This window comes from Micromys minutus (assembly GCF_963924665.1).
Source record: "Micromys minutus genome assembly, chromosome: 8".
NCBI lineage: Eukaryota > Metazoa > Chordata > Mammalia > Rodentia > Muridae > Micromys > Micromys minutus.
Genome location: NC_137977.1, coordinates 47,208,695 through 47,352,873, shown reverse-complemented (window position 1 = coordinate 47,352,873; position 144,179 = coordinate 47,208,695). Strand labels below are relative to the sequence as shown.

General features: G+C 45.8%; 1 protein-coding gene across 1 annotated transcript; it reads left to right on the top strand.

Moving 5' to 3' along the window:
- The first annotated feature begins 23,710 nt into the window (after positions 1-23,710).
- ABLIM3 (actin binding LIM protein family member 3) lies at positions 23,711-134,623 on the top strand. Its single transcript, XM_080920439.1, has 20 exons — positions 23,711-24,048; positions 64,635-64,772; positions 78,454-78,637; positions 80,310-80,422; positions 86,471-86,597; positions 90,323-90,416; positions 96,356-96,443; positions 108,835-108,893; positions 111,038-111,109; positions 115,031-115,160; positions 117,787-117,834; positions 120,324-120,458; positions 121,008-121,072; positions 122,112-122,259; positions 124,824-124,853; positions 125,357-125,415; positions 127,194-127,254; positions 128,018-128,025; positions 128,518-128,598; positions 132,693-134,623. The coding sequence occupies exons 1-20, from the start codon at positions 24,036-24,038 to the stop codon at positions 132,804-132,806; spliced, it is 1,767 nt and encodes a 588-aa protein (XP_080776565.1). The 5' UTR covers positions 23,711-24,035; the 3' UTR covers positions 132,807-134,623.
- The last annotated feature ends 9,556 nt before the right edge of the window (positions 134,624-144,179 follow it).

Genomic DNA, 144,179 nt, shown 5'->3' with positions numbered 1-144,179 from the left:
AAGGGTGGGATTGAACAAAAGGAAAAGCCCCTTTAATAATACCTTCCTTCTGGGACTGTGAGGTCAAGGAATGTGAGTGCTAGGTGGGGCCCCTTTGTAGCCACGCCTCTTCTTTCCTCTCCCTTCCCCTCCCCTCCCCTCCCCTCTCCTCTCCTCTCCTCTCTCCTCTCCTCTCCTCTCATCCCATCTACTAGACTGAAGAGGCTGGCTTTCTGCACCACACAAACTTTGTGTATCCAGGCAACAGTAGGGAGGTAGGAGAGTGGGATGGGCAACCACCTGCTTCCACAGAGCTCATGGGCTGTCAATCCTTGGCCTGGGGAGCAGCTCCTCCCTGCCTCTCTGTGGATTGCTTCATGCCTATCAGGCTACGGAACATTCCTCACATTCTAGGTTCAAAAGGCTCTGTTTGATTCAAGAGGCTCTGTTTGGTTCTTGTGGCTGTCAGAGGGAGGGGGAGCAGAGAGAATCCCATGAATCAAGTTCTTGCTTCTTCCCTGAGTGCCAGCCATTAGAAAATAACCCCACCCAGGCTCACTCTGCAAAGCACTTCCTTGGCTTTCTGATAAATCTGAAGATACAGTCTCAGAGTTTCACCTGAGCAACAGTGCCAGCAGCCAGCATGATCCAGCTCCTCTTTTGTGATCACCCAAGTCCCCAGCCACTGTTCCCCAAGGTGCTGTGTAGACCTGCACTTCCCACATGGTGAACTGGAAAACCTTTAGGCTGCAACTATGTACAAACTCCAGCCATACAAGGCAAGGCAAATGAATCCAACAATCGGTCTTGTGAATATTGAATATTGGTGAATATATTGAATATTGCTTTCTTCTCAAAACCTTCTATAAGGACAACCAGAAGAAATTTGCTTTCAGCCGGCAAGGGAAAGTCTTGATTCTCTATCTTCTGAGGTGTGCGGTGAGCAGAGGAACACAATCGACACATGCGCTGACACTTGAGCTCCTACAAATGCGTAGGAAGTACTTGGGTAGAGGACAAACACGGGAAGAGAGATGGCTGACAGGTCTAAAGACCTCCAATACATTACTCAATGCTTCCTTGAGAGCTGTTTTCTGGACAGATTCTTAAGCTTCATTCTGACTCTATTTCTGTAGAGGGAAGAAAGTCTGCACAGAAAAGGCACACAGGTGAGCGCTAGAGAAGCAAGAAACACGTTCCTCGTGGAATACAGGGAATGTCGTCTACAGCCAAGTACCTGTTGAGCCAGGCTCCACCCATGGCCCATAGAAGATTGTTTATCCCAGACTTTTCCCCCTAAAGCCTTGGGCATCACTTCTAGGGCATAAAACCTTCCTTGTGAGAGATGTCATTATAGTTTACAATAGCTAAAGGGACTTTATGTTATCTTAGGGCCAGGCCAAATCTGATGTCCACAGGCATTATGTTCACCTCAGTCATTCTCGCTAGACCCTTATCTTGGGCGTAGTTTCTGAGTCAGCTGGAGCCCATCTTACAAACAAAGACATCTGTAGTTTGTAAAGAACTTCAGTGTAAACGTGTCTTATGCTTTATGGTATTTGTGGGGCTGAGTTAATGGTTATCAGAAAACTTTTCCCCAAGACTGTTCTGCACCTAAAGATGGGAAGAATAAACCAACTGTTGGTCAGACTCCAGAAGTCCTGGCCCAGAAGGCCACCCAAAATTGGGCTGAACCCATCTGTGGGAACTGAGTTTCATTCCTGCCTCTTCATGCATCATTTCCCTGCCTGCTGTAAAGCCTGCAAGGGCCCTCCACATATTCCAGGCCAAAGCTCAACAAAATCTGAGCTGAGGGCATAAATTCAACACTGCATGGATATTGGATCTCTGTCCTGGGCACTCATGAGGCTATTGGGTGAAAGTGTACAGACCCATGACATCATAGGATCATGGAGATCAAACAAGTTTTGCAGCAAAAACTGTATTGGGGTGCCGTAATGCCATATAAGATGGGAGCTTCATTCTATAAAAGCCAATATTTGCTGGGTACCAAAAGCATATGAGAGAGACAGAGACAGAGAAATGAGAGACAAGCAGAGGCATATAGACCAATTTCCCTGATGAACGCATGTTTTTACAATCTCAAATAGGCTCTTATGAATTATATTTAGAATATATTTTAAAAGATCAAATACCATGATCAAGTTTGTTTCATCCCAAAGACCCATGATAATTACCCTGTGCTATCATGAAGGGACAATAATCGCATGATCATCTCAATTAACACAGAAAGGTACTTGACAAAATTCAATGTACCTTTTGGTTAAAAAAATGAAAGTCCTGAAGAAATCAGGAATGAGAGGGATATGTCTCAGCATAATAAAAATATACCCCCAAATATATATATATATATATATATATATATATATATATATATATATATATATATATATATACATGTGTGTGTGTGTGTACCCAGATTGCATTAATGGAGGAAAAACTGAACAAATTGTCTTTAAAATCAAATACTCACTACAACTGCCGACTCTTATTATTCCATAGAGTGCTTGAGTCTTAAGTAAAGCAATAAGAAAAGAGAAATAAATAAAGAGAATACAAAAAGCGAAAGGAGAGGTCAAGACTGCAGATGACAGGACCTACATTTAAATGATCCTGATCGAGGGGCTGGAGAGGTGGCTCAGTGGTTAAAAGCACTGGCTGTCCTTCCAGGGGACCTAGGTCCTCCTAGCAGCCACATAGCAGATGACAACAGTCTGTAATTCCAGCTTCAGGGGGTTCAACACACACACACACACACACACACACACACATACACACACACACAATGCAAAGCACAAATGCACATAAAATAATATAAAGAAATCATTTTTTTTATTAGCCAGCTGCAGGAGCAGCAAAGGATCTGGGAACCATGAAGCTCTTCATACAGCTCTGAGAACAGTTCTAAGGGGAGGAAGAGATTCTGGGAGTGCCGTCAGAACTCCCTCAGCTCTGATAGACACTTTCAGAAAAGTAGCGAGATATAAAATTAACACATGGAAGTCTATCGCTTTCCTCTACACCGGTAGTGAATTTGCAGAGAGAAAAAAATTACCATGCACAATAACTTTTTTAAAATACCTAGGAATAAACCTAACCAAGTTTATAATTGCTAAGAAATGACAACAACCTAAAGTGTTGCCTTCAGAGGAGTGTACAAGAAAAACACGGCACATATACATGACAGAACTGTATTCGGCCATAAGAAAAAGAAATCCCTACCTCTGCTGGAAAGTGGGTGTAAACAGAGGTTATTACAGTAAGAGAAATAAGTCAGACCCAGAAAGAGACCAGAGATTTACAGCTCTATGTGAAAAATCCTAATTCTTGACGGTGGAAAGGTAACTCAGAATAGAGTGGAAAGCTATGAAGTCCGATGCTTAAGTGTGAAGTAATGCATTCACAGGCCAGGTCCAGCCGAGTAGCTTTTGCCATGGTCTTCCTCTTGACGATCCCACAATCTAGTTGGCATAATGAAATCTAGAGTCTACATGTTAAGGCAGTGTGCAGTTATGTCCACTGAGACATATGAAGACAGAGAGTATGCTCTTTTTACTGATTCAGCCAGCCATATGTCTCCATTCCTAACCACCAGCCATTTGCCTTAGTATAGAGGTTCATCATCAGGGAACCAGCAGACAAGTCTCTTCTCTCAGACAGTGAAAGCAACAAGTAGAGTGTTCTGAGTTACATGTGATTAATAATATTTTTATAAAAAATAAATGAAGTGTACTACATGAGGGGATCATTGCCAAACCTGTGGCTAAAGTTAGTGGAGCGTCCTCAGGCAGTAGCTGGATGACTTTAGCCTTGTCTCGCCAGAAGGGGGCAGCAGAAGGCAAGGTTGCTGGCACCTGGACCTACAAACTGCTTGACAAAGAGAAAGGGCTGCTAACCCCTGCTGCCAGGGGTGTTAGAACAGGTTGTACATCTCCTGTCAAGGAACACAGCCAGGCTTAGTAGACAGTAGATACCCAAGCCTCCCAGCAACCACATCATCCCAGACTAATCAATACCTGCTATTGGCTACCCAAATGCCTGTTGGCAGAACTTGTTTGAAGATTGTTAGGAATAAGAAAGCAAGGCAAGGAAGGCTAAAGGTGGGTATGATGGCACACTCCTATAATTCTGGCCCTCCGAGGCTGAGGCAGGTGGATAGTGAGGTTGAGGCCAGCCTCGGATATGAAGCAAAACCATGTTGAAAAGACAGAGAATGGGGGGCAAGAAGAAGAGGATGAGGTAGAAGAGAAGAGGGAGTGAGAGAAGGCAGCTCAGAATGCATAGAAAGAGCTAGGGGTGCAATAGGAGACAAGTCAGAGGGGTGTGTGGTGTGTCTGTGTTCAGACTCCTGGCAGTCGGTCTGAGGAAAGCATGAATCACTCTGGAAAACTTAGCAGAAGACAGGTGGGTTTGATGCATGTTTTACAAGAAATCACTCTGGCTGCTCTGAGGAAAGCGATTGTGGGTAGACAGGAGCAAAGATGGAAGTCACTGGCCCCGACTTGGAACGTGATAACAACGGGTTAATGAGAAGTCACAAACAGATCCAACGTGACAGATACAAGACAGACTATGCCCAGGGTGTGAAGGAAACATCCAAGCTGGCTTCGGACGGTTCGGCCTGGGCACTGAGAAAGACGGAGCTGCACTTAACTGATATGGGAGAGCCTGTGAGCGGAGCGGGCTTAGCTGAGAGGAGGGGGAAGCACGTCACTATCAAATGGATGTCTGGATGGAAATGATGAACACACGGTGCAGAGCCTACAAGAAAGATATGGAACTGGAAATGGAAATGTGGAATTCAAAAAGCCAAGAATGATCTCAGAAATACGATCAGGGAGACAGCACTTCTGAATGGGATGAAGGATGCAGTTAGAACTGCAGATACAGGTGAATGGTGCATTCCAGATGAGGGGTCACCACCAGTGAGAAGTAGGGCAGGTGGTGGGAGCCGTGCGTGGGGTGGCAGAGTTGGGAAGAGCCATAGGCTTTGTTTTCAAGGAAGTTGGGCAGAAATACACCTGGTCCTGGGTGCCACTTCTCCACTTGATTCTAGTCATCCTGTCATCTAGTTAGCACACGTTCACTGCGCACCTGCAGGGCTCTGTTCTACTCCGGATGTTAAAAATAAAATCACTTACTGAACACTGCACTCAGTAAATAGAAGGAAACCCCATTTACTCCTTGCAGCTCTCTAAATGAAGGTTCTCTCCAGTCGAAAGATAAGGAAGCCAAGAGCCCCAGTCCCCTTAGCCTGCTGGGTAGGACTGAGTCAGAATTAGAACCTGACAGTGTGGCCTCCGGGGACCTTTGTCCTTAACAGTCTTCCTCACTGCTGGTACAGGATAACCCGCCCAAGCATCTGTCCTGGTGCAGGGCCAGTAGCCATTGAATTACTGATTGTGGAGCCAAGGGCCAGCTCAGCTTTCAGGATACACCCTTATCAGAGATCAACTGAGGAGCCAGAAGCAGCAACTCCAGGAGAAAAGGTGGCTGCCGACCAAGGCAGAAGTCATCCAGCTGCTGTTTTGGCCACACCCAAAGGAGCCAGTTGCTCCAAAATGTCAGTTCCCCATTGCTAGGCTCCACAGTAACTTAGGGTGAAGGATGAACGGACAACTGAAGTCTCTCACTGGAAATGAGCAATGAAGTGCCCGTCAGCAGCAGTGAGCCTGCCTTCTGCTCCTCCTTCGCCCATAAGCCCATTTAAAGACAGAGAAACTGAGACCCATACTTTTGGACAATTTCTGTGGCCAAGACTGACTGTATTCAAACTCCTGTCTGAATGAAGACTTGATTAATTGTCCTTGGTCCACACTAACGCTGTATGATTCATGTCAAAGATTAAGCTCTCCACAGTCAACTAGGGTAATAGGATTGTGTGTGTGTGTGTGTGTGTGTGTGTGTGTGCCTGCATGTGTCAAGTTCATTTCTCCAGGCCTGACACTCCCTACCACTCCCAGGCAAAGGAATTTCTCTTCAGTTCAGCCCAACTTCCTGATAAGTTTAGGACTCAGGCATCAGACTTAGCAAAGGGGACAGCAAGGAGGAACCTGCTAGCCAGTGTACCCACATGGGTGTCCTTCCCTGAGGGATATTCACACCCGGGTCCCACAAGGCTGTGTACGAAGAGATTGGTCACAGCCTCGTGGAAATGGTGAGGGGTATGAATGCCCACTGGGGTGGTGTGATTGTTTATCAGTGAGAACCAAGCATCGAGAATAAAGAGAGGAATCCGAAGGTAAGAAATATTAGGTAAAAAGAAAAAGGAGGGGGAAGGAAACAGACGCTGCAGTACAATGGAGAACATAGGAACCCATTTATGAAAACATGCATGCACATGTGTGACGTGCACAGAAGGCTGTGCAGCTGTGCCTGGCAGCCGGCATGCAGCTGTTCCCTCTGAGAATGCACTGGGTGCTTCCTCTGCTGTGACGAGAGCCAGTAGACAGAATAGGCAGCACCCTGCCTCCCACAACTGTGCGAAAAACCGGAGGCAAGATGGTGTGGTGGTTCGTCTTTATTGTCCACCCTTTAGGATCTGCAGTCACCATGGAAACAAGCCTCTGGCACATTTGTGAGAGATTTTCTAGACTAGGTTAGGCAAGGTGGAAAGACCCACCCTAAAGGTAGCCAAAACCATCCTCACTGGCCAGAGCCTTGGGTTGAATGCAAAGGAGAATTGAATACAAACTTTGAGTCTGTCTTTCCTGACTGCAGATGTCCTGAGATCAGCTGATTCAGGCTCCTGCCATCATGATAAAAGAACAAAACAAAGCAATTTCTTCCTTAAGTCGCTTCTTGTCGGGTATTTTGTCTCAGCGATGAGAAACGTGACCAGTATAGACAGGGTTAGAGAAAGAGATACCATCTCTCTCTCTTTCTCTCTCTCTCTCTCTCTCTCTCTCTCTCTCTCTCTCTCTCTCTCTCTTAAGCACTCTGTATCATCTGAAATTTTTTGAAAAATTATTTAGTCATGAATGTGTCATTACAGACATGTATGTAAGAGAAGCGTCAGGAAGGGTATCACTGGATAAGGGCCAAGAGTCACAGGAGCTCTTAGAAGAAAGACCAGTGTCCTAGGCTATTGCAGCCCAGCAAGCAAACACCACCCATCCTGAGCACAATATCCTGCGTCTGAGAAGGAAGGAAAGTAAATGCTATTGTGCCTCGTGCAGCAAACTGGTTTCGGGAACTGAAGAGTATACATTCTTCCTGTACTTCTTCTTGCTATGGTAAAATGCTATAGCTAAAAGCAATTTATAGTTGAATTTGGGGAAAGGTTATGATTCCAGAGGAAGAGTCCATAATGGGAGGAGAAGCATGGCCTCAAGCAGCTGGAGCAGGCAGCTGAGAGAGCACATCTCCACCACAGGAAAGAAGAGAGCAAACAGGAAATGGAGCAAGGCCATAAACTCAAAGCCCACTCCCAGTGATGTACTTCCTCCAGCAAGGCTCCGCCCCCCAAAGTTTCTATAACCTCCCAAACAGTGCCACCAAATTGGGACCAAGTATTCAAATACCTGAGCCAGCAATGGGGAGTATTCCTCATTCACATCCTGGAACACCCTGTAGTCTCCTGTAGGTTGACATAGACCCCTACCTGGAGAGGCTCTACAGGAAGATCTCAGAGAAATACCTCCATCTTCCTCCATGAATATGGACCATACTATGATAGTATGAGGTCATACTATCATCTCTCAGATCACAGACCTCCTTTGAGCCTTGTTCTCTTCATAGCCAGGAGTTTTACAGAGTCCTGTTCCATTCTTCTCCAAGGTACACTTCCCCAAGACAGACGACCCAAGAGAAGATGAGAAAAAGTAATGGAAATTATAAAGAAGGACACATCCTTCCAACCTAACCCCACCCTGAGCTTTTCTGTGCAGTTTTCTGGCCTGCAGAGAACAAAACAACAAGATCAATCACTGGCCCATAGAGTAGCAAACATTTTATCCTCCATTCTGTGTGCTCTAAATACTGTGATACACCAATCATTAAATCTGAGGTCAAAGGTTTCCATCCTAACCCTGGTTCTGTCCATTTTAAGCTGTATTCCTTTATATGGAAAGTATAGCCATATAAAATATGAATTATTATTATTGTTATTATTGTTGTTGTAGATGGGGATAATTAAAAGATTTGACTTACAGAATAGTCACGAGGAATCTGAAAGGTTCACAAGTGTTTAAGTTTTGTTACTCAAAGCTTGTACCCACGTGTGTTATGGGAAAGTGGCACATTCTACAGGTTTCAGGTATTTCCTGTGCATTTAGTATTGCAGGAAGTGAGGAGGAAGTGGTCCCCAAGCTGGCAGAATGTGCCTGACTCTAGGCTGGAGATAAACTCTCTTTCAACCAGAAAGGCTACAAAGAAGTGCACCCCTGCCAAACCCATCTGCCTGTCCTGGGAGAAACAAAGTTTCCTTTCAGTTGTCTCAAACCCAGTCCACTTGCCTGCTTCTCCTCATGTGCCCCTAAACTGCCTGTCATTTTCCACAGATGGCTTTTTACTAGTTATTTACCTTGTGAGCAGAAAAAGAAGAGGCAGAGAAAAAAGAAGGGGAATAGGAAAAAGAGGAAGAAAAATGAGGAGAAGAAAAGGAGGAAGAGGAGGAGGAGAAGGAGAAGGAGAAGAAGAAGAAGAAGAAGAAGAAGAAGAAGAAGAAGAAGAAGAAGAAGAAGAGGAAGAGGAAGAGGAAGAGGAGGAGGAGGAGGAGGAGGAGGAGGAGGAGGAGGAGGAGGAAGAGGAAGAGGAAGAGGAAGAAGAAGAAGAAGTAGTAGTAGTAGAAGAAGAAGAAGAAGAAGAAGAAGAAGAAGAAGAAGAAGAAGAAGAAGAAGAAGAAGAAGAAGAAGAAGAAGAAGAAGAAGAAGAAGAAGAAGAAGAAGAAGAAGAAGAAGAAGAAGAAGAAGAAGAAGAAGAAGAAGGAGAAGAAGAAGGAGAAGAAGAAGGAAGAAGAAGAAGAAGAAGAAGAAGAAGAAGAAGAAGAAGAAGAAGAAGAAGAAGAAGAAGGAAGAAGAAGAAGATGAAGAAGAAGAAGAAGAAGAAGAAGAAGAAGAAGAAGAAGAAGAAGAAGAAGAAGAAGAAGAAGAAGAAGAAGAAGAAGAAGAAGAAACTATTTGGTTTCATTAGCCTAGCTTTATGATAAGGAACGTCCAGATTGTCTGTCTCATCTTGGGTGTTTTTAGTGATAAATATCTGTGGATGACCTTGAGCAAACCAAGCGTTCCTCTTTCCACTGGGCTCCTCTCCCTCAGTCCCTCACATCTCTGCTCTCTTTCGGAAAGCTTTTGGCCAACCCCTTTGGGACGCTGTGTACCCACATCCTCACCCAGGAGTTCAGGTACCTGATACACAGCTTAAAGGCTCAGTGCTTCCCCTGTCTCCTGCACTGATCTTCTAGTGTAGCATCTATTAACTATGGTCCCACAAACCTGCTTTAAGCGGCACTCAGGGACTGGACTCCTAGATCATCTGGGCAGATTTAGCAACACTTGGGTCCACGGAACTGACTCTATGTGAAAAATTGGAACCCCTAAACCCCAAGTCCTCTGGGAATTTTTAGATGCTTTCTAGAGAATTCTGATTATTATATATTGGGAAACATTGCCACAGTGGTTCTTTTTACAACCGTGAGAGGGCAGGGGACTTGGATATGTTTCTGATTCTCCTAATCCACACTAGTTAATTAAAGATTTCACCAACAGGGGGCAGCACAGACAGAGCAATTGGGCTTCCGGAAATTTATTGTGATCTTTTTTCATTTCTACTAGCAACAGCTATCACAAAAACTGCCCTACCACTGATTGCACAGAGCTGCCTGTTTATGGGGCTTCTCTAAAGTCACAATTCATGACGTCCTTCACCATGCCTTCAAATCAGCTGTGGACCCCAAGGTTCTATCCACCTCTCCCCACTGGAGTGTTTAATGACTTATTGCTCTTTCAAGTGGCTTACTCACCTGAAGATCCCCTGATAACGCCAAAATTGCAGGCTTCTAAATTCAGAATCACTAATCCCTAATGTGATGGAAAAAAAAAAAAAAAAGTTTGCTTCGAGCAAAAGCGGGGTTGTTTGTTTGGGTTTTCTGCGGGGTTTATCAAAGAAGATTTTTGTCTCCCTGCGGGCACCTTTCCTGGAGTCTTTTTGTTTGTCACGACCCGCCCATTCCTACATGAGGCAGGAATATATAAACTGCATAGTATGGCGGCCAGCAAACGGCCCAGCACCCACGAGAATGTCCTGCCCACAATGACAGTGATGCGGCTGTAGAAGAAAGCCTGCCACATTCTGTGTGACTCATGCTCGGCAACATTTTTGGCAACTCCGTGAGTGGTATCTTAAAATATTGCCCCAGATCCCAGACAAGAGAAAGATCACGGGCTAGCGATCCGAAACGGTACCACAGAGATCACGGGCTTTCCACAAGTCAGGAGAGTTGAGCGCTTGTGGGTCGAAGTCACGGAGCGTGAGTACCACTTCAGCTGCCCACCATCTGGATGGAGCTGGACCTGTTCCCCACAATCTCTCAGCCTTCATTTTCTCAGACTGAGTCCCTGAGCAAGGGCTGTTTCAGGAAGCCAAAACGCACGAATTTGGCTGGCTTGTTTTGTAAGGGCTGCTCGCTCACAGAGGAAATGAGGCACGCCTTGCGCGCATCATAATTTTCATGATGTTTTAGAATTTACTCGTGGACGATTTTGTACGTGTACATGGTATATTTTGATCACAATCCCCCCCCCCAACATACACACACAATGAACCCCATCTTGCCCCATTCCTTCTGAACTTCTTCTTAAGTTCCTCTGCTATTTTGATAATTCCTTTTCAAATCCGATGCAAACTCTGGGTTTTAAATGTTGGTTGTTGACGAAGGAGATGACTCAGTCAGTAAAGCCTTGAAATCTGGGTTTGTATCCTCACACCCAAGTAAAAGCTGGCCTCCTAGTTTCCGGGGAGGACAATGATCAGTGGATTGGTTACAGGAGCTCCTTAGCCAGCCAGTCTAGCCAGATACATGAGTTCCAGGTTTCTCTAACTATGGTACAAAACAATTGTGGAAGACACACCTATGTTAATCCCTGCCCTCCATGTGCCTGTGTACACGTATGAAAAGATACCAACACACACGTGTTGGAAAGGCATGACTATTAAGGATAATTAATGCTACTAGGTACATCTTCTGGCACAACCACACTTGCATCGATATAGTTTATTTTGTGTCTTCCTAGGAGAGGCAACTAGGACATGAGCTAAGGCATTCGATTGCCCATCGTGAAGGGTTGGGTACTTCACATGAAGAATGACCATAATAATTCCCATCTCACTGGCTTCTCGGGAAAATTAAAACAAACTGAGATACCGAGAGAAAACCTTCGGTCGGTGCCTGGCTCTGTGTAAGAGGAGGCTTTGATGCCCTGGGCCTTCAGCTCCAGATCAACACCTGATCAGTTACCTCTCTAAAGAGACGACTGAAACTGGAGCCTGCTGGGACTGAAGTCAGAACCTCACCCAGCTTCTTTCTGCTGGAAGGAAATTCGGGACTTCAGCCATGTCCGTCTCTGCTCCACGTGCAGGAACAAGGGGGCCGGAAATAAATATCGCATGTTCTTCGGCACACCGGCATAGATTCGGAGCACACCATGGGGACTGGAAACCCAGTGGCTTTGCTCCACTACCAGGCCAAAGACATTAATAAAGCTGTCAAAGCTGAAGGTTCTTTGAAGAGCAAATAATGTCAGGAATAAAGAAAACCACAGCCTTTGCCCAAATAAATTTTGCATAAAGGATCCCAGTGCTACTGTGTGCCAGAGGGCCATCCTGACACACGCTTCACATCCCATTCTTTTATAAGAAAGGGTTGGGGGAGAAGTGGAAAACAACCACATGATTATCTGGTGGTGTAGGAGAAGGTAAGTTCAAGCATATAACCATTTATACTTTATGGCACCAGGAAAGCCCGGGTCGGGAGAGGGGCATCTCGTCCAATCCCTTGATCTTCCAGATGAGCGAACTGAGGCATCTGGGAATTAAGTAACAGATCCCATCCTTCAGCCTGCAGTGACCAACTTGGGAATCCAGCCTTAGGTCGCTCATTGCTGCTTGACTCAGAGATTACAGCCCCAGCCTTGGCTAAACGCAAACTCAGAGTCCTACTCTAAACTGTGACACCTAGCCCTTACTGCGCACTAGGCACCACCCTTTGTACTTGGGTTAAAGGGAGATGTGGCAAGGGTTTACTCCTTTTATGTTTGAGTGTACAACCCAGTTCGTGAAAAGACACAAATAAGGGGCTGGAGAGATGGCTCAGTGGTTAAGAGCACTGACTGCTCTTCCAAAGGTCCTGAGTTCAATTCCCAGCAACTGCATGGTGGCTCACAACCATCTATAATGGGATCTGATGCCTCTTTTGGTGTGTCTGAAGATACTTACAACGTACTCATATAAATAAAATAAGTCTTTAAAAAAAAAAGACAAATTGTACAAGATGGCTTTAGAAAGCTATGGCCGAGAAGGAAGGACAAGTTAGGGAGGATCTCCAGGAAGCAATATTACTAAACATGAGACTTGATGGATAAGAAGGCCCTGGTTTTGTGGCTTTCAGATGGAAGATCTTGGCTGGGAAAGGGCAGTGACCTCAAAGACCACATAGGCAGGCAAGGAAGGCACATGGACAGAGGAACCTGTAGCTGGAAGAGTGGGTGAGGTGGGGATTGGAGGAGGGTAGGTCAGACAGATGGGCAGGGACAGGATGTGGGGGATGCAGGGACTTACCCCAGGTCCTCCTGGATTATCGGGTAGAAGCAGGTCTGAGACAGGAACTGGAACCTCTGAGCTTGCTGGTTTGATGACAGGCCCTTGCATCATTGTGGGGACCATATAAGTCACCACACCAACTCAAGGGGTGACACTGGCCCTCAGTCCTATGATGTTCACACTTAGGGTCTGCCAAGGGATTCGCTTGCAGAGGTCCAAGGAGCTCCAGGAACAGACTGAAGAGTGTCCCCACCCCCTTCCCATTAGTCACCCTCAGTCACAATCACAAATCAACCCCACTCGCCTAGGGAAAGGGCATCATAGCTGTGACAAAAGGCTACATTTTAGCCATTGGGGTTTTGGTTTGGTTTGATTTGCTCTTTTGTTTTTGTTTAAACAACGGGGACTCTCTTTGTAGCCCTGGCTTCCCCAAAACTCTCTCTTTAAAGTAAGGAAAACTTAAAATTACAGGGATAGACCTGCCTTTGTCTCCCCTGTGCTGGAGTCAAAGGGAGGATGCACCAACGTACAGCAGAATTAATTTTTAGTCACATGAGAACTCACGGATACACCTTCCTTGTTTAAAAAGGGGGACTTAAAATAAAATATGCTCCTGCAGCTGGTGTCCCCCAAGACTCCTCCCCTCTGAACTTGGTCCCTTGTCAGTCTTCGTCTCTTTCCCACCAAGAACTAAGTATTTCCTCAGCTCAGCAAATGTCTTTCCAGATCCTATCGTATGTCTTAAAATGCATATGCGTGACATTTTGTAAGTTTTAGTGCATTCAAACAAATTATACATAAAACCTTACAATTTGATTTTGCCCCATCTGTACACTGAGTTTTAAATGGTGTTGTTGAATATATATTCACCGCAGTTTTCTAGTCATGTGGTCTTCCTTGATGTGATACGTCTGAATTGTAGTTTAGAATGCTTCCATTTTTTTCTTTGTGTGTAGAGGAAATTTTCCTGAGTGGATGTCTCTGCACCACTTTTATAGCTGATGCCTGCAAAGGCCAGGAGAAAGTGTTAGATCACCTGGACTTGGAGTACCCAGTCGTCAGCCACCAAGAAGGTTCCGGGAATTGAACCTGGGTCCTCTGGACAACCAATGAATGCTCTTAACCACCCAGCCACCTATGCTAGCCAATTTTATGTTGACTTCACCCAAGCTAGAGTCATTTTGGAGGAGGACACATCGATTGAAAAAATTCCCTTATTCCATTTGGCCTTTGGGAAAACCTGTGATATATTTTCTTAATGATTGATGTGGCCAAACCCAGCTTATGGCGCCATCCCTGAGCTGGTCCAGGTCCTGGGCTCTGTAAGAAATCAGGCTGAGCAACACCAGGAGCAAGCTAGTAAGCAGCCCTCCTCCATGGGCTCTGCATCAGTTCCTGCCTGCAGCTTCCTATCCGACTTGAGTTCCTTCCCTAACTTCCTGAGATTGCTACCAGAAAGCATAGGATACAATAGAATCTCCCCCCCCCCTTGTTACTTTTGGTCATGGTGTTTTATGGCAGTGTTGCAGGATATTTGATCACACTGTGAATTCCAGAGATTGTACTGTTTACTAGAAAAACCTGTTTCTAGTTGTGGTGTGGCTCAACCATAGTACTCACTTTTAATCCCTCTGGCTGGAATACGGACACACCCTTAGTAAACACCTTTAATTCAGAACAATGAAGGTAAGGTTCATGGAAGGAAGCACTCAAGTTTGAAAGTGATGTCTAATTCAGGGGCAGACAAAATGATTAATCAGAGAAAAATTTGACAGTATAGGATATGCCCTATTCTCATGAGAACAGTGACGAAAGAGAGGCTACTTTAGAGATGGGGAGGTGTGGGTTTTACCAGGACAGTTGTACAGAGACAGAAAAAAAAATAGACACAGGTGAAGACAGAATGAGCCAGAGAATGAGAAGGAGCCAGGAGGTCAGATTGCTAGAGTTAGTTTGAGGCCAAGCAGAGCAAAAAGTCAGAGGTTGAGAGAGAAGCAAGATCGAATCAGTCAGCTTGGAGAGGAGTTTGAGTCAGAACAGCCAAGCTGACCAGCCAGCCAGAGTTCAGAAAGAACTAGGAAGCACCAGCTTCTTCAGCAGGAAGTCTCAGAAGATAAAAAAAAAACCACTCTGAGCTTAGAAAGGCTTGTACAGAGGTTAGAAGCTTCCAGGACTAGGGCTACGTTAGCAGACGGAGGTAGTAAGCCTTGGAAACAACAAACACAACAGATGAATAAAAGCTACTTTTACATGTCAGCAATAGAAACCCTACGGCATCATCTCTCTAGCCCCTTCCAATTCTTTTTATGTTACAACAAATGCTGCAATGAAATTTCTCTCTGTGCTCTTTTGTGAGGATTCTGTGCCAAGGACCAGCCTCAGCATAGAGAGGGGTAGAGAGAAGGGGTGTCTTGGAGCATCGAAAAGAATGACTCAAAATCATATCGGGGATCCAAGCTGTATTCTGCTTGATCCAGCTTTTCCAGCCTGCTTCTATGTTCTGCCTTCTCTCTGGCTGTATTCTGCTTGCTATTCTCTGCCCATGTCCTGCTTCTGTGTGTGTGTGTGTGTGTGTGTGTGTGTGTGTGTGTGTATAAATGTATATGTGTGTGTTGTGTGTGTGTATTGTGTGTGGTGTGTGTGTGTGTGTGTGTGTGTGTGTGTGTGTGTGTGTGTGTGTGTGTATCTCGATGTTCTCTCTTTATCCTAAAAAACTCTCTGGATAGCTCATCTCCTACAGAACACAGGTCTAGCCTTTCATTTTATACATAATCCAGTCATTTACTCCAGGTTTCCTTTTGATTATCTCATGAATCAGCATCCCACAACTCCAGCCCTTTGATTCTGAAGAAACCACAAGCAGACATGTTTTCTTAACTTCGTAAAAGGATTCAGAGAACTGTCTGCCTTTGTTAAGCACAAAGGATAGAATAGTTGGGTGGGACCTTGCCCTGAAATTACCACTTCTACCATACCTGAGCCTAAACTTGCTTTGTCCTAGGCTGACCTTGAAATTTGCCTGTTTTTGTATCTTTCTGACAAGCTGGCTCATAGTGGAGCTGCCTTTATTCCTTTAGGCTCATGAAGCCCCTCTTAATTCATATTGCACTCTTATATTTTGCATAGTTGATAAAGTATATATATTTTGAACTCATGTATTTAGAGCTCTTTCCAATAGCCCTTAAGGGTTGTCCTGAAGGTCCCAGCATTTACCATTTTGCTGAGACATTAGCTACACCTTTGCCTCCTGGACCCATGTTTGCTCGGATAATCATGGAGTCATTAACATTAACAGGGCAGACATTCCTCAGAGGAATGTGAAAATATGTACATCATTACATAAACAAGTCTTATGCCTACAATAGCCATTGACACTTGTGGAGGCTCACACTGGGTCCTTGTCCCAGGAGCAGGGACCATATCACTCTGTCCCCATCAGGGCCACATCGGGCTCTGCAGTTTCTCTCAGAGAGATGGAAGGCTCAACTCTTATGGCAGTTATCCAAAGAGAGCTGAGTCGGTTGCAGACATTTCTCAGCACCTAGAGGTTACCTCACCTTGGAAGAACCACCCTCATCACTACTTCCATCAAGGCCTCAGAACATGACAAGCCCTCTTCCCTTTGAGACCCTGTATGAGGAAGAATCACTGGATGGCCTCCTGAGCTCTCACAGTGCTTACATCCTACATCTCTGGAGCCCTAGGAGTAAACGTGTGCTGTGTTCTCACAGGCAGGGGTTTGATCCCCTTGCATGTGTCACAGCACACCAAACGTGCCACTCCACGCAGTAATGCACGTCCAGGATCCTAGGAATAAAACTAGTATGTGCATAGCTCTGACTTCTCCATTCCTTTTTCCATACCCCAGATCTCACCATTTGCAATTCTGTGTTAATTCTAAGCCCAGCGCATTAATCTCTACTGATATAAGGAGAAGGGGACCACAACCAACTTTGCATAGATTTTAACTTACGAGACAGAGTTTTCATTTTACTCCTGGGTCAACCCTGAGACATACGCTGAAAAGAGAAAATTATGCCACATAACATAACACCACGAAATAAGTACTGTTATTCATTATACTTGAATGGACCAAGACAAAGAGAATCCACTTGTTTCCCAGGGTTAAATAGCTAGGAAATAAAGGAGAAGCTGCAGCCCATATGTTCTGAGTCCCAATTCTTTCTTCTTACGCAGGACAATACTGTGCTTCCCTTCAGGGTAGGTGTGGAGACTCATCTCTAGCCCTAAATGACGAGGGGAGATGCGCATCCCTGGCAGTCTAAAGGTTTCAGTGGAGGACCTTATCTTCCACTTCCACAGACAGAACTTAGATGCTAACGATCATCCAAGTGTGTAAAGAAGAGCAGGGTAAACTCGGGAAAGGGGGGATAAGAACTAAATTATACTTAGAGTTATACTGAACTCCAAGGAGCAATGGACAAGTCTGCATAGTGTGGGAAACGTTGATCTCTTTAACTGAAGACACTGTGCAGGCTGCCTACTCCTAGGCCTTGAACCAAGGAGAACAGAATGAGAAGGCTCTAGTTTTGGAGACACAGAAGAGCAAATCAGTGAGTAGTGGTCACAGAGCTCCCAAGAAGGAAACACCCACTGGAAACTCTGAATGGGCAAGTGCTGCAAGGAGGGAGGGGTTCAAGGAAAACATGGGGCTTGAGATCCTGAAGCCACGGCTGCCACTCTCCAAGCTAAGCACAGGGCACTGGGCTCTGCCAGAAGCAGAGCCGAAGGCAGGGGAGGTGCTGAGTTAAAAAGTAAGACTCACTCAACCTGTATCCTGGAGGGGTGGGACAGGATGCTCCCTGATGTCCCCTCAGAGTCTACTATGGGGAAACTGAGCCACAGGCAGACAAGGGAGTAGCAGGACTGTGCTCAGTGCTTGACTCTCTCCAGCGTGTATCTCCCCAGTTGGCTCTATTCCCAGCTCCTTCCTTTTGCTAGAAGAGTGAGCATCAGGAAGGCGCTCAGAGCCATAGATGGACATACCCACAAGACCTCAGCAGATAAAATCCTGCAGTGGGGAGGGACAACTGACTGTGTGGTTGCCCTCAATTCTCTGGGGAAGCCCTTTGTTCCCCCTAGAAGCCTTACAGACATCTTGAAAACTACTTTGATTTTTTTTCCAACAAAACAATGTGAGGAACCAGAGGAAAAGCATAGCTATTCCAGCCAGAACAACAGGGCCAAGTCCTGCCAATTCCACAGATGGTTAGGGATCTCCTGGGGTGGCGAAGGGGACAGGACTGGGGGAGGGAACCAACATGGGACTAGAGAGCTGTATGCAGAACCCAATCTCCAGAAGGACTCCATTTGCCCAGGACCTGAGTCTCAACACAGACCAGTGGTGCCCTGGGAGATTAAATATCACCATGTGACCTTGGAAATCAGTCACATCTGTCTAGTTTCAAGGACTCTCCTCTAAGTACCCACTAATAGCTCAGAGCCAAGATTAGGCCTCAGGAAGTCTCTGATACAATCCTACTGCTATAAATATGAAGATCTGGGCCCATGTAACAAGTCCACAAGGTCTCTCCAAGGCTAATGAACGTGGAAAGTAGCAATCGCTTGTGAGTAGCTGTGACCCAAACTGTGTCTCTCTTATTGCTGTAGATGCTCACGACGAGGTGAGTGTTGACAGGATCTTCACTTTATCTGTGGGGAACCTGTGGATTTGAGAGGTCTGGTCCTAAAGCCACACTGCTGGAAGAGGAGCCAGAGCATCTCATCCCACTGCTTCTGCCTTTTTCACCATGACGACTGGACATCTGTGATCTCTACCCTCCCTAACACACCGACAGAACAACTTGGATCCCAGGCCCCTTAGTTCCGAGAGTGTGGCTTGTCGTGACCATCCGTATCCTTGTCAATTCTTTTGTATGAAGCTATGCGGTGGTTTGAGTAAGAATTAGGCCCATCAGTGACGTCCAGCCATGCCTTCAGCTCTGCGGTGGTTTGAATAAGAATGGCCCCCATAGGCCCATAGGGAATGGCACTATTAGGAGGTGTGACCCTTGTTGGGGGGAAGTGTGTCAATGCCAGTGGGTTTTGACATTTTAGAAGCTCAAGTGCCACTCTCCCTGCTGCCAAATGGAAAACTCTCAGCTGCTTCTCCATCACCATGTCCGCTTACATGCTGCCATGCTTCCAAACTTGACATTGAACCTCTGAACCGTAAGCCAGCCACAGTTAAATGTTGTCCTTTATAAGAGTTGCCTTGGTCATGGTGTCTCTTCACATTGGTAGAAACCCTGATGAAGGCAGGCTCCTAAGCTCTGAGTATGTTACCTCCCTCCAGCTCCAAGCCACTCAGAGGATGACCGTCCTTTCTCCTTTAGCCTCAGAATCACCTGGCTGGGGAGCTGCTCCTCGTTTCTCTTACAGACACTGATCATAAGCCTGTCCCTTACCACCCTGCTGTCTTCTTCCCTATGACTGCAGCACAGTGCCTCCTGACAGAACAGACAGCTAAGGGTTATTGAGTAGACGAATTAAAGCAAATGTGGACCAAAATCTCTTTCGTGTTGTATTTATACAGGAAATTTTGTTAAACCTACACAATCCAGAAATGTCCATTCCTTCAAGGACTGGGTGGTTAGGAATGCATCCCTCCTGCCTTTTACTGTGTGTCACCCACAATTAAACAGTTGCCCCCTCAGAATCAGCAGGGGATGGGTTTAAGAGTGCCCCAAATCTTAGCAGCACAAGCCCTTTATATACAACAGCACAATGTATACATATTACCGTGCACGCCATCCAGCGTACTTCCTCTAGTCTTTAGATTACCTATAATATCCAGTACAGACCAATGCTCTGTAAGTAGTTCTCTGTCATATCTCTTGAGCAGTGACAGAAAATGCCTAGACACATTCCATATGAACACAATATTCTTCAGATCTTTCCCACCTGCAGTTAGTTGAATCTCGGGTAGAGCGTGCCAGCTGTGTGTGCATGTGGTATGAACACAGGACCACTTGTGGGGTAATAATTTGTGGTGGCTTGAATAGGAATGAACACCATAGATGCATGTGTCCGAATCCTTGACCATAGAGTGTGACACTGTTGAGGGAGGGTGGTCTTGTTGGAGACGGTGTTTCACTGTGGAAGCAGGCTTTGGGGTCTTAAGTTCAAATTATTCCCAGCCCGGCACGTGGTCTGCTTCTGCTGCCTGCAGATCTAGCTGTAGGATTCTCAGCTCCTTCTCCAGCACCATGTCCGCCTGCACAGCGCCATGTTTCCCACCATGATGATAATGGACTTCACCTCTGAACCTGTAAGCCAGCCTCCAATGAAATATTTTTCTTTATAAGAGTTGCCATGGCCATGGTGTCTGTTCACAGCAATGAAACTTGAACTAAGACATATTTGATCCCTTCATGTAATATATAATGCGTATTCTATGTCTCACTATATGGTACATACAACATGTATGTCCACATGCATGCATTACTGCAAAGAATATTCCAGATACATTGTTCTGTAACTTTCATTTGTCATTTAATCACATACTTCCAAACCAAAGCCCCTTTGCTCCATATGTTACTACACCTTATTTTTCAAAAGCGAGACTAGAATTTCCCCCCTCCGAGCGGAGGTGGCAGCCGTTACATTACAAACACTCCTCCCTTGTGCCTGTACTAGTATCAAGGTGTGCTCATTCACCAATAAAGAAGAACAGCGCCAGCTCAAGACCAGTGAGGAGTCGGCAGATATGGCAGAGAGAGGTCTAGAATGCAACAGGATGGTGGGGTAGGTACAAAGGAAAGGTGGGGGCTTGGAACTGTGTCAGGGGAATGGGTGTGGGCAGAAGGTGAAGAGGAGAGACAGACATGGTTCTGGTTAGGCCCAGGAGGAGCACCCGTAAAGAGGAGTCACATCACGGGCAACCCTACAGCAGCCTCAGAGATTCAAGGCAATGGCTGTGGGTGAAGCTTGCCCCACCTGGCATCCTCCTCCCTGTAATGAAGGCATTGTCGCTGGGCTTTTCAACAACCGGAAACCTGTTTCCAAGTAGGACTTGTTTGTGTCCATCTGGAGCCTCAGCGTTCAAAACAAACTTCCAAACAAAGGGCTCCCTGCCCTATAGCTGTCAACCCTGGGCTCTGGACCAGAGGGAGCCATGACTCTGTTCCTCTAATGACTTCCACAGCCACAGCCACAGATCACCGCCCCCACTTCCTCCTGTCTTTCCTCCCACCTCAGATTGCTGTGGACATCCTCCTAGCCTCATAGGGACAGCTTTGGGGGCCTTTTTTTTTTTTTTTTAACTCTTTCTTTCTAGCTTTAAAACCATGAAGAGAAAATAATATTGTTTCTCACATGGAAGTGTCTTGGGTCTTTTATCAGGGGTCAACTGCCTAATGGTCTCTTCTAAGGACTGAATTCATCAGCCTCCAGAAGGATGTGTTGTTCAAAGGATCCTAGAGTAGAAAAACCAGTTATCTAAGCTCCATGTCACTGAAAAGTTCTAAGGCGCGAAAAGGCTCGATGGGGGCTGTCTAGGAGACAACAGGCTCATCACCCAGAACAGGTGAGAGTAAAGAGTAATACTAAGGATCAGTCTACACCGCCCTTGCATTATTTGATAGATAGCTAATAGTCATTGTACCCATTTTACAGATGAAGAAGTTGACACTCACAGAGACTATCTTGTCTGAGGTCACACAGCTAGGAAATGACACATCTGGGAGAGCTAATCATCTGGGCTAAAAACAGTCCCTGAGCTCCTAGCCAGGCTGCCAGCAATCAGGTTTACCTGATTTATACATCATTAACTGTCTTCTTCTCTCTTGTCCCCAAGCCAGGCTGATGCTCTGTGAGTGCAGAGGACCTGTCTGTCCTCCTGACTATCCCTCCAGGGCTGGCAGGAAGACTGGCCCAGTAGTGAACATTCCATATTACTACTCTTGAGTGGCTGAAGGAAGGGTTAGAACACCATTCTTCATTTGAATCTGCTCTATAATCTTATTTTTTTTAATTCAAGTTTTGAGTGACAATAAATGAAAGTAGTTTGGTTATTTTTATAAATCTCGTTTGTCAGAACTTTCTCCTGGGGGGAGGGAAAATATAACTCTTCTTTAAGAATTAGAGCCTAATAAGATAATTTGGGATTGCATATGGAATCCTGGTCTAAATCTGTAATGGTCTCCAGAGAAATCTTGGAGAAGAATTAATGGTTTATTAATCACTTACTATGATTTCAAAGATATTCCAGGCCTCTGCCCTTTTCAACCCAACGATGTGTCTTAAATGCTTCTGATATACCTATTGAAATGCTTAATAAGGGAACCAACGCAGATCCTAAGTGTCTGTACCTCTGCACATATCTGAAGACTTGTTCTATGAGCCACCGCGAGGAGGCTGGAACTATCTTCACCGCACCTCAGGGGAAAAGACAATCGTGGCACACTATCAAAGTGAGTCTGGAATCCATCGATACATCAGTTTATCCAAAGGGTCTTCAGCCACTATCAGACCTTGCATTTAGGGCAAATCAACAGTCTAGGCTGTATGAGGTACAGACCCTATATTTATCTGTAAGGTGTCTTCTCTCCAGTGGTTAGAATACAGCTACTTCACCTTAACCAGAGACCCAGACTCAAGTTCATTCAGTTATTCTCACATAAACTTCCAGGTAACCCAGAGGGGTCAGGTCTGCCAACTAGATGCTGTGCCCCCAGAACTGAGAACTCCAAGAGTATGAATATTCTGAGTTTTCTGAGTTCATACATGCCCCCCCCCCAGAGTCACTGCATGGACTGGGATGGTATATATGGTCTTCTAGTCTGGCTGTTTGTTACAGTTTGATAAGCATAGATTAAGCTGAGAAAATGCCAGAGTTAGCAGTCATGGAATGTGAAGAGCCTCCACCTCGTTTTGGCCAGTTGTCACCAAAAAATTCAGACAATAGCCACGACAACTCTTTGCTTTAATAACAACAACTCGGGGTAAGTTGACTGTACAAAAGCTGAGATGAACCAGCATCATGAGGCTATATACCTGCTGCCTTCCTCCGAAGGAAGAGAGTAACATGGGTGAAGATGCTGAGACCTTCCAAAATTAGGGTTGTGGCATACTAGGATCGCATAACACAAGGGTCATTTTCTTTTCAACAAATACTGACACCTACTGTGCCAGGCCCTGATGGAGGAGGTCTACTGAGAAGACCCTTTTACTTTTCATACAGTGAACTTTTCTAGAAAGACAGGATTAGAGCAAATGAATCTAGTGATTTCAGGAATCAAGAGAGTAAGTAGGGGAATGGGGACACGAGTTGAAAGGATAAAGGCATCCTGGGCATCACTGACCCCACTGCCACAGGACCAGTTCGTAGGGAACTGTCCAAAGTTAAACTGCATCCAGCTTGTCAACCCTGGGCTGAGTTGAGAGATCATCTCCCGCAAATCCAGTCTCTCCTTCTAAGTCCTCCCAGTGATAACTTTTCTCTTTCCTTCCTTATATCGGCTCACCCCCTAGGACCCAGGCCCACCCCCAACCCCCACCCACCCGTGCTGGCCCCAGGACATCAGAGTCCCGTTTTTTTTTTTTTTTTTTTTTTTTTTTACTCCCCCCACCACTCCCAGCACTCGGGCAGAAAGCCCTGCAGGGCGGAGCCTCAGATACGCGCCGACGCGTCCAGCAGGTGGCAGCAGCGAGCGGCCGCGCCCCCCCGCGCTGCCAAGCCGCGAGCCCACATCATGGATGGCGAGCTCTCAGGTTTCGCCTGGCTCGCCCTGGCATCCCAGACCCCAGACGACCAGCGGGATTCATGAGCCGCTTGCAGGGGCCGGGGCAGGGGCCTCTGGCTCCCAAAACTGGCCAAGAGGTGGGTCCCGGGGCGGGTCGCTGCTCCCGAGGCCGGGCGGGGACGCGCTGCCTCCGCCCTGCCTCCCTGTGGTCCACACCCCCTTCGGGCTCCGCAGCCAGCCGGCTGGGATAACGCGGGGTGCGCACGAGCCGGCACTGCCAGCCTCGCTACTGCCCGGGGTTCGGGTCCCAGGTGCTGAGGACGAGGCACCTGAGTCCCCCTCGCCTGCCCCTCCTCCCAGTTCACCTGCCCTGTTCGTCCACTCGCCTTAAAGGCCAGCGGCTCCAGTCCAGACGGAGAGGGGCCAGCAGGGGGAGAGCGCACCTGAGGATACACAGCTGGCCCTGCTCTGCCTTTTCACCCTTAGGTGATGAGTGAGGCCAGGAGAACACAAGATTTAAAAAGCAACCGGGGCCTCCGTATTGAATGAACGACCCAGAGCAAAGGCATCACCATGAACACGAGCAGTAAGTGGATCCTCCTCTCCTTTGCCATGGGAACAGGGGTGGGGGCGGGAGGTTCGGGAGCCTGCGCCCCGGCTGCCTGGAAAGAGGAAGGAAGCCAGTATCTGCGGGGGACACCTGACTCCGGTCTCCCTCCTTCGGGTGATTTCGGAGCTCCCTGGCACAGGGAGAGCTTCGGGGTCTGCCTTTTCCTGGTGATTTTGCTAATGTTTAATCGGCGGCGCCAGTTGCCTCTGTCGGGAAAACTGCTGTCTCCTAGCTATGCCTGGGAAGGCCTAAGAAGCAGTAGTGTGGCCATTGTCTGACTGTGGGGGGCTCCCAGGAGACCTCCATGCCCACATCTGGAAATCCGTGGAGGCCCTTGCTTGTCCCAGGAAGAGCAGGGAGGCCGTGGGCGGGCCTGGGCAGACCTGGGATAGCAAAGAGCAATTTGATAAACAAATTCTCATGAAGCCACCTTTGGGTCCCGAAGATCCAGCTCCTGTTCCCTCAGTGGTCTGGGCTAATTCCCCACCTACCTGGAGGCTGCTTAGCCTACAGGAGAATGAGAAGAAGTGGCAAACCCTTTGAGGAACAGCTTTGACAGGGCAGAGGCAATAAATGCCCTGCAGAGCCTGGGCATTTGGAGCCCTGGCTACTATGAAATGCACTCAAGTAACCCAGGAAGGCCCTGGTTGGGTTAATGTGACCCAGGCAGTACCCTAGGAGGGCATAATTGAGTTCAAATGTCACTGTCTGGCTCTGTTTTCAACTTGCTTGCTGGGGTCATCTCAGCACCAAATACTTGAACCGGAGGAGTCCTGCAAACATCCCCAGTTGGGGGTTCTGACTTTTGGGCTTAGTCCCAACCCTTCATCTCAGATTGCTCACCTATGAGATCTGGAGGGCTAAATCAGCGACCTTTCCGATCAAGAATTGACAGGGTCTTTCTACAAAAGCTAGGGTTTGGCAGTAAGGGCGGGGTGAGGTGGGGTCAGTACCTGAGTGAGACTATGCCCAGGCTAGCCCCACTACTTCCTGACCCTCCCTCCATTTCAAGGCCTTGGCACAGAGAGAAACTGCAGAGCCGCGGGGATAGAAATGAAATGTATTTATTTACTACGTATTTGCGTGACTCACGTCTCTGCTGCCTTCCTTTGTGTATTACATAGCTACGCTAAGCGAGCGAGTGAGGCTGGACTCCTCACTCTTATAACCAAATGATTTTTCCTCTTAGCTGACAGTCTGCAATGATGTTCTGGCTTTGTACCAGACTTGGGGAGGGGGCGGGGGCGAGCCCTGTCAACCCCGTCACTGGAGGGCCATATGTTTGCATCTGTGTGCTTCAGAAAAATTAAGGTGTGGATTGCCTGCCATTCTTACTCTGTCTGGGGGGAGTTTTTGTGTATGGGAGCCTTTTCCAGTAACTGATAGATGGGAAGAACATAAGAAAGGCAATAAGCAACCGACTCTGCCTTTTCGCTGTTCAAGAATCCTAAGAAACGTTTGTTCTATTAGTCACACTGAGTATTATAGACTGAAAAAACATAAAACAAAACCCAAAAATCCAAAACCAGCTTTCCCTTCGTTCTGTCTTTTCTTCCTTCCTTTGAAAAAATGATCAATGTAATAATGTAGTTAAATGTTGTAGATGACACAGACTGGAAAAAAATCCACTTTTCTAATTAGAAGGTGTTAAGTTTTTGGTGCTGCTGGACAATGAGCAATAAAATGACCAACGCAACCCTATAGAGAGGAATGCGTAGTAGCTGGAGCACCCTGTGGGGAGGCGCAGGGCCCGGGAACTGGGCTTCATCGTTGAGCTTCATCTCTATAAGGAGATGAAGAAATCGAGAGAGCATAAAACCAGACCTCTTTGGAGGGACAAGGCCAGAGGGCCACAGAGCAGAATATCAGCAGGAGACGACTGGCTGGTCTGCTGTGATCAAAATGTACCCCTTTTAGATGTGAAATCACCCAATTCACACGAGTTTCAGCATTTATGCCAGTGCCCAGCTGCCAGGTAAGGGGCCCCTGTGCCAGTTACCGACCTGGGCACTTCTGCTAGCCCCACACAGAAACTCCCACTGAAGCTGTGAGCTCGCTCTGGCTTTGTAGGTGAGACATTACTGTTGGGATTTGGTCATTTCAAGCCAGTTATTTAATTTCAGAAGGTTCTAGAATGCGAACTGTATTTAACAGCAGGCACTATTCCTAATCAGTGGTTCAGGTGCCAACATCAAAGTTTGGGCAAACTATAACTTATTGCTCAACTCCTAATCAAGTCCTCTGGAGAAAAGAGGGCTGTGGTTTGAAGGCAACTCTAAGAGCAGCTACAGCCAGATGTTGTGGCCATGGCCTCGTATCACAGATATCTGGTGGCTGAGGCAGGAGGATTTCTGTGGGTTCAAAGCCAGTCTGGGCTACCTGGTAAGTTTTAGACCAGCATGAGTTACAAAGTGAGAGGAGAGAGAGAGAGAAAGAGAGAGAGAAAGAGAGAGAGAGACAGAGACAGAGAGACAGAGACAGAGAGAGAGACAGAGAGAGGGACTTAGTGAAGTACTTGTCTATGGGCATAGCTGAAGTAGCGACAGGTGATCATCTGCCATCTTTACTCTGGTCATCCTGGGGATCACTGTCACCACTGAATTAACTTTGCAACATTAACAAGCCGTCCTCTCAGGGGTTGCTCCTTCACCACGAACTGAGATGCATACCTGGAGGAGGAAGTGCTCCATAAACATGTATAAATTATGTTTATTAACAAGAAAGTTGCTTCTCACAGGACCAAACAGGACAGTGCTTGGTGTGGGTTTCAGCACTATCTGGATTCTTGCTTTTCACATCATGATGAGCATTAGCAAGGTGTTCAGAAGACGAGTGATTCTGAGGGTGGGGGGTGGGACAAAAGGTTGCAACAGGTGGGCTCCCCCCCTCGGAACCAATGAAGGGGTGGAAGGGACCACCTAGAACAGGATTTCTTAGACTTTTCCACTTTGCCATCCCTTTTCACCTGGTAAATATTTATACAGCTCCAGGTGGGTGGCTTTCTAAAAAGGTACAGAAATCAAATATTTGGGGCTGAAGAAATGGCTCAGCAGTTCTTGCAGATTTTGATTCCCAGCACCCACATGGCAGCGTACAGCTGTCTGCAGTTCCAGTTCCAGTGAGTCTGATCTCCTCCTCAAGCCTTAACACAAATCATGCATGTGGTGCACACACATACATGCAGACAAAACACCCATACACATAAAATAATAAATAAACCAAAAAATAATGTTCAAAAGGAATCAAACATTTGCTGATTATAAAGAAATTTATTTTGAAACAATATCTAAGTACTATATAAGTTATATAAGTACTATAAACTTACTACATATTAATAACTGAAGCAAATTTATATACTGCCATGATATGATTGTTTATTTTTACATAATTAATTAAAACCTTGGCTTACTATTTGATACAGCAGGGCATAGAATATCTTTGGCATTTTCAGAGTTTAACCGACGTTTTGATTTTAAAATCGTCAGTTCTAAAGACACATTTTCATGTAAATACACAGTGGAAAATGACAGAAAAGTGTTTAGGGCTGTCTAAGAAATTGCTGGAAATTCTGCCCTAATCTCAAGCCAAAACTCACTGAACAGTTGTCTATGAAAGTAAAGTCAATAACTCACATAACAGTTCTTAAAAGCAAGTGTTCTAACACAATGCAATCCAAAACAATATATGACTTTAGTACTTACCTGCTGAAGAGTGACAGTTAAGCAGTAGAAATCCTTTGTTTGCCATGATTAAACCATTGTGCTTCTGTAAGAGTGAAACTTTAGTAAGTACGGTGAAAACACTATTCTTAGCATGCAGTAGTTTTAAATCTGCATCCAGGTGTTTGGGGTGGTGTTTGTTGGCACCCCCTGGTATACTAGCACTCTCCACGTAGAGACAGTGGGGTCATGTGACACAGCCTAGCCGAGACCTCCCCAAAACACCAAGTTCATTACCTATTTGACTTTGAATTCATCTTTGTCCACTGAGCACTCTGAAGCCTTTCGCCATTAACAAGCTTTTCATAACCCCTGCATTGTTATGCAACCCCGTATAAACTGAAACCCAAAGTTTGAAAGTGCTATGCTAGAGGAGAAACGGGCTTCGGGGCTACGAGTACACTCTGGGTTTCATGGCTGGCTCCCTCATCTGGCTTTCTTTCTTCCTACTCATGGGCAGTCTAATTTCAGAGGTCATTTGTCTCCTGCCCCACTGAAGCATCCCCAAACTGGTCTGTCCTGACCCCCCTTTGTTCCCCCATATCCATTTTCTGTGTCACACACTGCAGCATTTCATATGACCTAGCCCCATCCAATCTCTATGTCCTTCTTATGTTTGCCTCCTTCATCCCACTGAGAGCTTGTCCCTGTGACCTTTGCTGTCCAGTGAGTCCTCTCCACACCACACCAGCCCCTCTGCCCACTCCAAAGCTGCTAGGCTCTCCCCAGATGCCTATTCCAGCCAATATCTCCATAGTAGATGTTCACAAGCTCAGAGACTGTTCTCTGTCATTCTGTACTCACGCATGTGGTCCCTACATGGGTCCCATGCAAATACCCAGTTCCAAGTGAGCTGGGGCATGTAGCCTGTGGCAACCACACACTCTGGGATTTTCATGAACTCAGACCAGTTACTGGTCACAGTCTAGAGTCATGGATACCACCTATCAACTGTGCGCTCAAGCAACAGTATTTTATTGTTTGTTGAAGTTCTCGTGTTAATACCAGGAGTTCCAGAACTGGGGGGAGACAGAGTTGGCCCCAGTGTGCTCGAGTCAGTTCCGTGTTCTATAAAGTACCATATTACTCACTGGCTCAGAGCTTCCACAGATTCCCAAAATGCTATGCATGCATCATACTCAAGGTGAGATAAGCATCCTGCACACCACAGACCACACCCTCTGTGCTCTTTCTCATACCCTGGCATGCTAACAAAATTACTTTTTCTTTTGCTGGAAAGTGTGTTCAGAAATTATGTGACCCAACAAGAGCGTTACTGGCAGGAAGAACGGCTCCCTCGGTTCTAATTCAGGATTTTCAGGATCTCAGACATAACAAGTTATATCTAGAATATAATCAGTAAGAGGCAAAAGGTCAGAGTTCTTGAAAGAACCAAAAGAAATGCTCATGAGTGTTAGCTGTCAGTGAACAGGAGTGAATCTGAAGTTGGCCATCAAGTAAAGCAAGACTCTGAACTGATGGTGTCATAGAAGCCAAGCTCTCAGATGGACGGTCATCTTAGAATGATGGTTTCATCATTACAAAAGCCAGTATGGGGTTTTGTATATAAATGAAGCCATATTATTCAGTATTAGCCCAGCTAATTTAGCTTACTATAAAGAGCAAATAGAAAGTTAGAGTCCTATGTGGTTGATACACATTGTCCTGGTTCAGAAAAGAGGCCAGGCTTTGTGGTGATTATAAGACACCACAATAAGGGAAAAGATCCTTAAGAAAATAGATCATGCGACATGCCACCTACTTGTAGTGTGGGGTTAAAAACAAAGGAGGAGTCTCACAATTGGGCTTCTGGCAGGGGTTAGAAGGGCACTGTATAGGGAGGTGGGAGAAAGCTTTTCCCAGATGTGTAGGAAACATGCAGAAAAATGAGAGTCAGCAATGCCCAGGAGAGGGAGGCTAGTTATGGTACCGACTTCTCACCCCTGACATAATGGCCTCTGGCCTGAAGGGCAGAAGGAAGGAACCAGAAGGTTCTGCTAGATACTAGGGAGGGCCTATCAGGATCTGCCATTTTTAGCTCCCAGAAAGCAACCAACCCAGTTCTAGGGAAGTAGCCAAGGGAAGGAACATCATTATCCCCTTTCGGGTTCACACAGTGGTCCAGTCCCACTAGAAGCCATAGGATAAGGAAAGCAGTTGATAGGCTCTACCCCGTTCTCCCACATCCTCACAGGGCTTCCAGCAGGATAGGAAGGGAGGTGGAAGACAAAGGAAGCAGCTGGACACCGGCACAGGTAGCAATGTCTCTGCTAATGCCATTGCCTGCATCCAGTGTCCTAAGACTTCCTTAAGGGGACACATTTACAACACAAACACAGTCAAACAGACAACAACAACCAACAGTGCTTCCCACACAGTGAAGCAGTTGTTGACAACAATCCCTTGAGAGGACCTGACAGAATAATGTAAATAGCCATTTTAAAATCATCCAAAATTAACAGCACACATCTCTGAGAAATTAAAGTGTGTGATTTCAAGAGCACTTGGATGGTAGAAAGGAAGTGATATCAGTTCTGAATCCCGACTTCCCTGTCTGGCAAATGCTTCATCTAGCTGAGATAGCATCTGCTGCAGTGAATGGTCAACCCCTGGCTCTCACCCAACATTCACCAGATTCCATTGTAAATGAACAGAAAGCCACCAGAAGTGTGTGAGCACCTCCAACTCTGGGTAGTTTGCTGATTAAATTGTCATCCTGTAGTTTTTAAGGGAACACTGGACTGAAATTATTGAATTTAAGTCCATCCCTGTCCCTTCCTGTGTATCTTAAGTAAATTGCCTACTTTCTACACCAACTTCCCTTCTTTGATAATAATCAAGGGGGCATGGAGTATTAATAGGATTTCTCATCGAGTTGTTGCTAATAAGTAAGTCTGGGTGCTGGAGAGATGGCTCAGTGGTTAGGAGCACTTGTTGCTCTCACTGAGAGCCTTGGTTCCATTCCTATAGCAACCACATGGTGGTTCACAACCATCCATCACTCCAGTTCCAGAGGATCTTATGCTTCTTCTGACCCTGAGAGCACCAGGCCTCATCGTGCATTTTACATACATGCAGGCAAAACACTCATATACATAAAATAAATACTTCTAAAAGTAAAATATAGTAATATTGTAGCTGTAAATTGCCTAAAGGAATATCCAGCACATACCAAGTGATTATAAAATGAGTAAATTATTTCACTAGGGTTTCCATAGCCAAGTATTACATGCTGAGAGTTTTGAACAACAGTGATGCATTATAGCTCCTGAGGCTACAAGTCCAAAGTCAAGTGGACTTTGGTAGTCTGAGGTTCCAGAAAGCTCCTGGCCCATACCTACACATCTTGTTTCTCTTCAGATCTCCCAATTCTGTATGTGTTTGTGTCCAGATTGCTCCTCTGGTAAGGACACCAGTCACACTGGAGTAGGACCACTCGAATGACCTCATTTTAACTTGACATTTACACCAAGGGTATCTGCAAATAAGGCCATGTTCTGACAAACCAGGTCTTGAGATCTCCAGGTATGAATCAGGAGAGAGGACACAAGTCAATCGCCAGAGCCATGTCTGCTAAGGGAATCCCTTCAACAGAAGCACTCCCTGTAGGTAGGTTTGTCCAAATATCAGCCAGCCCCCATAGCTGCCAGGTGATAAGAAATACTAGTGTCACCTAAGTTCTCTCTCCAGGGTTGATGTTGGAACACTACCTTTGCCATTCATGACCAGAAACATCACCCTCTTGACTGGAGCTAGAGCTCAGTTGGCCGAGTGTTTGACTATGTGCAAGAGACTCTGGGTTGAATCCCAACATACATTGTAGCAAAAGCAGCACCAGTAATCACAGCACTCAAGAGGTAAAAGAAGGGAGATCAATTGTTCAAGGTCATCCTCAGCTACATAGACACCAAAGCCAGCCTGGGCTACTTGTGATTTTGTCTTGGAAAGAAAAATAAAAGGAGGGAGGAAGGAAGTTAGGAAATATTAGGGGTGGGGGAGAGAAGGATGGAAGGAGCAAAGAAGAATGGGAGGGAAAGAAAAGGAGGGGGTGGGGAACCTCATACAGGGGAAGACCAAAAGTGGCTTAGCATATTCACACTCAGTTTGCTGAACATGAATCACACACACACACACACACACACACACACACACACACACACACACACTCAGGACATTATGCAGCTATGGTATTCAGTAGTGTAAGGGAAGTTACAGGCATGGTCTTGGTTTTCAGTTTGCCTAGTTCTTGGTAGTATCCAAAAAGGTAATCAAACTGGACAATATACTCACTCAAAAATTATCGACTAAAAATTAGTCCAGCACCACACCTGGTTCTGGTAACAGACAGTGTAACCAGTATGGCCAGATTTCATGGACCTCACAGTAAGCACATGAGACCCTGGCAGCCAGCATGCTGGCTTTGCCCTGTACTCAATTTTTAATAAATTTAAATTATCACTTAACTCGAAATTTGTATTTCTAAATTATCTTTAAAAAAAAAAGCTGGAGCCAAGTTGAATCCCAGCACCCGGGAGCAGAGGCAGGTGGATCTCTGAGTTCGAGGCCAGCTTGGTCTACATACGTAGTGAGTTCCCAGATAGCCAGAATTACACAGCGAAACCCTGTCTGGAAAAACCAAGAAAACAAAACAAAACAAACTCGAAGATTTGAAAGCACTGCTGCCCCGGTCTGCCAACATAGACACAGTCAGGATTTATGATTCAGATATACTGCATGTATACAAGTCTATTTAGCCATGTTGACCCCACTTCCTCTCACTTAGTATTTCTACCTAAATTGGTCTCTATGACCCTGGATTTTATAGCCCAGTCTAGTAAATGATCTATGTAGCATCAAATGTGGAGAATGCATCTTTCCATGGAGTCACTGAAGCTGATCCATGGTAAATATTTAAAAACAAAACTAGAGTCAGGTGGTGGTGCACGCCTTTAATCCCAGCATGTAGGAGGCAGAGGTAGGTGGATCTGAGTCCCTAGATTCTGCCTGGAGTTGGTAGGTGAACAACCTACCTCCCACCAGGTATTAAAGTCCCCTTAGAGGGAGCAGACCCCACTGTGAGCCCTACTTCCTTAGCTGATCGACACCCAGAGGCGGTTCTCTTATCTTGTTACATGCACTTGAGCGGAGGCAGGGGGCACTATACCTCCTGGAGGTCAGCTTTTGCTTCCAGAGAACCATCCTGGTTAAAAAGTAGGTCCAAGAGCAAAGAAGACTATTTTGGGTCAGTGGTTCCCAGTGCCTGAAAGGCACCCTTTGGGTCTCCTTTGATAGTTGTTCCATTTTTGTCCTGACATAGAAAACATCCCTGGTCCAGCTGAGGACTTCCAGTCACAGTGTGAGCTCTGTGTCAGCGAGGGAAGACACCTGCCAGGAGTAAGTCCTGGGATGTCACAACAGTGGTCTCACATAGCTACCTGTGGTCTTTCTAGAAAAGAAATTCTGCCCACTCCCCTGGGGAAGTTTGAAGAAAGCAAAGCTCAGGGCTTGTTGCATAGCGGCTACTCAGAAGACATCTGATGAATGAATCAGTTAATGAAAAGCCCGTGTGCTCTGCTAAGCTTTTTGATAAAGACAGATAGATGATTGTGCCCCGTCCTTGACCGTAATTCCCCTATCAAGGGAGGAAAAACCACTGAGGTGGGCTCATCTCAGACCCAGGAGGAGACACTGAGTACTGTGATCTGCTGGCATATGTGATTCAGGTTATGTGGACTTCTAAAACCTGCTTAGAGCCCTGTCTGCAGAAACATCATGTGCTGAAAGGACAGTGGTCCTCTGTGTGCTCAGGAAGAAGTGGCCAGAGCAGTGGAGGATGCAAGACCTGCTAGGGAGCAGAACAATGCCAGACTCAACATCATACATTGGTCCATGTCCGCCTGAGAGTACAGTTAACCCCTCAGAAATTTCAGTGGCCAGACAAGGGGCACATAGAGGCGGTCTCCCCACTGCTTCTGCCCTGGTGACCAGCCCTACCCCTCAGGGCCGACAAAATCCCCAGAACTGCTTCCTTGCATCTGCTTAATTTTGTGCAAAGCAAAGGTCTTTCTCCACGGGCTGCCATCACTCGCCCTCTCCAGCAGAGCCAATGAGACGACTGCTTTGAGTAGTCTAATGACACAGTTGATCTATTTTAAGCACCTGAAGCGTACTCCACCAAGTGCCAATCTTCCTGCTGTGAGCCACTCTCCGCATGCAGGAACAGGGGCTGCCTGAGGTCTGCTCCTGCATTTTAAGATCCGGGAAACCTCCCAGGAATCCTGGCCCTGCTGTCCAAAGGTAGACTAAAGCATCCACTGAATTATGTTATTTTCACAGTCAGCGTGGATGCATTGCCTCTGACGTTAGGATTATGTGACCTCAGGTAACCATAAATCCCTCTTTCAAAGGGCACACAGAGCTAAGACTGTCACACACATAAGAAGAGGAGACCTGGGAGGCAGCAGTTATGCAACAATGAGAAGCCCAACCTCCATCAAATATTTTTTCTCTCTCTCCTCCCTCTCCTCCCTCTCCTTCCCATCCTCCCTCTCTTCTCCCTCCTCCCCCTCCTCCATCTCCTTTCCCTCCTCCACCCCTTCTTCCCCTCCCTGTCCACCCCCTCCTCCTTCCCATCTTGCTCACTTCCTCCCTTTCCTCCAACCCCTCCTCTTTCCCCTCTGCCCCCCCCCCCCGCCTCCCTTTCTTCCTCTCCCTCCTCCTCCCCTTCCCTTTCCAGCTCCCCTTCCTCCCCCTCCTCCCAATGAAGAAACATTCTTTTCTAACCGTAGCCTGAGTGTTTTCTATGTATTACTTTATCAACTCCTTACAACACTCCCCTGAGTTCCTTATCTAGCGAAGGCCCCCACATGATGCTGAGTTCTCACCATTCATCACAGACAGACCTAGCACATCCCATAATGATTACCTTCATTAGCTCATTCACTTCCTTTCTCTCTTCCCCTTTGAGAACTAGTGAACTATCTGTGTTGAGTATGTGACAGGCCCTGCTTGTTTTGTGCTGCTCTCTCTAATTCAGTGTTAGATGAACACTACTTGTGCCTGCATATATAGCACAGAGAGGGCCTCGGCTTCCCATGCACTAACCCGCTGAGCCATCGAAAGAATCCTGCGTGGTACACACGGTGTGTTATACTTGATTCACAGAAAAAGAAAGTGGCTCAGAGAAGACACAGCTGGCCCCAGACTGCAGATTTGAAGCAGGTGACGGAGCCTTGAGTGAATATGGGAACAGAAGCATCTAATGTAATTCTTCAGTAAATCACCTGGTCAAGGTTCCACAGGCTGGGCAGCAGCTGCATGGATGCCAAACGGTGTCTTCCAGCCGAGGCCACCTTTCCTGCCTTCCCTCTCCTCCTCTGCATGGTCTCTCCCTGTTTTCTGTGAGGGGAGCCTCAGGGAACACACCGGCTGGATGCTGTGCAGTTGGATATCCCAGTACAATTTGGTCACTCACTCAGGCAATAAACAAGACCCCAGTTTACATGGCAGTGATGTCCCAGGCACCTGAGATGCACAGGGCAGAGACCTCAACCTAAGACCATCTCTATCCAGAGTTGCCAAAGGACAGGCCCTGGGAACTTACTGTGAGGGCAGCCTTCAGCCTTCAGAGAGGTTTGATGAAGGCAAAACAAAGACCTTTGAAAGGCCCACTCAATCTAGACCTCACGGGGATGAATGCATTTGCATTAGGCCAAGGAGAAGGGACAGCATACGTTATTTAGTTATTCTGATTGGCAAGCATCTCACAGCCCCTTATTGTACAACCTCTACGGTCTGGACCTTTGGCTGGGAACTTTTGGGTGTAGACCACCATGAAAGGACATTAGCGTGCAGGGAGAGACCAGGAACACCAGCTGTTTGTTGTGCGAATGCACTATGAAACGTGGTAGATTGACACGTGGTGTGAAATAAACTGGAGGAGGGCCGGGGAGGATCAGGTCTTTGAGAGTTTCAGGTCCCAGCTAAGGAGTGTGCCTCACGGTCTGTAGTTGATGAGACTCGGGAGGCTTTGAGCTGAGCGACCTGACAAAGCTTGTGCATTATTTAAGAAGAACTCGTGGCAACACCCAAATGATCCACTGCAGAGCCCGGAGGTTGGCAACAGGTAGCTGTACATGTGACTTAGCAGAGGGAGACCACGGGGCTGCAGAGAGGTCGTGGCATTATAGTGCGCCTTACATCATGGCCTATGTTGCCGCTCTGATGCCCACCGGTGGCTCTGCCATCTGATTCTGCTTTCTGACATGACACAAACTGGAACACTTGAAAAAACTAGGTCACCGACCCAATCAAGAAACCTAGACTGTGCTAAGTGCTTGAGCTACAGAGTCAGAGACAGGTAGGCTGGGTTCAGATTCCAGCCAGGAACGCTGCTTACTGGCTGCATTACCTACAGTGACTTATCTCTTCCCCGCCCCACACTTCAATTTCCTCTCTAGATAGGAGTGAGAGGGAGTGAAAGGCTAGAAGGAAATGCTTAGCATAGTCTCAACACAGGGGAATCACTCAAGGCAGGGAGAGAGTGATGAAGACAGCCCAATGTGTTGGGAGAAGTCCCTGCTGTCTGTCACTGACATGCCTTCATCATATATCCCTATGTGTATTAATTGTTAGCTAATAAACTGTGGACTTTATTACATGTAGATCCCATTCTGAACACTCCCCACAAATAGTCCCCCCTTTTTAATTCAGCCATGAGTCAGAGGTCAAGTTGATTTCTAAAGTGAATTGTTCGCTTCATTAATGTTCCTAAATTGAGATGGTGCATGTGATCGAACGAACATGGGAAAAATAAAACCAAAAAGAAAGCTCTCATGAGTCCATCCATACCTGAAACCAAAGCTGCCTACTACCCCACACCTCCCTGTTGTTAGAACCAACGAGTTCTATTTTTGCTTCAAGTGCTTTCAGCTGGGTTTCTGTAAACCATACCTGAGCAGATTCCCAACAAGAAAAGGGTGATGAGCCTTGTGTTGCCCTTTTATAACTTCCCATCTTATCCCACTTCTGGGCATCTTTAGGATAAAATACTTTCCCATAAAGATCCTGTTCATTCCCCCTCTGCAGCGACTTTATCAGCTCCACTAAAGTTCATTTTATTTGAATATTTTGATCCCAACATTTTTCTGGCTACAGCTCATTTTCTGTAGGTCAGTATGGCTTGCTAGCGCATTCCTCAGTGCCCCTCTTACATCTGAAGCTCCTGGAGGACAGGAGCCCTGAGTCAGTCTGTTGTGTATATACCTGCTTCCATCTGCAGCCCCAGACCTTGGAGTGGCCGGGGAATAGCTTCCAGAGCTGGAGAGAGTGCCTGTGTGTATGCTCAACTTCAGATGCCGGGCAGCTGTCAGTGCATGTGTTGGGGGAAATTCAACTTAACAAAAAGCTACCAAAAGATGCTGCTAATATGGAGAGATTCACAAATGGTTTTGACATTAAAAAAAGGAGTCCTTGGGTAACATGTGGCTGCATGGATGCCTGTGTGTTTGGAGAGAAGGCTCTCCGACTTCGAACTCTTATGATTTGAAATGTCAAACACCCACAATAAAAAGTTTAAAGGGAAAGAGAGAGAGAGAAAGAGAGAGAAAAGAAGAAGAAGAAGAAAAAGAAGAAGAAGAAGAAGAAGAAAAAGAAGAAGAAGAAGAAGAAGAAGAAGAAGAAGAAGAAGAAGAAGAAGAAGAAGAAGAAGAAGAAGAAGAAGAAAGGAAGGAAGGAAGGAAGGGGAAGGGAGGAAAGAAGAAGGAAGGAATGAAGGAAGGAACTAAGTATAGTGGCATACACCTTTAATCCTACTATTTGAAAGGTAGAGGCAGGTAGATCTCTGTGAGTTAGAGACCTGCCTGGTCTACATAGTGAGTTCCATGACAGCCAGAGCTACATAATAAGACCTTATGTTCACTGTTCTATTGCAGTGAAGAGACACCACAACCAAGGCAACTGTTATAAGAGAAAGCATGTAATTGGGAGCTTATTTACAGTTTCACTATCATCATAGCAGGCAGCGAGGGAGGGGCTAGAGCAGTAGCTGTGAGCTGTATCATGATCCATGGACAGAGGGTGGAGGGGGAGGAGGAGGGAGAGGGAAAAGAATCTGGACATAGAATAGGCCACACCCACTCCAACAAGACCACACCTCCTTATCCTTCTAATCCTATGAAAAAAGTTCCACTCTGGTGACTAAGTATTCAAATATTTGAGCCAATGAGGTGTGTGTAGTGGTGGTGGGAGCATACTCAATCAAACTACCACACCTTGTCTCAAGATAAATGTTAAATATAAAATTATCATATATGCAGAAGACTCAAGTCAGATTCATATCTGCTTCCTGGTCTCTGTGAACCCACTTGAGTCTGGTCAGTTGATTCTGTGGTTCATGTTCTTGTGTTCTTCTGGTGTCCTTGATCCTGCTGGTTCCTCCAATTCTTCCTCTTCCTCCTCCTCCCCCTGCTCCTCCTCCTCCTCTTCCTCAGTACTCCCCAAGCTTCACCTAATATTACTTGATGTTCTTGTGGGATTCCTAACAGTGGGTATGTGGGCAATCTCTGACTCTTTTGCCTTGCTTTGGGACTCTTTCTTCTACTGCCTTTTTTCTGTCCAGCCTTGGTGTGAACATGTGCCCGGTCTTATTGTAGCTTGTTCTGCCATATTTGATTGATGTCCTTGGAAGGCTGCTCTTATTCTGAGGGGAGTTGAGGGGGCATTGGATCTGGGGGAAAGAGAAGGTGTGTGGAGAGACTGGAAAGGAGGGAAAGGAGGGAAACTTCAGTAATATACAAGAGAAGAATTAAGTATAAAGGGAAAAAATTAAAGGGAGTTCTTATACAAGACCTTTGTTAATCAATATATAAAAACTGATTCAGAATATATCATAGACCTAAAGAAAATAATAGCTAAAAATCATGAGATTTTTACAAGAAAATATTATGACCCTAAGGTAGGTCATGACTTCCATGATTACTAAAATAAGGAAAAAAAAAAAAAAAAAAAAAAAACACCCAGGTAATAACCCAACATCCTCAAAGAAGAAAGATATGTGGCCAACAGACTCCTAATAAGGAACCCACCATCATTAGTTTTTGGTGAAATAGAGTTCAGAACACCTGCATATGCCCACTTGGGTAGCTAGCACCTCACATACTTTGCTAGTGAAATTACAAAGGGCACAACTTTGGGAAACCACATGAGAGTGTCATAGAAATTCAGAATACATCTAGCTCCGATCCAGCAACACCTCTCTTAGCTGGGAACACATGAGAGATGAAAACATATATCTGCAGGAAGATTTATGCAAGAATGTTCCTGGCATCTCCATTCATAATAGCCCGGAGCAAAAAGCAACCCAAATGTCTTTCTGTACAGAGCTTGATAAGCAGATTGGGATTCATTTATACAATGGATTATTACTCGCTAAGAAAAAGTCACAACCTGATCATACAAGCCAAAGCATGAATCAGTGCTAGAACCTGGTGAATAGGGAAGTTAGATGTAAAAGTATAAACTGATTCTGTTTATATGACATTCAAGAGCAGAAAAAAAAACTGATCGTGGCAGTCAGAAATCATAACAGAACAGGCAAGGTTAATCAACATAGGCAGAAACCATAAAGGAGATGTCAAAATCAGCAACATGCTTGTCATGCAAGCGTGAGACTTGAGTTTAAATATCAGCACTTGTGTGTTTTGTTTTGTTCTTTTAAGAAAGAAGAAAGAATAAAGCCGGGCACAACTGCACACATCTGCAGTCCCCACATCAGGGAGGCAGAGACAGGAGGATCCCTGGGGCTCAGTGAACAGCTAGTCCCCCAGAATTGGTGAACTCCGGGTTCAGCGAGAGAGCCTGCCTAAAGCGGTGAACGAACGACAGCGGAGAAAGACACCAGTGTTGGCCTTTACACTCGTGTACACACATGTGTTTACCCAGATACATGTGCATCAGAAAACATGACACACATAGCAACACACACATAAAGAAGTCATAACAGAGTTTGCTTTTGATCAGGAGAGAAATGACTGCAGAAATTATCCATATCCAAGATATCCTTATCTCGATATGGCCTTGTTTGTGTAACTTACCAAAACTCTTTGTGAGATCTGTGTGTTAATGGTAATACGTGGGGCACTGTTTGAGCACGGCACATGATTCTACCCTTAGATTCTGGTCTTTAAAACGGAGCTTACTTCCTTGTCAGCTGTCCTGCTGAATCTAGTCGCTGAGTCCCTATCAGCCTGCTTGTCTTAAAGAGCTAGTTCAACACAACATCTGTAAAAGTATTATTTGTTGATAGGCAAACCTTTACGAATTATATATGTTAAGAACCACCTCTCCAACATATTTGTACTGCTCTCCGTGGCCCTGATGTCATAACCACACTGGCCTCCTGGAAGTGACCTTGTTGCCTCGTCCTTAGCCTTGAGCCCTTGTGTGTGCCTTTGGCTTGTTCCATCCCCTGGTCCCCAACTGATTCCTCCCATCTTTGTAGAATTGCTGGGATACTTCCCCTCCCCCATTCTTCATTTCCTTCCTTCTGCCCACCCCATTTTGTAAATGTCTCTTTAATTACTTACTGTGGCTCTCTCCCATGTAATTATCAGCTCCCAATGCCCAGGAAATACAACTGTTTTCCCAGTCCCCACCACGTAGAAATTACCCAGGAAATATTAATAAATAATGACTTTGGCCAACGAGCAGGGGCTGTATGTAGACTTTGCACTCCAGTTTTGCTCAGAACTTCCTGCCTGAGGCCAGGTCCTCACTGGGGTTTGGTGAGTGCCAGAAAAGTGACACCAGACTAAGTCCCACTTGAGACGAGCCTTTTGTGTCAATGGAACTCAGAGAAGTCATTAGGACACCTTGACCTTAGGAAGACTGAGACACTTCTCGGTGTTTGTGCTCTATGGCTCTACCATCGCCCTCTGGCCTGGGAGTCCTACCTATGTGCACAGGTGGAAAACAGTCTGAAGCACAAAAGGACTGACCATGTGTGACCCAGAGTTGTCCCCACCCCCAGGCCCTCCTCATCCTGAACCTGGGAATGGGCCAGGAGTAAATGGAAGGCGTCCATGGTCATCTTCTTCCTTTATCCAGAACCACCCCTCCTTAATCTCTTCAGTCTCTGTTAACCAGACTGATGCCACTGCCAGCCCTTAGGCCATTTCTCTGGTTAAGTTAAATCCAGGCCCGAGATTACCTTCAGACCCAGAGCAACTGGCCACCACCCACAAACCCACCAGGAAGCCCTCAGATGCCTTCAGTCTGCCAGTAGAATGAGTGTGGCAATTTGGATCACTTCAGCATCTGTGATGTCAGCACTCTGGGGAAGATACTCTGTAACCAGTAGCAAAGTCCACTGCTGGGGTAAACATAAAGGATGCTTTGGAGAGCCTCCCAGGGCTTTGAACTTGAGGAGAAACCTGCCATCCCACATGCTTGCCCTGTAACCACAGTTGCGCTTGCTGGTTTTGGAACTGGCTCTCTTAAAATGTATATTCTTTTCAACACATATTGTCAGTAAGTCCTTTATGAGAATGCAGTTTACCTGAGAATCTGCCTGGTGCCAATAAGGTTGGGCCCCTGGCCTACATGTTAATTATTGTACCAGAATTCCTGGCATTGACCAGGGACAGGATGCCTCTTGGGCTAGAAGGAGAGTCCCTGAAGGATGGGGGGGGGGGGTTGTTTTGTCCATGAATCTAGCTTAGAGAAGGCAAGCAAGTGAACAGCATATTTGTGTGCTTTGATGAAGCTTTTCCTTTCTTGTCTGAACAACTCACTTAGCTGGGGTTTGAGAACTAAGTAGCAATGAATTTCTTGGGGGTTTTTCTAATCTTAATATTGTCAGCAATCAGCTTTGCTACCAACAGTGCCTGGAGAACTCTTTTTTTTTTTTTTTTTTTTTTAAGTTTTTAAGAAGGCTGGTTGACATGAAGCAGTCTACCTAAATGTATATTTTATGTAGAAGGTAGTGGCTAAATGTGCAAGGAATGAGCTGGCATCAGGCACATGACTTTGGTACCCTACATAAGTGGGGTGACCCTCCCCTTTCCTGCTTCATTGAGCCAGAGATGATCATATGGCACAAACCATGAAGCCTTCTACTGACCTCTGTCTCCTGGATATTTAGCAGGTGTCTCCTTCCCTTGGCTACTTGAAAGAGAAGCCAGCAAAGATGTGACTTAATTTTCTGTTTTTCATTAGTTCTGGTTACTACTCTTACCCATTAAAGTCTCAAACAATTCTTCCCCAAAACTGAGCACAAAGCAAGCCCGGCTCTATTTGGGTTACAGGTGAATGGACCAAGTGGGCAAGAGTCAGTTCACTGTGGGTCTAATGTAATTACATACCACTGCCCTCGTTTCAAGTATTTTATAGGTTTGCTGGGTCATGTCCCTGTTCACACATCCCCGTGTCTTATTCAGAAAGCATGGTGTCTCTAACCAAATGATAATAAAAGGGTCTCAGGATAGTATCCATAGGGTAGCATCTTAGCTGCTTTCCTTTGTGTCTGGAAGGGCAGCAAGTAAGCTAGACCAGAAAGAAAGAGCCCTTTCATCATGTCTGTCAGAGCAGGTGACTTGTCTTGGCTGGCAGGCTCAGAATGTCACCCTTCAGCTCCTTTTACAGCTCCCAGGTGAATGATGCTGTCACCAGCATTTGCATTGGATAGAACATGCTGTGACCCTCTCGGGAGGACTGAGTTTGGCTTTCTCTCTCCTCTTGCTTATGCTCTTGATTCTTGGCAGCTGTTCCTGAGACCGTTGTCTGCTGACAGCTCACCTGTCACAAGCACTGGAGAGGGTTAGAGATGACCTCTCCCTGCTGAAGGCTGTCAGATGCCGTGTGTTTTCCTAAATGTAGAGTCAGGTAACCTAGAAGTGCCTCCGACACACCTCTTTGGGAGAGAGGATCTGCCAGTGTGCACAGGAAGCCCGATGCAATGGGAAGAAAGAAGTACAGGGTGGATGCCAGATGAAAGCAGGTCTGAGACGAGGCTAAGGAGGCCAACAAGAGCCAGGAGATGGAGCAACATGGCCTTTAGGCTATGGCAAAGTGGCTGGCCGTATCTCAGGCAGAGTGAAGCTACTAGGTACTATTCAGTGCCCCTGGAGGTGATGGGAGTCAGAGTATCATTGAATTTTTATTTTGAAAGCATCACTTTGGCTGCTGTGCAGAGAATAAATCAGGAGAAGCCAGTTGGGACTTAGATGCCTCCAGGCTGGGACTAGGGCTGAAGGTAGATGAGGTAAGTGCCTCCTATTTCAAGGTATATGGCCTTGACTTTCTAGTAGATATGTTTAAGATTCTACTTATGTTTTACATTATGTTTATGAGTGTTTTGCCAGTGTGTGTGTGGTATGGGTGTGTGTATGTGTGTGTGTATGTCTTAGTGTGTGTGTGTATGTGTCTGTGTATGTGTGTGTATGTGTGTGTGTTTGTGGTATGTGTGTGTGCCTTTGTGTGTATATGGCGTGTGTGTATATGTATGTCTTAGTGTGTGTGTCTGTACATGTGTATGTGGAGTGCATGGTGTGTATGTGGACTGTATTGTGCGTGTATATGTATATTTGTGTGTGTGTGTGTGTGTGTGTGTGTGTGTGTGTGGTGTCTGTTGCTCACAGAAGTCAGAAGAGAGTATCAGATTCAGTAAAACTGTAGTTACAGGTGTTTGTGAGCTGCCATGTGGGTGCTGGGACTGGATGCAGGTCCTCTGTAATAGCCATCTCTCCAGCCCCGTTTGTAGCTTTTGTACCGTCCACACCACTTAAAGTAATGATGTAGACTCCACTACATAGTGAATTAGAGCTGCCATAGTGAACTACTGTGTGCAGACAAACAACAGGAGTTATTTTCTCACAGATATAGACACAGAAGTTCAAGGTCAAAGTTCAGGCAGGGAAGGGTGACTCTTCTCACACATGTGTTCCCATCATGTACCTGTGTGTTCATCTCTTCTCCTTGGGTTCAAGCCTATCTCATGACTTCCCTTTCTTCTCCTTAAAACTCTGAGGTGCTAGTGGTTGTCATTTCAGTGAGTGGGGGAGGAGAGTTCATGACTCATTGGCAATCCCTAGTATTGTAGACTTCCTTCAGGGTTTCTGTTCTCTCTCCCCACTCCCTCCCTGCCCTGTCTTTGTAACCACACTATGTGCAGTGAAACTTGTATAATCTGTAACCACACTATGTGCAGTGAAGGTTGTATAACATTTTGATGGATTTCATTCAGGTTTTGGTCTCCCACCCAAATGGTCGTGTGACTGTTAATATGACCACAGGAATTTCCTGTACTAGTTACTTTTTGGGAACAAACCTGGTGCGTTTCACTCTCTCTGTGGCCTCAGGAAACACCTGCTATAGGCAACAGCTGTCAGGATCATCTGAGGAAAGAATTCTTAGCTCCTCATCTCATCTGTGTTTCAAATATTTGTTGTATCTCCACAAGGACACTCTAGGTATCCACACATCCCTCCCCAAATGACTTACAGTCTGATGGCAAAATGGAACAAGTCGCACTGGGCTGGAGGACAGGTTTCCTGAGTGTGAGCTTCAGTCACAAAATTAACATGTGACTGGATCGGCTGGAGAGAGGCAGATTCTCGGCTCCCATTGAGAGAGCAGCTAAACCAGAAACCACAGGGGTGGAGTCTGGCCATCTGAGTTTTGACAAGACATCCAAGAATTTAGATGCCTGCTCAAGTTTGACAGCATAGTTTATCCCTAAGAAGCTCATTCCATGAGATTTCAAGGGAAAATAGCTCATAATGTGGAGTGGGGATGAGAGGAGAACCAGAGACTATTTCTAGAAATGTGGTGCATATGAGAACGGCCTTGAAGAGTGGGTAGGGTTTTTATATTTATATGTAGAAGATCATATTTACTACAGTCACCATCTGCATGTTTATATATTTCTTTTTACAAAAGTAATTAGCAGCCTGGACTCCGACTAGAAAGATCTGCTGGCTGTCCCTTCCTTGGATGCTAACTGGCTCACTCTGAATTGAGGCTCCCACCAACATATGCTCAGTTACAGAACTGGTGCTGAAGCTGGGGGTGGAGCACATTGCTAGAGGTTTGTCCCCCTCCCCCCATTCCAAACACAGCTTGAAGTGGAGGTAGGGGTCCTAGCTCTATAGCTGAGACAAAAGCAGTTCAAAGCATGTTTGCATCTCACAGTGGGAAGGAGCCTTCAGTGTTATCTAGCCACTTAAGCTAAACACTTCTCAGCTGGCCTTGAAGGATGGGTAGCAGCAGGACACAGTATAGACACACACTGATTTTGCCAGGCTGTTAAATATCTCTTTCTGAACAACAAGCTATGGCCTGAGGACCAGCTCTGATCCACATCCTGTCTTCGTTGTCACTATTTGCTTAGGATACAGTCATGCCTGCTCGCCGACATGGTAGTTATGGCTGTGTGACCCTGTAACAAGCACAGGTCCTTAATCCTCTCCGAGTGACCAAAACCCAGTCCAGACTACTTCAAGTGACCATTGGTCCCCATCACTGAAGTCCAGAGAATGCCAGTATGGAATAGCTACCGCAGAGATGCTGTGTGTGAGGACTGCTGTCCCTGCTTCCCACTGGGAGTGCTCTCCTTAGTCAGTCACACAGATGACTCTCCAGGCTTGACCACCCGTTGTCCTTACCGTTCCACCCAGTCCCCTCCACAGTGTGCAGGTGTCTCTCCAACTGTCACTTGGAGTCAAAAGTCCTGACTTTGCTACTCAATGGCAAACATATGAGACAGCAGGCTACTGTGAAAACCGAAACAAAATTCTGAAGGAATATAAAGGGTTGCTTTTTTCCTTTTAGAAACAGCATATTTAAGCTGGCCAGAAGACTAGAGTTTATCTCATCCTCATAGTCTGAGTGAAAAAAGAAATCCATAAACGTGTTTTACTTGGCTCGTATGAGATTCTTTTTTTATTTTTGTTTGTTCCGGTGTTTGAGCCAAAATATAAAAACCTGGGGGTTTTACTTTAAAATCCAAGTTTCCAGTTTCACAGAACCTGAGTCCCTATGGGGCAGGAATCAGTTGAAACTGATTAGGGGCAAGCCTTTGGGACAACCTGCTGGTCCCTTTATCTTGTCCCAACCACATCACTCAGGTGTCTCTTTTAGCATTAAGTTTATGTGTCTTGACATGATGTAATCATGCATCTTGACATGATGTGATCATGCATCTGATACCCAAAGATCTGGTTTCTCACTCTGTAAACTTTATAACCTCACAGCCTCAACCACAAGTAGGACACACACTACCCTGGGAGACCGGCCACCCATGTGGGTATCTCTAACTTAGGGATAGTTTTCTCTATATCACCAACCATTTAGCATACCAAAAATGAGTAGGTGACTTACCATGATTCTTTTGAATATTGGAGAGTTAGGGACAAAGTCCTCAAAATGGTGCTCATTTTACCCCCACCTGATGGGATTTGTTCCCACCTTCCTTCCTTAGTCATGAACCTCCAACTTGATTTAAGTGGGGTGTATTTTTAAAGTTCTTGACATCAAGTTTAATGTTGTCTGAAATATTCACTTTCACAGTCTCTTTTTATTTTATATTTTATTTTATTTTTTGAGACATGGCCTCTCTGTGTAGCTCTGGCTATCCTGGAACCCCCTACATAGACCAGACTGACCTTATACTCATAGAGATCTGTCTGCCTCTGCCTCTCAAAAGCTGACACTAACGGTGTGTACCACTCCACCCTTCTAACTTTCACATCCCAAACAAGAATTAGCATACCTTTTCTATAACTAACTGTATGATAAAACCTTGGGCTTTGCAGGTCACATGGTCTCTGCTGCTACTGTAATGTGAGACCCACCATAAACCATGTGTCAGTGAGCAGAGATGGTTCTTGTAGTACTTAATCTCGAGGTCAGCTTTATTGGGCTTAGAGAAGCCTACATTAATAAAAACATACCTTTGGGTGTGTCTGTGAGAAGATTTCCAGAGAAGTTAGTTAAGAGTGAAAAGATGCACCCTGAATGTGGGCCCCACCAGCCAACAGATAAGACTGGGGAGCCTGGCACCTGTTACTCCCTGGCATGAGGTAGTCAGTCTCCTCTACCACAAGTTTCTGCCACCGTCATGTCTGTCTTACTACAAGCTCACATAGCAATGGACTGAGTGATCCATGGACCCAAACAATGAAACCGTAAGTCCCAACCAAGCCCTTCCTTCTCTTAAGTGTTTTAGGCAGTACTTGTCATAAACAATGAACGGTCTGACTAAAATAACTGTATCCCACAAAACTGTTCACAAAGACAGGCAGGTGTAGGCTTTGTGCTATGGAATTAGGTAGTAGGCCCACAAAATATGGGTTTGGGGTGGTATTCCAATGCAATCTAGCTTTTATGGATTAGGTTAGATAGGGCATTTCCAAATAGCTTGCCATGATTTCTTTGTGGGATTTCATCCTTCTAACATTGAGGCAACTCTTGTAGTACAACAGTTTTGAAGATGTTCCAGGATCCCTGAGAGTCTGAGACCCTCTGGGGAGTCCAGGAAAGCAACGTGAATTGCATACAGACCTTAGGTTATTCTTCTCCTCACTGGCTCATGTCTAAACAGCAGAGGTTTCCGGAGGCAAAGCTCATGGAATCTGTGCATTTGTGTGTTTGTTTCTGTTTGTTTGTTTTGTTCCTCTGGTACGGTTGCTCATGTGGTATTTTGTAGATATGACTGATATGGACAAAAGCTCTTTAGTATTCATAAGAAACAGAACTGTTGAGATTGTAGGATTCTGACAACACTTTCCCAAGTCTGCAGAACTGCTCTTCCAGTATATGGCATGGCCTTTCAGGTGCCCTCAACAAGGATATCACTTTCCCATAGACAGAAGCTCTGCTAATCATTGTGTTTCAAGTTTGCACATGGTTGTGTATGAAGTAGGTTTGTTTTAATTTTTTAAAAATCTTTATTGTTTGTCACCATATGCCGGATATCATGCTTAGCATTAAGACTACATTTGAGCTAAGCTCAAAAATGCCCTCTGCCTTTATTAAGCTTGGAGTCTTTGGGGGAGACAGAGATCAAATAAATACTTATATGAGTACCTGCTGAGGATACCGTCAAGAGACAGTGCCTAGGACCCTGAGAACCAATGACAGAATTTACACTGCTCAGCGAGTTTGCCCTGAGAATTGTGGAGTGGAGGAGTTCTATCCAAAACAGCATTTCTTAATGTTGACATACATCTTAGACCAGATAATTCTGGGTCGAGATGTAAAGGAGGAATTGCTGTAGGCATTGTTGGATAATTACTAGTTCTAGGTGTCAGTAACATACTTGCACACACCACAGTTTTGATTATCAAACACGTGTCCGGGCATTGCCGAACAACTCTGGCAGGGAGTTGTTCTTGGCTGAGAACCAGTGATCTAGAAGAGGGTGATGGTAGGGAGGGCACTCTGGCGAGTGATACTTGCAGTGAAATGGAGCCGGCAGCAATGGAAAGAGGCTGACCTGGAGATCTGTCTATCTGTATGCAGTTTGACAGTGGATAGACAATGCGGTAGAATAGAAAGTGGCAAGGGATGGCTTTAGTTTGCATAAATGACTCCAACACAAGCTATGAGACCTCAAGGTCCAAAGCTTATAGTGCATGGCAGTGAGGAGACACACCTTTGCCCTTCTCTCTCCCAGCATAGCCATCTGGGCTGTTCATCTTTGCTATAACTGGTCACCCAAAATACTTTTCCTAAAAGAAATGACAGTAAGTATAAGGATACGTCATTAGAAGTCAAAGCAATAGCTGTAGGTTCTCCCTTTAGACCTATGACCTGTCTGGACACAGGTTCTTAGTGTATCTCCTAAGCCTTGTCAGAGAAGTTTCCTTTAGCAGTAGATGGAGATTAACACAGAGACCCACAAATTGGTCAAGATACAAAGAATAAGAGACTGTAAGGTTCTCAGACCTAAATAAAGCATCTGTATCAACATCTTCATCTATATCTATGTCTATATCATATATCTATATCTATCTATATCTATATCTATCTCTATATAATCTATGTCCATATACTTATCCATATCCATATGTATCTATATCCATATCATACTTCCCTTCTTCCAAGGCTCAAGGAACATTGCAGAAGAGACAACGGAAAGAGTGTAAGAGCTGGAATCAGTGGATGAATGTAGGGAAACATTGTTTTATCATACTGTTTTTTATCAGACACAAGAGGGCAGTTACACGTGCAAACTCACAGCAGTTGTATCAGCAGGTACAAGACATACAAAAGCTTAAACCAGAGAAGGGAGAGGAGGCAGGCATGAAGTTTCACCCCTAGCTGAGGATCAGTGGGTAATTTATGTCTGCTGGGAGAAGGAGAGTCAGTTTTCTTCAAGGATGTAGGTCAAACACACTCCAGCAGCCACACATCCACGGGTGTCTGGATAATACACACTGAACTCAGTGGACTTTGTTTTAAGGAGGAAATAAATCTGGGTAGGTAGAGAATAAAGAGATGGATCTTGGAGGTGTTGGATTATGCTCAAAATACAATATATGTAGTTTTTAATGAGTTAATGAAAATAATTTAAAGCAAAAAAAAAAAAAAAAGAAATGATAACTTTAGAGAAGAAAGACCATCTGTCGTGGCTGAGAGAATGAAGTGTGTTTAATCTAGCAGTAGTGGGACAGCATTTCAATGCCAGTTGATTTTTTTCAAACATTCATGAAAGTTGGCAAACACACTACAGAAATATACTTTGTAATACCCAGGAGGAGACTGGCACACTGTCTGATAATGCTGTTTGTGTTCTTGCCTTAGCACTGAGGAGTGCTTAGCTTTTCTTCCCAGTCACTAACCCCAGGGTTCTTATCCTTGGGTGAGCAAAGAGATGTCCAGAAGAGGTTGTTCATCATGCAATGTCTGAGGTGGAGCCCTATCACCTATAGTTTAACAATCCTTAGCCCAGGAAATCCTGTAGCAGGTAGTCAGCTGACCGCTTTGTATCACCTTACAGTGAAAAGTGCCTTGGAGGAATGCGTTTTGATTCCTTTCCAGTGTCACCTATGCTCTGGGACCCCAGTATCTCTCCCAGATCTTCTGTTTCTATCTGGAGCTCTTCCAATAAACTTTTCCCAACTGTTTAGCTACTCCCAGATCACAGTCATCTGTGTGCAGCAACAGATGCTGGGCCCGTAACAATAGCTAGACTGACCTTAACAATTTAGGCATGTTTGTTGTATCTTACAGAAAGCAAAAAGAGGGCCGGGGTAGATTCATTGGAGTATACATCTGTGCCATCAAGCCCCCAGATGGCTTTGTCTGAAGTGGCTTGTAATTCAACATGAGCACACAGCTCCTCCACTGCATGTGGATAACAATATCCACTGAATTGAGGTTCCTGGCACCCAGTTCTAGCCACCCAACCTCTAGAAGATTTCTCTGGTGTCTCATTGGCTAATATCACATCACATGTCTTTGCTTAAATCAGCCCATTAGCAAAGGAAGAAGATGACTAGGATCAATATTCACCAGTCAGGAGAGTCACCCAAGTTGGAAAAGGTTACTACCTTCTCTGAAAGTCATGGCTGCTCTGAGGAGGGTCCACTAAGAAGGAATCTCAGGAAGCAAAAGGGATTGATGGCTGCTGAGAAGGCAGCCACTGGGTCTCCTTCATCTCTTTCAGCACTATCTCCATCCTTCCTCATACTAGAGACAGCATCATGACAGGCAGGAGTCAGGTCTACTTGGATCACTCCCATGTCCTCAGTTAAGCCATGTGTCTTGTTACATACATGTATTCTAGCATGAAGTGGCTCTAAAATACCTGTTCAGTTTAAATTGGTGTCAAATTATAGTTTAGATGGAAAACTGTTAGTTTAGCTATCTCCAAGAGCTAAAACCTCAACTCAAACTCACGTCATTCTATAAAGGCAGAGGAGGATAGTGTCTTTCTTAGTCAGGGTTTCCATTGCTGTGACAAAACACCATGACCAAAGAGCAATTTGGGGAGGGAAAGGGTTTATTCAGCTTACACCTCCACATTGCTGTTCATCACCAAAGGAAGTCAGGACAGGAACTAAAAGCGAGACAGGAGGAACCTGGAGACAGGAGCTGATGTGGAGTCCACATAAGGGTGCTGTCTCCTGGCTTGTGGTTTTTTTTTTTTTTTTTTTTTTTGGCTTTCTCAGCCTGCTTTCTTATAGAACCCAGGACCACCAGTCCAATGATAGTCCTACCCATAGTGGACTGGGCTGTCCCTAATTGATCGGTAATTAAGAAAATGCTTTACAGCTGGATCTCATGAAGGCATTTGCTCAACTGATGCTCCTCTTCTCTGATGAGGATCCACAGACTCAAACAGGGAACTCAGGAATCTGTTCACACTCAGTTCTCTCCGAGTGGCGACCATCCCCAGAAGACATCAGATCCCTCAAAATCAAATCCCCTGCTGGCTCAGTGAAGCAAGTGCTTACCCCAAGAGCTCCTGCAGAAATAAAACTTCAGGAGGATTACGCCCTGTGCCTGTCATCATCGTAAAGAGGAATTAGCATCCTCTGGATGGGCTACTATGTCCTGGACAGTGTCAGTCCTCCCCAGTTTTTGTGGAATGCTTTCTCATAGGCAATAGAGATCCCATTGCCAGAAGAAGCTGAGAACAGATGCTAATGAGGCAAAAACAACAGATGCCCACTGCATTTATGGATGGGGGAAAAAAAGCTCTTTGCAGGGCATTCTACACAGTCTAAGCCACCATTGAGAGCCCCTTGCTCATACACACAGAGGTTAAACATGTCCTCCTTGCCCCTCCATATTGTAAAAAGTAAATTTGAAATTTGAGATGATCATTTGTTTCCCAGATTTAAATATGGGTTTGGAGTCTGGTGGGGGCAGCAGCAATAGTACACACCATTAATCCGACCACTCGGGAGGCAGAGGCAGGGGGATTTCTGAGTTCAAGGCCAGCTTGGACTACAGAGTAACTTCCAGAACAGCCATGGCTACACAGAGAAACTCTTTCTCAGAAAATGGGGGGGAGGGGTGTTCGTTAGTGTGTTAAAAACCCATTTTTTTTACCTTGTAAATGATATCTAAAAGTTTTCTATATCTTTCTTCTGCTGCCTTTTGACTTTTTTCTTCTTTTTATTTGCTGCTTATTGTGTCTTAACTTTTAGGACCCACAAATCAATGACCAGGAACTTATTAATAACTATAAAAATGCCATCTCTTTCTGAGCAAGATGCCTCAGCAGGTAAAGGCACTTGCCCTGCAAGCCTGACAACCTGAGTTCAATCCTTCAGCAGCCATGTGAAGGAGAAGTAAAGTAACAGTTCCACAAGATTGTCCTCTGGCCTTCCTATGCTCTCTGTGATGCCTTGGTACACACACACACACACACACACACACACACACACACACTAGTTAAGTTTTTAATACCATTTCTCCTTCTCCTTCCCTTCACAGTTAGACACAATCAATAATCCTATCACGCCACATAGATATAATGTCCTACCTTAGAGGATAGCTACTGAGAGATGTGTTTTATTCAATCATTCAAATACAAATACTCATTCAGACAAATACAAAGTGAGTATCATACCAAGTACTAGGTGAAACACTAGAGAGAAAATCATTACCACCGCCATAATCAATATCACCATCATCACCATCATTATTATCACCATCCACCACCATCATGACCACATCACCACCACTATCATAATATACCTTACTGTAGTCTGGAACTTCCTTTGGGGTAAAAACTGGGCTCAACTTTACAGTTCTCTGATGTTTAGCTTCTAGTAGTAATATCTTCATTATCATTGCTATGACAGGCTTTTGTTGTCATGGCATACTGCTCCATGATTCTTTCAAAAATTCTCAAGAGTAAATACTGTGATTTCATTCCCCCCTTGCTCACACTCACAGACTATAAAGACTAACCCTAGAGATGACTGGACCCTGGACCCTGGTCTGACAGGATCTGTAGCCCTCTCTCTCTCTCTCTCTCTCTCTCTCTCTCTCTCTCTCTCTCTCTCTCTCTCTCTCTCTCTCTCTCTTTGTCTCTCTCTCTCTCTCTCTCTGTCTCTCTCTCTCTCTCTCTCTCTCTCTCTCTCTCTCTCTCTGTTTCCCCAGGAGAAAATGGAAACTGACCTCTGTTTACCTGTGAAAGTTAAGGTTTGGGTCCACTACATTGCATGCAAAACATACGCTTCAGACTTGGAGCTATGGCTGTTTTAGTGAGGATAAATCATTAAGGCCTGCTCCTCCTGTCAGTTACTCCTAGCTCCTGGTAGGCATCCTTGAGGCTTCAGTTAGTTCTGATTCTATACGCCTGCTTCTTACAACCTTCTTTGAAGGACCTTGGATTTTAGATTCTTTATTGGCAAAAATTATGAAGCTAGATCTAAACCAGATGTCAAATAGAACAATCCAGAATGGGGAAACTACCCTGCCTCTGTCTCATCCAGGAGAGCAGCATAGGACTCTGTATACTGTTGACCACACAATACAGTCAGAACTCATCCTTGAGTCTTAATAAACCTTAACTTAAATAGCCACATGACCAACGGCTACCTACCACAGCAGACAGCACATCATCTTTGTCTCTCTTTCTGCCTCTGACAGCCTTTCTACAACCCATTAGCAGATCTCGAACATCAATTCACTTGGTAGCAGACAGCATTTTACAGAAAATGGAAAAAAGTAATGGTATGTGAACCTAGAAGAATAAGAGCATGTATTGTGTATGGTAGGTTTCCATGGTGATACCTCATTTCACAGATTGATAGCCCTTGTGCAAAAGAAAATTCGTCCAGTCGGTCATGGCCCAAAACTCGTGTTTGGAAACCACTGCCTGACCCTGAGTAAATGATGAAACCTGGAGAGTAAACAAGTTTCTGGTGGTGCTTCCTTTTCCAGCCAGAGATATGCTGTCCCTCTAGGTCTTCAGGCATGTGGACAGCATATGTCTTGTCTCAGATAGTAATTGAAAGTGACTTTGTGGTCATCTGCCTATACAGATGCAAAGACCCAAAATAATGACCCGCAGGCAGAACCTAGTTTACACAGACAGGTTCTCTTTGGGATTGGCAAGTGTTTTTTTTTCATGACTGTAGTTCCTGGGGACTGGTAAGGTTCCCCACACACACGTTCGGGTAGCTAATCTCTTCAGTTTGGGTTTCTTGGTTCTGTTTTTTCATGCCATCACCTATCCCTGAAGGCACAGTGCGTCGCAACCTGTCCTTGCTCTATGTTAAATTATACAAAATCTGAAAGAAAGCTGAGCGATCCAGCTATTAATTTCACAGGGTAAAAACTAGAGCCCGGAAAGGGAAAGGGAAATGCTAAGACTTCCTGAAAAGTTGTCTGCAGCAAAGGTCAGGGAGAAGAATGATGGAGGAAAGGGATGGGAGGGGATAACAAAGGAGAGGCTGGAAGAGGAGTTGGAAAGATGGTTAGTACCCTCAGAACCTGGGGGAGAGGAGGCCTACAGCTAGGTCAGGCTCTGTGGGGTGGAGAGATTAGCTTCTACTGAATATCATGAAAGTCTTAAGGGAGCTCTTCAGGACTCTGGGCAATTGGACCAGGACCTTATACACCAAAGAGAGCCTCAAGAAACCCTGACTGTCTCAGAGCTGAGAATGCTTAAATCGTTTCCATAATCCCATGACTTGTACCCTCCCCTCTGATGAAATGTCCTTGTCCTGGAACCCAGTGTTCCTCTCAGCTCTGATATAGCCACCGTGATGAGGACCGTGGGTGATTTCCTCTTTGAGGCTCAAGGTTGTATACATAAAGACAAGAGATGGACAGAGTGTGGCAGAGGTTCCCTGGAGATCAGATTGGGGCGAACAGAGATCTACTTTGGCTGCCATGGCTCTCAATCCATCTGCCTAGGTCCTCTAGGATCTCAACCCAGAGCTGCTGAGTGCCTACAGTTTCAGAGACAAGTTGACTGTGGCTAAGGAAAAAGGAAGAGGGGGAAACCATAGTGATCTTTAAACACAAATACTAGGCCACCCAAATAAAGCATGTGTGGGACAAATGTCCAAGCCATACAACAGCTGGACCAAGGAAATTCCCTTAATAACAACCAGGATAGACTATATTAGCATTCTTTGGGGGGGAGGGGCTGGGGAGCAAGCTTAGAAACCTCTGGGTATTCCTAGAAAATTAGATGTTTTCCAGAGCCCCTCCACTCTGATGAGAAAACCGTTGAGTCCCAGTACTGTTTGCTAGCTGATATCCCCAGGACTTCTCTGCAGTGTATGGGAACTTGATGGCCTACCAGGGTCTCAGGAAGCAAATATTGTATAACTGCTGAAGCCTCTGGCGCAGAGACCAGGGGACTGAGTCACTCAGAGCACAAGGATAATTGCCAACTTCCTGAGCACCTCCATTTTCCAACATGGTTCCCAGGGCCCCAGATAAAACCCAGTTTCTCAGATAAGCTGTGATAAAATCCTGGAAAGGGGCTGCCAGGCTAAAGTAAGACAACCATGCTCTCCTGTTGGCAATGCCCAGGCAGGCCCTGGAGACACAGCAGAGAGAAGAGCAGTCGTCTTTCTTTTCGGCGTGCTCTGGACAGGAGATACTGCTGAGAACACCCCAGCAAAGAGAGAGGACGGAAGAGAAGAGTAGGCTTCTCCTGGGTGAACGGATGCCTGGCACACTTAGCTCCAGCCTTTATCTGGGTAGTGACAATCATCCCCTCTGGGACTTGGAACCCCTGTCTTATGGAATTGTTTCCAGAATTAGATGATGTGAAGACCATGAAGCATTTAGCCCGGCTTTGACACATGGTAATTGCACAACTAATGTTAGCCACTTTTATCCACTTTCCAGCCTTCCACACGTTACTGACTGGGCATCTGTGAAGGTGATGAGGGTTAGGGGAACTGGTGTTGATCGATGGGAGTCCACTCCAAAATGGAAAAAATTCCCAAGACTAGCGGAGACCTGGTAGAGTCTCCCTTCTCCAATCTGTCATCCTTGCCTTTTCTCAGCTACTCTTACACAGCTTTGCATAGTGGGTTAGGAGACTCCCATAAGCAAGACAATATTTTTGGAGCACCAAGGAAACTTTTTATTCGGTGAATTCCCCCCATTCAGTGAACAAGGCCTTTGGGTCAGGAAGGGCAAGGCAGAAAGCAGGGCCTACAGAAAGTAGTTTCCTAATTTTAGAATTTCCAAGGCCTGTGCCTTCAGAAGAACATGGGGTGGGGGGTGCTAACTGAAAATTCAGATGTTCTGCACAAAGCATAAATTAAGGAAGAAAGGGCTCCTATCCCACCACAGCTAACAGGATTATTCCTCTGCCTAGGGACAGGGAGGAGGCTCTCTGAGCAAGAAAGGAAAAGGCACATTTAAACTGAGTCCTCAAAATAAAACAAAACAAAAAAATCTTTATACAACAAGAAAACTTTGACTATTTCCATGTTACATTTTGTTTTACATGTACTTTATGCTCATTGTAACTATTAAGTTTTCAATGCATACTATCAAACCTTTAAAAATATCAAGTACTGACTAAAAAATATATTCATACAGTTTTATGTAAAAATTATTTTAAAATCTGAAAAAAAGTACTGACAAAAATGTATTGTATAATTTTATGCAAAAAAATTGCTTAAAATCTGTACATTTATCTTTGTTTTGTAAAATAAAGTTGTTAAAAAAAAAAAAAACTGAGTCCTATGGAAGAGGCCAGTGCCAGACTTCTGGATAAAGCCCATGGACACAGGCACAGCCAACAGCAGACAGGGTGGGAGGGGAGACAGGAAGGGGTGAAGTGACTCAAACAGGGTTTCCACTTATCACAAAAGAGAAACAGATATATATTTAGAGAGAAAGATAGGCCTAATTCAAGTAGAACCAAGGGGAATTATTAGGAACCAACGTGTCCCTGCTGTGTGGCAGCTACTTGGGTCCCCTCCTTGTTCATGATGCTCACTGCCATGAAGCCCATTTCAGGTCAGTTTCATGTCCTCCTGTCTGGTGGCAGTGGCTGTCAGACAGGGGCAGCGTGTCTGGCCAAGAGCTCACCGCTCTGACATATGTACCGAAAGCACTCCCTGGAAGAAGACAGCCATGGCAGTGAATCGTGCTGCTAAGCCTGGCAGTGCGGCTGCAGAGGGTGGTCAGTGTGTGTCAGCCTGTGCTCTCAACCTGCTGGCATGGGAAACCATGGCCAGACCAGGTCCATCTGTGGAGAGACCTGGGGAACTGAGGAGACTCAGAGCTCCATCTTGCTACAGCTGCCAGCACCTCCAGAGTTGGCATCTCTTGAGGACCAGTGTGTATACCTGCCAAGTGCCAGGGAAACCGCTCAGGGCTGGTCTGGTCATAGTTTCTCCATCCTTTGTTAAGGGTGTTAAATTACACGAGTCCTACTCCATACCCCAGAATTCTCCGATCATTGTCTCTAGATCTATTCTAAATGACTTTTTGGAACACAAATGGCCGCTGCCAGAGGATGGTAGATGCTCCTTTAACTGTCCGGCACCACTGCTCTTCCAGAAAAGCATCTGGCAGCAGACGCCTCGTGTGGTCAGAGCAGGGGTCTTGGTGTCAGATTGGCTGGCTTCAGGCTTGGACTCTGCCCTCATTAACTGTGTGACTTTAAAGAAGGGGCCTCCGTTCCCTGGGCCTCATAAGGAGAGTGGCGTTCTCCCTTGAATGAAGGAACCTCCCTGGGAGGACACAGCAGCTTGTTGAGCACACTCCCAGACAGAGAGTATGTCTGAATCTTACCTATTGCCCTTGCAAACTTTACCTCTGCGCTCATTCCTCTTGCTTCACCTGGGCTTCTAAATCTTGTAAACTAACCCTGACCACCTAGAGCTCACCACGTCTGCTAGCTTTAGTATAACTTCACCTTTGTAAGCTCTCTGACCATCTTTCTATGATCTGGGCTCCGTGTCAGCCCAGCTGATCTCTGGTTTGCCTACTCTGGTCCAGCAGACGTGTTTGTGCTCAGAGGCAAGTCTCTGTGGTTTGTGCAACTTCAACAAGCCCCTCTCCCCTAGGCCTTGACTTATTCATTTGTTCAGTGGCTTCCCGATCCAGTTCTGAGAAGGAAAAGGTAGTCTGGTGAAATGAACACATACTGCAGGCTTGGCAGTACGAGTAAACGGCTAGACAAGACTTTAGCAGCATTTGTCACCCAGGCCAGCACACATGAGTGACCTCCCAGTCCCTTTCTGTTCAATGAACATTATTGGCATGTCAGAAACGTAACCTTTCCAGGTTACCAAAAGCAGCCACTCACTTATTCTAGACAAGTACACACTACAAACACCCAAACTCTCCCCCTGGAAACAGCAGATGTGTTGGAACACATAGGGATAATGTCACAGGCAGATCTAATCTCATTCGCACAGCAGGAAGGGCCCAATGCAGACATTCCTCTGCAGCCTACAGTAAGCCTTAGAGAGCTTCCGAGAAGGAAGAGTTTGTTCAAGAGGACAAGTGGTCTGTAATCGGCAGCTTTATTTTAATAGCTACCAAGTAGGAAAAAAAGGAACCTTTGCTGGATTTGTCCAGCAGTGGGTTTGAGAACTGTCTGAGCTAGAGCCGGGTTCAATGGCTAGCAGGTAGGGGTAATGTTGGAAAACTTTTTATAATGAGTTGAAGGTAAAGATACAGAACTTCTGAAGGCCTTTGAAATTAGTCATTGCTTTTGAACCTAAGTTATTTGTCAAAGAATCTCCTGCGCACAATTTAAGTTACTTAAACTGTGCCAAGGTATTCCCACTCTAAAGATAGGAAATTGAGGGCTCAGTTTTGCAACTTACTCAGTCAGACACCCATCAAGTTACAAGGCTATATATAATCCAAGGCCTACCCCACCCCAATGCCAGCAAATAGATGTACCATGCTTTTCCTCTTCCAGTGCAAAGACTAGCATCTCTATGGTCTCACCTTAGGAAGCTAGATCATGCCAACAGGAGAGTTTCAACTCTGAAGTGAACTGGGCATCCCATTGTGAGTTGCCAGATCCATTCCTGTGACCTATCACAAAGCCACTTCATTACCTACAGAGTGCCAGGATCCACACTTGGGTCTCCTTGGTACTTAGCTAACACTTTAGAACACACTCAGGGTGCTTTGGGTTCTAATAGAGTCAGCAAGCTAAGGAGCATAGAGCGGCAGCTGCTACACCCTGCACCCCGCCTAGGTGTGCATTTCTCGGGGCCCCAGGGCATTGGCAGCTCATTGCTGAAGCAGTGGGTCCTCTGCTTGATGTTGCGCCTTGCAACAGGAAACTCTGCTGTTTTTATTACACTTCTAGCCAATTATTCAAGCTGTTAGACTGTCTCCAAGTCAGCTTTGTTGCTCTCTTAATTAGACTCCAGCATAGCATAGGTTCTCTACTTTTTAAAGACTATTCTAAAGACACTCTATTAAAACATGGGAACATTTTTATCTCCAAGGTCAAGTGACCCTTGGGGAGAAGGAAAAGAAGATTGCACAGGTGGCCCATGGGTAGAAAGAAGATAATTTCTCAGTTGTAATGCTTATGGGGGAAACTATGCTATTATCTCCTTTTAAAGAGACTAATAAATCTGGTAGCATAAAACAGAGTTTAGTTTAAATGTAGGACCATTTAGTAGAGAGGATAGTGTATGGGAAAAGAGAAGCCCAGAGGCAGACCACAAAGGCAAAACCATTTGTTAATTAGAATAAGTTTTATAAATCATATTGACTATGATGCTTCATGGCCAAGAACAAAGCTGGGGCTCGAGAAATCATAGGATTTATCCAAAATCAGGAAACTAAGCACCAGCAAAGAGGAAAACAAAACCCAGGTTGCCACCAGCCCTCCCAGGGAAAGGCACAAGGAAGCACAGGAAGATGGCCAGGGAGGAAATGTGGGTGCAGAATCAGAGGCTGAGTCAGACGAATTGAAAGCAAACAAATGTTGGTGAGGCTGGAGTGGGGACCCTCACACACAGTTGGCAGGGACAGAAATGAGTGTAGCCATTATACAAATCAGCATGCAGGTTCCTGAAGAGCTAAAATTTGGGCTGTCATATGATCCAGCCATACCTCTAATTGGTATGTACTTGAAGGGATCTCATAGGGATACGACAGACATAAGTACATACTCTTGTTCATGAGGTAACTGCTCACTAGAGCCAACTTAAAGAATCAGCTTAGGTGCCCATCAACAGGTTCATGGATAAAGAAAGTGTTATATATCTATCTATATATGTGTATATACATGAATATATATTACAAATATTTTTAGACATAAAAGAAAATTGTGTTATTTGTATATATAGTATATACATATATATATATGATTTTTAAATGTGTGTGTGTCCCTCAGTACATGTTTATGTACTGTGTGAACTGCACATGTATGAAGTGCCCATGGAATCCAGAAGAGGGCTTTGGATTCTGTGGACTTGAAGTTAGCAATGGTTGTGAGCCACTTGTAGTTACTAGAAATGGAATCCCAGCCTCTGGAAGAGCAGCCAGTGTTAACCACTGAACCATCTCTCTAGCCTAAGGAAATCAGTGTTTTTTTTACACAACTTAGAAGCTTTTGTTTTGAGATCAAATTCAGGATGCGTAAGTGTGTGTATAATTGGTACTGATTACAAATTGGATTTTTCATGATTTTAAAACTTCGGAGGGGGATAAAAGGAATGATTTGGGCCAGGGGGTTGTACAGGTTGCACACACCTCCAATCCCAGCATTCGGGAGACCGAGGCAAGAGGATCTCTGAGTTCTAAGCTAACTTCAGGATTGAATTAGAGAGACCCTATCTCAAAAAAAGGAGAAGAATTGATGTCAAAGGTGGTAACTGAGATAATTTACATGTGCTGTTTTTGGATTAGCAGAGCTCAGCCCGACTTCACTTCCTCTGCCTGATGCCGTCTCTTTAAAACCGTTGCTGCCTTACTTACACTGCCCAATATGGTAACCACTAACCACAAACAGCGACTTCTGTGCAAGCATATGCCAAGCAAAATTAAGTTCAACACCAAACTCAGTCTCTCAGTCATGCTCACCACGTTTCAAATGTCCAGCAGCTACATACGGCTGATGGCTGGTAAAGTGGACAAGGCAGACCGATCTGCCAGCCCATGCACCGCTAGGCTGCACCAGCATGCACTTTCTAAGGGCTGATAGCAGTCATGACTCTCACCCAAACAATTCTAAAAGAAGCCAAAGGCTCCCTGAAAGCATGTTGAGAATATATGACACAGTCTAAATGCTTAAACCTGACAATACCAAGTTATATCACAACCAGAGCTACTGTCCCATGAGTCTTGTTGCCACTCTTGATTGGTGCTCTCAAGGACTGGGTCCTTGTACATGAGGTAGTTTGGAAATCTGTATGCAAATCAACTTGGAATCCAAGAGACCTTTACTCACAAGATAAATGTGATAAACCATGAGACTGAACCTCACTACTTTATAGGTTTAAAAGAATGTGGGGGTCGGGGGAAGAGTAGCTAGGAGAAAGTCAGCTGTCAATCTCAGCATTTGGGATGTGGGATAGTTCAAAGATGGAGTTTGCTGGGCATGTGGAAAGTCCCAAGTTCTGTGTGCTGGCATCACAACTAAAATCCAAATCCAAATAAATCAACACTTCGAAGGAGCTACAGATTGGTGGAGAGGGGACACATGCTCTCTCTCCTCGTCCCCCACCCCCACACACCTACACACACAAAAATAAGGGTAGGTTAATTCCCTAATCTAATTAGCCCAAAATACAAAATCTCACTCAAAACAAGACAACTATCAGGACAGGGGCATGGGTGGCCTCTCTCCGCCAACCTCCTTGACCCAAGAGGTCTTGTTGATGCTGTCTGGTTATAAAAAGGGTTTGGAGCTGGGTCTGATGACATACACCTTTAAGCCCAGCACTTGAGGGGTGGGGGCAGATAGATCTCTGAATGTTCCAGGCCAAGTGTGGTCTACAAGGCAAGTTCCAGGATAGCCAGAGCTGTTAACACAGAGAAACCCTATTTCGAAAAACCAAATTTAAAAACAAACAAAATACCACCCTTTTATAATCAGCTTCCATCAGCAACCTGGTAGAAGTCTCGCAGGGGCGCATGCGTCTGTGCTAATGAACTACTTATAGGCACCACACACTCTTGGAGCCCTGACCATGCACAGTGTCCTCACAGCAACATGCTCATGGGGGGATGGGACGGAGGGACAGTGCTAATGTTTCAGTCCACAAAGGGCCATTTTCCTCATCTTCCCCCTCTAATTTTATCTCTTTCTATCAAATTCAAACTGAATTCTGATGGAGGATTATGCCCACAATTCTACTTCCCTAAATTAGAAAAAAAATTAAATTGACCTTGAATGGTGCTTCTTGAACTATAAGGCAGCTTGAATAAAAGTGGTAGGTGGGCGCGTGTGCTTTGGTTCTGGTGGGGATCTGAGAGCCTTCCAAGTGCTCCCCGCCGGGGGACGGCTGTACTCTTTGTTCTGATTTCATTTCCAGGCTCACAGCTTTGCTTCCCTTGGCAGTGGTATATCACCGTGCTGCTCATATGAGTGGGATTTATATTTTCTCACAAACCAGAAAAGAGAAGGGAGTGTGATATTTTTCCAGGGGGCTCTGAGCAGAAACTAGAAAAAGTTGAAAAATGGATTAGGCTAAAGAGAACATTCCATGAAACATTCTAGGTGAAGAGAATTATTTTGAGCTATGGAAGTATGGTGGTCATGATTCTAGTCAACATTTCCAGGACACACACACACACACACACACACACACACACACACACACACACACACATCTGAGTACAAGCATGAGTGCACACAGAGGCCAGAGAGGATATCAGATCCTCTGCAGCTGGAGTTACAGGAGGACACACACACACACACACACACACACACACACCTGGGTGCATGCATGGGTGCACACAGAGGCCAGAGAGGATATCAGATTCTCTGGAGGACATGAGCTGCCTAACCTAACCTGGGTGAAGCAAGAGCTCCTAACCACTGAGTCATTTCTCAGCCTCTTGCGGGCAGTTAATAGACTTTTCCATGTGAACTCGATCAAGTGAGTTAATGATTTCTTTACCTGGCTGATAAATGCATCTCTTTGACTTACCTTTTCTGTCTTTGCCTTAAGATAGAAAAGAAAGAAATTAGTATTGGAGAGAGATTATGAAAGCGAGACAGGCATCTTGGCGATGCCCATCATCTTAGCAGCTGAGAGGCAGAGTCAAAAGAGTTATGAGTTCAAGGCCACTGTAACTGTCCTCCCCCCCCCTTTTTAATGATCTTTTGTTCTCCCACCCTAGCGATCAAAATGCTCAGAGTCCAGTTTCAGGGCTGAACAGCCAGGTCAGGTCGTGGCTTCCCAGCACACTTGTGATTTAGGACACTTGTAAGGAGGAAAGAATCAGAAGCTCTATTCTCTTGCCTGTAATCAGAGAAGAGAGACGAGGTGAGCTGTAGAAACCGTAACCCTCCTGGCCGTGAAGCTGGGCTTGAGGATGATGTGGGTAAGGCCAGACTTAGCTGGGGGAAAACATCAGCTTCCAGATGAATCAAAGAGGACAGTTTTGGTTGTGTTGTACTAACAAAAGGTCTTGGGTGCCATGACAACGAAGATTGGTCCTTGTTCTTGTTGGGTGCCTACCTATGGATTCAGGCTCCAGTATCCCGACATTATCAGGGCATCTTTCACAAAGACATTATGCAGATAGGATACCAGCTCCTTAAGGGAAGGCACACACACACAATTTCCATTCACATTCCATTGCCAAATAAGTCACCATTCACATACTAGGAAACAGACTTCAGCTACACTAGCTTAAGAACCTCTAAAGGATGTGATCTCTGGATTCCTCTGTAGCTCAAGGTTGCTGAGAGTCCAGGAGAATTTATAATCCACTCATCCATGAAGACTGCATGTGTAAGTGGTATTTTCAGGACAAGAGTGGACCTTCTAACGGAGTATGAACAGATGGTGTTTAACTGTGTCTCCGACTTTGAGTGGAAATAAAGAAACTGAAGTCACCAAGGGCAACTAAGGCTACCTACGAGAAATATTCTTTAGCTCTGCATGGTATGGTGGCATGAACAATGGCCAGTGCCCATAGTATCTTCAAAGACAAGGCCGAGATTAAATCTCACAGTTCAACACAGCTGAGCACTGCCAGGAACACCTAGATTCACAACACATTATTACTATTATTATTACTTTGCTGCATTTTCAGGAATCTTTGGCTGTTGCCAGATTTTTTTTTTTTTTTTTTTTTTTTTTTTGCAATTCACCCTGACTCAGTTCCATGACCCCATATGAGGCTTTGGCCTGCAATTGAAGGAGCTGTACAGTAACAATAAAAAGTATAGTATAGGAAACACAAAATGAGTAACACCATCTGTTATTATGGTTAAGCATTCTGTACTATGTATAACAGTCCATGACTGGCAGTGCCGTGGGTTTGTTTACAGGCTATGGAAGTGTCTTCACTGCATCCAGGGAAGCATCAGGCAATAGGGCCTTCTTCGATGATGCCAAGGGTCCCCATCAAGTATCTGACCTTGGCCCAGACCTTCTACAGCACATGTCCGTACATGATTTCCTCTTTCATTTCTCTTCATTCAACCATTTGCTTCTGTGGTTGCAAGGAAAGGCTTTATGGATACCTGCATCTTTGCCTTCTGGGAGGAGGCTAATAGACTCCTCCCAGAGCCATCCAGTGCCAATCTTGGCATATATAACGTGCTGAGGACTTCTGTTTGTTGGAGGGATAATTTCTCCCCTTCCTACCTCTTATTCTTCTAGTTAAGATTATAATGATTTGTGACTGACTTTTTAAAGAATTAGAGCCTCCTAGGCACTGATCTCTTGTTTCCGTTTACAGTTCCTTACCAGCAGAGTCCCTACAATCCCCGGGGCAGCTCCAATGTCATCCAGTGCTACCGCTGTGGAGACACCTGCAAAGGGGAGGTGGTCCGTGTCCACAACAACCACTTCCACATCAGATGCTTCACTTGTCAAGGTAGGAGGCCATTTCTCTGCTCCTTTTTTTGGATGCTTGACTGTCCCCTGCCAGCATGCACCTTGGGACAGGAAGAACAAGTTGTTGAGAGGGTATAAAGAATCCAGAATTCTCTTCAGAGGATTCTCCCTGGGGCAGTGTGGAGCCCCGGGTGGGGGTGGGGAGATCTAGTGAGATTAGAGATGGATGGATGGATGGATGGATGGATGGATGGATGGATGGATGGATGGATGGATGGGTGGGTGGGTGGGTGGGTAGATGGATGGATGGATGGATGGATAGATGGATGAATGGGTGGATGGATGGATGGATGGATGGATGGATGGATGGATGGATGGATAGATGGATGGATGGATGGATGGATGGATGGATGGATGGATGGATGGATGGATGGGTGGGTGGATGGATGGATGGGTGGATGGGTGGATGGGTAGATAGGTGGGTGGGTGGGTGGGTGGATGGGTGGGTGGATGGATGGATGGATGGATGGATGGATGGATGTGGAGGTTAAGAGAGAACTTGGCCACCTCAAAGAAACAGGGGTTGGCCAAAAGAAAAGGTCAATCCTTAAAGCTAACTTCTACATCTTTAAAGACTGAGTATCAATCAACTGGAGAGTGAATGTTAGTGTAAGCTATCATTGGTAAACGCAGTCTGGCTTTGAGATGTGCAGCCATTCTGTGGCTACATGCAAGTTCTCAAAGGCTTAAGACTGGTGAACAAAAAGATCTGCCTGACCTTCCTAAGGTTTGTCGTTGGCAAACAGATGTTCTGGTTGCTACAGCTTTTACCCACATAGCACTGACTCACAGTGTCCTACAGCCTACGCTCAGCCTTGTTCATAGTCCCCAAACAGAAAGAATCATAGCAGCAGCAAGGGAGAGGGGTTGACTAAAAGAGAGTCCTGTTGCCCACTTCACTCAGGGTCCTGACAAACAGCTCTCTCCCCCTGCACCTCCCTTCTCTGCCTCCGGACTGCCAAACTGACAAGCAGACATTCCTGTGAAGGACTGCTTGTGGATTTACCTAAAACCTGTGGCTTGCACCTGTTGATCCTAGGTTTGTGTGCTCAAAATTTGATGTGTACTTTCTTCTCACTGTTCTCTAGGACTGAGCTTTAGGTATTTGTAACCAGGGCTTTCCATGACAAACTATATCGCAGGTCCTCTAATTGAACTTCATCTGAAATGACTCCCACCTGTGTCATTTCTTGATGTTTCCTCTTTGATCCATTCTAGTCAATGTATTCTTAGTCATGACTCCCAGAATGCATCACAGTTCTCAGGGCAGATGAACACAGCAACACTATGTTTCTGTCAATAGGATTTATACTGACTTGATTTCCTAAGGATCCAATTCTTACCATTAACTTATATTGAATTTATGGTCAATGGAAGCTTCCAGATCTCTTCTTATCAATAATTACCTCAGACTCATGTATCTGAGATTGGCTTCCCTTGCCATGAAGAAAAATCCTAAATTCTTTCCTTTGTGCTTCAACTAGGCTTTTCATTGAACAATATGTATTTCATGTTCTCTAATTCGTTTTATAAAGGCACATATAGGATAGATCTTGATCTGTATGGTTTAAATTTTGTATTTCTATTTAGAATTGGCAGACCCTTTAGTACAGTTGAACTCTACAGATGTTTTGGTGAGCAACTATTTTTACATCTCAGAAATTGGGACAGGACAGGAAATAAAAACAATAAAGATGTGCCGTGTGTCTCTGCAATTAATTTTCTAGAGAAAATGTGAGCTGCTACATTTTGCCTGCACATAGCTTCCCACTTCCTGACCTGGCCTCACTCATGTGATGGTGTCAGATCTCCAACACAACAGGAGGATGCTCTCCAGTGATTAAGACCTTTAACACCCCAGCTTGGGACACACCTAATGTCCTGCTATTGACACAACAAACCAATCGCCAAAGCAGATTCAAGCTCCTGGAGAAACTTTGCCTCTTGTGGGGAAATCTGAAGCCTCAGATCGCAAGGACATGAGCACACAAAAGGGAATAATGTGGCCATATCAACAATCACAACAAGGAGGTTATAGAGTCTCCTTTGATGGAGATTTTAAGGAGAATAAAATAGACCATTATTTTTTCTGAATATTTCTAGGTCAGATGCTTACAAGTAAAACAAATGACAGGGATTTGGGTTTCCTTCACCAACAAGGAAGCAGGGTCGGTGCCTTCAATAGGCGCCTCATTTAAAATTCTAAAATGTGTACGAATGCCTGTTACAACTCTTGCAACACGCTGCGCTGTGCCAAGATGGAAGGAATGGACCTGCCGAGGTCAGAAACAATCAGGAGAGCTCGTGGTGGAACAGCCAGTGCCGGGTTTCATCCTGATGGTTAGTGCAAAGCCTCGGAGATAAAAGCTTCACCTCATGTCTAAGTGGATCCTGGAGAAAAACAGACCGTGCTAGAGCTGCCAAAGCTGGGATGTAATAGGAGACACATAGTGAGGCCCAGCATAATAAATTTATAAATTTATATAAATTTATAAAAAATAATAATTTTATTATCCGTATGCCATTGATAGAAATGAAAACACAACAGGTCCCTACGAAGCACGTTGAAAAGAATTACTATGCACACCAAAAAAAAAAAAAAAAAAAAAAACAAAAACAAGAAAAAGCTATCTCTAGAGCAGGGAGGAACATGAAAGTGCACGGGGAAAGGGGTGGAGCGAAAAACAAATGCTAAATGAGAAAAGTATCTAAAGATCTCACAGACAGTTATTGAACAGCCTGGGGGAAGGGAGAGGAAACTTCAAATTCCAGGCCCCCAAACAAAACAACTGATGCCCAGCCTTTTTAAAGCTTCCAGAACTGTAGGAAGCCAGGGGATATGGTTCCCAGGAAGTCTCCCCCCTGGCCCTACCCTCCAGCCCCAGTAGAAGTACCTGTGCTCAGTGACCAGAGAGGAGGTCTCCTCCAGTGGACACAGAGATCCCTGGTTCTCCATCCTTGTTTCATGCATTGGTGGAGGAAATGACTAGTAATGGTAGAGGCAGAGGCTGAGCAGGTAGGGTAGGATGAAGGCTCATGGGTGCATGTGGTCTACTAGTGCAAGGCTGGACCAGATAAGATAGGGCACATGTTCAGTGGTACCCTTCTGCCTGTGCCTGCACCATTAGACCCACATCTCAACTTGCTCCATGAGGTTGATCCTGGTGGCCAGGATCTTGCCAGCCTCGTGGTCAGGGTAGGAGTCGACTTTGCAGTGTTTCTTCAGCCTATGGTGCTGCTCCTGAATGGTATTGATGACTTAGTAAATAGGAGAGCGAGAAATGCCAGATCACTTCCTTCTCAACTGTAACTCGGTTCAGATCAGTTCAAGTGTTTTCCAGAGTCAGAGATTGAACACACAGCTTCACACTTGACAAATAGTAAAAGCCAATAATCCTTTTGGAAGGAACTCAGCTCTATTCCAGACCTCAAAGCATTAACATATAAAGACGAGTGACTCAGAGACAAACACACAAACCTTAGAGGAGAGAGGTAACAGAAAGAGCAGACAGCAGAGTGCGTATTAGAACACGTTATCTAATAATGATTAGAATATATACTATCGAATAACTGTATAATAAAGCCCTTCAGGAAAATATAAAAGAAGGAGCCTACATACGTCAGAGTGAAACCTCAGCTCATCAAAGATAAAGAGATAATCGAAAAAGCAACTAGAAATAAAAGACAGATCATCTACATCTGAATGGTAAATAGACTGACAGTTGACACTTTAATAGCAACAAACAAGCCAAGAAAAACAGTAGGATACTCTTTCATGTACTGGTGGAGGGAAAACTTGTCAAGGTAGGATTATGTAATCAACAAAAGCACTTTTCTGGAACAAAGGCAACCCCAAGTATAACACTATACTTACTGGGGAAAGACTGAATATTTCCCTCTAAGAGAAAGAACAAGCCAGGAAGATCTGATCTCGCTGCTTCTGTTCAATGATATATTAGGTTAGGCAAGAAAATTAAATAAAAAGTATACAAGTTGAGAAGAAAGGATGCAAAGTATCCCCATTGCAGGTAAGATGATCTCATGTATAGCCAAACCTATGTGACCTACGAAATAATAATTAGAACTGAGAGAATAAAATGTTTCAGAACCCAAGGTCAACATTCCAAAACCTTTCGTGGGATTACGCACTGGCAATGAGCAATCGGAAAATAATTTTGAGAGAGCAAGAGAGGTAGTAGCTCAGTGGTAGGACACTTGCCTAGTATACACAAGGTTCTGTGTTCAATTCCCAGCAACGTTAAAATTGAGGCAACGATCCCAGGGGCTGCTAAGATGGCTCAGTGGGTAAAGGCGCTTGCAGACAAATCTGTCAGTCTTTGTGTTTACTCCCAGGAACCTGAGTGGTGGAAAGAGGAACCGATTCTCACAAGTTGTCCACTGACCTCCAAACATGAACCCTCCCTCCCTCTCCCTCACACACTAAATAAATAAAGTTTTGTTTAAAACTAATTACATTAATAAATACATACAAATGAACATATAAAACATAAGAATTATAATGATGCTTGGTATCAACAGTGTCATCCAACAATGGTAGAGGGAAGGGGGAAGGGCAGGGAGAGAGTCCTCCTTATGAGGGAACTAATGCCACTCTGCACAGGGCTCTACCCACAAGACCTCATCTGAAGCTAACCCTAATTATCGTATGACAGCCATTCCCATATACCATCAGCACGGAGGGCAAGGCTTCAACATATTCATGTTGATATGACATAAATCGGCCCATAAAATCCGTATCAAATTACAAAGAGGAAGCAATGAAATATAACATTGAGGACCCAACTCTTCTCAATTGAAAGACTTGCTACAGAAGCTAAGCTGTAAGCAGTGTGGGGCTAGCTAGCACTTGAATCGACATGCCAATCAATAGAATAGAATCAAGGGTCTAGAAATAAATCCTTATATTTATGGCCTGTTGATTTTCCACAAGAGTGCCAACATAATGAAAGAGAGAGAGAGAGAGAGAGAGAGAGAGAGAGAGAGAGAGAGAGAACAGCCTTTTCTATAAGTGGTTCCAGGAAGACTGAATATTCACAGGCCAAATAAAAAAGACAGAAAATAGATTGTTTCTTACAGACGCATTAAAATTAACTCAAAATGGTTCAAAGGCAAACATATGAGCTAAACTATAAAATTTTAAAGAGAAAATAGATGAATAAATTTTTGTGTCCTTGTGCACAGCACAGGCTTCTCAGATAGTATAAAAAGACACTCGGCAAAGGGAAAGTAGGCAAATTAAACATCATCAAAGCTGAGCTGGAGAGATGGCTCAGCAGTTAAGAGCACTGACTGCTCTTCCAGAGGTCCTGGGTTCAATTCTTAGCAACCACATGGTGGCTCACAACCATCTGTAATGGGGTCAGATGTCTTCTTCTGGTGTGTCTGAAGACAGCTATAGAGTATTCATATAAAATAAATAAATAAAGCATCATTAAAGCTTAATCATTTCATGCTTCAAATCCCTGTCTAGACCAGGCTGATCTGAAACTCACAGAGATCCACCTGCCTCTGCCTCCCAGAGCTAGGAATAAAGGAGTGTGCTCCCAAGCCTGGCCTAAATACAACCTTAAGAATGTGAACAGGCAACACCCCAAATAGAGAAAGATATTTACTTACCAGATATTAACCAAATACTGGGTCCATGCTGTGTAAGAAATTCTTATAATGTAATGAATTTCAATAACCCATCAAAGTGGGCAAAGGATCTGCAATGACATTTCTCCAAATGCAGACATCCCTTAAACACATAAAAATGTTCAGTATCATTAGAATTCAAAGACACCAAATCTAATCACAATTCATACAAGTTCCCATATGTAAGAAAAGCCCAGAGGATGTAGAGACATCAGGACCCTTGTCTGTTGGTGGGCATATAAACACTTGTGCTTTTCAGAGACAGTTTCCCAAAGGTTATATAGAACTCTAACTGCTGTTCCTCGGTGGTTTTCATTTCAAGAAAAACAAAAGTAGTCTGAAGAGAGGGTTGACAATAGTAAAAGACTGGGTCCCCAAACCCCATGTAACGCGCAAAGCTAATCCAAGTAGTCATGAGATGGGAAACAGGGACAGGCAGGCAGATTCCTACGAGCTTATGAACCAGCAACCCTGGCTGTGTGGAAGAGCCTTAAGCCAAACAAAAGTTAGAAGGCACCTAAGGACTGGCAGCCAAGGTTGTCCTTTGATGTGCACACCTGTGTGATGCATGCAGGTACCTACATCTTCCACACAGAGAAATGCATACACACATGTACACAAAAAGAGTAATAAAAATAATGTCACACAAAATATGACATGTGAACGTTCACATAAATGCTGCTTACAGCGGTTGAAAAGGGGGATATCAAATATCCATCAACTGAGGAGCTGATAAATGAAACACATTCTGTTTTTACAATAGAATATTATTCAGCAATAAAAAAGGAGTGAAATACATTCTCTAATGTAGATGAACCTTGAAATATGTGGGAAGCACATCACGAATGTGTGTTTGGGTCCATATATATGAATAAGCAAAATTAGTGATTCCCTACAGCTAAAAGAAGTTGAAGGAATGCAAGCACTGACTTTCATGGGTTTATTGTGTATTTTGGATGTGATTAAAATACCAAATATGCTGAAGTATACTAAATGCGGATGAGTTATATATGTTTAATTAGTTGGACTTTTATATTGTGTGAATCGTATGTTGTTGAAACTGCTCAAAGAACATTTTTAGAAAAAAGACTGAATTTTGTTTCAACAGACCCTCATTAGATGAAATTTTGGAATCTGTTCTGTAGGCAGAAGGAAAGTAGCCCAAAGATAGAAGAGATGAGATGTAAGATGAAATCATTAGGAAAAAATCTTAGTGGAAAATAGAAGATGCTTAGCAGTGATGAGAGATATGGGTATGATGTTTAAAATACACTGGGAAATGTTAAGTGATGCTCAGAAAAAGCTGTATGGCCTTAGTAATCACAACAGAGAAGACATTTGAACACTAGTGAACCAAACACCCACCCAGTCCTAGAAATTTAAAAAGAACCTAAGGAAAACAGGAAGAAGGGAACAGTAGATACCATCAAAAATAAATAAATAAAACCACAGCAGACAGAGATTGAACAAAGCAAAAGGCGATTCTTTTAAAATAAAAGTTTAATGAAGTGATTGAAAAAAATTTTAAGTCAGGAGAAGAGATATACAAATGGACAGCATAAAAGAAAGCTACTACAGGTGAAAACAACATTATCTTAATGTACATATAACATACATAAATACATACATATATAATATAGTTATAACGTAACATATGGTTACGGTGAAAACATTATCAGTGTCAGAATAACAGATTTTAAACTTGGTGATCCTGTTCAAGTGAAACTGACCAAAACTTACTCAAAACAAACAAACAAACAAACATGAAAAGCTGAGTGGTCCGGTAACTCCCCAAGATATTGAACCACTGGATCTTCAGTTAAAACTCTCCTGCAAAGGAAAGGGGGTTCAGCAGCAAAGAACTGGTTAGGTAGGCTATCTTAGGTTTGCAAACCACCAGTGGAGTGATGTACCCAGACTGGGTTCATCGACGGCCGGTTCTACCCACATCCCCACACCAAAGCATAAAAGCACAATGAACTAGGCTCCATTGGCACTTTTAGATTAACTGTCAAGCCACAGAAGAGTAAGAAGAGGGGCAGGTTAGTCACTGCCACAAGGTACAGGCAGAAAAACCCAGGCTGTAAAGAACTTTAGTGGTCAGGTGACCCCGTTTCTTCAGGAAATACATTGCAAACAGAGAGAAGAGAGCCTTGACGAGAACAAGATCCACTGTGCTGTGTGGAGCTTGAAAGACTTGAGTCCAACCGCCAGTCACCCAAATGGAGAAAGATAAAGAGATAATTGGGGAAAATTGAACGCATAACCCAGATGCTGCCTTAGTAGTTATTACTTTTAATGACTAGGTTATTGTGGCTATTCTTCTAAAGAGCTCTAATACTTTAGAGATACCTTTGGAGATATGAATACCAAGAAGGAGATCATGAGCCAGGTCTGCTGCTCCATGCCTTTTCTACTGCCTGCACTTGGGAGGTGGAAGCTGAAGCATCAGGCATTAATGACCTGCCTTCTCTAACAAGCAAGTTTAAGGCAAGCCTGGGCAACCTAATGAGACTCTGTCAAACAAACAAACAAACAAACAAACAAACAAATAAATAAATGAATGAATGAATGAATAAATGAATAAATAAATAGGGCCAGGACAATAGCTCACCAGGAGGGTGCTTATCCACATTGCACAAAGTCTTTGAGAATGACCACAGAAGAAGCTATCAATTTTCTAAACTTGCGTAGGATTTTATGTCAAAACTTACAAAGATTCTAGGTTTATAAAACATCATAAGAAACATATCTTCATCTAAGTTAAAGAGCTAGGCATTAAACAGATGACAGTGTGGGGCTGGAGAGATGTTCAGTGGTTAAGAGCACCTGTTGTTCTTGCAGAGGACCAGGATCTGGTTCCCAGCAATCTACATGGTAGCTCACAACCATCTGTAAGTCCAGTTCCAGGGGATCTCGTGTCCTCGTTTGATCTCTGAGGGCACCAGGCATGCACGTAGTGCACAGACAGACATACAGGCAAACACACTCATACACGAAAAATGAAATAAATGCACCTCAAAATAACTTTAAGAGGGCAGTGTTATCTATACTAGATGAACTGTAGATTCAAAGACATTCCAGTACGTAACATTTCCCGTGGAAATGTAAGTTTGTTAAAATCAAATTCCAAGCAAAGGGTCTGTGACTGGCCATGACACTGAAGAACAAGAGCAAAGCCAAGGGTCCTGGCGGCTACCCCTGCCTGTTGTTAGCACGTCTGTTACTAAGTTATTGGAATAAGGATAGGGAAACAGGCCAATAGAGCTGCATATGGAGCTAGAAAAGCACATAAGGAAACTGGCTTGTTGCTGACCAGTGGAGAACAATTACGCTGCTTCATAAACAACGCAGAGATGATTAACTACCCATGTGGGGGAAATTACATCCCTACTGTATGTCCCTCCCTAATGACGGTTCCAGACGGGTGGGACAGCAGCCATATGAAAAGCCTAAACCTACAACTAAACTTCTAGAAAACAACATTGCAGGACATCTGTTTAGGATGTCAGAGTAGAGAATCACTTCTTAAATATAACAGACAGCAGTCAAGTCACAAGGAAAACAATGGTAAACTGACAACATTAAAAACCAAGAGTGTGGATTCGTCAGAAAACGTACAGGGGAAAAGACTGGAGCTCCGGGTGTTAACAGGAACTGGGGAGAGGGTAAAGGTTTCAGTGGGCGAAAGATTTTTAGCCTTTTGTCTATGCAAGAAATACAAATGACCCATAAACATATGAAAATATTCCCTTTCATTAGTCATCAGGAAATGAAATTTAAAGCCATGTGATATTATCTCACATGGGTCTTGCTGACAAGTCAGGTCTCCCCAAGTGTTGGTGGTACCATGGTTCTATGGGACCTTCTGGTGGGAACACAAAACACAAACAACAGCAGCAGCAGCAACAACAACAAAAACCTAGAAGGTAGATAGCGATGCTCTCAGAAGCACGGTTAGAAAAGTAGTGCTCATTAAAGCCCAGGTTCTCAGTAGTGGGAGAGTGCCTGTGGCTTCATCCATCTTAGACACACAGTGCCCAGAGACTGAACGAGCACAGAAGAGCCCAGCAACGCCAAGCTCAGACACAGCCTATACTAAATGGTGTACTGTGCATGGATATATCATAAATGGCAAAACTATAAGAAAAAGCAAAAGGATAATAAATACCCAATCAGGACCCATGTAGGAAGGGGGCACTATCGGAAAACCACAGACAAGCTCCTCGGGCGCTGAGAATAGCATACTTCAGAAACTTGGTACAGTCGTGTGGGTACATATTTTGTTATTCCTTAAACTACACAAATATATTTTCCCAGTGTGTTGTATATTTTACAGTTGAAATATTTTAAATATCAAATTAGATTGCGCTCCAGGCCTTTCAAACAGTAATCTTGAAGTTTTATAAAATCTATTCCTGAACGTCTCAGGTTCTCTGCCCAAATCCTAGACTCGCACACCTGATTGTCTCCTTAGTAACAATCTAGCCCCCTCATCTTACAAAGGAGCTTCGGAGAATGAGGAAACTTTTAAAAATCATGTGACACCTGAGACAAGGACCACAGACAAAAGCCCAGCAACCTGCAAAATGTTGCCTTTCTCTTTGGCACATGCTATGGCAGTGTGTGAGACCTACTTCTGATCATGGTGTTCGAAGATAACATCCATCTGAGTTCTCAACAAGAGGGTCTAAGTTTGTGTAATTTATCCTTCTTACTGGCCAGCCATATGATCTGCTTTGCTTTTATTTTTAATCTTTGAGGATGTATGTGTGCATGCTTGTATGAGAGACTCCGCAAGTAGCACAAGTGTGTGTGCATGCATGAATGTGTGTGTGTGTGTGTGTGTGTGTGTGTGTGTGTACTCGTGTATGCATGTGTGTGTGTGTGTTTGTGTATATATAAGGAAGTCCACAAGTAGTGCAAGTGTGTGGGGGGGGGGTTCACATGTGCGTGTGTATGAGGGACTCCACATCTGAGGACGACCTCACTTCCTGCCTTGTTCATGATAGCGTCTCTTGTTCATTGCTACCTGCCTGCTGTCTACACTTCCCATTTCACTACAGGAATGCTGGGATTATAAGTGTGTGCACTGGTCTAGCTTTACATGAGTATCAGGTCTCAACGTAGCAGTCACTTTACCCACTGAGTCACCCAGCTCTCAGGTTCTTGTTTCTTAATCATCAGATGTTTAATATGTGTATATGCATGCATCATGGCTATCCAGATGTGCTCCTTAATCATCAGACTTTTAATATGTGTATATGTATGCATCATGACTACCCAGGTGTGCTCCTTAATCATCAGACTTTTAATATGCATGTATGTATGCATCATGGCTATCCAGATGTGCTCCTTATCATCAGACTTTTAATATGCATGTATGCATGCATCATGGCTACCCAGGTGTGCTCCTTAATCATCAGACTTTTAATATGTGTGTATGCATGCATCATGACTACCCAGTTGTGCTCGTTCTCACCAGTTCCTCACGAAGCATATACCCGGGTACGAGGCTCTGCTCAGCCTCCTATGCATCTGCTGCACTGCTCCAGTTTGCTCCTTGCTCGTCTCCATCCCCGGCTCCCCACTGTCTTTCCAGGACTCCCTTAGATTCTTATCAACTTTTACATCCTTCCCACCAGAAACTTCCTCCTCTAGTTCCTTGGAGGAAATGAAGGAACTGATTGTTCCAAGTTTTCTCATGGCCTCCTGGTTTTCTCCACTGGGAGAGATGACTCTAAGGTGGGGTTGGCAGAGAAAACAAAGGAAAAAAAAAAGAAGGGAAAAAACAGGAGCTGTTTCCAATGAGGTAGTAGGCCATGACCCAACTAATCCCATGAAGCAATTGATCCACCAGCTGCATGCCCAGAACTGCCTGTGCTCTGCCTCTGCCTGCTCCCGAGGCCAGGTATTGTTTAAGAGGATGAATTTCCATGGTGCCTGAAAGTTGAGACCTTCCTGGCCTACTGTCACCACTGTCCCCACCATCCATCCCCCCTTCCCCTAACCCAGCAAGACTTCATACTGATTTCAGACACATGCCAAGCCCAGAGTTCATCTCCTGGGCCTACAGTAGGTCAGTTCTAAAAGTTCAGCTTCTTTAGTGTAAACTGAGGCCCCAGGAAGGAGAGGCCCAAGCTCATGGTCATTCAAAGACTTAGCAGCAGGGATGAAATAGAGCCCAGTGATCTGGTTCCAAGATCACCCCATCCCCCGTTGTCTGTTAAGCTTGCTGCCAGCCTACAGAAGTGAGCAAACACTTCTGAGATATGTTTGCCCGCATCTGGAAAGCTCCCCTGCTTTATGCCAGGCTTCGTTTGCAGAACTCTCTGTAATGAAACAGTATTTACTCAGGTGACATCACCCATCACAAGTCGGTTCTGCAAACTGACAGGTTTGGAAACTATTGGTTCCCCAACCATTGCCCAGACTTGACAGAGAGGCTTTTTTCATCTCTACCAAAAATCCTCAGAGAACCCCTGTCAAAGATTAGAGCACCTACTGAGTGCTGTACTACTCTTTAATCAAGTCATCCCAGCCCTTTCCACGCAATGGAAAGTGAAGCTACCACACAGTCTCCAGAGAGGTGCAGACAAACAGGCTTGACACAAGACCCAAGGGCCTGCCCGGTTTCCTTCCTTGGATTGCTTTTTGACCTCTTCTAGTCTTAGCTCAGCTGGTACACTCACCTGCTTACTGGGGTCTCACTATCACTGCGACCCTTTCATTTCCACTGGAAGAAAGAGTCTCTTTCTATAGCTTGATGTATTCATTTCATAAATTAACTTCATGTTGGGACATCTTATTCCCAGCTTCCCTTCATAGGGCTTGTTTCCTTCATAAATTCAATTGTTCAGATACCTACAAATCTACCTGTTTTTCTCTTACCTCACCTCTATTTTTTTTTTCTATTAAAAAACCACACCAGTGAAAGCTTCCCAATCAATATCAGCTTGTCTTCTCTGAGTCCTGGGATCAAAGCATGTGTTGTTCTCTGAAATGGGGTGTTACCATCAAGTTCTGGTGGATGGCCAAGAGTGATGGCAAAAGCCTGCATTGTTTTATGGCCTCTTGGATCCCTCAGCTCACCCTCAGAACCAACCATGGCTTGGGAGGGATCCCACACAGGGAAAACCTGAATTTCTTTAGTTGGACGGTTGCCTTTCTCCTGGTGGGCTGAAATTATTTTGTCCTGTGTGACTTCCCTACATTCCCTGCAGACTCCACTGTGCCCCAGTCCCACCCCATACAACTATGTTTCTGTGCCTGTCCCCTGTCACATTCTGCATTATCAATGCTTCGATCCCTCCCTCCATCCTGACAGGATGTCCTTTCTCCTACAGTCTGCACCTACCCCACGGTCCGTCAGACATAATGCTTGACATCTTCTCTCCGCAGATACATTTAGCTTTTTACAGTTCAGGGGTTGTGTATTTTGCATCACATGCCTGAAAACAGACCAACCCTCTGGCTGCAGTAAGAACCAATCAGAAGCCTCACATTTTCCATCCCATTGCCAACCTATTCTCTCCTGTTAGGTATTGGAAGCCTACCATCTCCACACTACTCTTGACCTGAGGGAGAGTCAAACACATAGCAAGTTGCCAGCAGATTTTTTTTTTTTTTTTAGTGAGTGATTCATTCTCAATTTCATGATACCACCAGCTGTGTGTCATACCATTATCCTCAAGGCCTTGAAATTCAGTGTCTTGAAAGGACTGTATAATGTCCATAATCCCTAGGGAATATATATCAGATTCAGCTGGGCAATGTGAAAACCCAGCCCTGGACTCTGGGAGTCCAAGCCAAGTTTAGACATCTGCCTCTGAAGAAAGTCTATATGATTCTAATGCAGATGACCCAAAAGTCCATGAGCTCTAACATGCCACCATTCCATGGCTACTCATGAGTGTCAGACAGCAGCCTTTTGCCTAGTAAGGATCTTCTTCTTACAAACTTTACCTGGACTCAACCTGCACTGTTTCCTTCCTTGTTTCTTCAAGTATGTGGATGTGGCCTGGCCCAGTCAGGCTTCTTCTTCAAGAACCAGGAGTACATCTGCACCCAGGACTACCAGCAGCTCTACGGTACCCGCTGTGATAGCTGCCAGGACTTCATCACGGGTGAGGTCATCTCTGCCCTGGGCCGTACCTACCACCCTAAGTGCTTCGTGTGCAGCGTGTGCAGGTGAGTGTCCGAGGAGATCAGGTCCTCTTGGGTAAGTCCTAGGGAAGAGGAGTACGTGGCCTTTCCCAGGCAGCTCAGGAGCATACAAGCTTCTCACTGAACCCAGAATTTCTGAAAACTTTAGAGTGGACAGACTGCTCTAATAGGCCAGTGATTTTCAAACCACGTAGCAGCCAGATCCTCTCTGGTCACATCTAGTGGGATGGAAAGCACGTGTTTGTCCTATGATGGTAGCAGAATAAGGAACCAAATGCCATGTTCAGTATTCCGTTTCCTCTAAAGAGGTCTCCAAGAAAACGACTGAGTGCCTTCTCTCTCAGAAGTCAGTCCGGGAGCCAAGCATCATTCTGGCCCAGGCTTCCATGCTCTCATTCTTAGGGTAGCATGAGGATGCCTACCAACAGCCTTCCTCCATCATCCCAACACTGCCTCTTGCTGGAAGAATGACCCCAGCAGGTGGCCCCACCTGTGTAAGCCTGGGTGATAGAGGACAAACCATTGCAATCTCACTAGCTTTCAGTACGATGCACACACAGAGACTTGAATCCAGTGGCTGGCCTGCAGTGTGCCTGCTTTCTCCCCTGCAGTAGCCATCCAGCCACCCTCAGGACAGTTCCTCTCTGCCTGCTTCCCTGCCAGACAGCTCAGTCACGTGCTTGTTAATTTAGCAATGGGCACTACGGGTCTGCTGCACATGCCAAACAACACATTAAGGAGATGGAAACAAACTCAAGACGATCTCAGCCCTGCCCACCAGTGTGTTAAAATTTAATGGCCATCTCTGATTAAGTCCAAAGCAGAATATGATTTGAGTACATGTGCATTTTTTATTTTGGAAAAGAAAGTATTGATTAATTATTCTCCCTGTAAAATAGCCACTGGTTGGTTAGTTGCCAAATAGAGTAACCAGTTAGAATTTCTGACTAATAGCTGCGTTAAAAAAAAAAAAAGTAGTCACAAATTGGAATGGTGAGGATACAGCTACCCAGATTTCCACCCCAGATTTCTCTCCACTAGCCCATGTCGCTAATGAAAAGACAGTGGGGCCACTTGTTATGTGCTAAATAACCTCTGAGTGCACGTGACAGGCACCCCACAATGCAAGAACAAAAGCCATCACTCAACAGCATTGGTGTTGCTGGGAATCTGTATGTAGTTTATTATTTTGTTGGGCAGACAGATATATGAGCTTGAGACCCCTTGGCTGGAGAAACAGAACACTCACTGAGGATGGTGGGTAATGTTTGGGGACTGGTAATTTCTCATTGGGAAAAAGGTTTTAAAAGATGTCTAGATAGTGAAAGGAAGAAGCTGGCAACTTTGGAGCCTGAGTGGTCCCTTGATACATGGGGATAGGACAAAGTGCAATGGCAGAATAGCTCTGTGAGGAGAGGATGCTTCTCCATTATAGGCAGGCAGCATAAGCTCACAGCGAGAGTGTGACTTGCTGCTGTCCTGTGATATAACTAGCCCAACAAGTCTTCCATTTCTGGCCCTCTGGATGTTGAGTGCTTTGTCCAGTTGTTATTGTGAATAGCACTTGACTTGTCTGATGCTCTAGAAAACAAGCTACATATATTATAGAATAACCAAACACATGCCCTGTCAGTCACCAGTAGCCACAGAATCTTCAGAACAGGAGACATTGATTCTCTTTCTCATTCTCTTGCAGGAAGCCTTTTCCTATAGGAGACAAGGTGACCTTCAGTGGTAAAGAATGTGTATGTCAGACATGCTCCCAGTCAATGACCAGCAGCAAGCCAATCAAGATCCGTGGACCAAGCCGTGAGTCCTTCCCATAGGCACCTTACTGTCCTCCCAAGTACCCTGTCCTGACAGGAAGCAGGGGAGGTTGCCACCCTCGATGGATCCTGAAGATTACCCAGTTAGCCCAGACACAGCTCCACAAAACAATGCAGGGAAGACAGGCTACCTGGCTATAGGGAATGACAGTCAGAGCTACTTGAGTAGATCCTTTCCAGGACAAGGAGGGAAGGGGCTCCTGATTCTATGTACAAAGAGCACTTCAGAAGACTTGATCAAGGGTTCTGTTACCAGTAGTTCTCCATTTCTAGAAGCTCGTGCAAGAAGTCAGGAGTTATCCTAAGAATAAACCCCATAGAGCATGTTTCTGGGACCACTATGTCAGCCTTGTGGATCATCACATTGTGAAAAGACACTTCTGGGCTCATCTTGAACCTTTGAGAATAAAATCCTCATTCTTTGTGAGCCTCTTGGGTGATTCATTAGCTGCTCTTAGGGCGAGAATAGCATCTAGTCATGAGAAAGACATCAGCCATGCCATAATCACTGAACGTTTTATCAGGCCACAGATTTGAGGGGGACGTACAGGCTGAGAACGTGCCGTAGGGCAGTCCTAATCTGTGGAAGTCAGTCCACTTGACATGGGTACTGACAAGATGTTTAAATCACTGTTCCTAGATGTCCCTATAGAGCTGTGGACAGCATGCACCCACAAGCACACACAGATCCAATGCTCTGGGTCTCCTGAGCCACATTGAGCTCCACATTGACTTTCATGTTATATGATACCCTGACTGGCCCCATCAAGAGAATCGATGAAAATCCATTAGCATCCTGTGCTGCATTACTGTGTGGGTACAGAGGCAGCCAGGCATGGCACCAGCACAGTCAGCATGCTGGAGCTGCATCACACCAAGGAGGTGAGCCAAGAAGACTCTACGTCAGCTGCCCTGAGCTCCCAGGGGCTCCATTACAGTCTGCCTAGCTGTGGTGAGTTGATGGGAGAGGCAATGAATGGACTGGCCTTGCCTGCCCTTCCTTTCAGTGGAGTCAGATCTGTTCCTGGGAAGTTAGGGCTCTTCCTTTAGTTGTCCTTGACGATACTCAAGAACAATCTATTGCTTTGGCCATATTTCATCTTCAGGTAGCTGAGTGTGCACACAACTATCCTTTACAACTCCTTGAAATCATATCCCCATGTCAGAAACACGAGATAAGGGTTCTTGCCCTGTGGCTTTTGCTTCCTGGAATCACAGAGACCAGTGGCCGCATATGTGAAGAACAGACGGAAACAAGCTTGAGTTGGGAGGGCTGCCAACCATCTGCATGAGACAAGATGGTCTTGTAGCCTCCCTGAGACTGATTTATACAGCTATGAAAAAAATGACGGGATGCCTTATCATCTTCCCAGGGATGTTGTAAAAAGCAACTGTGTTCCTGTACAGGGATCAAGTTAGCATGATTGGTTTCGGCACGCCTTAGGATGAATACAAATCAAAGGATTGCCTGAAAGGGAAAATTCATCCTGAATGTGGATACCATTGCCCCTTAGGTCAGAGAAGCAAATGGCTCACCATAATGGGCTGAAATATTCAAAACTGTGAGCCAAAATGAATCTTTTTTTCTGCCTTAAATTGTTTCTCTCTGGTGTTTGATTGCAGTGGTAAGAAAAGCCAGCTGACTCCAAGGTTTACTGTAGAAAACACACCAAAGGAACATGGAGAATAAGATTCCCAAGTCCAGTGCGAATGCTCTGGGGTGTAGTGTGTGTTTCTGTGTGTGCTAGGATCTCAGAAATGGATCAGGCTTTCTCTACCGAGTAAAAGCCTAATATATGAACAAACTCTAGAAGAGATGTCTAGAAGAGAGACTTGAACTTGTCCCCACCATAATTTTGTAGATTGGGATCTTCAGAAGGACAAGGGAAAGTTGTTAAAGAGGAGGAAGTGGGCATGTAAGCGGTTTCCAGGGGAACAAAGGCCTTTGGCTTAGCTCTGGAATAAAAGCATCCACCCGTGCACACACAGAGCATCTTTTCTTGATGTATTCTCTCCAGAAATAATTGCAGACTATGCTGCAAATGCAACGGAGACCTGACTGAATGCTTCCTGAGCTCCCAAGGAGTAGGGACAACCAAAGCCAGATCTGAAAGGTGGAGAAAAACACACCAGAGGACAGGAAAAGGGACAAACAACCTAGTTTTTTTCCTAAGCTATGAGAGTGTTAAGTCTCATCCCTGTAGGGTAGATATGTTCTGGAAAAGCTAGAATAATAGTTACTCAAAGGAAAATAGTCATAAACTGTCAAGAGGGTGAAATATCATGTTATCATATGTAAAAGAAATGACTCCCAGGGCTGGAGAGATGGCTCTGTGGTTAAAAGCACTGACTGATCTTCCAGAGGTCCTGAGTTTAATTCCTAGCGACCACGTGGTGGCTCACAACCATCTGTAATGGGGATCTGATGTCCTGTTCTGGTGTGTCTGAAGACAGCAAAAGTGTACTCACATAAAATAAATAAATCTTTAAAAAAGGGGGGGGGGAGAAAGAGATGACTCCCAGATCATAGATCTCATAAAGAATCAATAGCAGGAGAACCATCCACATCCACATTAGCACCACCACAATCATCATCACCATCAGCATAATCCCAGCACAATCAGTACCAGCACCAGCACAATCATCACATTACCACCACAATTGTCACCAGTACCATCAGAACATCATCACAATTGTCACCAGCACCAGCACCACAATAATCACCAATAGCACCAGCACAATCATCACCACCATAATCGTCCCAACCACAGCGGTTACCATCGCTAACATAGGTACCACCACTAACAGCTCCTCCATCACTACTAATCCACCATCACCTGTGTTAGTATCACCCCTACCAGCGCTTATTCTATTGTTAGGTATTGCAATAAATGAACAGGTATCTCATTCAATCATTTCAAGTCTATAAAGGCAGTAAGAGTAATTGTTTTATAAGTAAGAAAACCGAGACTCAAAAACTGTAAGTGACCTTTGCAAAGTAACACAGATGTCACAGCTCTGAGACTATTCCCCTAGCACCCTCCACCAGCAGTGTGTCTTTCTAATTGGTAAAGGTCCTGTCTTACTAGTCTAGTTGCCTAAAGCAAGGTGAATAACTTGCTGCGCCTCACAAAGCTCACTTACTTTTGCTGACCTAAATAGAATGGATGATGTAGCCAGTTAAACTAAAAATGGCTGCACGGGATCTCTCGGGGCTTTGATAGTAAAGTGAGAGATTTGAGAGGAACAGGTGGGGGGCATCATGCTTCCTGCCAGCTGAAGGCTATAATTTTGGAATGGAGAGACGAGTGGACAGCTGGTTCCAAAAAAACACCAAGGCTAGGAAGTGACTCTCCCAATCCTGTTTATGGCATCGGACCCGTGGGCTCCCAGAGAGGTGTGTCCATCAGTGGACAGGAGCAAAAGGAGAAGGAAGAGGGAGGAGAAGTCCCAGGAAACAGGAAGCCAGTACAATGGAGGACCAGCAGAGTAACATGGACAGAAAAGCCACAGGTGCGGGCATCCCAGAAGTCTCAAAGGGAATAAGCAGGGCTTCCCTTCAGATCAGAGGCTTGGCAAACACACAGGATGTGTGTGAAACCAAAAGAATGTCACATAGAACAACCACTTATGTGAGTGTCAGGTATACTGACCTGGTTGTAGGGAAGCCATTGAGAAGAGGAACGTTCCAGAGCCAGTTCCTACCACTCACTCCCTTCTCTGCCCAGCTTCCAACCACTACACCCCACTGGCTCCTAATTTTATGTAGCTCAGAGTGCTAAGTTCATCTCAGATGTGTCCCGATAGCCTGGAGACATGGACCTTTTTACTGGAATGTGGCCATTTCTGCAAACAGCCAGCTACCAAGGAAGCCTCGTTGAAGAGTCAGAGTTTCGTAATTAGCTAATGTGATGCCTGCCACCATAGAATTCCCTTGTGAATGTGGAGGACCACATCAAGTGACATGTAAGGCAGGATGGCTAAGGGAGAAACAAGCCACAGTTGCCTTTAGTTATTTGAAGGGACTGTCACAGAAGAAGCAAGAAGATTGTTCTTTGATACGTAAGAATAGGGGAGGTGACAGGGTCAGGCCTTAGCTCCACAGAAGGAAGACATCCTTGACAGTCAAGCCTATCCAAACACAGCACAAAGCTGACTCAAGAAAGGCGGAGCCTTCGCATGTAATAAAACATGAGTCAGGCACCAATATATCAAAAATATGATAGATTCCTGCTCTGGCTGGGATGCCTGACCAAGTGCTCTGAGAACTTGAAGCCCCTCTATGATGGTTAAGTCCTCTTACAGAGCCACATAGAAAGCATCACCAGATGCTGTCTGTCTATAAAGAGAAGAGGTACCTGACCTACCAAATCCATTGAATTCTAAAACCTGCAATTTTATTTCATCTTGTTGGAATTGGGGCGGGGGGAGACATACTGATTCCAGAAAATGAAAGGGAAAAGAATAAAGATGAACTCTCTTTGGTGTCTAGCCTATCTGAAGGCTTAAAGCATGTTGCAGTTGGAAGTCTTCCTGCCTGCCTGCCCCAGCTTATGCTAAGGGATGCCAGAAAGGTGCTTAGCAGTCACGAGTTTGGTGCTGCAAGAACTGACCCTACAAATGGGTCATCAGGTCCCAGATGCTCCCCCCACAGCCTTTTAAATGTGCCACCCTTCCTAGACACACCATCTCCTCTTTTAGAACCAGGTTAAGGGCTGTCTAGCCAGGTCCCCCAAGTTTAGATGCGGCTTCTCCTCGCATGCTCCAAAGTGTGTGTGTGTGTGTGTGTGTGTGCTGTGATGCCAAGAAGGTTTGACCTCTGGTAAACTTTGCCTGGTGACCATGTTCCTCCTCCAGAGTGAACCATCTGATCATCAAGGCCTGAATCCCCAGGATTTCCCAAGTGCCTTGGATGCTGGTTCCGTTTCCTGCCCCACCCACCTCACTCTACACTCATTGAACAATAGGCAGACCAGACCACCCGGCTCCAACTTACTTTCTGTTCAACTCTGGCTCAAGAGTGACAGTGACGGGGAGTGAAAGCACATTTCTTGGTTGGGACAGTCTCTTTAGACTTTTAATCACTGAGTGCTGGGGAAAGACGAACATGGTCAATTCACTCCTTTGCCTGAACACTTTGAGATCCAGTCATTCAGACTTTCTTCAGCAAATATCCTTTGAGTTCCCACTCTGTGCCTAGCATCAGGCTAGGCAAAAATAAATAAGAAGTTAAAACAATAAGTATGGCCTTTCACTCGTTATTTTTCTCCTTATTGCAGTCAAATACTACGGATATCGTGGTTCAGAGAATATAGTTCATCATAGCAAGATGATATAGCAGCAGGAGTCAGTCACAGCTGTGACAGGGACATACACTCACATCTCCAAAGGGAACACAGGCACTGGGCCAGCTGCCTTTCTCCTTGTCTCCTTTTGATTCAGCCCAGGATCCTAGACCATAGGGTGGTGCCAGACACACTCAGGGCAGGCAGCATCTTCCCCCAATCAATTCAAACTGTATGGAAATGCCCTCACATCTAAATGTGTGCCTCCTGTAGGACTTCAGATCCAGTCAAGTTAACCAAGTGGTTTTAACCGTCACATGGCCCTTGCCTAATAAAGGAATGGAAAGATGCACCCTGTCTCCAAAAACAGGGCTTCTCAAATTTTACTATGCAGAGGTTGTGGTGAAGTTCCACCCTCAATATGGGGGCTGCAGTGGTGTGTGTTCAAGCTCCTAGGAGATGCAACTATGACAGGAGCTGGGTGACAAAAGAGAGCATGAGCTTTGTAGGAATGGCAGTCACTGTGAGCAGGGGGGTGGCTCTTTCCTTCCTGTCACTTTATGGTTCTTGGTCCACAGGCCAGATCTCTGGCAACGTTTCTTCTTGTCTGGCAGGGTCTCTGGATACAGCAGCACCAGCGTGGCCATCTGTGGGAAATAAAATAGCATCCAGGGATGAGTTCCCTTGGCAGGTGATGATGGCGGGAGGTCAAAAGGACCAAAATGTTCTTACTTTTGTCTTCTCAGACTGTGCTGGGTGCAAAGAGGAGATTAAACATGGCCAGTCACTCCTGGCACTGGACAAGCAGTGGCACGTCAGCTGTTTCAAATGCCAGACCTGTAGTGTCATCCTCACCGGGGAATACATTAGCAAGTGAGTGTCTCCTTCTCCCCGTCAGGGGGACCCCAGCCTCTTCCTACCTTCAAGCCTTCAGGGGTTGTTCCCTCTTCACCAGTGGCTCCTTCCTTTCTTTTCATTTGCCTCCGACTAAGAGGTAGCCGGCTCCACGCTATCACTCCCAGCTCCATCCCCCATCACTACCATCAGACTGTTCTGTTTCTTATACAGGCCACCACCGTTTATAATTGTATAGAGTAGTGTGTATAGTAGTATGCATGTTTTAAGATCTAATAATGATAGTGCTTTCTACCGCTTGCTGAGCTCTCACCATGCACAAAGAACAACAGACCTCTTTGGATGGACTATCACATTAAACCTTCCTTGGCCAGGCATGGTACATGCCTTTGACCTCAGCACTTAGGCAGAGGCAGAGAGGCAGAAGCAAAGGGATCTCTGTGAGTTTAAGGACACCCTGGTCTATATAGTGTGTTCCAGGACAGCCAGAAATGTACAGAGAGACAGATAGTTTTGCTCTCTGCTTTCAGGGTAGTGGCCTTGATTTAATTACCGAGTATTCCCAGTCTTTAGCACAATTCCAATCCAACAGTCAGCACGGTTATTACATGGGTTGAATTGAGATAGGAGGAAATGGCGGATAAATAAAACTATCAGTTAAGAGGGTTCAGTGTCAGGGACCACACATGTATGTTCAAATCCCCAAAGGCAACTGAAGCAAGGCCCTTGGCTCTTTGATATTTTCTGATCCCAGGCACTTCATCCGCCCCTGCCTAGCCCAACACCAGGAGATGATGACACAGAGCTACAGCGCACATGGTGTCTGCTGCGGGGACACATTCAATAAGGGAGACAAGCTATAAACAGGAAGAATTAGGACACCAGGGGTTTGTGGAAAGAGCCTGAGCTATGAGTGTCAGTCATAAGTGACCAAAATCCCAATGCAACACACTTAAAGGCAACAGTTGGAATTGTTTGATTCAGACCTTAGAAAGGTCAAAGGTATACTAACCCCCCCCCCCTTTTGAGACAAGCCTTTCCTGTATAACCCTGACTGTCCTAGAACTTAATCTGCAGACCAGACTAGCCTTGAACTCACAAAGATCCTCCTGCCTCTGCCTCCCAATTAAAGGTATGCACAACCACTGTCCAGCTTGAAGATGTCTTCAACACTACGGTCTGTCTCCTCCTCTCCTCCTTCTTTCTCTCTCCTCCTTCCCTCCCTCCTCTTCTCCCCTCTCTATTAGATTTATCCCCAGGCAGATTAAGTAGCAAAGAAAATCAGCAATGGCGCCTGGCTTTAGAGCATCAGTTTAGCAAGACTGGTGAAAGAAGCCTTTCTCTAGAAACAGCAGCAGAAGCCCCATGGCTACCTCTGATTTAGCTACCTTGCTTTACATGCCTGTGTGTGCTCTAACACTAACTAGAAAGGCCCAACTCTAGAGCAGCCATTGTGATACTTAGAAGGGCTGAAATAGGAAAGAGTGTGGCTGCCGAAGGAAAGTCCACATACTGCTGCCTGAGGAAGGAGAAATAGCTGCTGGTCAGACATACCAGCTTGTGTTCAAGGTGGGGATATGAACCTTCAGAGAAAGGGAGGGTCCCTTTCTACCAAGCTACAGATGCCATCTGGAGTCTGTGGGAGCTTTCTGGAAGGTGTGAGTGGGGGGGCCTTGAAAGACTGGGTAAGATTCAAAAGACAAAGACGAGCTTGAAGGCAGAATCCTAGGCCATCGGGGGAAGTAGGATGGACATGGGTTAATCACTTACAGCCTATTGGGGAGCACAAGTATGTACAAAGGTGAAGCAGAATGCCAGGCTGCAGAGGTAAGCTGAGGTCGGGTTACCAAAAGCCCTAGATGTTATGTCAGTGGGTATATGGTACCCTCCTCTCAGCAAGGCAAGAAAGGAATGTCTGTGGGAAGTCACCAGCCAAGAATCATTGAATTCTCTAGGGCAGTAAGGGATTGCACACAGCTCTGGAGCCCCAGCCTAGATTATATGACCCCCCCCCCCAGGTCTCTGCAGTCTGTCCCTGGGCCCTCTCCTGCTGCAGCAAAGTGGCAGGAGTCATAAAGCTTTGCAGATGCTCAAGGCAGAAATCCTCCTGCCTGTGTGACCTTGGCCAAGAACTCAACAGCTCTAAGTCTTAGTTTGCTCACTTGTTAATAAGATGACTCCAGAGGTCTATGTTCCATATCTAATAAGGACACAGTAAGTGTGACCTTTCCCATCTGCCTGTGTTTATAATTATGTATATATCCAATTCCCAAAGGTGTCCCCAACCCAGGAATCCAAGTGAAGTTGTGTTGGCTTTTTTTTTTTTTTTTACCCAGATGACTTTGTTTTTTCTTTGCACCATTACCCATACTTACACCCGCAGAGTGACAAGCTACGTTACCTGAGTGGTTAGTGGTCTGGTTATTTGAAAGAGTCAGACAGGTTTCCAGGGCTCACAGACAAGAGCAACTTTAACCTCAGGTAACGTTAATCACCTTGCTCCCAGGTAGAGCTCCGGCTGGGGACAGAAATAGCATGCCTGCTCTTCAGGCCTATCTAAGTCTGATCCACATTCCCGTACCCAAAAGTGTGAGAACAGTCCCCTTGAGGACTGTCACAGCCACCATGGTGATCAATGCCTTTCCTGAGTAGGCAGTGATCCAGACACAGATGAAACCTAAGCCCATCTCCTTCAGTCCTCATGAAAATATAAGGAGAAGCCAGATAGATCAACTGGCTTGATCCTCAGTGTAAGCAGCCCTGGATGACCTGGGGAAGTCACTTAGCTATTCCATGTTTGGGCTTTCTTATTCACACACTGGGAGATTAATAGTACAGACCTCCCTGGGCTGCTATAACTATTAAATGGAATGATCCATGCGAGTCACTATCAGAGCATGAAATGCCAGCGATTGGCTGCAGAGAACAGTATAATAAGCCATTGCAGGGCTGGCGAGATAATTCAGTGGATAGAGACACTTACCACACAAGATTGACACCTGATTTAAATCCCAAGTCTGGTCTCTGGAACCGATGGGAAAGTGGAAAGAGAGAGCCAACTCCACAGTTATCCTGTGACCTCCACATGACTGCTGTGGGACACCACACACACACGCACACACACACACACACACAAACACACACACACACACAATGATAATAGGAGACATAGAGTATGGTGGGAGACTTCTTATATACTGGTCCATCAGCTCAGCCAAGAGGTTCCCTCATCTGTGGATAAAATTTTTGGCTAAAGAAGAAACTCTTGAGGGTCTGTAAGAAAACTGATGATATTGTTACACCCCAGAAGGGAAACCAGGAAAGCGTAGAAGGAAAGGTGAAACATTTCCCTTATGCTTTTCTGTACCGTGTGTGCGCATTACATTTTCTACAGCAAACAAAATGTGTCTTAAACTGTGTCTTAAGTAATTTTCCAGAAGAGTCCTTTGGGGAAGAGAAAAGCAGATGGCTCTGGATAACTCACAGGGAAAGGGGGTGAGAGAGAAGAAAAGACACCCAAAATGGCAGCTCAGAGGGGTGTTCTTGTTAGGTCTTAGGGACCTGAGCAAGTGCACATTCCCATGGATTTTCTGTAGCCATATGTCTGAGAGGCAGTTTGAACTTAAGCACTCCCAATCTCGTAGTCTTGGCCAGTCCTGAATAAGACTGGAACAGACCGGGTTCTGGACAAGGGCACTCTCCTACTCTACTGACACCCCTCCTATGTGAACTTCCTCTTGCAGGGATGGTGTTCCGTACTGCGAGTCTGACTACCACTCCCAGTTTGGCATCAAATGTGAGACTTGTGACCGGTACATCAGTGGCAGGGTCTTGGAGGTAAGTGAGGCTGAGTAACCAGAGTAACCATGGAGATGTGTGAGCAGGGTGGCCTGGGACTCCCAGAGGAAAAAGTTTTGCTTCAACCTCCCAGACTTTGCTTCCTGCATGGCCCTGACCAGTTAACCTTGCCAAGAGCTGAGCACCCCCAAAATAGAATGTGGACAAAATAATTCTTGGTTCAAAAACCGCTGTGCTGGAAAAATCAGTTGCTTCTTTGGATTCAGACTCAGACAGATTTCTAAGGAGTAACAATTTAGGATTTTCCTCCAGGCTCTGCCTCAGGATGGAAGCCCTTTTTATGTTTTAACTGTTTGGTAATGTGCTGATTTAAGAAGCAGCTTGTCTAGCAGCTTGCTCTCTAAACCCTTCTTTGGCTGGCCCATCGCCATGGCAACAGCTCTCCCAAGCCTCTGATACAGCATCTCTCTCTGCCAGTGACAGACAACCTACAGCCTTTTGCTGAGTCTTTGGCCTTCCCAGCCTTTCTTTCTATACCTTTTGGGGCTAGATGCTGCCTTCCCATACTTTGGGATCACCTACCTTGAAGAGCTCAGTGCAAAGAAGAAATAATAGCCTAAGGACAGGGACAACTGATTTGTGGCACGTCTCTTCTGCTAGTTCATACTCCTATTTGGGGTGAGGATCTTTGTATCTATAGGCCTCTGATTTGCATCTGATAATGGCTAAGGAATTGCAGGCTGGTTCAGCTACTGTAGGGACAATTATCAGCACTACCATTAGCAAACAATGTGGTTACCGTGAGGACTAAATTGAGAAGCACACTACATATGGGCTCATAGAGTTCAGGAAAGGTCTGTGTGGGGAAGCACATGGAAGCAGAGCCATGAGGATGATGAGGTCAGTGTATAAAAAGCTAGGGAGCTCAGCAGTGGTGGCCCAGGCCTTTAATCCCTGCATTCCAGAGACAGAAGCAGGTGGATCCCTGAGTTCGAGGCTAGCATGATCTACAGATTGAGTTTCAGAACAGCCAGGGCCACATGGAGAAAACCTGTCTTGAAAACTAATTAACAAAACAAAAACAAAATCTTAAAGGTGGGACTTTGCACATCGTGTTAAAGAGCTTGGGTTTTACAGTAAGCATAGGGGAAAGCCTTCGGAGAACTTTAAAATGGTGCAGCATGATAAAATCACATTTTCTTAAGAACTGCACTTGATGTGATATGGAAAACTCACTGTAGGGAGTCGGAGAAAATCAGATAAACAACTGCAGTGAGTTCCTAAATGATGAAGCATCTCTAAGGGCCAGCAAAGAGTGCCAAGCAGAGCAAAAGGAATGCACACAAGAAAGGTTGCTAGGCCCAGGTTTCTAAGGCTGTGGGTACAAGAATAAGGAGCCTATGTATGATTCACTGGGTGCTGGGGAGTTGGGAGAGACTAAGTGGGAACAATTGGTCCACTGGAAGAAACTGGAAGAGGAGGCCATCAGAGAGCCACGGTATACCAAGAGTAACCACCTTTATCTCCAGATTCATTGGAAGCAGAATTTCAATAGTTCAGCCAATGTGGGGCAACTTGAGAATTTGGAGACTGAGGAAGAAGAAACCAAGGTTTTGGCAAAGCACCAAGTCTAGGCAAAAAGAAGCTAGGTACAGCATCTGCAGCACCAGAAATGGAAGAGAAACCATGTGATCCAGGCAGAATCATGGAGAGCATTTGAGATGGGGTGTAACTGAAATCCTAGAAAGGTTGCAACAAGGTAGATGAGCATAGGTCAAAGCCCAGACACAAAGCCTAGACTTGTAGAGGCCAACATCAAAGCACTCAGAGGTGAATGATTGTAGAGGAGGTAGTTGGGATTTCCAAGGTGGAGGAGAGATATCGACAGACTGGAAATGGACTAGCCTTGTGAAATGGTTGCCCACAGGTGGCACGAAGAGTGGGAATTATTATAAGAAGAGAGATAATTAAGGCTCCAGGAGGAAGGTTGGGGAGATGACTCCATTGGTAAAGGGTTGGCTTTGGTAAAGCACAGGACCTGAGTTTGATCCCTAGAGCACATTCTAGGAGGCCAGGGACAGTGCATATGTGATACTCCAGTGCTGGAGAAGCAACAACAGGCAGAGCCCAGGGGTTCACAGGTCAGCCAGCCAAGCACCAGCCAAGCCCTCTTGGTGAGTGTCAAGCAGTGAAAGACCCTACCGCCAAAGACAAGGTGAGGGAAATGGAGAGATGGCTCAGGTTAAGAGCACTAGCTGCTCTTCCAGAGGATCCAGGTTCGATTCCCAGCACCCATATGGCAGCTCACAACCATGTGAAACTTCAGTTCCAGGGGATCTCATGTATTCTTCTGGCCTCTGTGGGCACCAGACATAAAAAAAGATGTGCAGACCTACATGAAGACAAAAGCAGTCACCCAAAAATAAAAGTTGTTTTAAAAGTAGACAGTTCCTGAGGAACTCGCCTTCACAAGCATCTGCACACACATGAACTTGCACATATATGAGGACCTATAGATACATATGCACACAAGATATGGGAGGAAAGTTGACAGCGCCATGAAAAGATAGAGCTTCAAGGAACCCAGCAGGTCAGCTGGAGTGTTGATCAAAGACTGGTACCTTAACTGGGAATTGCTGGCTTCTTCTGCATGGCTGAGGAAGAGGCATCCAGAAAGCTGCAGAGCCAGTGGGATGGAGGCCACAAAAGCTAGATTTTCTTCCAAGAGAAAAATCTTGACACACATTGCATCTGGAGACATTATCTAGTGGCTGTTTTTCCTAAAGTCAGTGTGCTAGTCTCTCCCTTCAAGACAGCTGTGACTGACCTCCTTTTTTTTTTTTTTTTTTTTTTTTTTTTCTTTTTGCTTTGAGCTGGGAACGACATTTAACAATCAGCTTTCCCATCCTCCTTGCTTTAGAGATGAAGATGAAAAGGAATAGCCAGGACAAGCTGGTTCTTTGCAAGGTCAGAGACAGAGATGACGTGCGGGACTCCACCCTTCTGGATTCCACACTAGTGCTTAAAGTTCTCAACCACTCAGAGACCAGGAGGGAAAAACATGCATGGATTTGAATTCTAATTTTACCATATCTAGCCATGAGACCTTAAGCCAGTTGAGTCCACCTTGGTCAGTAGTGAAGACTGCCTCTTCATCCTAATGGATATGTTAAGCAGGCCTTTATTTAGTTGGAAGGCAAAAGCTACCCTCAAATCATAGGGGCTCAAAAGGAAAGGTGTCCATTCAAATAATAAGAGTGTAGGTATCTTTTGGGCTTTAGGCTTGAGAATTCGACTAATCAAAATCACTTGAATCTTTGACCACCTTGGCTCCATGATCTTCTGTACTGCCTTTATTCTGAAAAGGGTTCTGTTTTGTGGTTGGGGTGCTGGACACCAGTTTCTCAGGCTCATAACCTACCAGCTGCATCCATGGGGGATAGCAAACCGTTCTGTCCTAATAGTTCAGCAAACATCTGGGGACTTTCTGGATAACTTCAGGTCTGTCTCTGAACCCGCTGTGCCTATAGAGTTGGAATCAGCTTATTGGTGGGTTTAACACAATATAGCCATATGGCCTGATTGCAGGAGGTCCAACTGAGCAAGGCTTGGTGCTATTTCTGGAAGATGGGAAAGGATGCTGGCTAGGCAGTTGCCCAGTACAAGGCCAGCACATTTCCAGTGTACTGCTGGCACTTAAAACTGTTTCTTGTCTTCTCACCCCAACCTTCCCGTTCCCTTCTGAGGCTATCTTATGACTCCTCTGGGGACAGACAGACCTCAGTATGTTGAGTGTCAGACCCACCCTTCCTTCCTACGTCCTCAGCAAAAGGAGCCACAGCCTGCTTTTACTCCACTTCAGACCTTGGCTGCCATTCTCAGTGCTTTCTAATATGGCCTCATTTGGCAGCACCAACTCTCCGCTACTAATCTTCCCTGCTTTCTCGGCTTCGGTTTGTTGGTGGGTGAAATGGTTGGTTGGACCTCTCTGCCTTTGTTCTCTTATGCTGGGTGCAGGCTGCCCTGGTAGCCTCCCTTCTCTCCCATTGTTTTCTAAGGCACCCAGGAGCAAGGTTGCTGAGTCTCTTTCATCTGGGGCAGGGTGGGTAGAGTGTGACATTTAAGAAGATGTGTGCTTCAGTATTGCTGGGGCACTGTTGCCATGAAGGGGGAAAATCAGGGCCAAAAAAGGCCTGTAATTGAAAGGATAAGGAGACACAGTAAGAAGAGGCTACTAATTAAGCTGATTATCCTTGTCATGGTACTACAGATCAGTCCCACGACTTCCTTACTTGAGAAAATAGCAGGCTCCTTCTAAAGTTTGAACAAAGCTCGCTTGGTTAACAACAAGGACATTTTCTCATTGGTGGGAGCCAAATAAACAACCAGCAATGGATAAAGGGGACATTGAAGATTATTTTTCTTTTGTAAGAATCTGTCCTTTTCACATTCTCAATGAGTTTTGAGATAAGAGTTTATCCAAAAAAAGACAAGCTAATCTCAAGATCCCCCCACCCCCGCCCCTTAGACTCTTTGGAAATAAGGTTTTTTTTTTTATACGATTGCAATTTTGGAACTAACATCAGACCAACTAATGACCTAAAAGAGGATTTCACAACACCCAATAGTCATTCATTTACCTCATCCCTCCCCCAAAATACCTGTACTGATATGAAAAATATTCATCAAAACACGCCGGCCCTCCCGTCCCAACCTCTGAGCTGCTTCTTCCATATGTGAACCTGTCACCATATGTGAGATCTGTCACCAAAGGACCCTTGTACATCAGGTCTTCTGGGGTACAATTCCAGCATTTAATGCATAAGTGAGATGGTTTGACACTGCTACTGGTCTCCAGGAAAACCTTCAAGCACAATCTTCTCAAAAGCCACCTCCTCCCCCACTCTCAAAGAGATCTGGCAACTTCACTCAATTCCATTTTTGAATGAGCCATTGGGAAGAAAAGTGAGCAAAAGAAATGGATTTACAAAAGCCAGGTTAAAATAGGCCAGGATCAGACTGACAGATCCAGGTGGAGAAGTCTAGGAGCTCCTGGAAGTCCTGCTTCTCATATAATACAGTTTATACACTGAGCACATTAAAAAAAACTGTCCTTCATAGTTTTGGCATGTTTGTAAACTTCCTACACTTAGCTTTACCTAATACTTTAATCCATCTGTAAGTTGACTCACTTAAAAGACAAATGGTACAACATAACAGGAAAAACCAAGTCATTTGCCAAATTGAAGGCAAACCAAAACGAATATAGTTCTGGCCAAGTTTTCTTGTTTGTGAAGACTTCAAGCCTCATACTTGTTCTCATTTTTAGAAAAATAGATGAGTGTGCTTTAGATAATGCTAAAGATTCATGGACTCTAAACTGATACATTTCCCTTGGTAAAATCAAGAATTCAAACAGTGTTAAAAGGATCTATCTATCTACCTATCTATTATTTATCTATCATCCATCTATCATCTATCTTTTATCTATCATCTATCTATCATCTATCTATCTCTCTATCATTTATCTTTCTATCATCTATCTATCTATCATCTTTCATCTATCTTTCACCTATCTATCATCTATCTCTGTCTCTTTCTTTATCATAGTCCTTATGGTCATCTTTGTCATCACTAGTGTTAGGGGCCCCTTAGAGACACTTTTGGACATGCTGGCAGTCCTAAAAATGACATGCACTTGTGGGCAAAGAGGATATGGGAATAGTAGTCTCTGGTTCCCCCCTGCCCGTGTCCAAGGACATTCCCTGAGTTTTCAAGACCTGAAAGGAATCACCAAGCTCTCTGGGTAGACTCTCACATGATTGTGAATGCCCCCAGGCAGCCTCCCAACCAACCACAGAACAATGAAGGGAGTCACCAACACCACCAATATACCCAGGAGGGGTTCCCCCACCAGCCCTACTACTGAACAGTAAACCTAATTCTGATGTATCTACTTCATGTCCTGGTTTCCACAGGCAGGAGGGAAACACTACCACCCTACATGTGCCAGATGTGTACGCTGCCACCAGATGTTCACTGAAGGGGAGGAGATGTATCTCACTGGTAAGCAAATCTGACCCTCTCTAAGGCATTCTGATAGGCTCACGGCTGGAAAAGAGACCCGACTGCCTTCCATTTCAGCATTATCTCTGCCGTTGGATTTTCCTCAAGGTTGCAATTAATTCTCTTCTCTCTCAGTGAAGGAGAGTTGCGGGAGTGGCTAATATGAAGTGACATGTAATCTGCCTGCCATCCCTGTGAGCCTCCACCGGCTGCTCCCCTGGCCTGCTTCCCTGGCAATGCTAGGAGCAAATTCCTCTGGCTCCACCTGGGGGTGGGAGGTTGAGGACAAGGAGTTAGAGAACCCCCACACACCCCTACACCCTCCAACCCCCCCCCAGGAATGCACCAGGGGTTCTGAGTCTACACAGCTTCTACCTGCCCTGTTCTATCCCATTGTTCCCCACACCTCAGGGAATCAGGCGTGTTGCTTGGGGACCCCCAGGGTGAAAGACACAGTGGCTTCCCCACCCCACCCTAGCCTTCCTGTCTCAGGATTCCCAGCACTCATTAGATCTCTGGATTCCTTTCACCCCTCTGTCCTTTATCCAACCCCTCATCCCAGTATGTCCCAGTGCTCTTGGCTTTGCTCCTCCTTCCAGGCCCCTCCCACTCCACTGGTTTGATACCACTTCAGGCTCTCATTTGAGGCCTTCTCACCAGGGCATCCATCACCTTGCTTCTAGACTTGAACAAACCCACCACCTAAGCTACCCAACCAACTTGACTTTAGCAATTATTTCTGGGGGTTTCTCACCTGTGAAAAGTCTGCCTCACCACAATGCCATAACCCAATGCAGGAACTAGGTGTTTCTCGATTATCACATGAATGGCTGCCAGCCATGCCAAGTGATGTCAAGGGGAGGGTCCAGTGGGAGGTGTACCAGGGAAGGTCCCTTACAGAAGGGCCAAAAGCAGAGCTCCTGGTGATTGGCTGATAACTGGTGTTTTTTCTTTATAACACTGTTACCAAAGTACCAGTAAGAACAACTTAAAGAGAAAAAAAGATTTATTTTTGCTCAGTTCAGCCCATCATGGTAAAGGGTTCATGGCAGTGGACCTTGTGATGTAGGCTATTTTTTTTTTAACCATGGTGGACAAGAAAGCAGGGTTCAGGCTATAAGTGTCAAAGGCCCACTTGTAGTGACTCATTTCTGCCAGCCAAGCCCCACTTCCTAAAGGTGTCACAGCACCCAGCTGAGAAACAGGCAGGCATTCCCAGTATGAGCTGGTGATGGACATCTGAGATTCAAAACATAACCGGATGCCTTGATCTGTTCCAGCCATAGAGCAAACCAAGACAGGCTGGCAGCTCATAGTGATAGAAATGTGTTGCTCTTAGCTCTGGTAGTCCAAGACCAAGGTAGCTGCAGATTTAGCGTCTAGTGATGGCCAACTTTCACACCGGAGCCACCCTCTGGCCGTATCCTGACACGGTGGAAGGGACTTGGTAGTCCCCTGAGTCCTATCTCCTAAGGGTATACATCCCAATCATGGAAAATTGCTTTCATGGCCCAATTGCTTCTCTGAAGCCCCGCCTTCTAGTGTTATTACATGGAAGGAGTATCGTGGGGCCAACATTAGGGCTAAAAGACAGAGAAAAGCCCAACAACTCATAGACAAACCAGAAGGAACCAAGAACAAGCAAAGCACAAGAGACTGTGGGGACTCAGAAAGGAGGCAGTTAAGTTATGAATGGTATTGAGAACATCAGGGTGTTGGTTGAGTGACTGTGGTTAGCCTTGCTAAGAATGTTCTGATACTTGGAGAGGAGTAAGAGTCCTTCAAGGTTTCCCCAGAGGGCAGCCCTGAGTCCATGGGTCAGTTACAGTAAGTGGATCTTCTTAGGAATGTTGTTCTCATTACAGATTCCCACAGGCACAAGGTCCCTCAAGCTGTACTTTGCCTTCTGTGTCTACAGCAGAGTTTCTGAACCTCAACTCTGTTGATATCTGGAGCCAGGCAATTCTTTGTTTAAGGATTGTCTGATACGTTACGGAGTATTTAGTAGCATCCCTGGTCTACACCCACAAGGTGCCAGTAATATATCCTTTCTAAAACTCAGATCTTGCCTAATATCCTAGGGTACAGGAAACAGGACAAAGTCATCTTCAGCTGAAACCTGTTGCCCAGAGCTACTCAACAGAAACCTGTGCCATCCACGGGGTGTGTTGAGCATGGCTTCCGGGAACAAAATGAAGAAACTATTCCAAAGATTCTGAGACTGTAACTGATTCCTTAAATATAGCCCTCATTCAAGTATTGGAGGGAAAAGGGTGTGTGTGAAGCCACAGACCTCATTGTATAGGTAAGGCAGGGGATACACCTAGAGAAATGCTTTGTGAACCAAAGAAGGGCAAAGAAGAACCCGGACTGAGATTCCCTCCAGGCTCTCTCCATCTTCACCCATAGGACTCAGACCCTGGCTGATATTCAAGTCTGGTCCTCGTGGCTCCCCATGGACACCAATGCCCTCCATTGACCTTGAGTGAGTCCTGCTTCAGGACCCTGTGTTACAGGTCTCAGCAAAGCAACCACCACTACTAGGGTGTAAAGTTGGCACTTGGTAGAAAATCTGCTGTGTAGTGTTCACCTTCTCAGCCTCCTGGTGTTGAGCCTGCCCTGACAACCACATTCCCACTCATGTACCACTGAGCAATCAGTATCTTTACATTCCTGCCTAAATTCCAAGTCCTCGTTCTCCTGTGGTAGTTTGGCCTAGACTGCTTCAGTTTGAGCCCTGGCACTATTGCTTACTAAGGGTTTTGTGTGTATGCATGCTTTTTTTTTTTTTTTAACTTTAGACAAACCTCTTAAACTCTCTGGACCTTGATTATATAACTTGAATGATAGACTTCAAGCATCCCGAGTAAGATACAGGTATAGTAAATTCCTAACACAAGGAAAGCTCTCTCTGTTCATTTACCATTTGTATCTAGTGAGTCTTAGCATGTGTCCAGTAGTGTTCTAACAGCTGGAGAGACAGACAGGAGCAGCAGAGGCAAAGCCCCTGCCCTCAGGGAGTTCAAAGATATGAATTAGGAACTTTGCTGACCCAACTTCACACAGATGCTGAAGGAGTTAAGCAATGGAGTTGAGCCAACAGCTCTGAGACTGTGAGACAGACTATACCATAGAACTTAAGGCAGAAATGCCTCCAGGAGGTGGGAGATATTCTTGTAGTGAAGAAGAGCTGTCACCCTCTCATTAATTATTCCCATTCCTACCCTTCTGGCTCCTGGGAGAGTGGGAGTAATTGCAGAGTATGAGAGAACCTGCCTCGGGAGATGCTGAGTGATCTGGAATGAGGGGGCTTGGACCATGGGTGCTAAAGTCATAATGATTCTGGTTATGGGTGTCATGTGTGGGTGGCAGCTACCAGGAGTTTCAGTTACTACTGGGAGCTGAGCCTAGAATACCCTCAAAGAGTAATAGCACCAGGACTCAAGAGACGGCAGTTCAGAAGTGAAATGAGCCAGCTGAGAGGTAGAGTCCTGAGTTCAAGGGTCAGCACTTCCACTAATGGGCTGGCATCTTGAGGAGTGACTTTCTCCTCTGGGTCTCTTCATTCCCTTGTCAAGTGAGGCTGGAATTAATCTCTCATTGAGCCACTCCAGTGACAGCCACAGTGCTCCAGGCTCTCTATTTCCTGCCAAGTACTCTGCTTAGAGATGAGCAAGGTGGGTGTGATAGTTTATTGTCAGAAAGGAGAGACTGGCACTAATCAAATAGAGGCATCTATATCAACAACGGAGTGGGAAAAGTCGTCTGGGGATCATGGGGATGTGTCAGAAGCCCAAGAGGCCAGGGCAGGCTCCTCTGAAGAAGGGACAGGACAGGAGCCAGGATCCTGAGCATGAGTCGTGGGGGAGGGGTGATAAGGAGAGGAGAAAAGGAAAGTTGTGGAGGCAGGAGGATAGCAGGTGCAGAGTCCTCAGGCAGTGGAAGCATTGTGTGGTGGGGACACCCAGTTGATCCATAGGCGAGGTTCAGAAAGAGCAGACACACACCTCAGAAACGCTGGACAACAGAGTGGTTGTAAAAGTGCTGAGAGCCCTTAGGGCAGACTGTGCAGGTGGGCGGGTCAGAAACAGTGTCCGTATTTCTCCCCACCCCCCACAGCTTAGAGACCAAGGCTGGGGGGAGGGGAGGTCTGCAGCAGGACAGACCAGTCCTTTGGGTCATTAGTTTGTGTTTTAATTGCTGTGTGATGGTGTTCTGATGGGCCCCACTTGGGAGATGTCTGACGTCTGTCTGGGGGGGGGGGTGTCTGGGGCCCCAGGAGACTACAGCAGCTTTCCTTTTATTTGCTTTAAATTCTGTTGCGTGTCCCGTCTTTCAACTGCTTCTGTAAAGAGGCCAGACTTCTAATCTGCTTGTTATCCAAACCTTTCATTTGGGCTTCCCCAGGAAATTAGGTCACCAGTTTTAGTACAGCAGAACGAAGCTGAAAGAACCTCAGGTTCAGGGCAGAATTTACACTAAAAGCAAAAGGCCGCGGTCACTGCCGGAAGTGGGCGTTGTGCTGGACTCTAAGTGTGGTGTGTGTGTGTCCTCCTACATATGCCTTCATAAGTGAAGGAGGGTCTTCATCTTCCAACTGCACCAGGTGCCACTCCCCTCCCCTTTGCAAGGATCTGAGACAGCGCTGGAATGCATGAGGTCAGCTCTTAGCGTTTGCATACTCCATGAGTTCATTTCGAAGTCAAGGGACAGACCCCACACTGCTAATGGAAGCACTGTAACAACGTTTGAGTCCAGCCAGTGTAAAATCTTAGCAACAGAGATTGTCCTGAGTCTACTCACTGCTCCTGCATCTGTGGCTCTCAAGCAAGGATGGCACTGAGTCTTCAGTGCTCCGCCCCATAGACCTCTAGTCGATTCTCCTGTCTCCAATTTCACCTTAGGAGTGTTGGGCTAGCAAGTGTGTGTCTACTGAGTGCATTCCACTTTTTTTTTTTTTTAAGTGGATTCCAGGTAAGGAAGTCAGACTGTCGAGCTTTTGAGCACCTTTACCAGCTAAGCCATCTGTGTCACTGATTTTTGAGCCACCTGGAACTGGCCAAGTAAAGGAAGGTGACAGGCCATTGAGCTCCAGAGATCTGCCTGTTTCTGACTCTCCAGCACCATAATTGCAAGTGTAAACCACCATGCGTGGTTCTTCCACACAGATTCTTGGGGATCAAACTGAGGTCTTCATGTACACGTAGCAAGCACATTACCAACCAAGCCATCTCTTCAGACCCTCTATTACCAAACTCTTAATCGGAGCTTCTTAATTGGCCTTCTGATTACTATGAGTCTCCTGAAACTGCTTGCCAAATTCCACATATAGAGAGAAGGTCGGTAGTTTTCATCTGATCTTGAGCAGCGTATGTGACCCAAAAATAAAGTGAAGAGCCTCAGTTCTGCATTAATGCAAACCCCACAGATCCCAGGGTTGCCTTTGAGAGTTATGCCAGGCCTTCTCTGTAGAGCCGAGGCTATTTCTGACCACCTGCTTTTCAGTTCAGATGATACAAGGACCAGGTAGCAGGAGGCATGTCCTGGCACGGCTGGAGAGGCAACTGACATTTAGCGAAGGCCTCCTTTTCCTAACAGGTCCCTCCGACAGATGCACCAGGTCATTAGAGGTCCCCACTGAAGTCACGCAGTTGTCTCAGACTATGGCATACCAACCCACATTCTTGATCTTCAAATCTTCTCCATTCATACTTGCTGAGGCACCACTGCCAAATGTGTCTGTCACTGTCATTCTATACTTCAGGCTTACTACATTCATTTGGGTCTCTCCAGTGACAGTGTAGGTTATAGGAGTTACGCTTAAAAACTTTAAAACTTATGTTCCCCCAACCCTGCTGCATAATTTTAGATTCTTCAAACAGATCTTGTCCTCTAACTAAACAAACTGCTGTCTCAAGTCTGCCTGAGATAAGCACATTTCATTTTAAACAGAGTACATTTTCGCTTTTGATGAGCTGCCTTCTTTTTTCTTCAAGATTTTAAGGGTTATCTAGCATCTTGAATCACAAAAAGTACTGTGGTGTTGTAGTTCTAAAAATCTGTTTCCAGCTTGTTCGGGTCAGGTCGCCGCAAACACAAAGTGATGTGGCCATTTTCTCCTGGGTTTCGTGTCAGGTCTGTACTTCACAGACAATTTGCTCATGTTGGTCTAAATTAGGTCCAGAGCAGCAGTTTTTCTGGTTGCTTCCTGTATTTTCTAAGGAACAAAATTGCCTTCGGGGCAAGTCAGGGATGTGTCAGACACTTGAGTCTGAGTTTAAGGAGAAGTTTTATTGCTCTGGACTTTCCGGGTGGCAGAAACTCAACTTCAGCCACTAGGGCTGATGGGATTGAGAGGTATCCAGAAGCAGCTTCACTGAGCGGTCCGTGAGGATCCCCAGGCTGGTCCTTTCTCTGTTTCTCTTTATGTTAGCCTTTTGCTCTTCTGCTCTGGACCGGGAGCAATGTGGGGGAAAATGTGGCAGCCCCCTCCCCTGTCCCCACCCCCCTCCCGCCCACAAGCAGCTGTGTAGGGAGGTATCATTCCCATCTGAGCTCGGCAGAGGAGTCCTGGGAGGGTCTGGTGACCTTATTTGGGCAAATGCCGGGCCCAGGCACAGGTGGAGCGATAAAGGTGAACAGTTAAGACATCCAAGCCCCTGGGACCTTAGCTTCAGCACCACACAGGTTGGCTGTGAAGATCAACTACAGGCTTCAGGCTCAGTGTACAGCCAAGTACCGCCAGCTCAGAGCTCATGACAAACCCCTGGGGGTGGCTGTGCCCTAGGGCACAACACATTCATCAATGCTGGACTGTGTCACCATTGCCACCATGACATTAAGAACACAATAAGGAGCCAAAGAGATGACTAAGTGCATAAGCACATTTGCCATCCAAGCATGAGGACTGGAGTTTGAATCCCCAGCACCTATGAAAAATCCAAATATAGATACACATGCCTGTAATCCCAGCATAAGGGAGTGGAGACAAGCAGGTCCCTGGAGCTCCCTGCCAACCTAAATAAAATCTGGTTTATTTAGAGATGCTATATGTCTCAATAGAATAAGGCAGAGAAGATAGAGAAAAATACCCAATATCCTATTCAGGCTGCTACATGTGCATCCACGGGTATACTACATACAGACTTACAAAAAAAAAAAAAAAAAAAAAAAAAAAAAGAACTTAAATAGGTCTCTGCATATTTTCCTAGTGTTCACTTCCTTTATATTGTGATTTTTTTTTTTTTTACTTAGATACTGCTGTTTCAAGGGACCCTTGAATATGTATCATGAGGTCAGGCACTCTCTAAGTGCGTTAGAGTGATACAGGGAGGGGAAGGAAGACAGTGGTCCCCTGGGTAAGAGCTCACCATGTGCAAGCATCTGAATTTGAATCCCCAGCATCCACATTAAAAGCTGGACATGGTTGGGGAACAGAACCTAAGCTTGCTGGCCAGCCCGCCTGGCTTACACAGTATGTTTCTCATTCAGTGAGAGACCCTGTCTCAAAGGAATAAGACAGAATGATGAAGAAGATACCTAACATCCTTGTCTTGAGTCTGCCTGTACCTGTGCACCCACACACATTCACATGTGTGCCTTAGAGAGATGGCTTAATGGTTAATAGCACCTGTTGCCCTTACATAGAGAGAGGATTTGATTCCCAGCTCCCACATGATGGCTCATGGCCACTGTAACTCCATTTTCAAGATATCCAGTGCCCTCTTTTAGCCTTCACATAGACCATGCATACAGATGGTACACATCCATACATGCAAGAAAAGCACTCAAAACACAAAAAAATTAAAAAATAATAATGAATCTTTTTTTTTTTTTTTTTTTTTTTTTTTTTTTTTTTTTTTTTTTTGCCCTGTCTCTTCCTTGGACCCACATAATCTTCAAGGTCTCCTCTTTCTCCTCATAGCATCAATAAAGAAATAAAATTTTTTTCTCAGAAAAAAAATAATAATAATGGGAGAAATGTGGATACCTATGGTTGGTGTAGCCTAAGCTTTCAGATCATTTCCATCTCTGTCCACGTCCCCTGAATGACTCAGTCCTGCTGTGTTCCTTGCCCCTTCCTGCTTGGTGCCAAACATGGTGACGAGGTTTTTGATTACCAGATCTTTCTCTCCCTCTACCTAACACCATTTCCTCATGCAAAGAGAGTGCAGTGGCAGGCACACCAGGCTTCTGGTCAGCAACACCTATGAAGCCAGCCATTTGTCTTTATGCCCCCTTTCGATTGTTGTGGGGAGACATGAATAAACGTCTACTCACCCTAGATAAGAAAACTGGTGACAAACCAAAGTATCGATACCACAAAAATAGGACTTGGTGAACCAATGAGTTTTCTCAGGGTTACTCGCTGTAGCAGAGGTGACTCAAAGACAGCTCAAAGCCCACCCCAGCATGAGTGATGGCTCACAAAATTGAGCCATACAACCTACGGGCAGCTCATTGGGTTGACGAGTATCTTCCTGTTGATTCTGTTGACCTGAGACTCTTCCTGGCAGCTTGGCTTGTCTATGAGAGTCTTTCAGCAGACTTATATAAGCTTTATTAAACCTGTTTAATCTGACCATTTTTAGGAACTTCCTGGTACTATTGAGGTGTTTACTTTCTGTTACTAAGAGCTTCCCTCTAAAATGAAATGTTTTCATTACGCCCTGTAGCCCCTCAGTTGCTATGTCTGATTCACCCAAGGCCCTGCTCCTGGGAGTCAGAGAATAAGTCTCCTATTTGAATCACCATATGAGTCTTTTCAGCTTACCCAAACTAGTTAGCCCCTAGAAGATTAAATTTTTGGTTAGGAGAGAGGAGATAATATTAACAACAAAAAAAATGTATACATGATGCCTACTATAAGCAGATATCACTCCAATGTTTGCTCAAGTCCCCTTCCCACCGTGTGTGTGTGTGTGTGTGTGTGTGTGTGTGTGTGTGTGTGTGTGTGTTAATCCTTACAACAAATCTTCAAGGCAGATATATCAATCCCTACTTTGCAGATGGGAAAAGAGAGCACAAGCAGGACTGCGTTGCTCTGGACAGTGCAACCAGTGATGCAGTAAGCTGCAGTCCAGGATTCATAGGATTTCACATTAAATAATGCATCAAGTGCCCGATACCTGGGAAAGACCCCTGATACCCTGATGGTGATATTGTTATACACAGCCAAGTCAAGGGGAGATCTTTCTGACCCTCTTAATGACAGAGGGAGAATGATGTGCCCTAAAGGAAGTCAGGACAGGAACTCAAAGTGAGGCAGGAGCTGATGCCAAGGTCGAGGGTGCTGCTTACTGGCTTACTCCTCATGGCTTGCTCAGCCTGCTTTCTTATAAAACTCAGGACTACCAGCCCAGGTATAGAACCAACCACAATGGGCTGGGCCCTCCCCCACTGATCACTAATTGAAAAAAAATATACCTTACAGCTGGATCTAATGAAGGTATTTCCTCAACTGAGACTTCTTCTCTGATGACTAGCTTGTGTCAAGTTGACACAAAACCAGCCCCAACCACTACAAGGTCTGAATGTGGGTATGTTTCCATGAGTGCAGATGTCTAAGGCCGAAACATCTGATCCTCCCAAGCTGGATGAGAGGTGTGGGTTCCTGGTGTGGGTTACAGTTACGTGCAATTATAGCTATGAGCTGCCTGGTGTGGGTTCTAGAAACCAAACTCAGGGCCTCTGGGAGAGCAGAAAATGCTCTTAACCACAGAGCCATCTCTCTGGCCCTGGATAGCGTTCTTAATGGAGCAACTCTAAGGTTATTGGTGGGTCATGTCACAGAGGCAGTGCTGCTGCCACAGAGGCAGAATGTGGAGCAACGTCACCCTGCTTACGGTCATGAGCAATCTGAAGAAGGAACCTGTTGAGGCAGAATCAGAAACTTGAAACTCAACCACCTTCAACACCGTGAGAAGGGCTGTGACTTAGGTACTGGGAGGATCGTGGCAACCCACGGTGTCTAAAAACATTCAGATTCAAACGTGTTTACACAGTGCTGACACAGAACTTCCCGTCACCTTTGTATTTATAACCCCTCTCTGGGCATTCTGTAAGGTGACAACATCAGGTCCAGCTCTGACATTTTAAAAGAGGCACTGGCAAATCGGATAACAAGGCCCAGTAGAGAGGTGGGTGGGATCCTAGAATCCTGTCAGCCCCAGATACTGCAGGCCTGGGTCACACTGTAACTAGTCTTGCTGATTCTGGTGAGCATCAAAGCTGACCTAAGGACTATGACAGCTTACTAGCTGTTTTCTTTCTGTTGGGGACCATGCCTTTGATCGGGTGACCAGGGGCATAAATGCTCAGGAGACCATAATTTTCTACAAGTCTTCATGGAAAAAACAAAAACAAAAAACAAAACAAAACAAAAAAATCTTTTCTTCCCTTTATCTGAGTTTATTGCTAGCTACTTGCAATCTTTTTTATTATTATTTTATTTTATATATATGATATTATGGCAACTCTTTAGCAGCCCTTTCTTTTTTTCATTCCTAATTACATCTTCCTCCTGTCTTAATGATTCTTCCCCTCCTTTCTCAGTTCCTTTATAAGCATGCTTCTTGTATGCAGTGTGTATGCAGAATGAAGCATCTAGCCGTTTGTGGCTTGGTTTTATTTCAGATCAGACATGTCATGTTACAGAGCCAAAGCAAGAGAGCCAGCTCAGTATGAATCCACACATGCTGCTCTTACATCCCCAGCCTAGACTTCTGCCCGCCTCGCCTTTCCTTTTTGTCTTTCACACAATTTCATGATCTCATCAGACCCCCGTGCCCACCTCAAGCATTTCCTACAGTAACCTGGAACATGTGTTTCCTGCCATAACCACAGAGGTAAACAACCCCTAGTGGACTCAGGAGCAACCGGAAATGCTCCCTGTAATTTAAACTCCCAAAAAGGAAGATCACAGCCCACAGCTTGCTTGATAGCAGACACACCCGATGATCCCTGGCTCAAGCCTCAGACAAAGAGTCCCTCTCCTGGGCTCTAATAACCACTGCATCTTCCTCTTAGAAGCAAACTCCTCTTGAATAATTAAAAACATCCAAGAATACCAGCAGATAAGAAGTGGGGATTCTTATCCCACAAAAGACAAAGCCACCCCTAGAGTAAGAATTTTGGAAATGAAAATAACCTAAGACCATATAGGTGTTACCTTGATGACACCTTCATTTACTCAGATGAAGAAATAGAGAGGGGGAAATTTATTAGGGACTGAGTAGGGGGGGAAGGCTTTGGACTCCATATTTGGTGCTGATCCTCTTTCCTTTCCTTCAGGTATTTGATCTCACACCAAACCCCTGTGCCTTAACCAATATTGGAGTTCTAGGAGCTCCAGGCAACAACCATTATGGAAAGTAGAACCTAGAAACAAAGTCAGACAAGCAAATGCCATCTGCTGCTTAGGAATGGAGCCATTTGCTGGCCCCTTTCCTTTTAGGGCTGGTTACCCAAGGGATGGCTCCAGAGGGATAACACGTTCCTATTTTTTCCCTTCTAATCCAGGACACCTGTCCCTTCTTTGGGGAATGTGCAATAGTCGAGGCTTCACAACATGTGACCAACCACCTGTTGTTCATGCCTTTCCAAATTGGCCTCTTGAGTTTGGAGCCAGCCAACTGGACCCCCACCCATTATAAAATGTGGGTATTAGCAACACTGGTGTACTAAATTTGAAGGGTCTGGAGTCTCTGAGGAATTATCATGTCAAGACAATGCTCCTAAGCAGAATATACACCACGACACTGCCGCCCCTTAGATGCAAATACTTCCGAATTCTATCTGAGGTCTTAAGAAAAAAGAAAACTGGGGTTAACCATGGTTTGTCGGTTTCTTTCACCCCCCACTGCCATTCATCCATTCAACAAATATTTATTGGCCACCTGCTATGTGTCACTCAGGGATAGTCTGTTCATCTATTCGCCCTACTAACTTCTACTAAAGGCAAACTCTGTTCAGATGCTATGGAAGACAGACCCCCTGCTTAGAAGGTTCTGTTAAGGTACTTAGGGTGGCAAAGTCACAAGCTAATATGACTTAAGACTGTACTGTGGAGAGACTTCAGAGAACTATGGAGCCCAGAGGAGAAAAAAGTCACCTCCAACTGACAGGTAAGAAAGTTCACAAGAGGATGCTGTGTGAACTGTGAAGGAGGAGTTAGGATTTAGACACTCCTAAAAGGAATATGTGTAGTCAGGTTGGCTTACCTGTGGCTCTCAGGGACGATGGGAGCTAAGAAAGCCAGGAGACAGAAAGGACTCTTCCTGACTGATGGGTATGTTGGGTACACATGCTGTCAAAGGAGCAAACTGAGTAAGGTGGGGACTTGTCATTGGTATGAGAGGTCTGAGTCTTTGTTATTTTCCTGGCCCCTTAGGTTCTGAGGTTTGGCACCCGATCTGCAAGCAGGCAGCCAGGGCAGAGAAGAAGCTCAAGGTAAGAGGCATGGAGCCATCTTTTGTCACAGGTTAGGAAAGATGTGCTTTAGTACAGAGTGTATCAGCTCCCAAATGTGTGTGCATTTCTGTGGTGTCCTTATTGGGAAGAGTGCCTTCATGGGGCTTGGGGTGAATTCAGATCTTGCATATGAAAGAACATTGAAAGCAATAAAGGATTTTATGCATGGGAGATTTTTTAAGTATGTTTAAGGGAAGGTAAAATTATAACCGTACCAATGCCAGCCAAGATGGCAGCCAGTCTGAGGTACTTATGCCATTGCTTTTCCCTGGCCTAAGGTCATTTTATTAATAATTGTATCATTGCTATTGTCTTGGTAGTTGACAGTTTGCAGAGTGTCTTTATAGTGCGCCTCTCTGGCTGGTTTTCTTTAACCTCCTGAGGCAGATGAGGCAAGAAATTGTATCTCTCTACCTTGCCTGTGAGAAAAGCAAATCTGAAGAGAGCGATTTGACAGCAGTGAAGCAGCCAGGCACATAGCAGATGTGTGCCTCTGAATTGCCCTGCTCTAACAAATGCCAGGAAGGCCTGTGAATCTGAATCCCTGATACTGAAGGGAGGGGGTGGGCTCACCCAGGCTTATGCAGGGAGAGGTTGCCTCCCATTGCCTCCCAGCTTCTTCATGCTGCAGAGGGGCTTCTGAGATGTGCATTAGGGGAGAGGGGCAACTCTTGAGCTCTAACGTGCCTTCATGTTCTTGCCCCTGCTGTCAACTTGACCCTTTAAGGGTCTCTTATGTCACTTGCTGGAATCTTCTCAACTAAACATACCCACGCACAATTTCTGATTAGCTAATTAACCCTTCTCCTTTGCCATTTCATCCTTTCGATGTGAATTTGGTGAAAGAATTGGTCCTATTTGCTGCGTAATTTCTTTCTACCCATGTGTGAATCACCCAAAATGTTCTTCTCTAAGGTCCACAAAGTACAAGAAGACCTAGCTGTCACTTTTCTCAGTCTCTCCTTTGGAGAATCCCCCAAATTTGAGTTCTCCTTTAAAATACTTTTCACAGTATGTGTGTACCACTTCTTCATATGAGTTCCCACCCATTTTTTCCCCCTTTAAAGCAACTCCATTACTTTTCATTTGACTGAATTCATTTTAAAATGAAACTTGAGGTTCACATGTAGAAAGGAGTAATGCTGGCTATAAACAAAATAAATCCAATGGTAATGGAGTAGTTATTAAAAATAAATCTTTTTAAAAACACGCTACCTAGTGCTGCTGACACACTCATTAATTCAAAGGGGAAATGAAGTGTTGGGACAGCTGTTGGAATGTGTTAGCACCAAATCAAAAGTCCTCCTCCAGCTAATCAGGAGGCTCGGAATAAAGCAACCCACTCATCGCTGCATGATGCAGTGCCGTCAGATGATCACTTGCCGAGACCCCCCCCCCTCTCATTCATGGCTTGGCGAAAGCCCTTCTTTAGCACCACTCAGGATGCTTTGAGATGGATGTGGGAGGGAACCAGCAGTCCCGGGGCAAGACCACCATTTCCTTTTGCACATCAGGGATCTGAGATCTCTAAACATGCGCATACTTCCTAGTGGTCCATGAGTCAATCCTGACGGTCCCATCACACGCTGCCATGCTCTGAGATGCACAGAGAGCTGCATGACACTATTGGGGTGGGGGTGGGGTGCTGGTAATCCATCATGGCTGACATACAGAGGCAGATGATTTAAGGTTTTCACTTAAGTTGATGTCAGTCTGCCAAGAGTCCACTGCAAAGAATCAGCTTATCATGCAAGTAAGTGACCTGTTGTTTACTAAAGCCACCATAAAATTAATACTAAGCAGTTTTATTCATTTAAACTAAATACATTATTGGCTGAGATAGCCCAAAATGAAGCTTTATGAACAACTTTCTATTTAAAATGCTGGCTACAGATAACTAGAAAATAAATTCATATTTTACCCAGCAGCATGAAGTTCTGGACCTGCTGGATCTCATTCACACAGAGATGTTGGCTAACAGGGCCCAGAATAGAGAGGACAGCAGTAGCCAGGCACTTTAACAGTGCTGCCAAAGTTCCTTTAGAGCTGCACTATGGACCTGTCTTCTCCCCACTGAGTCTGAACTTCCGCTTCTCACTCCTCTATCTTTGTCTTTCCCACAGCATAGACGGACATCTGAAACTTCCATCTCACCCCCTGGATCCAGCATTGGGTCGCCTAACCGAGTCATCTGTGTACGTATTGCTACTTTGCACTGCCGGGGCTTTGCTCACCCCTGACCTAGCACCTGAAATGTTTTAAGGTCATTTGGGTTATGCCCACCCTGTTCTGGGTAGAATATCAGATACAAAAGGGCATGGGGAGGGCCTAGACCTTGTTCTCTAATAAATTAAAAGCCACAGGGACAGTTTAGAGTTCAAGGAGCATGAGAAAGTGTAGTGATAAAAGAAACCTTCCTGCATTCTGAAATCAACTCCAGCCACCTGCTTTCCCATTCCTTAACTGAGACAAGACAGCAGCTATGGGGCCTGAACTGAGACCAGGCAAGACAACAGCAGGGGGTCAGAGTGACAGGGAGAGGTGGAATAACGTTGGCATACAAGGAGAGGTCTGTGATAAAGAGGCCGAAGGAGAAGAGATGTCAACATGCAAGTACAAAGCTAAAGGAGACTAGAAACAACGCAGATTCTTACAGCTGCCTAGGCTCCAACTCCAGAGCCGTACACACTGGCAGAAGTGAGGCTAGATGCCCTTAGGGGTCCTGTAGTTATATAATGTATGCTGGGCTTCTTCTCTGGAATAAATACTGTGTTCTGGGTTGGGGAGATGGTGGTAGACAGATCTGGTACCCTCATGACGCTGGACATCCCATAGATAACCAGCTGTAACTGTGACAAGCAGCAGAAGGAAAAGTCACTGCGCACCCTTATGATACTAACAACAGAAGAAGTCTGACCATCTAGAGCCATTTGAGAAGAGCATCCCAGAGGAATAGCTACTGAGTAACGGAAGGGATGGGATGACAGAAGGAAGCCCAGGGAGGCGGGTGGCAGAGCCAGGGAGCAATGAGAGAAGCAGCATGTCTGATGACCACAGGCAAAGCAGCCAAGTTCAAAAATGTGGGGATGCTGGACAACAGAGAACCCAGCCCCAAGGAGAAGACTCCGTGCATAGGCCTCAAAGCTGCCAGGCCCGGGTGGGTTTGACACTATGGCACGATCATTCGGACTCACATCCAGTTTCTTCTTTGACCCTGGATAATGCCCATCAATGGCACTATTTCCTGCCTTTTCTTTCCCCTGGAAAAGTGAAAATAAGAAGAATTATTGCTGGAATTTCATCAGTATTAGTCAATGCTGGCGTTACTTTTTTTTTTCTTTCTTTTTTATGGGGCTGGTATTAACTTTGTGCCAGACACCTGTTGAGCCAGTAAGCTACATAACCAGGACAAGACAGGTTACTATCATCCCAAGCTGTACTCATTACAGATTCCCATCCAGAACATGAGAGGAAATAGGCCCCTGGCTTGGAGAACAGCACCAGTCACAGTGGAATCAGTGGGCTTGGTTTGGGGACCTGTACTATAAGAAAGTTGCTGGCAAGCATAAGCTGGTCCCCAGAAGGGAGTTATCAAGGCGGCTACAACTAGGGATGCTGTCCTGTTGTGGGGTTGGCAGCAGTCAGCATCCAGGAATAGAGTTCAGCTTGTAACACCAGTTATGGGATGTGTGTGCCTGATTCCACATCTAGAAAATAATAATTCAGAGCATTCTGGTAAAGCCTGGGGCCTCACAAACAATGTTGTTCAGCAGATGGCCTCTGGGAGCATCGTTATTCTGATATCTGTTATTCTGACATCCATGGCTCCTCCCTCCATGCCAAATAGTTCTTCTCAGTAGGCACTGGAGAAACTTGAGCCCCTTGCTTTTGTTTCCTCTCTTCCCCCTTTTCCCTCTTATCTTTCTTCTTCTTTCCTATCCACTTCCCTCTTCCCCAGGCTAAAGTGGATAATGAGATCCTTAATTACAAAGACCTGGCAGCTCTCCCCAAGGTTAAGTCCATCTACGAGGTGCAACGCCCTGACCTCATTTCCTACGAGCCTCATTCCAGATACACCTCCGACGAGATGCTGGAGAGATGCGGTTATGGAGAGGTATCACGTCTTGCCCTCTCTGGGACTCTTGAAAGAGACGAGGTCCTGCTGGAGTCCCCAGCCAACTTCATTATAGACAGCTTGTCCACCTCAGCATTAGCCCCTAGTCCTTTCTAACCTGGAATTTATAGCCAAGTTTTAAAAAGCAAGAGCTCTCATCCAAAAATCTGGCTTTAGCTACCGCTTTAAGTGTATATCTCCATCACACCCTGTGGGCAGGACTAGGCTCTCCATTCTTCCTGGTTCTTGCCATGCCTTACTGAGCCAGCTGAGAGCCTAGAACTATTTATTACTCGAGTGGTAGCTGTTATTCTTACAATAGAGAAGTCTCTACTGTACGTACTATAGTACTTGCTGGTACTCAAGCCCATGTCTCTGATACCATACCAGGCTCTAAAGGCAGTGAAGTTCCTAAACCCTGGCTAGGCAGGCATTTCCGTCCATATTAAACCTTACTTAAAACCTTGAGCTCAGTACACACACATAAAAATGCAGCGTCAGGTGGATTTAGAAACCATTCTATGGCTACTAGAAAAGAGAGGGTTCTCTGGAGAAGGCAGGATAGCTATCACAGGATAGATCCTGGCCAGTCATGTTTCAGAGGTTTCCCACCCCACACTAGGCCCTGATCTGTGACAGTGGACAGGATTCTGGCCTGAGGTTCAGGCTTTCAGGTACTTTTCAGCTCCACCGTTCACTGGCTTGGGCAACAACACTCCTACCAACAGTTCCATCTGGTTGGAGAATCCAGTACTGAGAGTCTCTAAGATCTGGCTCCTAAAATGGGCCTGGAAAAGAGGACCAAGTATTTGCAGACTCCAAATCTGAAACTAGAGACCGGGGGCCTTTGGGTCATAGCCAAGTCCCAGATGGTTTGGGTTCGCTCACAGGGAGTCATTCCGAAATGTAAATTAACTGTTGGCATGTAAATGTTAGGTTTCACATAAGGATCTGCATGCCTTGCTTGTCTTAGACGTCAAGAATCTGGTCCGCATCGGGTAGATGCTCCAACATGACTCTGGTGACAGCTGAAATCAGCAGCCTGCCTCAGGGGGCTGAGTCTTCAGCTAGCTCTGTACTTCACCATGCCAGCCTTCCAATTTACAGCAGTGGCTGGTCCTTGCTTAGCCCTAAATTTGCATACTGTGTCCTGGGCTTTGTCTTCATGAGGCACAAAGGAGATGTGAACCAGGAGAGAGACAGGGGAGGGCTGAGAAATTAGCCCTGAGCTCACAAGACTAGCCATTTCCTGAGAACCCTAGCCTGGCCCTGAGCCCTCATATTAGAAAAGGGAATCATAGTCACAATATTTCCTACCACTTCCCAGAGGTTCTGATATTCTACGTAAAATGATGTCTGGACAGGGTCCCCTCCAGACGGGCAGCTGCAGGCCCTCTCCTTAGGCCACTTAACCATCTTACAGTGTAACCATGTTCTCTCCCTCCCTCTTGCCTGCCTCTCTCTCTCCCTTTGCTCCCTTCATGGCTGCCTTCAAATTCTTCGCTTCTAAAGTCACTGGGAACATTATCTCCTTACTCCCAGGTAATTAATCTGATATATAAAAGGTTTTATATATATATATATATATATATATATATATATATATATATATATATATGAATGGGAAAAGTGGTGTTTCTTTATGTTGACCAAAAGGGGCTCCCTGGTCACAATTCCCCTGTACCACAGGACCTGATCCCAACCCAAAATGTTTCCCCCAACCAAGCAATGGCATGAAGAATGGAAGTTGTCAGGAAAGAACTCCAGACTCTGGGGTTCTGTGTGCCTCTGTAATCCTTAGTCAGTCTCCAGAAACTGCCTGTGTGGGTTCCAGACGGGCTATGAGTAGTCAGTGAGACCTAAGAATTTGTTCCCATCCTCCTCAGATTGTATGTGTGACTGAATCCCTAGGATTTTAGACTCCATAATACCTGACTGGAGAAAAAAAAAGTCTTGCACCATGGGTCTTGCTCATAGTCCTCTCTCCCCCCCCCCCAACCAGGACATCTATGAGAACCTGGACCTCCGGCAGAGACGGGCCTCTAGCCCCGGATACATCGATTCCCCCACCTACAGTCGGCAAGGCATGTCTCCCACCTTCTCTCGCTCACCTCATCATTACTACCGCTCAGGTAAGGCAAGAAAAGCCCCAAAGAGAGATGAAGAGTCAGGACAATGTGGTCACTTAGTGTCTGTAGGCTACAGGGTTAATAGACACTTTCCAAAGCCTATGGCCACTCAGGTGAGCCCGACTGAGCCCCTAAGATGGGTATGTGGCCCTGAGAAGCAGCAGGAATGTGGGTGGAGAAATGCCCGGGAGAGGGTGTGTCAGGCAGCCCAGGGACGGTGGACCTCTATCTCATCCTTCAGCCTGTGCATCCACAGGAAGAAACGTGACTCAGCATGGCTGAGTCTTCACCTGAGGGCCCCAGCCCCATTCAGCCAGTTAAACAGTCAACCGGCAGTAAGGGGAGGAGCTAATGTTTGACTGGAGAAAGGGAGAAACAGAGGGAGGAAGCTGAGCAGGGTGGGATGGGAGGATACGCAAGTAGAGATCTCTAGTTGTCAGAACCAGACTTGGGGGTCAAATGAGGGGAAAGGTCAAGCTTGTCTCAGCCCACTTGGTGCATGAAAGCACAAGCTGCTTCCACTCTGGAGCTGAGCACACTGGGGCACCCAGCCCCGCCCACCCCGCCGCCGCCCCGCCCACCCCTGCTGACGTCACCCCTGCTTCCTTTAGCGCCACCTTGTCTAATGCCTGTTTTCTCTATGCTTCTGTTCTCTCTGGGGATCACTGCCTGCATGCTCCAGGGCCTGAGAGTGGCCGGAGTTCTCCATACTATAGCCAGTTAGATGTGAGGTCCTCCACTCCGACCTCTTACCAGGCTCCCAAGCACTTTCATATCCCAGGTAGGCGCTGCCAGCTCACCCTTCTCCCCATGAGTGCATGTTCCATGGGGGTGCCAGATGGCTGAGCCACTTGCCTGATGCTACAAAGGCATGGAGGAAAAGTCTGTTCCTTGGGGGCCCATCCTAACCAATCCACTCATACCATCTAGCCCCAACATGCCTACGGGCTTTGGTCTACTCTCTTCATACAACCAGCCTTGATCATGATCATTAGGAGGGGCTAGGGAAAAAAAGACTCAAGAAAATACCCAAGTATTGGCCCTTTATATGGATGATGGACAGAGTAAAGTCACACAGGTGAAGGGGGCTTGCCTTGGATATTTTGGCTTGAACCCTGACCCCACTGTTTGTAATCTGGTGGTCTGGGGCCCATTTCTTGACTTTTCCGGGCAGGGAGGTCGTATTCTGAACCCTGAGGCTGCAGTTGGGCTTGCTCCAGCCCAGATCTCACCTTCGTAGTGAGTACAGTTAAATGTGTGGAGAGAGCCAACCGCCCAGTTGGTTCAGGTGTTAGTGTGATACTTGAGGGTGTGGATAGCAATGGTGAATGAATTTTAAAAAGACTGGAAAGGCGAAAGGGAAGTAGATGGTGGTAATGCCTACTATAGACAGAAAAGAAAAAAGCTAGAGCGCTGTGGAGGAGTGGCTAGAGTAAGGGAGGTTGTGTTGGTGTGGTAGGCAGGAGAAGGCTTCTTGGAGAAGGGGGCATCAAAGTTGGTGCTGTGACAGCTCCACAGTCAAGCAACAGGAGCAAAAGAAAGTCAAGATAGCTAGGGCAGGTGAGAGGAAGCCAGAGGCTGCAAGGCCTGGTAGGAAATGCCACCAAGGATGTTCATGTTGCTTTCTATTGCTGTCATAAAAATCATGACCCAAAGCAAATAGAGAGAGAGAAAAGGGTTTATTTCACTTACAGGTTTTAGCCAACTATTGAGGAAAACCAAGGCAGGAACAAGAGAGAAACCTAGTGGCAGGACGCAGAGACTGGAGGAGCGCTGCTTAGCAGCCTGCTCTCATTGCTTACCTAGCTTGCTTTATTTATATATGCATACATATATACATACATTCATACACACACACACACACATACAGACATAACACAGTACCACTTGCCCAGTGATTCCACGGCCTACAATGGACTGAGTCCTCCAATGTCAATCGTTAATCAAGAAAAAGCCCCCCCCCACATGGAGTCAGTGTCCCAACTAAGGTTACCTCTTCCCAGAGGATGCTGTCTTGCATCAAGTTGAAAGTTGACAAAGCAAAAAAAAAAAAAAAACAAACAAACAAACAAACAAAACAACAACCAACAACTAACCAGCATTATGGAGTACAAGAAACCCAGGTCTAGCCCGTTTTCTGGCTGTGTAATCCAAACGCACTCACCCCTGATTGTTGGTCCTATTCCCATTCCCTACACTATTTCCAGTGGCTTCCAGTGGGCCCAGCATGTCTCCGAGGGAGGCTAATGCAGACAAGGCTGAAACCATGCAGCTTCCAAAGGCCTTTTGCATGGAGTGAAGGGGGCGCTGCCACTAGAGGCAGAAGCTGTGGACACTTCCACACCAGGCCTGCTTAGCATCCCCTGTCTCTTGCATGCCTATCACTTAGCCCTGCCTCCCCTTCCTTGGTGCCATTTGTATGCCTTCCCTCTCCCCTGCTATACCTGGAACCTGTCAGGTGTGAGCAAAGGAAGAGACTAGGAAGCCTGGCAGGGGGAAGATGGTGACCCCTTGGAAAAAGTTGCTGACTGGCTCTCTCTTCTCAGATCAACTGACCAAGTGCTGTCTTCCTCCCCTGTCTCTCTCTCTCTCTCTCTCCTCCCCACTGTCCCTTCCTGGTCTCTGGAAGCTGGAGAAAGTAACATCTACCGAAAACCCCCGATCTACAAACGGCATGGTATGGTCAGAGGCAGAGAGAGCTTGGCCAAACAAGGAGGGGGGGTGTGATACCCAACAATGCAGATGGTCCAGGAACGAGACAATGCAAGACCACACCATCGTCCTTGCTACCCCTCTCCCCAATCACTCAGGATGATTTTGGGTGTCAATGTCATGTCAAAAGAGAGAAAGAAAATTATTCCTGTCCCGGAAATCCTTTCTTACCACCTCCCCAACCTTGCCTGCTCTTCGCTGCTCTAAATACCATGATCAGAGCAATCCTGGAAAATGCCCAAACTCCTATGAGACCTGCACTCAGAATGCCAGCAACTCAAATTGCTCGTTAGGATTGTGTGAGATACAGCGAGCCCTGTACTAAGTTCAAGGCCTCTGCTTGAAGGTTTTTCTCCTGCTTCTCTGAGTGCAGATGGAAGCTCATAGATGAGAAAGGAACAGAACACCATTTTCTCCTTCTGCATTTTGTTTCCCTGGTGCTGGAGATCAAACCTGGGGACCTTGTGCATGCTACATCAGCACCCTCCCTCCCTGGTCCCTCGTTAAGTCATTTATTTGGTTTTTGTTTTTAAACAACCGTCTGTGGAACGTCCAACCCTTAGAAACTAATTTTAAAAAAGCAGATTCACGGGCTTCCTCCATGACCCAGATCCCTTAAAACTAGAAATGCTGAGTTCACAACTCAGAAATCTTCTCTTAGCTGCTTTACCCATAATTTCTACCTATACTCAGGTACCAAAGCCGTCCATGCTGGGGCCTCCTGTTCCTTACTACAAAGCATTCGTTAAGCCTTGAATAAGCATACCTTTCCCTTTGATGGGGCAGACAGCAACCGCTACCCTGGGTGCCCTCGATTGCTCACTGTTCTGGTTAAACAGCGGAGGAGTGCATAGACTTGGATTTGAGGTTGCAGATGGTAGAAGTGACCCTATACTGTGGACCCAGCCAATCAGGTGGTAGAAGGGGCGGGACAAGTATAAGTACTGGCTCTGGGCACTGAAGACCTGAATATCTTTTTAGGGTTGGGGATGAGACAGCTCTTGCTAAGAGAGTCAAGTGAATCTCTGTGAGTTCAAGGCCAGCCTGGTCTACAGAATAAGCTCCAGTGCAGCCAAGGCTTCACAGAGAAACCCTGTCTTGAAGGGGAGGGGCGGGAGGGAGCTTGCCTTAAATTCTTGAACTCCTGGTTGCTCTCTACAAGCCTCCCGACTAACGGGCCTACAGATCTGCACAACCGTGTGCAGCTAGGACCCTGCATTTAAACAGACCTCTTCGGTTTTCAGAGCTGGTGGAGCAGGGGCTCGATAGTGAGCTGTAAGCCTATTGTATTTGTGCGGGGGGGGAAAAAGTTGCTGCCCTTCACAAAGGTAGTTTCCCTTTTCATACAGAAAACGCTCCCTACAACCCACGTTTCTTAGGACTCAGCAGGTTTTTCCAAGAGGGTTCCAGAGATAGCACCAAAGCAGGCTCAGGGTGCACTCAGGTAGCTGCACCATAGGAAAAGGCAAAATGTCATCAGCCAAGAGAAATCATCCAGCACTCAAGTCAAGGGAGCAAGGGAGTGTTGCACACGGTCCTGGGTTGACTGGAAGCCCAATGCCAGGACCTGCTGCTCTGGTCCTCGGAACAGATCTTGTTCCTAACAGCTTCCCCGTAGCTCTCCCTGAGGGGTTGACAAGCCATGCTGACTCCTCCAGCCCTGCTCTCTGCCCTGTCAGCCTGTCACCAGCCTATATCCCTATAAAGTCACTGCCCTATAGACATGTGTGTTTACAGCAGTAAGTATTTTCATCACTTCTGTTATAGGATTGCTTCAGATGGAAGCATGAAGTCAAGTAGAACCTGAGCTAACATACAATCCTAATAATTAACCATAAGGAAACTGAGGCAGGGAAGGCCGGGATTTGCTCAGGGCTAAGCTCAGATCAAGAGGCAGAGTTGGACTCAGAGCTCTGTGTTCCTCACTCCCTGTTCAGGGCCCCTTCCTTCAAGACACGCAGCCTCCCCAAACAGGACATGAAAACAGCTGATCTAACTCAGCAAGCACCTTGGCCCTGACTGGCAATTTCTTCCTCAATGTGGTTCAAAGCCATGATAAAGCTGGTTTCAAAGATGTCAGGAAGGAAGGGCTAGATTCACCCAGAAACGTCAGATTTTTGCTTTGTTTTGTTTTTTGAGAATATGGTTTTAATGTATACCATTGCATTCTATGGAATGTGCTGGAAGAAGCCCAAGGCTAGTCAATCCTGTGAACAAACTGGCTGGGTGGGTGCTCTTGATCAAGCCCTTTTTCTTCTCTTCCCTCAAATGTAAAACAGGGGGGGGCTCACCCAAGGCTTCTCCTCCAGCTCCTGTTTCATGCCCCAGGCTCTTCCACCAGAAACCTCTAACCTTATGTAGTCTTGCCTCCCGGAGCTGGAGCATGACAGAGAGCGTGTGTTCAGAGCTGAGACACTCTGTCTTCTTAAAGTGCTGTCCTTGGGTCCTTCACAGGTGATTTGTCCACAGCAACCAAGAGCAAAACAAGTGAAGACATCAGCCAGGCCTCCAAGTATAGTCCAGCCTACTCGCCAGACCCCTACTATGCTTCAGAGTCTGAGTATTGGACCTATCATGGGTCCCCCAAAGGTAGTATTACCAAAGGACCAAAGGGCAGAGCCCTATGATCTGTGTCGGTGACAGTCGCCCACTTCTTCACAATCATTTCATTGAGAATGCTGGGTGGGGCTATAACTGACATTATTCCTGCTTCCACAGTTGGTGTTAAATGCCAGCCCCAGGTCCTAGGGATAGACCGGGAACAAAATTTGAAGGAGACCTAGGGTCTAAAGATGGACGGTATAAATCCTCTAGATACCATGACACCCCACCACACAAACAGCCTAAGCAGTTTCTTTCTATTGTGTGGAGGAGTTTTCACCAATATCTACTTTGATTCAACATTTGGCTTTACTAATCGAATCTCCTTTCTAAACAAGGCTTTACAGAAGCTCAGGGGTGACTTCAATATCTTCTAAGAAACCTCCATTTAGAGAAAGAGTATGACACAGAATCGAAATAAACAGGGATCATCAGTTAAACAGCAGCAGTGAGAAGCCCAACAACGGAGGGAGGAAGCCAGAGGGCTGAGCAGAAAGTACATGCTTGCTGGAGTTAATCTCCCCTGTCCTTTGACAGTGCCCCGAGCCAGAAGGTTCTCATCTGGAGGAGAAGAAGAGGATTTTGACCACAGTATGCACAAGGTGAGCCAGCTACTTCATGGAATAAAATACGTGGGTTCTTATTTTCATCTGCAAGTGACAGAAACCAAATTCAAATTCATCCTAGAAGAAATGTGTAGTACCTAACTGAAGAGTCTGATAGCAAGAATAGCTTCAGTTATGACTACGCTCTGGCTGCTCAAAAAAAAGTACTCCTGGAAAGATCAAAGATCTCTCTTAATCTGTGGTCTGTACTGGCTTCATGTTCAGAATGGTTTGCGAATGTAAGAAACAGATACCAGCATCCTTCACTGCTAGTGGGAACGCAGAGTGGCCTAGCCACTGTAGAAAATAGCCTATTTCCATAGATAGATGATATAGATAGATAGATAGATAGATAGATAGATAGATAGATGATAGATAGATAGATAGATAGATAGATAGATAGATAGATAGATGATAGATAGATAGATAGATGATAGATAGATAGATAGATAGATAGATAGATAGATAGATAGATAGATAGATGATAGATAGGTAGATGATAGATAGATAGATGATATAGATAGATAGATGATAGATAGATGATAGATAGATAGATAGATAGATAGATAGATAGATAGATAGATGATGAACAGATAGATAGATGATAGGAAATAGAGAGAGCGCCTAAGTGTCTGAGGATCTTCATAGCCCTGGAGTTGGGGAGAATTCCTAAAACAAATGCCCTGTAGCTACTGAGCTATAACTGGATTTTAGAATTGCTAGTTTTTAGATTGTATGACTTCGTTTCAAGTAAAACAGGGAGATGTGTGCACATCATTGAACCAGTGACTATAGGCAGGACAATATGATCTGGTCACTTGTTAGACCTTTTCGGGGGCACCCACGTTCAGAGCTTCACCCAGCCCTCAGGGCTACTTGGGAAACAGAGATAGACTCACAGAGGAAAACATGACTGTTGCAAGGAGGAAGAGTTTGGGAAGGGTCAGCAGAGCCTCCTGTCAGGCCCAGTGACTCAGTCATGCCCGATCCCACCCCATTGCCTCCTCCCGACTTCATGCCCCTCACCCCGCCACAGCTCCAGAGTGGAATTGGCCGGCTGATTCTGAAGGAAGAGATGAAGGCCCGATCAAGCTCCTATGCGGATCCTTGGACCCCTCCACGGAGCTCCACCAGCAGTCGGGAGGCCCTGCATACCACTGGCTATGAGATGTCCTTCAATGGCTGTAAGCACTTCTCTGTTCTGGCTCTCTTGGTTACTTGCTTTATGCCAGCCCCACTGTGAGGCACAGAAGCCCAAGATCACACTGATTCATAGAAACTGATGTCTCTCCATTGGGCCTCTTGCTGTAATTGTGTTGGAACATAGCTGGCACCCAGATTCATCTTGGGAACTAATGAAGAGATCAGAAAAGGCTGGCCCTGAAGGTAACCCCAGGCCCTCTCACCTTCCTGACTCTCTGGTCATCCTTCTGGGCCTCTCCTGGGTGTGGACCACAGACTAGGGCACCACATGGATCTATGTTCTACTAAGTAGTCACACCACCTCTTGGGAGAAGTCTGGAGCCATGGCCTCTAAGATTTCATTATATATAAAATGCTGCCATCTGAATGGCATCTTAAAAATATAGGGCTTCTTTTCTGATGTGCTGAGCTTCCCATCACTTAGAAGTAAACAAGTAGAGATGTTGTTTCAAGCACCCCAACTTGAAACCCTCACAGAGCTCCTTACTGTTCCTAAAAAGACATACCTGTTCCATCAGTCTCCTTCTCTCACCCCTATGGAGGTCCTGCTAAGAAGTTGTATCTCCAGTCACTGCTTTCTGGGCTGTGCTCCAGGCCTTGGCAGACATCACTATTGGTCCTTACAATCTACAAGGTGTAGAAAAGTTATCATCACTCACTTCACAGATGAAAGAAGTAACATTAGGTCACTTGTCCATGGCCAGAAAGCCAGTAAGTGACTAAGGTAGGGTCAGACCTTAGTTGGAGAAACCTAAGGCTATGATCTTGCCTTTCTTCCCCTTGCTAACCCTTGATTTTGGTGAGACTGAAGATGGGGAGGGATGGTAATAAAGCCAGTGTTATATATGGGTTAGGAACTGTGCTAAATAACTTTCTTTAAGATTTAGCGCAGCCGGGCTAGAGAGATGGCTCAGTGGTTAAGAGCACTGACTGCTCTTCCAGAGGTCCTGATTTTAAATAGCAGCAACTACATGGTGGCTCACAACCACCTAAATGGGATCTGATGCCCTCTTCTGGTGTGTCTGAAGACAGCTATGGTGTACTTATATATAATTAATAAATAAGTAAATAAAATTATTAACTATTTTTAAAAAAGATTTATAAAAAGACTTATCACACTCATACACACACACACACACACACACACACACACACAGGCAGATGCTCATGAAGAGCAGAGACATTGGATCCCCGAATTATAGTCACTTGTGAGGACACCAATGTAGATGCTGGGACCTGAACTTGGGTCCTCTCCAATATTAGTACTGGCTCTTTACCACTGAGCCATCTCTCCCACCACTGTGCTAAGTATCGTACTGTGTTATGTCACGCTGTCTTAGCTATGGCTATTATTGCTGTGATGAAACACCATGGCCAAAAGCAAGTTGGGGAGGAAAGGGTTTATTTCGCTTATATCTCCACATTATAGTCCATCACTGAAGGAAGTCAGGACTGGTACTCAAGTGGGGAAGAAACTTAGAGGCAAGAGCTGATGTAGAGGCATGGAGGAGTGCTGCTTAATGGCTTGCTCTTTGTAACTTTCTTATAGACCTAGGACCACCAACCCAGGGACGAAACCACTCACAGTGAGCTGGACCCTCTTCTATCAATCTCTAATAAGAAAATGCCTTACAGCAGTGATTCTCAGCTTTCCTAACACTTCAACCTTTAATACAGTTTCTCATGTTATGGTTTTTGTTGATACTTTATAACTGTAACTTTGCACCTGTTATGAATCACGATATAAGTATCTGATGTGCAGGATAGCTGATATGTGACCCCTGTGAAGGGGCCGCTCTACTTCCCCAAAGGGGTGTCAACCCACAGGCTGAGATACACTGCCCTGTAGGTACACTGTAGATACACTGCCTATGGCCTATTCTTATGGAAGCATTTTCTCAATTGAGGTGCCCTCCTCTCAGATGACTCTAGCTTGTGTCAAGCTGACATAAGCTAGGCAGCACATGTATGTGTATTCTTCACCGTATCCCTACCACAGAGACACTGTCACTCCTATTTCACAAATGATAAAACTGAAGGGTGATCAAGCAATGTGTCTGACCTTAGAATATACTAAGGACAGAGAGGCTGGAGAACCGATGAGACCATTTCCCTGTCTGACTTGGAGCGCGGTTTCTCCATCTCTGGCTCTGGGTCTCTTCGGGGCACCAAGACTGTGCCAATTACAACTGTTGACTATGGATGTGACTTAGTGGAAAGGAAAGTGCGCAGCCTGAGTGAGTGCCCAATATGTAAATTCACATATAAAGTCATACATACTTACACATGTATCCCAGCTACATCCCAGATATCCCAGAGCATGTGTTTCCTACCAGGTACTAAGAATGGGGAGGGACTCAGAGGGATGGTGATATTTAGATTCGACAGTAAGAAACTCACCTAATTGGAAATGACACTGATCAAGGCACTTCCTTCCCATCAGTCAAAGTCTTTGAGCGTGAAGCCATGTTTCTTTGTAAGTGATAAATGTTTCCACCAGGCTGGTTAGACCCATGAACGCTGATCTGAATTTTCTCTCTTGCAGCCCCTCGTTCACACTACCTGGCTGACAGTGGTATGTTCTGCCTGCCCAACCACAATCCCCTGTGTCTTGTAAGGACAGAGCCAAAGCAATGGCAGCTCCCTGTGGCTCTGTTGACAGAATCCTAGCATAAGTTAGCCCCACCCATCTGACAGTTTATCCTCTGTCAGACTGTGGGTCTCTGCTTGGGGTTCTCCAAAAGAGAAGGAAAGGTGTGTAACCTGAGACCCTGCCTGCCTGGCTCTGAGCTTAACCCTAATCCCAAGGCCTGTGGCCAAAATACAAGCATCTATCCTAAGAGGATAGATGCATATAAGTCAATGCCAGAGTATGTAAGTAGGTGGTGCTTCTGGTGGGCCTAGAATTTTGTTGGAGCAGAGTTACCCAAGACAGTCTGGAAATTTTGGTTTACAGAGCTTGGTATCCCCTGGATCCCACCCTGCCTCCCACTAGGTTGAGGGTAATATTGGGCAGATGGCCCCGGAGAGAGTCACGTTGGCTCAGGAATCCTGACAGTTGTTCTGCCTCTTTTTCAGATCCCCTCATCTCCAAATCTGCCTCACTGCCTGCCTACAGGAGAAATGGGCTGCACAGGGTAAGGGGCTGGGCTGAGAGCCTCTCGCCTAGGTGCTATCTGTCGAACCCTAGGGACAACTTGGGTAGGACTGAAGAGGAGCCTTAGAGTGGAGTTGGTGTTGATGAAAGTGGAATAATCCCCCCTCCCCTTTGGGTCATCCAGTAGAAAGAAGCCTAATGAGTGGCAATGCCAGAATTTGAACCTTCTACACCCCACCCCCGAGCAGCTCATAAAACCTCCATGTAATCAGTGAGCTAGTTCGGTGGCTGGAAAGGGAGGAGAAATGTTGCTGTGAACCTGAATGAGTGATGGGGACATGAACAGTGAGACAAGTATCGTTTTCAGCACCTACTGAGCACTAGGCACTGCTCCGGGTTCTGAGGAACCTACAGTGAATGAAGTCACTTTTTCCTGTGACATTCACAGTCCTTGTGAGAAGATGGACAGTAAGAAAATGGAACAGTCGGGTGGCCAGAAGTATCAAGATGGAAAGTAGCCAAGGGGGTAGAAAGATGATGAGACAGGAGTAAAGTTAAATGAAGGCCTGACAGCAGTAGGAGGCTCAGCGTCTGAAGACCTGCCGAGAAGCGCATGTTAACGTCTCTGTTCCAGAGAGAGCCATAGTCCCAAGTCACATGGCCAGAATGGAAAGAGTGAGGTCATGAAGCCAGATGGTAGTGCCGATAGAAGCCGCATACTCCAGGGAGGAACTTCAGAGGGTGCTCGTAGATGTGCCCTGTGAACCCAACTGGGATTTTTAGTGGATCCTTCTGTCTCTTGTGCAGAGTATGTCCAGCAAGTGGGCCAGGAGAGGAAGCCATGGCTCTACTAAGAGACCATCTTAGAATGGGATACACAAGGTGGCAGAGCTCTACTGGAGAGATTGTTTGGTACTTATGGCCCTGGCCTGTGGAGAAGCCTGTCTGCAGTGCACTCCCACACACATCACTCGTTCATCACACATCATTTATTCAGCACACATCATTCATTCAGCACATTTAGAGAAAGCCTGATTCGCTGCCAGGTTCTGTTCTGAGTGCTTAGAACCTGTAAATGACCAAAAAAAAAAAAAAAAAATCCCTGTTCAGGGCACGGAGAGATGGCTCAATGGTTAAGAACACTGGCTGCTCTTGCAAAGAACCTGGGTTTGGTTCCCAGTGCCTACTCTGTGGCTTACTACTGTCTATAACTGCAGTTCCAGAGGATTCAAGGACCCCTTCTAGCTTTCACAGCCAAAGGTACACACACACACACACACACACACACACACACACACGGTGCACATACATACATATAGACCAAACACATATTTTTAATATTCTGTCTCTTCAGAGTTTACTTTTTTTTTTTTTTTTTTTTTTTTTTTTTTTTTGGTTGTGAGCCTAGCCTTTAATAGCTGAGCCATTTCTCCAGCCCGAGTTTAGATTCTTGTAGGAGAAAACAAAGTATTAATATCAATAATGGGAAATAAATCCAGTTATATATGAAGTTGGGAGACAGTGTTGTGAGAAAAGGAAAGAGTTGAGCTGGTTAAAGGAAGGGGTGACTTACGGTTGCCATTAGGGCTCTTTGTCAGGGGGAGCATTCCACTGAATAAGTGGATCTGTACTGGTTGTCTACTGAGTCCTGGGACTACATTGCAAGAAGAACACAGTGAGTTGCATTTCCCTAAGCTGATACTGATGCTACAGAAAGAGCCCCCTGCCTTGGCCCTGCTCCACTATCTGGAGGTAGGCAAGTGCTTCTGGGAAGCAGAGATGAGCTTCTCATGCCAGCCTGGCTCTGTTTCTCTGCAGACACCCAGCGCAGACCTCTTCCACTACGACAGCATGAATGCAGTCAACTGGGGCATGCGAGGTGAGCGGTGTTGGCTAGAGCTGCAGGGTCAGGCCCTCCTGAGACTTCCCAGAGACTCCGGATGGAGTGCTCATAACTGTTGCTTGACCTGGAAACCTTGCTGCTGGTTCTGTAGCAGGGGATGGAAGGTGGGGGTGGGGTAGGGATGAACTCTCTCCAAACCCCCGAGTTCCCACTTCCACTTTCTCTTTTCCCTACCCTTCCCACATCCTCTCTCATCCTGGACCTTGGGTGTTTTCCAGGCCATCTGCCCAACCCAGGCCCTCAGAGCATCTGAAAGTGCTGATTACCCTGTACTGCAGAGCTAGAGCTTCCAGTCAGACAGGGTAGAGGGAGACAATCAGAGCCAACTCTACATTGCCCCCAGAAAAATTCTCCATGAGATCCCTGATCTCTGCCAGGAAAGATCTTATGCCAGGCTCCAACGGCTGCTCAGAGCAGACCCTGGTTTAGGGGACTGTGTCACAGCCTCCAAGGACCCCTAGATGATGAATATCATTTTCCCGGGCTCCACTGTCTCAATTCTTTGTCTTCCTACTATACATAGCTCAAAAGCTACTTTCCTCATAAGGCCATTTCAGCAACAGCCAACCCCACCTCCTTCTCAAGCCACCTTCCACAGGGAACTCAGGAAGACAGGGATTCTCATAGCTTAGAGCAGTCACTGTGTGGAAGACTCTGAGACACTGAGACAGAGACCAGTGTAATGACTTACAGCCCAGAGGTGGGTTCTAGTTGGTGCATGTCTCTTTTCTCTTTGCAGAGTACAAGGTAAAGAACACATAGACCCCGGGGCTCTCCAGGATTCGGGGAAGCGCTACCTTGGGGAGCAGCAAGAGGATGGCACCACCATCTATGCAGGGACGAAGCATAGATGAAAGACCTTTCAGGACTAACATGGTCTCTCCTTGGCCCATTGTCCCTGAGTCCTCCCTAGGTCTCCTCTAACCCTTTTCCTGTCCCTAAGAATCCTGGGTCATCACAAGTACCAATTGGGCAGCTTAACACTCACCAACTATTAGACACTTACATTCCGAAGGCCTTGGGGCCACATTAATGTCAAATGCCACTCCCAAGCTTATCTTTAGCGATATTAGTGCACTCTGGGGACCATGCCAACCTAAGGAGGGCAGATACAGTCCTTCCTCCTGACTAAATATCTGGCCTTTGTGGATAGAAGAAGGACCCCAGGCACAAACTGCTGCTAAAAAAGACAAACTCACCCCTCCTCAACCAAGCTAGATGTGCCCCTTTTCTCCTTAGATTTACCCATATGAGCTGCTGCTTGTGACCACAAGAGGAAGGAACCGACTGCCAAAGGATGTGGACCGGACTCGCCTAGAGGTATGTACAAACATGTTTAGCTTTCTGACATTGCAACGTAACCTTGTCTTCTATAAAGTTTACACTCAAGAACCTCTTTTTTTAAAAAGATTCTCTCCAGATTTTTTTTTAAGATTTACCTATTTACATGTGAGTACACTGTAGTTGTCTTCAGACACTTCAGAAGAGAGCATCCTATTACAGACGGTTGTGAACCACCATGTAGTTGCTGGGGATTGAACCCAGGGCCTCTGGAAGAACAGTCAGTGCTCTTAACCACTGAGCCATCTCTCTCCAGTCCCTCTCCAATGTTTCAAGTTTACAATTTTGTATTAGGCCGAGCGAATCACATATATTGGGTTGTATGAATGGTTGCACTCACAGCCATTTCAGGGCACACATTGAATGTCCCTGGAACTATACAATCATGAGGAAGACCTTCGGCATCGAAGAAATCCCATAGTTGCCAGAGTTGACTCAGCCCGGGACAGAATGCATAAACTGAGTACCTGTTGAAGCTTGATGCAAAATCACACTTGAGCTAAGCTTCCACAGCCCGACTGCTGTGCTATTCTGAGCTGCTCCCTCTTCAGCCTAGTTGGTGTCTCTCACCTGGGGCTGATGTTCTACATGCAGAACAGTAACTAGGTTTGGTCCCTGAATACTCAAGGATATACTAAAGTAGGGTTGGGGTCACGGGATGGGTATGAGGTATGAGGCAGATGGCTCTGCTTAGAGGGCAAAAGCATAAATTAAACAAGTCCCAAGTTACAAATCTCCATTCTGCTTCTGCTGTCACTAGGTAGGTGCTTCAGCCAAGTGATAATCCACTGAAGCTGGTCCCTGTTGAGTATGTCCCACCAGGGCTTCCCTCAAGCATCCAAGAGAAGTAGATGAGGATTACATCAAGCCCTGAGCAGAGTTCGGCAGAGAGCTAAGGTTAAGTACTAGCTAGACATTAGTATGGAGCTATTCAAAGAATGTCACTAAGTCCTGCTTGGTTGACACAGACTTGCAGGAAGAAGTAGATGGGGGTTAGACAGACACGGGAGAAGCATCTATGAGCCATTGAAACAGTATAGATGGAAGTTCAGAGGGGCCCTGTTCATGGCACTGGGTAGTATTTTAATTAGCATAGCGTACTCACCCCAGGCTATATCTGATCCAGAACATGTGTTGTCCTTCCCATGACGTGTCCTTCGTGCTTTTAACCTTCCTCAAATGCCCTTTCCATCCTGTGACTGTTTTGCTTCTTAGGGCCCTGCTCCAGAGATCAGTTTCTAAATCTTTATCAAGTCCTTTCCTAGGATGGTTCACATGCCTGGTCCTCCAGCCTCCCCTTGCCTGCATTCAAGAGCGGTTGACCTCTCTCTCTCTCTCTCTCTCTCTCTCTCTCTCTCTCTCTCTCTCTCTCTCTCTCTCTCTCTCTCTCTCCCCGTCTCTCTCTCTCTCTCTCTCTCTCTCTCTCTCTCTCTCTCTCTCTCTCTCTCTCTCCGTCTCTCTCTCTCTCTCTCTCTCTCTCTCTCTCTCTCCCCACCGTCTCTCTCTCTCTCTCTCTCTCTCTCTCTCTCTCTCTCTCTCTCTCCTGTTTATATCACTTCCTCTGCCTGATTTTTCTGTGGGAAAGATTCTCTGTCCTGCTTTCACAGATCCCACTTAGGAGAGATGTCAGAACAGTAGTAGACATGTATGCTGGAAGGGTATGGGAACCATCCTTGCTCTGGTGTCAAGGAACTCACTAGGGGCAGAGGCAGATGGAAGGTTGAAAGTGGGACATGGAGCTCTTGTAAGTGTCCCTAGCCCTATCATGCTGAGTTAGCAGCCCAAGAACCTTGGGTGACTTTTTCCCATCTTCTGAACAAGAAGCTTCAGGTGTCTGTTGGTGCTGAAGAGGACAGCTCCCAGACCTTCCAAAAGATCTTTAAGGCATATAATATCCAGTCCCCAAAGTTCAAGTGCAGTGAGCATCAGAACCACTCAGAGAACTTGAATCAGACATGGCTCTCATCCCAGACCAGATAAATCAATCAGGGGAGGAGCTCAGACCAGATAAATCAACCTGGGAAGAAGCTCAGGCCAATCTATAATCCAGGTTAAATCACCCAGGGGACCAGCTCTACCCCAGCTCTCAGCCCTGTTGTGTCCTTAAGAAGTTCAGAGTACATCCAGCAAATATTTATCACAAGTTTATATTATAGGGCTGCCAAGATAGCTTAGCAGGTAAAACTGCCAGCCACGCAAGCCAGGTAATCTCAGTTCAATCCCCAGAAACCATGTAAAGGGAGAAGGAGAGAATGTAGTTCACAAAGTTGTCCTGCCCTCCACACACGCTCTGTAACATGTACAACACACACCATGCACTTGTGCACAAAACAATAACAGCAAATTGAGTTCTTAATTTAAAAATCCATTATAAATGCTAAGTATTGTTCTGTGTGCTTACCCGTGTCTATGAACAAGATGGAGACCCTGATCTCTTAGAACTTGCATTCTTGTGTAGGAAGACAGATCCTAAATGCCATACTGTGCTTGTAAGTGACAAAGGGGAGGGTAGACGGCCTCAGGAGAGCTGATCATGGGACTGGGAATTAGGAGATGCAAGCTGTGCTTGCAAATAAACTGATGAGAGTGGATCTCACTCACTGTATGACAGCTGAGCAAGTTACCCATGCTTCTGTGAGCACTTTCTGGGCCGAGGGAACAGAGAGCACTGAGACTTTACTGCAGGGGTGAGCTTCCTGTGATAGCAGATGTCAAGGGGTGAGTGTGCCTGGCTTGACGTGAATACAGAAGAGGAGAGAAGGAAGTGACGTCCCAGGAAATGTTGATCAGGTCATCAGTTTGACCGATTCTCAAAAAGTCCACACACACACACACACAATGTATAAGTGCACAAATCAGGCATGTCCAAGCACTCTGTGCCCTAGCTCTTGCCATGCCAAAGAGGTAGGTACTAGGATGGTCCTTTTTTCCAGAAAGAAAAACTGAGGCTTGGAAGGACTGCTCCTTTGCCCAAAGCCATACATCCTTGTCTGCCTAACTAAAGACCATGCTAAAGTGTTAGCTCACCGTGGTAATAAGCCAACAAACTGGCTAATTGCTGTGTGGCTGTGCACACAATTCTCACTGGGTGTTCTTCAATTAGAGATATCAATCGCTCAAGAGTTGAAGAAGCTTGCAGCCAAAAGATAGGCCATATGTTTCCTTTCTAAATAAACTTTATTATAAAAACCACACAGAAACTGATCAGAACAAGTGTGTACCTCTCAAAGAGTTTCTGTACAGTCAGAATAGCCATTCTGAAGCTCCACGCTGGGTTTCATTCGCACTTTAAATGGATTTAATTCTTTTTTTAAACCCGATTTTAAATTACACTTTTAAATATTCTCAGACCTCTAGAAATGCCATATGAATGGTAAAATGAACACCCACCTACCCTTCACCTAAATCTATCAATTCCTAATATTTTGCTATATTTTAAGTGTCATATACTTCTAAGTCTAAAGGCTTTTGACATGAGCCTTCAAGACTGCCAAAAACAGAGAGGAAAAAATAAAAGGCGGGAGAGGAACCTGCTATGAAATACAGAACAGCGTTTGATCATATGACAAACTTGTTTCCATTCAAGAGGGAAAAGAAATGACACTCCATTGGAGGGAAAGACAACAGCAGTGATGTATTTCACTCTTCTGATGCACAGACTGCTAGGTCATTTGTAAAACTATTAAGATGAGGCAATACACCCTGATTCCTTGGGTGTACCTCTTTCCCTCCCAAAGAGGTATTGGGTAGCACTAACCATGTATACACATATACCATGTGCAGCTACATGGAGCACAGATGCATAGTGGTAAGGTCATCCAGGGTGCACACATAGGTAAAGTCAACACCCACCTGAGATGGAGATAAGAGGAGCTTCTACAGCAAGAGTGCCACCCCCAAGAGGTCTCCCGGGAGAAGCTTCATTTACTCTCCATCCACTCTACACATACCTCACAACTTCCTTGGCCAGACCCTGGGCCAGATGCAGGGCATCCAGAGTGCAGGCACAGTAACTGCTGCTGTCCCCACACCACGCATCCTCACGCTGTCTGTGTTCCCTCCCCATCATTCAGCGCCACCTGTCCCAGGAGGAGTTCTACCAAGTCTTCGGCATGACCATCTCAGAGTTCGAGAGGTTAGCCCTCTGGAAGAGGAATGAACTGAAGAAGCAAGCCCGGCTGTTCTAGGCGGAGGCTCTATACATATAGATGCATTTATATAAAGATGTATGTAAATCTCTATCCTGACACACAGTATAATCCTCTTGTATAATGGGACACAACATGCTGCCTGCTTTTCTGTACTGTCAGGCGAGCCCACATCATCGAGGTATTTTTGTGCTCCTTCTCTTTTCTACTTGCTGTGGGATCTGGGCAGGGATCTGAACGGACTCCATCCTTTTACTGGGGATCCATTTTGTACTGAAACATCTGTCCCACCTTGAGTCCCCAAGATCTAACTCTCCTTTCAAAAGGTGCCTGGAGGAGCCTCCACTCCCTGTTTCAGGACCTTTCCCCAGACTCCAGGGCTGATGCTGGCCACGAATGCTTCGCACACTGTGGTCATGGATGGGCCCTCCGTTGGAGGTCCATGGTGATCCACCCAAATCAGTGAGCATCTTTGAGGCCTCGTAAAGAATTCTCTGCACACATCCAAATATGAGCTAAGCACTCCGTGGGGTGATGCAGTTAGATGTGTGGTCCTCAAACCCATTGCTTACATTCGTACAGAGTGAATAGACCCTGGCTCTCCTCAGCTCAGCACCCCTCCTCCTTCCACCCTTGGCCCTAAGCACTCCCTCATGCAAATCTAGAATTCATGGTAGGAAACAGAAAAGGGCACTTCCCTTCCCTCCACCACCTGCAACCGGCTCCTCTCCCCACTTCGGTGGTCCCTGCACCCCCAACCCTTCCCTCTGTCTAGGAGAGGCCATTGTTGCGGCCTGCACTCTTCAGCCTTATTACAATCTATGTGCCTGATGATCTACACACCACAGGGCTAACGTTCCCACCATAGCTCCAGCGAGCATCCAGACACACCACCCTGGGCAGGGAGAATAGGCCACACCCCAAAGAAAAATCTTGGCCTAGGCCACTGGTCCCTAGAGGGCAAGGCATTCATTCATATTAGACCCCACCCACCCATCATCCCCTGGTAGTGCTACCACATTAGCTGGGTCTCACAGGAGAAGCTTTCAGAAGCCTGGCTGTCAAGAGGGTTCCAGAATGAGGCCTTGACCAACACTGCTCACGTTCTGCCCTGTGGCCTCAAGGTCTGAACTCTCCTGCTTTCTGGAACGGGTAAAAACAGAGCCTTCTCTCACCCCCACTACAATTCTGGGTCATTGGTTGGTGGCAGCTCTTCTCTCTTGGAGATGCCTGTGTCGCAGTATCTGGGGGTCCCAGGGGAAAGACGGAGAAGTTTAAAAGGACAATTGTGATGCCCAAGAAGCTGGTGATGTGACGTGGCAAAAGTAGAACTGACTTCAGAAAACCCTTCCTGAGCACCTGCTGAACGCTGAGCACTGAATGGGGGAGGGGGAAGGGCACCGGGCTGACTCATAGAAGGCCCTAGTTTCTGGGGCATGCCTAGTAATAGGAGATCTGGTAAGACGCGTGCCAGACGTAGCGGGCGCAAGGCAGAAAGTGAAGGACAGAGGCCTGAGAAAGTGTGTGTGGCGTTGCTGAAAGTGTGTGCTGCTGGTGCAGACTTCTGGAAGAGATTGCATGTGAGCAGAATTGGGGGGGGATCTGAGGAATCTGCCCATTGGAAGGGTGACAGGGTGGAGGGACTGGAAGGGAAGTTTAATGTACTCTCATTTAAAATGTCACCTCCCTGCAACTTCTCTTTTTGGCCAGTGTCTTTCAACTTTCCTGACCCATTAGAAGTGTCCCCGGCCAGATGCAGTCCTTGAAACTGCCTCGTTGTCACTGGTTAACAACTTGCCAGATTGAAGAGCTTTTGTTAATTGTTGTTGGATATTTTTGTTTCCCATAAAAGCACATCATTTCAATCCAAATCCTTGTCTTCTATTGTTTCTTGGTGGGGGGGTGTGATAAACTGGTATGGGAATGAGCTGACCACGCACAAAGGTAACTAAAGACTAAGACTAGGCTCACTAGAGATGCTAAGACACAAAGGATTAGTTTAGTGGTTCTCAGCCTCCTAATGCTGTGACCCTTTAATACTGCAATTCATGTTGCTCCCCAGCCATAAGAGTATCTTCATTGCTACTTCATAACTTTAATTTTGCTACTGTTTATTAACATTACAAATCATAATGCAAATATCTCAAATGTGGGGTATCTGACATGCGACTCCTGTGAAAGGGTCGTTCAGTGACCTGCCTCCAAAGGGATCACGACCTTGAGAACCACTGCCTTAATTCAACCCCTAGGCCTTACAGAAAAAAAATCCAGGAGTGGTGGTGCACTCTTGCAATCTCAGTACTGGGAAGTGGGGGATACCTGGGGTCCCCATGCTAGCCAGCCTAGCCTAATTGGGAAGCCCTAAGTCCTAGTGAGAAACCCTGTCTCAGAAAACAAGGTAGGCAGATTCTGAGAGACAGCACCCAAGGTTACCCTCTGACCTCCACACATACACACACACACACACACACACACACACACATACACACACACACACACACACACACATATACACACATACACACACACACACACACACACACACACACACACACACAGAGTAGACGTTATCCAGTTTGCTCTCTGCAGAATGCATGGTACTTTGTGATAACAGTGGGTGTTCTGGTCACAAATAAGACCCTACAATCAAAAGTAGTATTAAACACCATCACTGTGCCAAGTTCTATTCAGAGGACTTTAGACATGTCATCTCAATTAGGCTTCTTAGCAACCCAACAGGTACCCATGATTAACACCCCCATCTCACAGATGGAACAACTTTGGAAAAATATTTTTTACTTCCAGTAGGTCCAGGCATCATCTCAGCTAGTTTAAGTAGAAAGACCAGCTTCCCATTCTTAGCAAGTAAGTCTCTTTTTACCTGCAAGTCCAAAGTGCCTTATTAAAAGTGGCTTAAGCAATGAAAGCAGCCAGAAGCCCATGGTGTAAGGTTTCTGAACTCAGCAACTCAGCGATGCCATCTAGACTCAGGTTCTTTGAGCCCCTTCAACTTCATCACCCTCTCTATGCTGGCTTTCATCCTCTGCCAGTGTGTTCCTCTGCCTACAAGAGGCTGCTGTGATCTTAGGCATTGCCTCATGCAACCATATTTAAAGCACAGGAAAGAAACCTCCCTTTGCAAGCCTAGTTTAACAAGGAAAACTTTCCCAGGGACCTGAGTCTGCCTCTGTTCGGGTTGATTGGAACTACGAAGTACTTCCTTGTGCTTATCACAGGAGAGACAAGAACATTTAGGTTTATCATTTTTAGCCACCGCAGTAAGGGGCAGGCCCTACTGTGGGACCTGGAATGGGGGTTCAGGGAGGCAGAGTCACAAAACTGGGAAACAGACTCTGGAGACCAGCATCGAGGTACAGATCTACTGTATTGCGCAGCAGCAAGCGTTTTTGGTTTTCGGTTTTTTTTTTTTTTTTTTTTTTTTTTTTTTTTTTTTTTTTTTTATACAGCCTTTGGACCAATGGGATATTAACAGTAGCCAACAATCCTATGGCACTATGGGGAGGTGCCAGGCTGCCAGCACCTGAGGAGACTTCCGTAAAGATGGGGGAAGCAGCCACCACCCTGTTTCAGGCCATTCTGAGGTGCCACTAGTTTGCTAGGCTCCCCTATTTTGTGCCATATGGTAGGCTAGCAGACATGGGCACTCATACAATTAGGGCAGTGAAACGTCCCTCACCAGATGTCTTCCGGCCCCACCCAGGGGCTGTACATGTTCCTACCGAACAGAAAATCCAAAGAAGAGATAGCAATGACCTATGAGTGAGGGAATGTTGTAGTCTTCACCACACTGGGTCATTCAAGACACCTAGTGCACACTGCCAAGTTCCCTGGGATGGCCTGCAGTAATTTCATTTAACCAGACATTTCATAAACTAGCTCCACATCAACCCCGTTTAAAAAAAATGGAGACTTGCTGTGCTTCATCGATTTTAAGCTGCCCAGTTTGTGATTGCATCTTGACATCTCTGAAAATGAGATGTGGGAGATAGGGAGATGGCTTGGTGGGCAAGGGCCATTGTTGTGCAATCATGAGGACCAGAGCTCAGGCCCTTTCCCCCACATAACAAGCTGAGCATCCCAAGTACATTGCAGATCCAAGAGGCACAAGGTTAGGAGTGGGGCCGGGGTCTCTGGGACTAGCTGGCTTCCAGCCCGGCTGAGAAAACACAAGCTCTGAATCAGAGAGAGACCCTGACTTGAAAGAACAAGCAGAGTGTGATAGAGAGAAACACCTGACATTCTCTTCTAGCTTCCACATGCAAACACAGGTGCACACAACATGTGTTCATGCACTCACACAGAAGCACACGAATGAATGAATGAATAAGTAATTTTGAAAGTGAGACATTACAACTAGCATCTTTCCCGACCTCTTATTCTATAATTCTTTAGTGAGAATAATTCCGGACCAGTGAGACAGTTCAACAGGTGAGGTGCTAATAACCTGAGATCAGAGACTGGGACCCATATGGTGGAAAGAAATAATTGTCTTTCATAAGTTGTGGTCTGTCCTACACACACACACACACACACACACACACACACACACACACACACACACACAATATTTTTAAACAACCAATTTCTTTTTCAAAGAAAAAAAGTAGAGAAGGCTTTTCCTACTTTGCCTCCCCTCCCTTCCAGACAAGTGGCTCAAATGTGCAAAAGATGCCGAGAATGCCGTTGCTCCTGCCTGCATATGCACCCAACAAATGTTTACTTCGTGAGCATCTGCTGTCAAGACAAACAGTACGGAAGATGTGCCTCCCGTGTGCAGGTCTAGAAAAGAAACAAGTACGAAATAAGTAAACAGAGTTAGCACATGGAGACACCTCCTACAGAGACAGCAGACAGCATGCCACAGGAAAGAAACTCCCTTCAAATACCAAGCGAGAGAGGAGACGGATCAGCAGAGAGAACAGAAGGAGCATTCTAGGCCCAGGGAATCAGTGTGTGCAAAGGCACTGGGTGGGCAAGAACTTGTCGAGGATGGAGTGGAACCCGCAAAGGAAAGAAGTGGGTAGAGGTAGCCAGGTAGGCAGGGGTCATATAGCCATGGAGACATGCATACGTTCTAGCAGGTGCCCTCCTACTCCTCCGTGCTCTGTACAGATGTTCTGGCTTGTTCCGTGCTTGTTAACAGTGAGTATTAGAAGGAGTTGCTCTAATTATCCCCACAAAGACTGTCGTCTCCAATCAGGAGAACGTTGAGGAGAAATGCAGAGTCACAGGCCCTGCTCTGACTTCCACATCAGCATCTCCATTTTAATGAGTTCTCCCAAGAGATGCCCAGCAGAAAGGGTGAGGCACTCTGCTCAAAGCCATCTGCCGTTTATGAACAGGTTCAACTTTATCTGTCGGGTTTTCTGAAGTTCTTAGAGGGGGGTATTTTCCCATACATATAATAACCTCTTTGAATACCAGAACACGACGTTAGCAGCCACCAACAACACAGGACATAATTAAGGCCACGGCAATGGCTGCACTTTGTAGCTATGAAGAGACCAACTGTCTTAAGCAGATTGATTAGGCTAGGGATCCTGATCCGCTGCACCAGAGACACTGCCCATGGCAGACTGCAGGCACCAAGCTCCAAACACAGGCTATGAAGGTGTGGGTGGCTGCAGCTGGCCTCTGCGGAGTTTCACATGGGTTAGAAGTACTGCTGTTCTACACAACTGTACCACTCAATAGGAAAACGACCGCTAAAAGTAGCAGCAACTGGGAGCAGAGGACCCGGGTTAGGCTCCCAGCATCCGCATGGAAGCTCACAAGCAGCTGTAATCCAAGTACCAGGAGAGCTAGCACTTTCTTCTGGCCTCCCTGGGCACCAGGCACACATTTGGTGCAGAGACATCGTACACGCAAAATACCTGTGTACGTGAGACTTTAAAATCTTTTCTGATTAATATCAATTGAGATTGCAGAACTATGCCCACTCCAGTAATGCCCTATGCAGAATGAGGATCTAAGTATTTCACAAAACTAAAATTGTTGACTACACCATGACAAATACCCACCTACACATACCATTATGAGCTGCTCCCAAATCACCAAGAAGCCCTGGCGTGGGGCTCTAAATGAGCAAAGCACTCAATCTGTGAGAATACACAGCCATTTACTAATCCCTCCATTCCTGGGCAGGAGACACCAAAGGCCAGCAGGGACGAGTGTGCAGGTAAGTAAAGTTAAAGAATGGTGTGGCGAAACCTGGTGACCATCGCCAGCATCTCTGGCAGGTTCAAATCATTGTTTCAGCAGGCTATGAGTGCCCTCTGTGGGCCACTTCTGGAACTGCAGGAAGACTGGCTCGATTCTTTGGACTCTCCAGCTACTGAGTATGCCTCTCTGGATTCTCCAGCTATCAGGGAAGCTTCCTAGCCTCCTTCCTTCCCCACAGCTTGAGAGAGATCACCTGAAAGTGGAGACTATGAACACAAGGAAGAGCCAGGAGGGAGAGAGGAGACAGCAGCGACTGCTCTGTTTGCACACCTAGACCTGTGCTCTCTTTAAAGGTAGCTTTTCCCTACATCAGCCCTTGGGTTCGAACTGCTATGAGTTCCGCCAAAGGGGTTGTGACAGACACACTGCGTCGATGCTGACAGTGTAGTCTTATGTGCCATCCCTGTGAGGGGTGACCACCACCCAATGGTGCATGTATCTGTCCCTGTAAAAAGATCGCGACAGGATGTGTGAATCCCTGGGGAAACGGGAAAGTCAGTGGGAAAGACTAGGGGTTTGTCTTTTCAGTCCTGGAGAAGGTCTTCCATAGCCTTATGCAATCTCTGGTTCCCAGTGCCACGCCTGACTGTAACGTACGTGTCCTACCTCCCAGTCCTACGCACTGGGCCGCCTGGATCAGAACAAGCATTATGTGACTCAAGAAGCTTGCCTTCCTGGTTAAATAGCATAGCCATTGATTATTTTATTCCTTCAAGACTGGGTTTCTCTGTGTAGCCCTGGCTGACCTGGAACTTTCTCTGTAGCCCAGGTTGGCTTCAAATGCAGAGATCCTCCTGGCTCTGCCTCCTGAGTGTGGGAAGTAAAAGCCTGCACCACCACTAACAGGATGCCCTTTGATTTTTCAAATGTCTGTACAAAGGGCATCTTCCCATCAGCAAGTCCTGGAAGCCTGGCAGTCTTCCCACCCAGGAGCCCAGATGTTCCAGCTTGGAAGGAGGAACCTGGCCAAATGGGTTCTCTAGCCAGTGCTTTGGCATAAGAAACTCCCTGCAGGGGGCAGCCTTGACACGCGTAGTCAAGATTTCATTACCATTTCCATAAACTTTTGGCTACTTCTACCAAGGAAAGCCACACCGGTGAGAAATGGCGAGACATCCAACAGAAGGTGAGACGTGAGCTCTGTGCTCTGGTCTCCTCTGTTCGGCTTTCCTCCTCGGTTTGCAGAGGAACATAGTGAAACTTTGGAGACTAATTTGTCCAGTTGTTCACAGCTATATGTGGCAAAATCTGGACTTGAACTCATGGTTGTCTCACTTGATGACCATGTACTTTAACTGCTGAGTAACTACTTTCCTACCTAGAGTGTTAAGTGGCATTTGAAGAATGTCTGAAAAATGGCACCAGGCATTCAACATACACAGTCCTCATCATATTTTGAACTTTTTGCTTGTTTTATAAAACAGTTTCTCCATGTAGTCCTAGCTGTCCCAGAACTCACTTTGTAGACCAGGCTGGCCTTGAACTCAGAGACCTGTCTACCTCTGCTTCCCAAGTGCTGCAATTAAAGGTGTGTGCCACCGCTGCCTGGCATGTAAGCTGTGTTTAAACCTTCCTGCACTCTGAGGGGAAGTCTTACTAGTCTGGTGAGGAAGCTATGTTCAGAAAGTTTGAAGACCATGCCCTGGACTGCAGGAACAGACCAAGATATCAGGCTCAGATCTACCTCCTTCCAAAGGTCAGCTCTTCATCACTCTGTTCCACAAGCAGAGCAGAGTGACAGGCCAGGGGCTGTGGTAAAGACAGCAGGATGTGTGGATCCCTGGGGAAACGGGAAAGTCAGTGGGAAAGACCAGGAGTTTGTCTTTTCAGCCCTGGAGAAGGTCTTCCATAGCCTTATGCAATCTCTGGTTCCCAGTGCCACGCCTGACTGTAACATACATGTGCGTACCTCCCAGTCCCAACACACTGGGCCGCCTGGATCAGAACAAACTCTACACAACCCAAGACGCATGTCCTTCTGATGAAATGACACAGTCATTTGATTGTTAGATTCCTACCCCCACTGCGATCCATTCTGCTGCTAAGGCATTGTGTAGTTTCAGTAAAAGGCTCTACCTGCTCTTGGCCTCCATTTTCCCATGTGACCAAAGGACAGGACCAGATTGTCTTAGATTCCTCTGAGCTCTGGGGTTTTTCTAGCTCCAGGTTAATTCATTCTGGGCCTCAAAGCCCAGTGTTTGCCTTGAACCTCAGGATAAAATGGTGAGCTTCTAAGAAGAGGTACCTTCTGCTACAGCATACGGGAAGGAGGCTCCCAGGTAGACAAGAGCTCAAGGTGGGCAGGAGCTCCAGAAGGCTCCATAGGGAAGGAGACCATCACAGGCATCGTGAGCACGGTTTAGCTGGTTCTCGATATTCTAGGACAGCAGTTCTCAACCTGTGGGATGCGACCTTTGGAGGTCTCACAACCCTTACACAGGGCTCAACTAGGACCATCGGAAAAGGCAGATGATTGCATTACAATGCATAACAGTAGCAAAAATTCAGTTATAAAGTAGCAACAAAAATAAGTTTATGGTTGAGGGGTCACCACAACATGAGGAACTGTATTAAAGGGTCGCAGCATCAGGAAAGTCGAGAACCACTGGCCTAAAACAAGAGAAATTAATGATCATTTCTTTTTAAAGATCAGGGTCTCTAAGCTGATCTCAAACTTTTTATAACATGAAAAGTGACCATGGAATACTGACCCTCCCACCTCCTCCTCCTCCCATGTGCTATAATTACAGGCATGATTTTCCACGTTCAGTTTATGTAGCACTGGGGTTCAAACCCAGGGCTTCTGTGCATGTTGGGCATACACTGAGCAATACCCCTAGCCTGTGACCAGTGTTCTTGCATTAAAAATAAAATCTTATGGGGGGGGGAGTCTGTTGAATTGGTTTAGTAGTAATGGTGCTTTTCACCAAGCCAAATGACCTGAGTGTAAGGAGACCCACATGGTGGAAGAAGAAAAATGATGCCCTTAAGTTCCTCTGACTGCTTCACATGTGTGTGGTGTGCATACACCCATGGGCACGCATGCTCATTACCTTTTATGTTTATGTGAAAAATCCGAGTTTCTTGGTTCTTCTAAAAAGAAAATTACTCATCTGTTCACTCCAGGTCTGAGCTGACTGGCTATTCCTCCATCTATAGGGAGCAGGAGAGCTCTGCTTTACCACAGCCCCTGCCCACAAACACCCTTTTCTGCCTCCCCCTTCATTGTATGTTTGCTCATGAGGAACCTTGGTGCTCCGGATTGGGGTAGAAGCTAGCATAGGGCCAGGCTCCATGAGACACCTGGAAATGTCTCTGGCCTCACAGCGTGTGCCTGCATGAGCCTAAGCCCTGAGTCCAGCAAGAGCTCCCTAGCCAGGTTGCATACAGATCCCAAACCCCGAGACAGAAATGCGGCTCTCAGAAAAGAGGAGTACTTGCTCACCCTCTCTCCTCCCTGCAGCTGTCACCAGATCGCTGTCTGCTCGCTGGGGCCCGGGGTGGACCAGCAGCATTTGTCACTTCCCTGGACCAGGGCGATAATGCCAACATTGTACTGTGTGGAACAAGAGAGGTTTTCATTCAGCAGTCAGCGTCGAGCAGACACTTGAGCTTGGGGCTTACCCTGAACAAAGAACAGGGGAGAGGACCCTGGGCCAAGGAGAAGCTATATGGCTTTGGTGCACGCATGAGCAGAGAGCACAGAGCATTTCTACAGGACACCTTGTCACCTTCTGAAAATAGATACCAGTAAGACACTTCCAGAGGGATAACAGCCCTGGACTTAGCATTAGCAATAGCCAGTAATGGTGGGGGCCTTGCAGATGCCATGAGTCCACCAACTGATTCCTGTCGTGAAGTTTTACTTACTTAGATGCAGGGTGCTGAGCCGGAATGCAGGGATCTCAGAGTAAGGCACAGCACCTACTTGCACAGTGATCTGGAGCCAGGAAACTGCACATTGATGACCCAGTAGGAAAACTGACAGTCACATCACAGCCTTGTCAACTCGAGAACCCAGATCTGATCCCAATCTGTGCAGTTGCATTTACTTCCTGGAGATTCCTGAGATGCTCCGAGCTCAATAAAGAAAACATCTAAATGCCATTAGAGGAAGTTGGATGCAAAGGAGAATGTGGGATATGTTTGAGATAGAAGTTACAGTCTGATTAGGGTCATGAAAAGGTCACTCTGGCAACCACAGGAGAAGTTGACCCTGAATGCAAGACAACAGATTGGAAGGTAAGAACGTTTCTCTCCCTGGGACCAGGGCCCTTCAGACTCCAGCTCTTTCTTTCCCAGGATTTCCCGGCTCTACCTGATAAGCTAAGAGAGAGTCTGGGGACTCTCATTTGTTTTCACAAGACCAGGAGTGGGACGGAGCTGAGAGTTTTCTTCCTGGTATTGTTTTCTAGGGCCAAACTCGATATCTTTTCACAGAGCCGGACCTCTGTGTATGGAGTTCTCTAGAGAAGCACCAGGAAACCCTGAAAAACACAGCGGAGAGCAAGAAGATATGGGGCAAATCTTCATTATCTTTGCCAGAGTTAAGTATGGAGAAACAGAGAATGGAATTAAAAACTAGACATCAACAGTCTCCTCCCCATCTGTGTCCTCATACCTAGCACCTGATACCCCGGGATCCGGCCAATCCAAACCGTGTTGCCGACAGTCCTGCCGGGTTCTATCTGGGCGTCTCGGCTCTTGCTGTTCTCTGCCTGTTTCATCCTTACACGTTCAGATGAATTGGCTCCTGAGCAAATAAGTGCCTGTCCTCCAGTCCTGTCTCCGCGGGCCGTATGAAACCATTGCTCTGTCTTCATGGACTCCAAAGCACTGGATAGCTCTTGTGTATTTTTTGACACAGCAATCTGTGTTGAAATTACCTCCTCTTCTAGACTTCATGATCCCTTGAAGATGGAGCTCACTCCTACTTAGCATCTGTTCTCTCCGCGTACACAGATCCCAGTCAGTGTTGCCTGAGGGAACGGATGGACAGAGGGAATCGGTTTTTTATGGTTCCTTCTTAAAGGAAAGGTGTAGAAGACCATATAATGATTCTTTTGTATTAACACACAGATCTCCTTAGAGCAACCGAGCTGTAGTCAACTTAGCCAATGTTTCTACCTGGTGGAGGTTGTGGGTTAAGCTGCTCTGCCCCCCACGTAG

Excerpts from the sequence above, each read along its gene's own strand:
- ABLIM3 (XM_080920439.1), top strand. Across the intron at positions 86,598-90,322 it reads ACCGGGGAATACATTAGCAA|GGATGGTGTTCCGTACTGCG; the intron begins GTGAGTGTCTCC and ends TTCCTCTTGCAG. Across the intron at positions 124,854-125,356 it reads ACACTACCTGGCTGACAGTG|ATCCCCTCATCTCCAAATCT; the intron begins GTATGTTCTGCC and ends CCTCTTTTTCAG.